At 40.0% G+C, this 144,179-nt stretch overlaps 2 protein-coding genes across 5 annotated transcripts; both read left to right on the top strand.

The window, feature by feature from the left end:
- The first annotated feature begins 87,913 nt into the window (after positions 1-87,913).
- On the top strand, positions 87,914-110,736 carry OBI1 (ORC ubiquitin ligase 1). Of its 3 annotated transcripts, XM_056498495.1 has the most exons (6): positions 87,914-88,065; positions 92,548-92,683; positions 93,678-93,769; positions 95,429-95,677; positions 98,812-98,900; positions 108,405-110,736. In XM_056498495.1, exons 1-6 carry the CDS (start codon positions 87,994-87,996, stop codon positions 109,897-109,899), a joined length of 2,133 nt encoding a protein of 710 aa, XP_056354470.1. In that variant the 5' UTR covers positions 87,914-87,993; the 3' UTR covers positions 109,900-110,736. The 3 variants fall into 3 exon arrangements, with proteins under 3 accessions (XP_056354470.1, XP_056354481.1, XP_056354489.1); XM_056498506.1 differs by lacking the exon at positions 93,678-93,769 and having other exon boundaries at positions 87,993-88,065; positions 92,606-92,683; XM_056498514.1 differs by lacking the exons at positions 87,914-88,065; positions 93,678-93,769 and having other exon boundaries at positions 92,596-92,683.
- An 8,327-nt stretch (positions 110,737-119,063) lies between these two features.
- Positions 119,064-121,068, top strand: POU4F1 (POU class 4 homeobox 1). Of its 2 annotated transcripts, XM_056495773.1 has the most exons (3): positions 119,064-119,186; positions 120,019-120,280; positions 120,374-121,068. In XM_056495773.1, exons 1-3 carry the CDS (start codon positions 119,064-119,066, stop codon positions 121,066-121,068), a joined length of 1,080 nt encoding a protein of 359 aa, XP_056351748.1. The 2 variants fall into 2 exon arrangements, with proteins under 2 accessions (XP_056351748.1, XP_056351740.1); XM_056495765.1 differs by having other exon boundaries at positions 120,019-121,068.
- Positions 121,069-144,179: the final 23,111 nt, after the last annotated feature.

Genomic DNA, 144,179 nt, shown 5'->3' with positions numbered 1-144,179 from the left:
TAAAATGCCTTTTTTCCAGCACTATGCTGCCTGAAATGCTAGAAGGTCTTTGTGATACTAGCTGGAACTGCTGTGAGGTAATTATATGTAGTTACATAAAGCAGCCTAATGCTAGGCCAGCAAATTGTCTAAAAGAAGGGAGTGTATTCCTTGCTAAATGTTTTGTCATGATGACCATGCCCTTTATTTATCTCTAACACAACATGCTTATTCTGCCCCATCCACTGTTTTCACCCTGCAAATTTATGAGGCTCTATTAATCTTCTGCCCTGCTGACTCTCTCTGTTGCAAAGTGTCAGCAGACTTTTGTACCTTGCTAATGTACAAAGTGCTTCTTATGAGTAATATCAGCATTTTGCCTTTTAATTGCACATATAATTTTTAGGTCTTACAGCTAATAAGGGAATTGAGACCACGGTTCATCATTGTCTCGAATGGTACTCCAGGGGTGTAGGGACTGTGGAAGCTCAGAGAAGAATATACTTGTCCTCGTTCCAAGCAATAGCTTCTCTCATTACAGCAGCTCCATTCACACCAGTACAGTTACAGGTTTGCCAGCACTTCCATTACAAGCCCAGCTTTTTGGGGTTTCCAAATTGTTGTAAAAATTTATAAAACATAAAATGCATTCTGTCATCTTAGCTTTTTTTTATTATGATGTTTTATTTTTTTCAATTTATCATTATTGCTGCTGTTATTGTTATTATTTTCTTGTTATTGTTGTTATTGGTTGTATCATTACTATTACTACTATTATTATTATTATTATTATTACTATAAATTTCTATAGAAGTTGATTTTAGTGTTTTAAATACCTCATTATTTGTGGAGGACAAAATGTTGTTTTGCAACAACATTTGAGCATTTTGCATTTGCAACACCATTTGTTTTACAAGAACAATTTAGTGTTTTAGGAGAAAATGTTGTTTTGCAGTCCTGCTGAAAACTAGCATTCCCCATATTTGAATTACCGTAAGTTTGTTCATAGTTGGTTCCATCTTTTCTGTCCAAAACCAAATTAGACAAATGATTATGTGGAAGTAATTTGGAACAATGAAGAGTAATTTTATATTAACAACCTTTAACAAGGAGTTTTCCCCTCATCTTGAAATTCACATTACTGAGGCATGTTCCTATTGTTCAGACAGCTGGGGAGGCAAACACAAGTTTGTCTTCCTTTTCTCATGGAAGTCAAATACAGGCAAGAGCTCATGGATCATATACTCAAGGGTTTGAAGAATATGTGCCAAATTATGCAATTAAATGTTCTCTCATAAGTATGCAAAGCAATAAAAAGTAAACAGACTGACTATTGGAATATCATGTCATGGGAGCTGCCTGTTAGCAAATTACAGTCTGTCCTTAACTACTGGGCATTCCTTTTTTTGTAGAAAAGTCCACATAAGATTGAGAGGTCTGATATATTTTTCAGATCCTGCTAGGAATGGTGCAAATAGATGTATTCCACTGTCAGTAAACAGTGTTGGGAAATGGTGACAGCAGACGAGGAGAACGCTCAGGTACTCATCAGAAATTTTGCCCCAGTCTTCAATGGCAACTTCTTTTGCCATCTCCTGAGTAGATGAACAGCAGGATGGGGAGGGGGGAGCAAAGTCTCTCACACTGTCCATAAAGGTCAGGTTCATGACCACCTGAATGTACCTCACTCTACAGAATCCAATGAGATGCATCCCAGAGTCCTGAGGAAATTGAGCCATGCAGTTGCCAAGACCATCTCCATGATGCCTGAAAAGTCATGGCAGTCAGGTGAAACCCGTGGTAGTCAGGTGAAGTTCCTGATGACTGGAAAAGGGGGAAACACTTCACCCATCTTTAAAAAAAAGGTGAAAAAGAGGAGTCTGGGAACCACTGACTTGTAAGCCTCATCTCTGTGCCTGGGAAGACCATGAAACAGTTCCTCCTAAAGTCCTGCTAGGGAGAACAGGAAGGGGATCTGAGACAACCAGCAAGGCTGCACCACAGGCAGGTCCCAGCTGACCAACTTACTGGCCTTCTGTGATGGAATGCCTCCATCAGTGGACAAGAGAAGGACCACAGATGCCAACCACCTGGACTTCTCAAATGTCTTTCACACAGGCCCTCACAACACCCATCTCTTCAATTTGGAGACGTGTTCAAGGGGGGGCTGTTAAGTGGATAAGGAAATTGTTGGATAGTCAGATCCTGGGGGTGGTAGTCAATGGATCAGAGCCCCAGTGGGCATCAGTGATAAGTGGTGTCCCTCAAGGTTCCATGCTGGGATCAGTGCTATTTAATATCTTCATTAATTACATAGATGAAGGGATGGAGTGCACTCTCAGCAAATTTGCAAATGACACCAAGCTGGGTGGAGTGGTTGACACACCTAAAACATGGGATGGCACCCAGAGTGACAACTGGATGAATTCAAGAAGTGGGCCCATGAAAATCTCATGTGGTTTAACAAGGCCAAGTGCAAGATGCTGCACTCAGGTCAGGGCAATCCCCAGTACCAACACAGGCTGGGATAGACAGATGGAGAGCATCCCTGGGTTGAGAGCAGCCCTGCCCAGAAGGGTTTGGGGGTGCTGTGGGTGAGAGGCTGGACATGACCCAGCCATGGGCACTCCCAGCCCAGAAACCAAACGTGTCCTGGGCTGCATCCAGAGCAGCGTGGGCAGCAGGGGAGGGAGGGGATTCTGCCCCTCTGCTCTGCTCTGTGAGACCCACCTGCAGTGCTGCACCCAGCCCTGGGGTCCAGCACAGGAAGGACATGGAGCTGTTGGAGATGACCTTTTCTGTCCCTTCCCAGACAGGCCCTTCCATGATTCTATGCTTCTATTCAAATTAAGAACCACGTTGGGTTCTGGGTCATAATGCAGGGAGTGTGGGGAGGAAAATGGAACTGTCACTATGTGACCTCCAGGGATACTCTTCTATCAGAAGCTGATGGGCTTCTTCAGGATCTCAGAAGGTTCACACCATGCAGATCAGGTTTGTGTTTCTCCATCCTCCTTGCTGCACACCCATAATATCTGAGTGATAACTATTCAGAATATCTCATGTCTTCCCTCTGGTTTCCTCGTTCTTGCCCCACAGTTTACCAACATTTGCATCATGTTGGCTATCCATCTGCAAGTTTTTAACATTTGGTTGTTCTGTCATCTCCAGTTCCAGTACTGTTGTTATAAAGTGATGTATTATTCATGCAATTCAGAGCTCAATTTTCAAACTTGTAGACTTCATACTATATTACCATCATAAATATTGATTTCAAGGCACCCACAAGCATTTTTAGTCCTTCACTGAAAACACAAAAAAGGGCATCTGTGCTCTGTGGAGCATAAAATCAAAAGCTGTGTATACATGACACAATGGGATGCCAAAATACAGACCCTGGATAGGTGTCCAGGCACACAGTGGGCACTTGCAGATATGTACCAGGGCCTGCAAGTTCTGTAGCCACATTTCCACACATTTGGGAGCTTAGATTAATGAGTGTGACCTCTTAATGAGTTTGGACCCTGCACTGCATTGATGCATCTGCAGTCTTTCCTCTTCTGGGGTCAGTTCACTGAATGGTGGTGGCATGTTGACACATGGCTTTAATTGACAGGGTAGATTGTAATAACACCAAAAAAGGACAGGAACAAAGGCCATAGTTTACATAATCCTGGCATTAATTTTGAGCATTCAAGTGGTTTTGTTCTCTTATGAAAGCTTTTTGTCCATTTGTGGGAAAAATATTATGAGATGAGCAATAAAACCTGCATTACTGAATGCAAAGTGAGAAAGGTAAGGAGGTTTCAGGCAGGCTCTGTGTGAATGTCCACAACTTCCTCATTAACTGTATCCTCACTCTGGCTTCCTGGATCCTTGTTTATTTTGGTGGAAAAGATTACCCCAGTTTCAATTGAGCAGAGCCTTCTTGTTAACACTGTTACCATAGTTGTAAGGAAAAGATCCCAATTATACTCCTCCCAGCCAAGTTTCTCAGCTGAGTTATGATCTTGCCACTGCATACTCCATGACACTTGTAGGATCTGCAAATCAACTGCAAAACAGTCTTAAGAGAAGTATTTGTGTGTGTATATGTACAAAAATACATGGTTTATTAAAAGGATGAAGAATAAATACTTTTTAAAAGATCCATATATTAAAGAGAAGCAAGGCTCACTATACAGCCTTTCAGTTCATCTCAGCATTACAGTAAATCCACAATCCTTTCTCTAATACTCACAACATCTCCAGAACTGCATGACAGAATTACAAGCCTTACACTTCCATCATCCTCTGTGCTGCTGAATTTAAACAGCATTGTAACAATTCCTACTAACATAGCTACTACTGATAACAGGAATAAACATACACATTTTCATTTGGTAGACTTTGATGAAAATTAGATGCCAGAGGTGCTTCTAAAAATATTTTTAGGAAAAAAAAATCTGTCATAATGGTATAACTAATTGTTCATAGCATAAAATGCTAAAGAAATATAGACATTCTCATTAGTGTTTCTGAAAAGGTTACTTAAATGTTACTTAAATTACTTACAAACTTACTTAAGTTACAAATGTAACTTAAAATTGCTTAATTTTCTGACATTTAAATTACCTTTATCATTTTCCTCTTTCATTATTTTTTGGTTAAACAGTTTGAAATAATTTTTGTCTTACCTATCACAAAAATGCCTTTCCTTCTGTTTTTCTTCTGTGTCTCCCCTCAAAGAAGAGTGATACTCCACAGAAAAGTCTCAACTTACTTTTCTGGTTAGAATTAAAATTGCTTCTAAACTTCTGAGGCTTATGTTACTTCTGTTCTTCAAATGTTTATGAAAAAAACCTGACTGTATGAACTTGACTTCTTAATTTCTTTTTTTGGCTCCTTTTTTTAAACTAGCAGAAAGTACTGCACATAGCAGACTATCAAATGCTCTTAAAACAAAGCTAGATTACATTAATTAATGTTGTATGTGCACTTGAAGTGGGTAATATAGTTCATCCTCTGGCACTCAGCTCATTAATTTCAAAATGTATGTTACTAAACCTCTTATCTTGGTTTTATCTAATTAAATTATTAAGATGAAACTTAATAAAATCAGAGGTTTTAAGTGTCATTCAAGGCACAGCTACAATTAAGAGATCAAATATTCATAGTTTTAGAAGACTCAACCCAGCAAGATCACTTTTGTGTATGATCAATTTTGTACTAACTTTTTCCAAGCTGAACTGTCTTTATTTCAATAATATTATGATTTGCAAAGATAGACAGGAAATTAGTACACACCACTCTGAACAGATAGGTTAATTGAGGTTCAGTCTGGTATTGATATGTACATATTATAAATCATATGGAACCACAGAGTAACCTGGAATTACTACGGTGCAGTCAGCCAAAATACCAAGCACCAGGCACAGAATCACAGGCACATTCATACTGGAAGAGACCTCAGGGGCTTTTTTTTTTTCCAAACTCCTGCTCAAAGCAGGAACAACTCCAAGGTCACGCCAGGTTGCTCAGGGCTATGTCCAGTCAGGTCTTGAGAACCTCCAAGGACAGAGACATCATAATCTCTCTGGGAGATCTGCTCCACTGCCCCACTCTCCCCACGGGACACAAGAACTTCCTGATATGAAGCCTGAGCAGCTCTTTTTCTTCAGCTTGTTTTGTCCTTTCAGCAACACCATGAAGAGCTTTGCTCTGTCTTCTTCATGGCATCCATGTAAGTTTTGGAAGTCAGCACACAACACTTAGTTGCTGTATCTGCCAGAGCTCCCTTCCCTGACTCACCTGGAACTGGAAAGGTTTTACAGGATTCAATCAGGGCTACAGCCTGTGTTTCTGACTGAACACAGAAGAGCTATGAAGCTTCAAAAGGTTACTGCCATGGACATGCAGTAGAAAATGGTTTGGTGTATGACCTAAGGTGCAATGGTGGAAAGATGATGAAAGATGAGTTCTGGGCCCATATTGTCATTATTCTGGCACATATCAAGTCAGAAATTATGGTTACTCCAAACATGACATAGCCTAACATAGCTGGTTATGCATATCTGGACTGAAGAAACCTCCCCAGAGACAGCCACAGCTCATATCACCTATGTAGTGATTATTATTCATAGACAATATTAATAACTACACTTGGCTTGATCTTATTCTCTGACTGACACCTGAAACTGGGACATAACAGAGAGTTAGGTGGCCTCATGACTTCAGATCAAATAGCCTCCTTTACAGAGACTATTTAGAAATAACTGAAAGTCATGTTACGTGGGTGTATCCCACATGTTTGTTAGCACAATTTTAGAGAAAAAGCTCTCTACAAAAAATAGCTTGAGGCCACTGTACAAGAGAAGTAGCACCAAGGAGCACATGCATATCACAAGAGAGGGGATTTAGCTTCACTCACATTTTAGCAAGGTAAGTCAGACTGTTCATGACACTGGAGGGGGCATTGCCTCTGCTGAGCTACACAGGATTGGACACACCTGTTGGTTCAGAATTGGAACAAAGTATTAATTTAGGTGAACTGAAGGTATCTTGTCTATCTGCCAGATCTATGCATGCACATCTAGATAGAAATATGGTACTCTCACAGGAATGACAGTTTTCATTTAGCAACAAGAATATTAAAATTTATTCTCAGAATTAAAAAAAAAAATTCTTTGAGGCAGCTAAGATGTCTGTCTGGCTTTTTCTACTTTTTCTACATCTTCTGGGGATGCTTAGGTAAACACCCACAATCTTCATAAGGACAGACCAGCTCAGTGAGTAAGGTTTGTATGCTATGAAAGACTTCTTGTCTATATTCATTTTAGATTGCACCTACAGAGGATTTATAGAAACAATACATAGGTGGCACTGAGGAAGCTATCAGTGCTATTTACAGACAATTTAAAGGAATAAACCTGCAGTTACGCCTGTGTTTGCTTTCCCTTGTGGTCTCCCTGCAACGCTTTCTAATCCTATTGTGACTTGATTGTTTCACAGCAAAGTGCTCCACAGAGGCCAGTAATTGGCACACAGGTTCAAATTAGATTGCTGTGTGTTTAGGAAAGCAGGGGTCATTTCCCATCAGCACCACTCATTAAGAAGCAGAGTACTAAGTTTTCTATTACAAAAAATTCTCAAATCTGTGTGCGTGTTTGGGAGGGAGGTTTTATGCATAACCTAGAGCACAATCAGTCTGTGATCAACAATATGCAAAACAACTTTGGTAAAGGAATATATTAACTACAAGCTCAGCAACAATTTTCTTAATGCTGCGTCTGTCTGCCTGTTGTACACAAATTCCTTTTCACCCTGTAAATATGAAGTTAAAGTGGGTTCAGAATTCAGAAGCAGGCTTGGAGGCAGCTGGAAAGTTGGCCTTTAATGCCCCTGGCTCTTGTGAATTTTAATCAGGTTCCCAGCATTAATTGCACATCAGCCGAGTTTCAGTTGTGGCATACTCGAGGCCTCAGCCAGCTCCTGCACTTGCTGTGGGGAGGAAAGAGAAGCTGGGGTTCAAAAATGAGTCCATTGGGCCCCAAATTAACTGAGAGAAGAGAGATAACATTAGCGTGCACCAGAAAGGAGGATAAAAGGCAGGCTAAATTAAGAAAAAAAGAAATAATTAGAAAATACTTCATAATGAGCAAACACTCCATGCAACAAGCTTAATTGATCGTGGCAACAAACAACTAATCATTTGATAATGTTTAAACAGGGGAGAGGCATTTGTGTAATTCCTGCCTCACCTGGGGCACCTGAGGTTTTTTTAAATGGTGAATAGAGTCCTCTCCTTTAGGATGACTAAGGGAGGTGTCTGTCTATGACCTACCTGTGGCTCCTTCAGTACCAGTGTAGGCACTGATGCACTCATATCTATGGGGAAATCTCACTTGCTAGGCTTGCATCAACCATTGTGATATAGCACCTGTTCTGCATGACAGCCTGCTGGTTAGAGGTCTCCTGCCAGAAAGATACACCCAGGGTACAGCCTCAGGTGGCTGCAATCCTGTACTGCCCTGCTGCAGAGGAATCCTGTGGGAAGAGAGTGCCTGCCTATTTCTAGGGAGCATATTTTCTGCTCCTCAATGAACAGGGCAGGGGAAAGGGAAGGTCACTGCATGGAAATGGCAAGAAGGTGGAAGGAAAACAAGCAGATGAATATGTGGGGCTCAGTGGCAGCATATCCACCTGTGATTAAGCAGATACAAAATATTGGTTATGTCCTGAGGAATGTGAAGTTCTTCACATGATGCCTTGCCATTAACCCCTGGAGAATTCCCCATCCTGCCTGGTCACTTAATTTCATGTACCTGTCTCAGGATTCAAATCCCAGTTTCACAGAAGTGTGATGCAGGAGAAAAATGGTGTCTGGCACCTGTGCCTTATACTATTGCCTGCTCCATCTCTAGTGGACCTTAAGCTAATGGATCCACATCAGCATCTTCCTGAACATTTCCACTGGGTTCAGAGCTGATATGCTGAAGTCAGCCTTGTAAATTCTGCTCCTAGGGCACCATTCAGCAGGTGACCCTGTGCTTAAACTGCTTTGTTCTTCCCCTCAGTAATCTATTATGAGAAAGGTTTCTTGAACCCTTCCACAAGTCCTAATGTCACCCTGGTGGAGAGGGAATCCCATGAGAAAGTCCCAGATGGACCAACTCAGGACCTGTATCCTGTAGCTGATGGACAGCACATTTTTGGACTCCGCTACTGTCCAAAAATGGATGCCTAAGAAAGACTTTAAAGACAAAGTGTAAGAATACATAGGGTCCTTTCCCTAGTCCCCTCCTAATCTCCAGCTGTTTCCAGCTATGGGCCTTCCTGAAATAGCCTGGGATTTTATGTCTCTAGCAAGCATCAGTTTATTACTTCTTCAAAGTATTTGTCCAATTGAACTCTGCAAACTCTTTTCTTTCCAGGTAAACTCTTATTCTGCTGAAAGCAAAATACATTGAGATTGTTAAGTAAATTAACTAATATTTCCTTTCCCTCTCCTCTCAGCAGAAAGATGCACCTTTCACACATCAGAATGGAAAAAAATCTGCTGTGTATGTGAACACAGCTAGCACTCTTCTCTTTCACTGTTCCTTCTGATGTTAGCCTTAGAGGGACACTATAATGATGCAACCTGTCACACAGAGCAATATCAAATCTAGGATGATGATACAAAACTAGCAAAAATTATACCTGTCTGTGGAGTTTTCCTGTGTAAATGAAGTGAAATTTCAGTCAGTTCTAGCATTTCTCTTTTCCCCTCCCTAGTCACCATCAACCCATGTTGTGCATTATGATTCTTTGTAGGCATTATCTTTTATATCCAGCATGGTAAGTCACTGCTTTGCAGAGACCCCTTATCTGTGTACTGGGGACTGCATTCCTCTGTCTTCTCATCATATGCCCAATGAAATGTGAAATCCACAGTTATCTCTGGATTGAAAATGCACTAGCATGTAAAGTATTAAACAGGAATACAGTTTTTTACTTCAGTTCTGCTGAGATTTGTCTCCCTAGGATTTTACTATATATTCACTAGCATGCTGAGAATACATCTTTTTTTCTTGGTATGGCAACAGAAACACTGCTGCTCTCTGAAATCTCATTCATTGTCATTGGACTTTCACACCTATAAACATGTGCAAAAATAAACCTGTTTGTCTGCTTTTTTCCTAGAGAAGACAAACTGTGAAAAACCAGCATGAGATATTCATAAATATACACTTGCATATGGTGTCACATCAGAATGAAAGGCACTGGTACCTTTAAAGAAACAAGGGGGAGGTGGGGAAAGACAGAAGGAAGTGAACACAATGGAAATTTGAAAATTTATAGAAATAAATGGCTTTGTATTGTTTCCTTTTATTATTCAAATCATCGTAAGAACAGGAGAATTGCAGTGTCTGCTGGATCAAAATCCCACTTAGCCCAGTATCTCCTTTCCCAAGATGGCCAGTAATGGTGATCCAAGAAGTGTATGACCATGCTATAACAGTATCAACAGCTGATAGAACTTCTCCAGAAGAGTCTCTCAGTCACCATTGAATTTCTTAATGGAAGTCTTTCTGATGGCCCACGATAAATATTTTTTCCATTCTTCCATGCATTTTTTAAACAAATGAAATTTATGCAACATCCACTAAGTAGTTCCACAGCTAATAAGCACTTATTTTCTCTCTTTTAAACCTACCCTTTGTTAGTGAGCAAATAGAAATTCATATTGTTGTATCCAGCAAACAGAAACCTTCTGCTTCACTTATGTGCCATGTCATGAACCTGAAGGACTGACTTCTAACTGAGAATTTAAATCTTCCCAGATACAGCAAAATTAACAACCACGTCCATATTGCAAAGCCCTTTTAGAAAAAAAAATGTGCTTTCATTGACTTAATAGTACCACAAGGTAGAATAAAACAACTTGGTATATATGAACATCCAAACCTATCCACCTATTCCCTTTCACACAGTTCAGGGCAATCAGGTTTATTGAGACCATCACAACCAGTAAAACAGCCACTAGCTCCACAGGTCAGAGAATCTGGCCTTAAGCACAAAGCCCTTCTAAGGTCATTGCATTTCCTCATATGCTTACACACATGGAGTATGCTCAGAGTGAGAGGGAGACTATGATAGATAAACTCCTGTGATGTGTATTGCTCAAGATTAACACAATTTTTCAATGATTCAAGATATGGTCTAAACTCTGTTGGTCACCCCTATTACTTGTCAAGACTTTTTTTTCATGTGTACTATTTCTAATTCCTCTCCTTTCAATTTATTCTAGAGATATCACGAAATCAAAATAATTCAAAAATCCACTAAAACATTTTAAATCTAATAATTTCACCAATAGAAAGGTATGCAACTATCAGAACGGTCTAACTTATGTCAAATGTAAGGTTCAGGTCAAAGAAAGTTCATTCCTAACAATGCAAATACAATTCAGTGTCTCAGGAACAGCATGTATGGAACAATGTCTAGAACATCAATAACAGTTTTTTCCCCTTATAATTATTATTAGCTTGGCAATAGTCGTTAGTGACCTATCTCCTTCTGCTGATTTAGTAAAGTGCACCTAATAACAAGCAGGGGTCAAATGTACAAACCAAATGACACTGTGTTCCCTAGGTACACAGTGCAGTGTCTAATGATGTCATAAATGCCTTGCAGTGTTTATGTCTCGTGCACCAAAATTAAGCCTATTAGAGTAAAATGTGCCAACAGAAAACATTACAAATCTTGCCTGGAATATCAAACAAATCTTCATAAACGGTTCTAAAATGACAAAATACCTCTTGTGTTAGAAAAGCTGAATCTCTAAAAGAGCTTTTATTTCAGCTCAAAAATCCAGGTTTCAGAAATGTTGCATATTTCATATTAATAAATGTTTGCATATGTTATATTAATAGCAAGAAAGAGAGGAAGCATCATCACATTATGACCTCTTTTTTTGCAAGAGGAATTAATTTTTTTTTGTGAGGAATTAACTGTGACTTCAACAAAAATATCTTTTTTTGAGAATCCATCCTTTTCACAAGAAGGAGAAAGTATTGTCCTATAATTTTAGATTTTATATTAATATTTTTGCAGAGAACAGGTGACCTTCCCTTAGACAAAGAGAGTTGGTTCACAGTTCAGGGAAAACAAAATAATAATGCTTATCTCCATCTCTTTATTGAGGAAATCCATAAAATCATCTAGTCCTTCATTTAACTGTGCTGGAAACCACTCAAGCCATTGAGTTTAAAACTGTGGTATTATTATTCTTTGATGTCTATAGCTTAGCAGCACAAAGCTGGTCTCCAAGCACTTACTCTCTATAAAGAAGCACAAATGTTTGGCCTTTGGGCTGTAAATATTGTGTCACCATTGATTTTTAACATATAAAGTATATTTTGCTGAATGTCAAGTATTCTCGAAGTGCAGGGACTCCCGTGAGCACAAAGTGTCAGGAATTAAAGACAGTTTAAAAGCAGGAGCTACAAGCAAAGAAAGAAGAAAATAATAGGAAGAAATGAAAGAAAGAAGAAATGCAAGCATAACTAATATGAACTTGCCAAGTATTATAATTCGTCTCCCAGATGAAAATGTTGCTTGGTGAACATGTCCATGATGCCCTCAACAAACCTTTTTTACTACATAAGATATTTTTCTGTAGGGGCTTGTGTATCCCATGCACTTGAGATTTTTTTTCCCAGCTAAATGATAGGGTTGATTTGGGGATCAGATATGCAAACAGTGACAGTGTCAGTACTGGAATGGAAATGTGACTCTGGAAATTCTAGCATTTCAATGTTTGCTGTTCCATGTTCTATCAGTTTTGATGGTACTTTGCCAAAGTGCTTTCCTTGAGAAGGTATTTCAGAGCAGGATCCTCACTTAGCTGGGGAGGATAGACTAGAATCAAGTCACCCCATTCTCCTGGGACAGACACAAGTTCTGTGTCTTTATTTTTTATGATTATTCAGAGCAGATGCATCTCCACACCTTATTCTATAGCCAGTACAGACAAGGCTCCTGATAAGGCAATGCAGAGTAGCTTGGGGCAGGTTACTCCTTTGCCTCTTCACCTCTACCACAAACTTTTGGGAATACTTCCCAAGCCAGACCTTTGAATAGCAAATTCAGCCCAGACTGGAGGAGAGATTATTGTCTGTCTTCTCCCAAAAATATCTTCAAGTGGCTGTACTCTAAAAGTTGCGGTGGCTAAAATCCTGCTTGCTTTTATCTTTCTCTATCTGAAATGCCACAATCTATTGTTCTTTGAAGGATATTGCACACCAGATTCAGAGATTTCTTTGAAGTATTTTATCATTTATTGTGATGATAGATGTTTACATCTATGTAAAATATAGATGTTTCTTCTGGAACTTCAAAAATAGTCTGTCATCCATCTCAATTTTACCTGCCTAAGAACAGTCAAGTTCTTGTCAGATATTGTCTCAGACATTTACATAAATATTGACTATTTAATGCAAAGCATTCTTTAAATATCCAGGCACATATGTCAGCTCCTCTTAAGAAGGTTAATGACCTCTGAGATGTGAAACATTTAAGAACCATTAAAGGAATCTTTTTGATAAAGGCTACCTCTTGAGACATGGCAAGGATTCCCAACTCCCAATGTTGAAGCACTCATCCTGGCTCAGCAGCTGACACCCAGGGCCTGGAAAACCTGCCCTAGAGACCAAAGATAATCCTTTCATTTAGCATATCAAGGTGAAGCTTAAGAAGCTATTTGACAAGAATAAAAGTGCAAGCACAGGGGAAAGACTTGTGATAGCAGGTTCTTTACATGCAAACAAAAGTGTACCTGTTTCTCAGAGCTAGAGGTAAAAGCAGGACCTGGTCTATTCAGCTAACTAATGCTCAGGAATTACATGTATAGTATTCCAGTTATCGGATTTGGGATATCTGGCAAACTGATACTCCTAATGGAAACTTATCTTACCTGTTTAAAAAAAAATAAATCTTATCCAAGTGAGATATCAAACTGAGGTGTTTTCAAATCTAAACAAAATAATTACATTTTAGAAATCATTGGAAAGTCCTTCAAATATTCTGAGAAACATCTGTTTGCTTTACGGTTGGTTTTTTTCAGTATTTATGTAAGAAAACGTTATTAAGTCTGCTTTATTAAACACTAAAAATTTAAGGAAAAATTAGGTAGACAATCTCTCCCCCAAAATCTTGATTGTTTTTGGTTTGATTACCTCTTGGATAACAACTACAGTTAACAGTTTCATCAGACATTGAAAGAGAGAACTTCTATGTCTGGAAGTGCTTCTAAGAGGCATAACTTCAGCTGTAGTGATGTGATGGAAAGATCCCAGAGTGAAATTCCCTGTCTGGTGGTGATTAGGAGATAACACAAGATGTACCTTTGGCTGGATGTAAAACATTTACAAAGGAGAGCAAAGGAAGTGGTGATCTACCTACTAAGATGAGCAACTTGTCAAATCACATAATATCAGTTCTTAGGTGCCGTCAATAGATTTGAAAGTACAATTTTAAGGTATATTTGAAGCACTCAATTGGACTCATTTGCTTCTGAGATCCTCTTTCTATGTGTCTGACTCTGAAATGGAAATTAAATCCTCTCTGTTTTCCAAACTACCTGTAGTTACCATGATCTGCAAATAGAACCAAAGTCTCCTCACGATCAGAGCTCCTGAAGTTGTGGGTGGAGACCTTTCCTCTGGATTTTGCATGAAGGATGGCTGCTGTCTAAATGCTCATATGTATTTGTGTTTTATAACTTCTGATATGTACAGATGGTTTTAAAATAGGTGTTGTGGATTAAACTGAGAGAAAATAAAGCCTATCAGTTTGGCAAAAGCAGTTATTGTGGCTTTGAGTTGTCCTCCCACCACAAGGGAGAATTGTATTTTTTAATAAACAAAAACATTATGAACAACACACACACACACAAAGAGAAAAAAAAAAAAAAAAAGAAAGAAAGAAAAAAAGCCAGGGATCCAGTAAACATTTCAAATGTTGTTACAAGTACTCCTACACAATTTCAGAAAATTGTTTAACTTTATACCTTAGCAGTAAATTTGCCTTCCTCTCTCTGTCTCTTTCCTACCCACTTTGAAAGATGATACCAAAAATTTCACGTACCCTGGGAAATATGACAATGGTTTGTGTTGTGCAGGAATAGTTTTGAAAATCTAAAATACAGCTATTGATTGTCTCAAACTATTTAATCTTCAATTAGACATTGAACTTTAGAATTGGCAGAATATACCAGATTTTTCTATCCTTGAATAGCAGTTCATCTTTATCTATGAATAATACATCTTGCTACAATAGTGCAGTCAGATACTGGTATAATTAGATACATTTCTGAGGTCTGCCTATGGTTCATGCATCAAACGCTGATCCTTCAGGCTGCCTTGTACAGGTCTATAGGCTTGGGACACTAAAGAAATGAACACAGTCATGCTAACAGTGCCCTCACTCCAGTTACAGATGTAAGATGACAGCCACTGCTCCAAGGCATACTAATTACAAAGTATTTAGCAGTCAGGCTCTAGCACACACCTGCCAGAAGCAGAGAGGGGAAATGTGATATCCTTGTTTCTTATGTTACACAGATCCCAGCTGGAAGGTAAGTCCTTAAGAGGCCAGTGGCTGTACAAACCATATGCTATCACAGTTCAATCACGCCCATAGCTTCCCCATTTTAATGTATATTTGGCATTGCTAGCCTGTGTTTCTGCATAATGGCTCCAGCTCCTAAACTGTTCTAACTATAAAATTTGCCAGGACTCAGCCCATTTAATCTAGACACAGATTTTGTTATTTCAAATTATGCCTACTGTGGATCTTAATATTTCGAATCCAAATAACTCCTAGGAAAAAGGAAAACAGTTCTCTCTGCTTAAAAATTTTGCTATGTACATCTACTTTTACTTGAAAGAAATAATACTTAAATCAGTTAGAAACATCCTAAAAATATATATAAATTTGATACATCCTATTTTTGCTGTTTTTAATAACTAAAACCAGACTATTATCACCTATAAATCATACTTGTTCTAAAGTCTTATAAAGAAAGTGGAAAAAAGGATCAGAAGGGAAAAAAGAAGAGCAAACCCATTTAGTGATGTTCTGTTATATAAAAAAGGAAAAGGGGAAATAAAATAAAGAATGATTTAGCAGCGCTACTTTTCAAAAAATTTCAAATGTGTGTTTATCAAATTCTCTGTTTACAAGTGGTTTCAAGAAAGCCAGGCACTCTCAAACTAGGGAAAATTGAATTTTCTGTTTTCCTGACACAGGTGAAGGAGAGATCACATTTATCAGAATCAGGGAATTGCTTTGCTTTCACATCATAATACACATTTACGACTGCTGAACCCAGTGTTTTCTACAATGGTATTTTCACCTGATTGCTTAGACCCCTGGCCACTGGGCTAACAGAGTTGCCCAGCAAAACTGCACGGCACAGTCAGGCTTTGGACCCACACAAGTTTAGTCCTCTGATTTACAGCAGCTGCATTAATACAACTCCATTTTATGATAAGAAACCCTTAGAAGCTGCCTGGTATCTGAAGAGAGAGATTCAGAACCAGTGTAGCAGCCAGCCACATCAATGTGCTTTTGTGGGCTCAGAAAACCCTATTTCATAGACACTGGATCTACCATCAGCACACAGGGGCACAGGGTACTCAGCAAAAGAAAAAAGGTTCCCTAGTCCTTTGACTACACATTTTCCATTTCAGTCTTAAGATTTCTGGGACGAGATTCCATCTTGTGCCATGCAAAATTTTCAGCTAGTAAATAAAAGATGCAATCAAATTGCACTCAGCCAAAAATTTTTGAAAATATTTTTGATGAACAAACTAACTGTAAAAGATTTTTTGCTGTTTTGTTTTCATTCTCTCCTCATCCCTGAAATCTCATCACTCTTGCTTTTGATTTTGTCAAAGAGGGAGAAAGAGAAAATTATGTAGAAGTACATATATATTTTATTACCAATCACCTGAAGGTCTTATATATAACTTTCATTTAACAAAAATCCATATGTTAATCTTTTGTTTTAACTAGAGAAATAGAAATAATTTCAAACATCATCCGTTTGTGAAAAACAGCTATTTGCATTGCCATGAAAGAAATTTGGAGCTCTCTTGGTTCAGCTCCAAAGCAAGTCTTCAGTTTATTTGTCAGCTTTAACTGATTAAAGAGGAATGAGAAAAGTGACCTAGCTTTTCTCTTCCCCCTTGTCTTGCTCAAACAAAACAACCTTGATCACCAAACATAAGTCTTACCTCAGTGAAATCTCTTGATGACTTGCATACTGGCTGTTTTTGAGAAAGGACTGAATAAAGGTTTTGGGATTTCATCTGTTGTGTGACTTTGTGTTCTTGGCTAAAGTGTATTTTTCAATAATTTAGATTTATGTATGCTTCTGTGTAGGTGGAGAACTCAGGCTCTAACAAAGTGGCTCCCACCCTTCTGTCCTTAAGGTGCAGATAACTATGGCTAAAGAAGGGCCAGACCAGACAAGTGGAAAACAGAAAAGGCAAGAAAAGAACAGTGACATATCAGAAAGTTACTGTGTTTTCCAAGGAAGAATTCACCTAAACCCCCATGTCCAGAAATTGTTGTGCTACCACAAAACCTGTGTGCACATCCAAATCCCATCATTTGGACTCATATTTCCCTTCTCAGACCTCAGCTGTAGATGTCAGCAAATGTGTTTATTCACATTAACAAGAACCATGTCCTTAACCCTTTCCTCACCACAATACTGCTTGCTGTGTTTTCAGACAAGACAAATACTGATCCAGTAAGGTTATGGTGCACAGATGCTCTCCTGGTCCTCTTCCATGATCCCATGGGCTTTACTCACTAGTGAAGGAAGTGCAGTTCTTCAGCCATTATTCCTGCATGATTGACACTTTGCATTTCACTGTGTCTGCCTAGGAACTCACTAAGCCAAGGAATAGAGTATCAGAGGGTAACCCCAGAGTATGACAGTTGGCAGAACAGCACTTTTCCCTAAAAGCAGGACTTGAACTGCCTAGGGAACCAAGCAATTTCTCTTCGAAATGGCCTACTAAAGATCTGGACTTCTTAAATTACTTTCTCCTTTTCCAAGTGGTGCCCTTGCTTCCAAACTGCTTTATAAATGGAGCAATAAGAGCTACAAGAAGTTGTATTAGATTACCACCAGATAGTCTCTCTTCTCGTAAGGATTTAAGTCTGTTATTCTCAGTGTATTTAATTTAGGCCAAATTCTAATTAAATACTTGATTGCCTACTGCATTTCACTGCTTTGCATGAAGAATCTCATCTGCTTGCACACTGTGTGGAATGGATGCACAAATGTGCAATTACTCACTAATAATATTTTATATAAATCCACACAGTTATAATTGAAAAAGAATTCTAGTGAGGTTTCGTGACTGTGCTATGCACAAAACGCAGCAGACCATACCAATGTAAGCAATGACAATGGCATCTCCTGCTTAAGGACAGGTAATATAGGAGAGGTGTACATTACAAGTATATTAATTACCTGCCTGTGTAGCCATCTGAGTCACTGCCCACGAGGAGCCAGGGTTTCTGCATCCAGCTCTTCCGTGGCATCACAAGGAGGAGGCACCCAAATGGCCCGAGGCACCTGAGCCACTCAGATCTGTTCCATCACCTTTCTCCTTAGGTACTTTCCTGAATGCCTTCAGTCATGACAGCCAGTTATCCACATCCTATTGATCATCTTAGTAAATAGTAAAGCATACACTGAATTCTGTGGAATTGCTAGATTTTAAGCTAAGAATGCCCAGAAGAGGAACCATGGATCAAAAGTGGTTAGATTTTTTTTTTTTTTTGCAGTTCCTAAAGCAGAACACTCCTTTAATACTTTAAACAATATTACAGCTTTATTTTTACCTAAAACTGACATTTATTATGAATGTTTCTTGAGTATACAGTCTTGTGTTTTATCTTTATAAAATAAAATATCAAGCTTTGCTTCACATTTATTATTAATGCAAGATACACCAATCTCTCTTAAAACTGTTGTATCAGGTGATATTTGCAGGTGCAATTGTTTTGTTTAGCACATGTTATTTCAAGAAAGGGACACAGATAATGTTTCCCTCACAGTCCACAGGTTGGTATCTCAACAATGGACACATACCTTTATTTCATAATACGTGCTCATCTATAGACTGTTCCACAGCACCCTGCCTCCAGTGTCACAAAAGTACATTCACTAACATGTTCCTAATTCCAGCTTCACACATTTCAATATGCAAACAGCACATCATATACATCCCCATTACTGAAAAGTCTGAAGAGAATAATCTTTACTTGCAATCAGAGGTCAGTAAAGACACTGGAGAGTGCTTTTGAAGACTGGTTATGTGCACTGTTGGTGCTGGTAATGCATGTCTGGAAAGAAAGGGAGCCTGATGGAGCTGGGATGCTGTTCTGCCTATAGAATAGTGAAGTCCTGACCCTGTTAGGAAATCTGTCTAGAGAAATGTAAAGTCCTAAAACAGGAGAAAACCTCCACTGAAAAAAAAATACCCTTAAAGTGATTCATACTTATGAAACATGATCCCAGCTATAGTGACATAAGGAAAACGAGGACAGTGAATTGAAATGACTGCTATCTTGTTGGATGTGTTATAGAATCGTTTTGGACACCTTTCATGTTCTTTTCTTCATTAACTGCATTTGGTTTGAGAATATTATTTCTTCTTATGAGGATACTGCCCTAGTTGCACTTGGCACAGGAATTTGGGCCGGGACCTCTATGACTAAAGCAGTGGTGGGCTTGCTGGGAAGATCAGCTGAAAGGCACAGAAACATCACCTTTACATCAGTATCTAGGAGTACATAGTCCCATGGATTAATGGACAAAAATAGTCACTTCCAAAAGATCATTCACCTCTTAAGCTAGATATCTGTCTGCACTCACCATACATTACTTCTCACTCAGGTGGTTTATTGAAAAACTCACCAGTAGCTGGATGGAAACTAAACCAAAAAACAGCTCTGTTGCTGTTCAGATGATATACTAGAAGAGCTGAGTATGAAAGAGAACATCTGAAGAAATTAATAGTTACTGGGTGAAAACAGAAGATATTTGTTTTCTTTTAATTGCTTTGTTGTTTCATAGGAGTTATAGCTGTATGTTGTTCTTTAAAGATTTTTGTTTTTAATTATGAGTATATGTTTGTATGTTTTGGCAGATCTAAAAGACAAATACTTTCAAGTCCAATAAGAGCCAAGTTTTTATGCTTGTTTTGATTATTGTTGTCTTAACATCTATTGGCACCATTAGATTTTTTCTGTATATCAAAATACTAACGCTGGAAACTAATATTTAACCCCTGAATTAGAAAAGCTAAAAAAAGTTGTATGCTAAGAATTGTTGCTTATCTCTATTCAAGTGATCATCCAACATAAAGCCAAACAAACCAAAAATGCCCAAGCTGGCATTACATGTTTAGTGGGTGTAGAGACTGATGTGAAAGCTGTTGTAAATACCCATTCATGAAATCCTCCACTATGATCAGAGGTAATGCAGTCTGTCCTGTCAAAGAGTAGATGAGTATAATTTCTGATTTTATGGATATTGAAATGATGACAGGGACCATAACAGGACATAAAACTTATTTTCATTTGTGGGTACTTTGCCTGTATCTGACCAGCAGAACAGAGAGAGAAGGAAAAAAGTGTGTAATAAGAGAGAATTATTTAAGGAAAGTCAATGTTAGAAAATGCCAACCCTCTGCTATTAGCTGCTAATTTTAAAAGGGACTTTTAAACTGAAGTATCTCTGTGTGGAAGAGTTTTCTGAAAGCCGTGTTCAAACTGCAGTGGGGAGGCAGCTAATTTTCCATGTAATATTATCTGAGGTGTGGAGGATCCTGAGATGACACAGCAACACAAAAGAGAGCATGTGACCACAGTATTAGTTTCAGTGAGTTCAGTAGAACCATCCACAGACAGCACATTAAGTAATGAGTTCTAGCAGTCCAGTCAAGCTGCTTGTGCCATTTCCCTACCTAAATATTTTATACATAAAAGTATCACTGGGACAACACCAGTGAAATTATAACAAGAAAGCATGCACCTCTTTTTAGTGCCTAATATCCTTCATTTGCTGGATCTTGCAGCAGAGGAAGAAAGAAGACTAAGCTGAGTTAGTTGTAAAATATATTCATATGATATACCTTTACAAGGTGCTTACAAACAATAACAGTCATCTGAAAGGACTGGCCCCTATCATCAGGAGACTGGAAGTACTAAGGAAAGGAATGAGAATAGAGAAAACTAATTCTGAAATTGACAAATTATGTTAATCTAATGATAGAAGTTTCAAAAAAAAGAAGATGGAATAAAGAGGATGAAGACTTTTGCATGTCCTCAAAATTTGTCTTCAATATTAGAGAATATATGGAGCACACTGCACAACCCTGTAGGCAACTGCATTGCATGCTACTGATCTCTAGCAGATACAAGAGAAAATAATAGACTTAAAACAGAATACCACAAAGAGCACAACAATATTTACCTTTGATTTTCCTTTTTCAAAACATCTTAAAGATTGCTAGGGAATCAATCTAGCTGTTTAAGTCAGTTTGAGAAAAAAAACATTTAAGGCTTCCAAAAATGTTAATAAAAGTGCTAAAATTTATTTCATTAATTGCTGGAATAATCAATAACTAATTTTCATTCTAAACTAGGTCCTTCATGTGTCTTAAATAACCCAATGGAAGATCATTTACATCTCAATAACAACCCTTAACAATGTCATGTCATCAAAATCCAAACTAAATCTCAATAATGTAGGTTAGTGACCAGTAAAGGACTTATTACCTGGGTCAAGTCCTTGGAGGCTATGATGGGCCAATTGGTGAATGCCTTTCTTATGTGTGGCTTTTGCTTCAAAACATGAGCATGTCATCCCATAGGAATGATCCCATTATTTGGTGCTATGTCATTTTCTAAATGGTTATAAGTTACACATATTTCAGGAGCCTGCAGCAGATTCGTAATATGAAGGTCAACCAAGCATAACAAAACAAAACAATAACCAAAAAAGGAAGCCAAAGCAGACATCAAAGTAATATGCAGTAGAGTGCTTTAAAATAAACAAATAAATAAAGCCTTGAAAGCTTATTTGGATCTTTACCTTGCTTTCATTAAAATGTTTCTGTGTAAGATGGCAATTAGCAGAAATGGGAAGTTAATGTATATTAGTCTTATGTACAAGCTAGGAAGAGAGAAAGGCATAACTATTTTAAGATGCATTTTTAACAATGCTTTTGTGATACCAACACTCTTGCTGATGACATTGAAATTTTTATGTTAATTAAACAACCCCTAACCACTCAGTACATTTCAGATATATACACTTTGTAATTACCTCCATTATTGAAATAGCTAGTTTGATTTATCCTTGCCACAGTAACATTCTAGCTTCTGTTATTTTTGTCTTTAGAAAAACATAGGTCCCAGTGAGGGAATATAAAACTATTACTGTAAATTAAATATTAAAGCTAACTTATTTTTGCATAAGAACACTGTCAAATAATGGTGATAACTATTCCTAAGAAATGAACTTTTCTTTTTTTATTATTTTTGGAACACAAATTAAAATCTAATTTTCAGTTCTTTTGCAAATTCTTATAGTTAGCAGGTTTAGTTTTACTGATGGCAGTAGCTTAACAGGGAGCTATTATAGTCTTAGCTTAGTGATTAAGAAATACAACATTTGTTGAAGAGCTAGGCCTTTTAGTCTAGAATGGATTATCACTTGATCCTTCCTTAAGCATTTTTATACAGGAGTGCATTATCCTTGGAGCCACCCTGGGCTCCATGCCTCATTAACCTGGGTGTTAGATAAATCAAAGGCAGCCTCAGAGACAAAGATAAGCAAACTGCAGGCCAGCAAGACGATGATGTATGGATCCAGGAGGCTAATAGGAAAGTATTGACAGGAAAATGGTGTGCTTATCCTGCAATCACTGCATATTGCAATGAGAGCTCCCAAAAGCAGATGGGATACACTTCAGGGAATGCAGGAGTAGGAGATTGTTAGGCAGAAATGGATCTTCACATCTTAAATCCTAACAAGAACTTTCTTTGGGGCTGCACTTCAAGCACAGCAGAGAGGTTAGTACCCAGGCAATTGCAAACTCTAAAAAGTGAATTCATGGTAGGGGTAAACATTATTATTATTTTAAGATTGTAATACAACCACTGAGGCTGAATTTCGCATATGTCAAACATTAAAGCAAACACACTTTCAAGAGACAATAGACAGAACAAAATTCCATATGCTGAGAAAAACAATTTCTGCAGCCTTCTGCAGAAAACAGCATTTCATCTCTTTATACCTTTCCAGTGAGGAAAGTGGTATGATTGGGAAAAATTCTTGCAAAACAGGGTTCATTCTGTATTTTCCCCTTGTGCATGTTTTCCCTTCAGTTTGAAAGGTAAGATATTCTAAAGAATCTAAGCCTTAGCCACAAATCAACTCTTAGTTTCAGTAAGTGGTCAGCATCCACTATTTGGAAAAGATGGAAAGTGCTCCAAGTTTTTTGAGGCCTGCTGCTGGTTTTCTGGGGTTTCTTTTCCAAGACTCAGTTCACTGGATTAATTTTAGACGGAATTGTTTGGGAGGGGTCGTTTTTTGGTTTTGTTTTTGTTTTGTTTTGTTTTTTTTTGTTGTTGTGGTTTTTTTTTTGTTTAAAACACAGATTTAAAAATAGCTGCATTAAGGGAAAACCCTCAAAAAGTTTTGGATCAATCTCAGTACATACAGGTCCTAGAAAATAAAGCTGAATATGACATGATTCATTCTTCCTTTATTTATTTCCCTTAACCATGGTCTATTGTAATATCTTTTGTCTTAAATGCGCTTAAATACTCTTTAAAAATAGTAGGTGATCCCCAACATCATTTACCATGCTGTCTTTTTCCTTCTGTACTTTAACCATCAGCCTAGTAATTTTAAAATAATATTCTTCTGGAACCTGCTGGGAGCAGGAGCAAGGCCAAGCATATATAATTTAAAGGGTTGATCTTATTTTCCCCAGTGTTGTGACTTACTGGGGACAAGGGCCAGGATGAAGAACAGCCAGCAGCATCCTGAAAAGAGTAAACAGCTGAAAATTTGAGTTAAGCTAAATTTGACACACAAAATTTGAGGCTATTTTACCAAGCCTGGACCAGCCAGACTTTTCAAATCCATACCTGCTGTCACCATAGTGTATGGATTAAGGTTTGCACTTGACACTCCTAGGGGGAAACTCAAGGTAATGGGAGTTTATATACTTGGCCTTTGGCATGTTAGTTTCCCTTTCTGTGTATTCATCCCATGTTTTTCTGCCTTCCTACAGCCTATATCCAGCCTCTTTTCTAAAATTCCACCTGCTCTATGGACTACTACTTCCTCCTCACTCACGTTCCTAGATAAACAACTTTTTCTTTTCATGCAATCTTGGCATCACTAAGGGAAAGGATGAAAACAAATGTGAGCAAGCTTCTCTGTGGTTTCTTGGCTGATAAAATGGAAAAGTTTTGTAACAGGCACAGAGAGTGCTGCGGGGTAAAGCCTGTCTCTATGCCTGCTACAGGTAGCAGTGAGAAGGAGGAGGAGGATCTAGACCCCTTGGTGCTGATTTCCAACATCATTCCCCTTTCCCAGCAGTTCTGTGAGACCCAACTGGTCTCTACCAAGCAAGCAAAAAGAAAACAAGCCATGGATTTATAATTTGGCTGAGATTGGGGAGGTTTCAATAGGGATGGTGAAAAAGTATTATCAGTAGTTTCAGCAGCATCTCTCTTTTCAGAGATGCTTGGCCTTTTAAATAAAAGGTTGAAAAAATATTTTTTCTAGCAAAATACTATTTTTTTATCATCAAACCTAGTCCCAAAAATGCTGAACAATCTTTGCCAATTATTTTTTTCTAAACCAATTTTGTTTCAGGCAAAAATATGGCACAGAAAACATAGCCCAAATAGTCAAAGAGCAACTGAATTAAAACCAACTGAACAAAGATTTCATAAGGGAAAATAGAAAAGAATTTGATGTATATGTTCATGAGAGCTCCACCCTGAATTACTCTGCTTTGAAAGAGCTATAGAGCTTTGAAAATTACTTTTTGTTTCATTTAGCTATTCTGAAATAATGCTTCAAGGAAATATCTAAGTGCAGAATTGCTCTGAGCCACCACAGAAAGAAAAACGACTAATAAACTATTTTTTAATTCTGAAATTTCTAGTAGCAATATTTTTTTATTGTGGAATTTTATAATTGCTGGTTGTTGTTCTGCCTTCTCTCTCACTACCCGTTCTCCCTCACAGAATATATAACTGCTAAATGTCTGATATATACAGCCCTGAAAAGTTTCTTCCTTGTATTCCAAAAATCCTTCTGCTATTTTCATCCAGACGAATACCAGACGTGTTTTCTGTGGTATAATGTATCTGTTTTCTTGTATGACAAAGTGTTGTATAAGGCTTTCTATTAAATTTGGGCATTGCCAAATGGGATGAATCAAATCCTACAGAAATACAGAACTGCAAATATAGTTACACCTATAGTGACAGGAATAGTTATGACTAGATATTGAAGGAGCTCAGTACATCACAGGTCCTATTGCTTATCTTTGTGACACTGGCTTCCAACCAGTTTTGGAAACTGTACCAACATCTACTGACTTGGTTAATCAGAAGTTACATACTTCAGAAAATCTGTCCTCAGTGTAGATTCTAATTATACACTTTTGAAAGGATATTTCCTGAGCTTTTCATTACAAATTATTACTATTCCAAAAAAATAACATGATAAGAAAATGGAATTTCCTGAACTACAGATAATGTTACTATTATGCTAGCAGGGTAATACTACAAATATCCTCCTCTGGAGGGACATGTGTATCATTTGTATAAGTTGGATGCATTTGGAAACTGAGCTGACCTTCAAATTTACCTGATATGTTAAACAAAAACCCTCTTTATCATGTGTGCTCTGGGAAACCTCCAATCAAGCCTTTATACAAGCAATAGTAATTCAAATCACACCACTTTCAAAGCAACATGCTTAATAAATTAAAACGCAAGCCTTATTTACCTACTTACTCACTTCTCAGTCAGCATGAGTCGATTCCCTGACAGGTTTACTAAAATACCACTTACTTGTTTTGCTATCATCACTGGCAGGAAAAAAAAAAAAGACAAGTGCATTTTGCAGCTCAGCAGGTAGCTAGAAAATTTTGCAAGGCTTAATTATATACATATATATATATGTGTGTGTGTGTGTGTGTGTGTCTGTGTGTGTGTATAGATACACATAGATACATACTAATTGAACATATATATATTTATATGTTATGTATATTATGTTTTCATTTAATAATAACAATACACAATGAGAAATATAATACTACAATACATGATAAGTATAAGCTATATTTTAGTGTGTATATTTGTATATGTACATATACATGTATGTATATACATTTCTGACAGTAACTCCCAGCGTGAACAAGGCATCCTGAACATTCTCCCCCACTGAATAATAGACCAGAATTAACTAAGTGTGGCCTGGATGCTGTGCATTTTCCAGCCATTCCCTGCTCTTGATTTGTTTATCAGGTGCCCTGCAGGGTCCCGGGGACAGGGTGATGGATGCCCGGCGGAGCAGGGAAGGGGCGCTGGCAGGCGGGTGGGTACCAAGCAGGGCAGGGGCTGGGCTGTGTGCCGGTGCTGGCCGTGCCTTCAGCATCCCCCCGGGCTCTGCTGTTATCTGCACTTTATCAGGTACCCTACAGGGTCCCGGGGACAGGGTGATGGATGCCCGGCGGAGCAGGCGGGTGGGTACCAGAGCCGGTCAGGGTCTGGGCCGTGTGCCAGCATCCCCCTTCAGCATCCCCCCGGGCTCTGCTGTTATCTGCCGGCCCCCACGGCAGCAGCTGCGCTTCCCCACGGCCTGATGGACTGGCTCGTGTGGCTGGGGACGCAGCGGGGCGCATCATTACTCATTTGTGACAATAACCAATCGAGGAAGATGTAGAACTCAATTCCAGCAGAAAGACCTATAATGTGGGAGTCAGGAGGTTATCGCTGAGGGACCTGCACCTTGCTCCTCTCCCCCTTATCGAGAGCTTTACGGCCCCTGCTGGAGAAGCATCGTGTACAGCTGAGGGCTGCAGATCTCCAGCCCAGATTAGCATGCATCTTCCTAAATACTACAGCATTTAATTAAAAAGTAGGTGTTAGTCAAATTGTTACTGGCTGAGAAGATGCTTTTGGTAAACGGGAGGCAAAAGCTAAAGTGTTTTACCACAGAAGGAGCTGTGAAACAATTTCCTTAAATCATATCTTTGTAGAAAATGACATGTTTCTCACTATTCTCATTTCACAGTGAAACTTTATAGAAGAGACCAGCACAATCCCAAATGCCATGATGTCTGTTAATCCAGGTGAGGACCTGTGACTAAGGACTGCCTAAAAAACCATAGCACTTGAAAAATTACAAAGAACATCGCTTTTGATAAAGTACAGATGTTGTTTGATGGCTCCTTATTCATACGGAAATTTCTGAGAAAGATCCTTTTTAGAGAGGAATTAGGAAAAAAAAACCTCGGGGAAGGTCATTAAGATATGTGCAACAATAGGAGGAAATTAAAAACTCACTTGGGGATTTAGAGACTTTTCTCTAAATATCTTGATCCCAGGAGGATCCAGGTGGACTTTTTAGGCACCTTAGTTGTTTAAAACAACTTAAACTTCTGAAAGAGCAGAGAGAAACAGTACTCATTTATCATTAATGCCTTAAATTATATTTAGGAAGCTCATTTAATCAGTCACACAGATCACAGATTCTGGCAGTACCTTAGCAAACTGTGCCTGAACTGGAAATGGAAAGAAATAGTTTGAAAAATGGTTCTATCAAGGATAGACAGCCCTGGGTTAACAGTGTAAAACTCTTAATTACCAAATTAGTGGTAGATGATATCACCATCTGCTTCAACAGAATACAGAGTAAGAATTTAATTTTATTCCTACATAAGACTATAATCCTATTCACTTAGCTATAAATCAGTAGATGCAATAAAAACAGCATTCAGAAATAATCTGTAATCTTTTTACACCTTCTAAGAAAACTTATAACATATTTTTAAACTGAAATGAATGAGAGGTTCAACCACAGAATATTTAGGCATAAAACTGACAGTCAGTTTTATGTATCTATCTCCATTTATATCTACTTTCTTTAGGAGAGTACTTCATGATATATGAATGGCATTTTAGCATAGCTCATTTTAGTATGCTTTCCTCTGTACTTTTCCCAGGTTTATTAACATATTTTAACCTTTTTTCAGCATTACCAATGTGGACTTTAGCAAATATTAATTATTCAACAGCATCAAAAGCCCTGTAAAGGTAGGATGAGAATAGAGACAGCAGTAAAGAACCTTCTACTTTGCAACCCTGGAATAAAATTAGCAGAATTAAAAATTACTCTGCATCAGAATAAAATCAGGAGAAGTAAGACTTAGAGAAATATTTAGGGCAGGGGGAATAAGAGAATCCTTAAGATGGTGAGAGACAAAAAGAAGGAGAGAAATAAATTTGAAACTGGAAATAAGCAGAGTTAAACAAGAGCTCTGGATATTGAAAATTAGTATTTGTATAAGCAGAGAGGAGCTTGCAAAAAAAAGATGGGAGAGGGAGGTGATCACACAGCTGCTGATTGAATACATCTACAGCTGGGCTACTTTGCAGAGGCTTGAAGAGCCAAAGCACCATGATACTAAAAGAGAAGAGCAGCAAGAGCAGCAAGGTGACCACTGACCAGAGTGTCCCCTTCTCTGACAGGAGCAGAGCAGCCACTCTCAAATACTGATGGTTTGAAAAACCAGGGGAGAGTTTCAGCAGTTTATACTTTGAGGAGTGCAATCAATTATTCCTGTTCTCCACTGAGAAATCAAACCCCATTAGAGAATCAGGAATGAGCATAGCTAAAATAGCCAAGGCTTGGGTGAGGATCTGGGGATTTAACAGCTCTTTTATCTGCAGCTGGAGAATACAAAAGAAGTGTCTAACCTCAGCCTTGTGAAAGAAATTAAGGACATTTCTGCCTAAATCTATCTTGTGAGATGTTTAGACCCCCAAATTTCAGGAAATTCCAAGCTACTGGAAAATGAGCAGAGCCTACATACAATAGGGCCTTTCTGGAAAACACCACAGCCTATATACCATAAAATTGTATTTGGATTGTTGGTTCAAGCACTGGTACTGTACAAATGTTGCTGTGCCTCCTGGTATGGCTAATGCCCGGCCTGCCAGTGCAGTGCCTGAACACAATTCAGGAGCAGCTCCAGCCCAAGACTGCTCTCTCCCTGTTGTGAGGGGAGCTAGCTGTGCTCTGCCACTTGTTCAGGGCATTGGAGAAGAGCCCCATACCCACTAAGCTTACTAGTACAGACTTTGGGTTCCTTGTTCCTAAAGTTGATGTAGTCTAAAGGACAGCATGTACAGAAACTACAGGGGCAGAAATTATAAAATTCATAGAATCCTTTATGCTGGAAAAGACATGAAGAATAGTCCAGTTCAACCACAAACCTAACACTGTCAATTCCACCACTACTAACCCATGTCCCTAAAGGCCACGTCTACACATCTTTTAATCTTTTAAACATGTCCAGGGATGGTGACTTAACCACTTCCCTAGGCAGTGAAAAGGAAAACGCTTGTGCTGAAACTGATTAGTTTTGGTTCTAACATTGAGCTTGTGCCTTTTTTCATCAACAATAAATTAATTCATGATCAGACATGTGCTTTGTGTCTCTAGAATGGCTCACTAGTCATAACTAATAAAAGATGAACTTTCTAAAGTAGATCTGGATAGTCCCTTGCATGTACATTTTAACTGGACTGCTTTGAAATAATGTGTCTATAACAGGAGCCTAGTTAACTGCATACCAATGAAAACATGTTTAACTACACCAGCTGTAGTGATACCTGAGCTTCCTGTAATGCTCCAGTGTGAGGATTTACCCTTTCTTTCTTTTTTTTTTCATACTATCCTCTTCATTTGAAAGATCAGGAAAATTTAACTGCACCATACCTGAATAAAATTTTCAAAACTTTAAGTGAAATAAACAGGAATGCCCTTTAATCTTGGAAAAAACTTACTAAGAACAGACAGGAAGCCTAGCATTTGATGACACTGTGTTTTTGGTAACACTGTATTCCCAGCAAAGAGCTGTTACCTGTTCATCACACTGGACATGCATGTTGGAAAGGTGCTTGGTGGAGGAACAGCCTGAAGGTCCTCATAGACACCTGGCTGAACATGAACCAGCAATGTGCACCTGATGTAAAAAAGGCAAATGGTGTCTTTCATTGCATTAGAAAAAGTGTTACCAGCAGGTCCTTCCCCTTTATTCAGCACTGATGGGACCATATCTCAGTGCTGTGTTCAGTTCTGGGCTCTTTAGAAGAGGAGAGACATGGACACAGTGGAGAAGGTTCACTGGGGAGTCACAAAGATTATGAATAGACTGGAGCATCTCTCATATAAGGCCTGGCTGAAAGAGCCAGAACTGTCCAGAGTGAAGAAGAAAAAGCTCAGGAGATTCTTATTAATGTGTATAAATACTTGAAGGGAGGTTGTAAAGATGGAGCCAGACTCTTCTCAGTGACACCCAGTGACAGGACCAGAGGCAATGGGCACAAACTGAAACACAGGAGGTTCCCTCTGAACATGAGGAAACCCTTTTTTACCATAAGGGTCACTGAGCACTGACAAAGGTTCTGAGGTTCTCCATCCTTGAAGACACTCAAGGTTTGTCTGGACATGGCTCTGGACACCAGGATGGAGCAGGAGGCTTGAACCACATAACCTCCAGAGGTCTGTTTCAACCTCAGCCATTATTTGATTCTGTAATTCTGTGATTTTTTTACTGAAAAGAATTATCATACTTCTGTGTACACTTAACATTAATTTCTCCCAGAGTTACTCACACAATGCATATTACACAGCTTGTAACACAGTAGTAGTTTCCATGGCAGCAGGAAACACTTGAACTAAGACTGCAGACAGCCTTTGACCACGTTCCATTGTCTTACACAAAAGTGGAGCTTGACAAAGTCTAGGTAGGTTTGGAACACCTCATGTTAAAATTTTAAGTTTAAAAAAGTCAGGTATATACTAAAGAAGTTAGCATATGAGTTCCATTAAACAATCATTTAGCTACATCTCTATCCTGTCTGGATGCAAACCTCTGTCTTTCTACTTAATTCAGTAGAAACTGGTAAAACATAAAATTTCAGATCTGAACTTAATTCAGTAGAAACTGGTAAAACATAGAAAAAATTTCAGCTCTCCATCACTTTTAAATGGAGTTACATAGAAAAAATATTCAGTAGCAAAGAAAATTTAAAAATCACCTCAGATCAAAGGGTTCTGCTTAAAATCAGGAAATCATAGCTTGGATGGATAATGAAAGTTTGCTTGGAGTTTGACTTTGTTACCACCAAAAGAAAAGTTAAGGCAAAGTCATAAAAATATCCAATAAGAAGAGCTATTTCTTAAGTCTTAGACTTAATAAAGCTGAGGAAATGCTCAGAAGTCCTAGTGCTTTTCCTGTCTCTCTCCTCTTCCATGATGGATTACGCTGTCTAGGTGGATTGACATTATATCCCACATACATGATTGAATCTCTCAATTTTAAACTTAAAAGTTTAAACTTACCTTAAATTAAGCTAAACTAAACTAAACTAAACTAAAAATTAGCAGCTTAAAAAGAAAGTTTCAATGCTTTGATTTTCCCAGGAATTTCCACAGTGAGAGATAGGAAATTGTGCAAGTTTTGACAGCTTATGTTTAGAAAAGCATGATTTTATCTAGTTTATATTATTTAAGGGTAATTGGAATAGCAAAATAAAATATATAAACTTCACATAATACAACACAATAAAAATTAATGACAAAATATAAAATGCAACACCTTTGAAACAAAGTGCAGAAATAAACAAAAAATTGACTACATTTCACCTAAAACAAAAATAGGCTTTGATGATTTTTTAAAATTAAATCATTCCTACTGCTTTTCAAAGCAAGATATCACCGGAACCGATACACTTGCTTGATGAATTCAAACTTTTTTCAGCAAGATTATTCTCTCCTATAGAGTTTTTCATGGCAATCTTACTGTTGATATTTTGTCATCAGGATAATTTATAAGGTGTTGATTGAGTTTTAGTAAGACAAAGTGCAAGATTTTCTCAGTCTTAATTCCCAATCAAGCTAGCAGGAGCTCTGTTCAAATTGAGATGAGAAGCCTGATCCAACATAATGAAGTTTTAATGATTCAATGGAATTTGCAACAGGGTCCTAATAAAAATTAACAACAACAAAAAAATTTTTAGGTGGTTTATTGCTGTTAAATGTCACTGTAATACTTAAGAGGTGGAAAAGATGCTCACTTTAAAATGAAGCACCTTTAAAAAAGAATAACAATGAGGGAACTTAGCCAAATGCCACCAAGGTGAATGACCACTCACTCTATTTGTAAAATATATCTGTCCCCTGCAAATCTCCAACCTTCCCTTCGTAGATCAGTATACAGCCCACACTTTAATTGCATTTATGTCTGCTCATGCGGAAGTTAAGAGACCTGCCCCAGCAAAATGTGATTCTGTATGGAGAAATAATTATCTAATTAAATGTGATTTTCCTGTATTTTCTTCTCAATGTGTTTGTCTGCCAATGTTTTCCTCTCCCTTTCCTTCCATTATATGCCTTGTAACGGAGGTGAAGCAGTCTTGGTTTCCAGTGAGATGGGAAGATAGCAGCAGGTCCACAGGAAGAATTCAAGATGCTTGCCATAACCCATCTACCACATACAGCAAACCAGGATTTTTTCCAGCATATTCAGAGCCAATGCAAGCCTGCAACAGACAGTGAAACGTTTGTCTTGAACACCCTATGGTGATTTTAATGGAGGAACAGTTGTTCACAAGTATGTGAAACTCCCCTCTTTTTTTTTTCTCCCAATTTTTTCTTTTTTCGTTCTTTTTTTTTTTCTTTTTTTTCTTTAAATATTTTCCTTAGTCTTGTTACAAAATCTTAACTTTTAAAAACTTTCTAGGTTATCCACATTAAAAGCACCTTAATCACTGACAAGTACAGAATGCTTTATGAAAACTTTAAACAAGATTTAAACCTACAATATGATTCTATTGAAATCACAATGTATGTCTTGTATGACTTCAGTTTCAAAAGCATAGCTTCAAGACTCACAAAAGGTTTGTCCAAAGTTTCAGAAACACCAGTGAGCTGCAAACATATTCTCACTGGTTTGGTTTGTGGATTTGAGATCTCACATGTTTTACATTTTATAAAAATACTTTTTAATTGTTAAATACCAAAACAGTGAGAAACAATAACACTAAACATAATTTAATTTTAACAAAACATAAGTTAGCATTAAAATATAAAATATATAGCTTCAAAACAAAACTTACATTTGTACAAGAAAATCTCTGGACTCTTGAAGATTAAATACTTGTCTCTGATAGTTTCGATACTACTTGGGCAAAAGCAGAAAATGTGGATAATAATGCTCTGAAGTTTGTCTCACATGACTGTAAAATCCAATGTACATAAGCTAAATATTTATCTGAAGAAAAGCCTGTAGAGTAGAGACTTGGTCATTCCTTCTGTAACAGTCCCAGAATATCATAAATCACTGTAAATTATTGAAGTAATCCTTTCAAATACAATCACACACAAAACAAATTTTTGTCGTTGAAAAGCAAAACATTTGATTTATATGACATTGTTTTACTGGCTGACCATTTAACAGATATACTCTTTAATTTTACACAAACTTATGCATATGTTAACACTGAAGCAGAGAAATACATTCCTTGAGATCAAAGGTACAACACAGGCTGGAACTCCTGGTACTTTGAAGAGTAATAAAACCTCTGGGTCTGGGTTGTTTTTTTTTTAATTTCCAAATGTGAAATACCTTGTTTTTTTGCATGTGCTTGTATCTGCAGAGAATCTCAGATAATACCATGAAGCAGAGTGCTGCCAGCTGTTTAGATGGACTACCCAATGGAACACCTCTGTGGACCCATGAATGACCCTTTTCTCTCCCTCACTCAACATTCTGGGTAACAAGATACAAGAAGGGGCTGAAGGAGGAAAAAACCTCAGTGCTTATCCACAACTTTACTTATCTGCTACAAAATATGCAATTGGCTTTCTGGATGTTCTTGTACTACACTTTTTTCTTCTTGACATGTGCAGAATGGAGCCCCAAGCGATTTCAGAGCAGTGATCCTGAAGCCAGGACTGAAACCTGACACCACACTGTACCTAGAGCCTCAGATTTTCTTCCACTGAGTTCCACTGCCAACATACACAATTGCAGTTAAACAATTGTTCACACAGATACACAAAAGGGGTTTTAGGCAGAAAAGAGAAATATAGACATGCACCATGTGCCAGCGACCTCTGCAGAGGCTTACCGTGGTGAAGGTTTTAAAATTCTCTGCATACAAACAGTTAATCACCACAACCATTTAAAATGTCAGTGGAAAAAGAAATGGTTTCCAAGAGCATATAACTGCCCAGATAACTTTCATCAGCCCAGCCACATGAAAGACCCAGAGGCAACTGCAAAGCCACCATCAATACCAATGCCTGTGGAGTCCTCTCTGGTGCCAGATCCTGCTGCTTTGGCTGTAAACAATATCTCCTGTAGTGCTGCATCTAGGATCTCTGGCTGCCAATCAAGCAGGAAGAGATGGAGAAGGAGGAACTGTCTAATGCACTTGAGCAAATGCACTATTGCCATTAAGTGCTATATTTTATACCTTTGTGGAGCATGTGGTTTTGCAAAAGAGCAAACCTCCAAAATGTTAGAAACTCGTTGCAGAGAAAATGTAGTGGCAGCTTTGAGGCTTAATTTCTATGAATATGAACATTTTTATAGACTTCAGTCTCCCCACAAAACATTAGGCTAATGGACACTGGGCAATTCTTCTTAAGTAACTTTATGGTCAGTCATTCTTGCATGTTTGGGTCAGTCTGGGTGATACTCATAGTGAGCAAGAAACAGCAGACGGTATTTGCAACGTGCGTTCCTCTTCCTCATTGGTCCTGACACAGGTGCTCCCACTGAGAGCAGGGTTCATTTACTGAAAGCAGACAGGGAACTCGTGGTTTTAGGCTGAACACACAGCACACACTGAAGCACTTGCCCTTAGCAGTGCCATAATTTTGCACCTGTGTCTGAAGCAGTTCATTTTGTTACACTGTGAACAAGGCTAAACATGATGCCCAAACTGGGAATATCTGATTTTGGTGCCCTTTTTTGGCTGGTGTCTGGTCAGACTCTTGGATTAGTCTCATGTAATGGCTCAGATTATCATGAGACTCAACCCAGTCATTGTATTTGTGTTCATTGTCAACTCAGGACACAACCAATTGCAAAAGAGCAGACTAGGCTCCAGCCTGCAAACACAAACTGTCTAGTTTTTATAAGGGTTCACATTCACCACAGCGGCAGTGATGCCACTTCCACAAACCCATCTGAATAAGATAGGAGTGACAGACTGCAATCCTAGATATCTAGTCTATAATTACTCTGTATTTATTTAGATATGTTAGCAATAGCATCTGCATCAGGGGCTAATTGCCCCTTCAATTTTATGCTAGTAATTGACTGCAAGCCCAGAAGTGCAGGCAGAAGGAAAAAAAAATAGAAACAGTGAGGGGAAAAAAAAGTCTACTGAAAGCTAAATATAAAACATATCTCTGAAAGCTCTGGTATTACTTAGATAAAAATGAAGCTATGAATAATTATTGCCATCAAATTTCTACTAATGAAAATAATGCCCACTACAAATGTATTCAACAATTGCAGACTGTGGCTGAAGTCATGGGGTAACTATGCTTTCCTCTCTCAGCTGTAAGCTTTTCTTCCAAATTGAAGTAACTCCTCATTTATAGTTAACTGATAATATTTTAGGCAAACAACTGAACTCAAATGGCAGTGCTGAATTTATTACACATTATACAAAAGCTCAGAACCTCCTGGCAGTACATAACTAAACAGTACGTTGACTTCCTTCTTTCCTTCCTTCCTTCCTTCCTTCCTTCCTTCCTTCCTTCCTTCCGTCCTTCCTCACTTTAAGCGACTGGCTAATCAGAACAATTAGAACTTTTCTAGAAATTCTTCAGTACATCAACAGAATGCAGAAATTAATGCCTCAGTAAGGGTATTTCAGATTTTTTTAGAAAATCCTCTTAAAATTATAAATATTTATTTCTAATGTACAGGTAAATTATTAGCAAGGAGTTGATCAATGATCCATTAGTTCTTTACTGAGGTAACATTACTGAAGGACAGAAATTTACTTCTGAGTTACAAGTAAGATGAAATTCAGATTCAGTGTGTTCCATGCTATTTCTGTATCAAATAGATATTGCACAGCTCAAAATCAAGTATAATGTAATACTAAAATAGCATAGGTGATTAATATTGGAGACTGGTTAAAAAAAAAAAAAAAAAAAGTTAGCTCTGCCTAAAGTGGATTATACTGTGAGACATTTGTTTTATTTTTATCAATTAGCTTAATCTTTGATTTGAATTCTACACCCTCTGGCATCAAGAAGATGCTTGTTTCTTTTTTTTTTTTTTTTTTCTTTAAACAAAGGATTATTCTTTCTCAAAAGGGGCTTGTCAAGTTCTTTTATTGTTTTATGTCACACAGGGGAAAAATGCTTTTGAGGCATTACCTCTGAATTTAGCAGGGACGAGAGTTTACTGCTATATAATCATTAGTCAATGCAGTAGCTGAAACCTTAAACAAAAGAAAACAAACTACAAACAGGCAAGCATCCCCTAAAGGCACATCAGAACACCAGAGAGAGGAAGCATGGATTTCAAACACGGCTGCCCAAGCATGTGCTAAATATTGCCACTCCTGACTTTAAACAGTACACTAAGGAATACAGCATCACCTTCCAGTCTTTGAAACAATACTAAGAAGCAAGAGAAAAAGAATTTAAAGGGTTTAGAAAATGTAGTTTACTTCTACTCTTTCCTTTATTTTGAGGCTTCATGAAAATTATATCTCCAAGCCAGTAAAATCTTTCAGTATAAGGAAACCCCACCATAAAGCTATTAGAAAGATGGGACTAGACCTCAAATGCTTTTTTTCATGATATGTGTTTCACCAAAACAAGCAAATTGCCTGATACTTGTGAATTGACTCCCACAATTACTGTTCACACTGTGGCTATGAGCCACAACAAAGCTTTAGGAATATTTTTACCATGGCTGTACAACTGCTGTACAAACAATTGCCAGGGCCACATTTGCTTTCATGGATGATCACCAGCCTGGGGTAACTGTAAGTACTTGGAAGGAGCTAATTAGAGAACAGTATTTCATCCTGATATATGGCCAAATACTATACAAATAATACATACAGTGAGAAGCATCTAATTTATGCTACTTGTGAAAAAGGAGGGCGATGCCTCTAACACAAATGAGAAACATTAAATACATTCTATTTTCTTCATTTTTTTCTACTGGCATATTAACCATGAATTCAGAATATATTGTTGGTGTTATTCAAGAGAGTGATTGCTTCATTAATTTAAGTATTTGTCAACTCAGAATAAATTGTAGGTCACTGATTTGAATACAATCTACATCTGAAATGAACAGAGACTGTATCCAGCCCCCTCTGCAGAATCATGTTGACAATTTAAGGTTTCAAGCAGAGTCCAAATTACACCATCTGATGATTGTTCAATGATCTCTGCATCCTGAGCTCCTCTATAAAGATGGGTGTCCAGCATGCATAAGCCTTAAATCTGTAAGTAATTGACTGGAAAAAAAATGGCTCTGTCACAGTCCATCTCCCCAAGAGAGCTGCCCGTCCATTGAAGGATGGTGGTTAGGGAGGGGCTCTCTGATATTGGCACTTTATATGCTTTTTGGAACCCAAGATCCCAAAACTGCTACTTCAGTTTGCAAGATTGAACCTCACCATTTGATTGCCTGTAATGGCAAGACGATTTGCAGGAGTCGCTGGAAAACAGAAAAGGCAGAAGGGAGTTCATGGGAATCAGATGCAGGGCAAGAAACTGATTCCAGGAAAATTATGAATTTAACGTGTCAAGAAAGGAAAAATTCCAGGTAAGAATGACAGTTTCAAAAAGAGTAGGTATCAGTCAGGTCTTTAGAAAGAGTTTCCCTGTGTTTGGTTTTCAGCTGTTTTTATGAAAATGTGGAAAGGCAAATAGGATCTGGATGACATTTTTTCAGGGACAGTTCCATGCAAAAAATGAAAAATTTTGCCATATTTTATTCCTCAGATTGATTCTTTCTGACAAGAGATGACCTCATGGAATGATCTCTAGACTCTCTTTCAAACATTATGACCACATAAAATCAACAGAAAGCAGAGAAAACTTCCCTCAGAGAGAGGTATTTTTCCCAGTGTCACAGCACTGTGACTGTATGGGAGCTGCCATGCTAGGTCCTCTTTTCCATCACTGATGCTGGAGCTTCTCTTCAAGCCAAATCTGTCCTCTACTTGCAACAGCTTCAAAGCTTCTGCAACAGGACATAGTCTCAGCAGGACAGCAGAGCAAAAGGCAAAGAGCATCTCTTTTCTCATGTAAAAGACGTGGGACTGATAGAAACCTCTCCATTAGATAATAAAAGAAAGGCTCCACCTAACTTGGTGGTTGACACTGCTCTCAGTACTAATAAAGAACAAATGCTTCCTTATATGTTTTATGTCAGATTTTAATATAAGGCTTTGGCCCAGCCTAGCTGTTGTTAAAAACACAATCCTTGAAAAATGTGCTTTTTAAAGGTATTTTGGAAGTCTCATTTGCTGGAAATGCACTAAAGATTATACAAACCAAATGCTATACTAAAGCCTTGGAAAACAGACCTTTTCATTGGATAATGATGTGGGACGAAAGATATTTCATCTTTCATACATTTATTTGACAATGACGAATTTAATTCATTCTATCACATCGAATGATACATTTATATTCAGTATGTAGTTTAAAATTTCATAAATGATTAAAGTCTTTGCCGTTTTAATTATAATATGAAGAGAGCAGCTAGAACTTATTTGCAGAGAATAATGTTCAAGTCAATAAATTTGGTAAGTTCTCCTGACAACATATAAATGATGACTTTAGTTGCCTGACTACCTGTGGAAGACAGCCCGATAACGAGAGTCCTTGTGTTGCTTTTCCAGCAGAGTGAAGCCAGAGTCTGATCACTTCCTAACTTCAACAACCTCCTTTCAGCAACTGGTAGCAAACAATTCATGGAGCTTTAAAAGTTGTTCTATACTCCTGGATCAATGAAAAAGGTCACCAGCTAAGCAGAGGACTGCAGACAGCTATCATCTACCAAGCCACAAGCTATAATTTACCTTACCAGTGTAAAGAAGAAGATTCTTCACCCTGGGAGAATAAAAGAGGGCTCTGAATACACAAGGCAAGTAGCTTTGGACCAAGCTTTGCACTATGCAGGCAATAGTTTGGCTTTCTTCATGCTCACTCCTCATTTGTTTGAATCACAGAGACCATGCCTAGTTAATCTCTTGCACTAAATGCCAAACCAAAAGCCTAATGAAAGACTTCACTGACATTTTTTGGCATCAGATGAGACCCACATGTATCAGCCACTGCAAGAGGACTATCCAAGATCCAGTGGTGACATTTGTACCTGTCCACAAGGAACTGAACCAGCACAGATAGCACACAAGTCAGACATAAATCTGACTTGTTAGATTTTACAGTCTGTTACTCTCTTCATGCACTTTGGCTCAGGAATTGCAAAAGTATTGGAAGGAACTTTGTGTGACTTCAGCCAACCAAACATATTCTCCTCTGGTCCACATAAAATGACTGAAGAGAAAAACAGTTGCTGAGTTGACCTTCATGCAATTTTCTTCCTTACAATTTGGAGTACAGTAGAACCTAATTTATTTTATTTATGGTCTTTTTTAGCCTAAGAAACTTGCACAAAATCATGACAGAGTGCTTATTTTAAAAAGAGAAATATTCATAATGTTCTCAAGTTTGAAACAGTATAAAAACTAAAAAAAGTATTGTTTTTTCCTCTTATCTTAATTAAAAACAAAACTAACCAACCAAAGAGCCAGCAAAATGACCCTACAAATTAAGGCAAACTTGATAAATTTGTTTGAAAAAGAAAAATGCCTTTAGGCTGAGGAGTCATATGCCAAAGTATAGCCCAAAGTGGGTTAAACCAAAGGAATGAGAAAGTCTTCTGGAAAAGGAGAGCATATAATGGGAATGACAACAGACCTTTAACTGTAGCAGTGCTGCTGGGTGCCACTATAATGAACTGAAACCTACAATCTCCTAGGGTTAATAAGACACCTGTCTTGAAACTAGCAGTCATATTGGTTTTCCAAGCCTGCCACAATACTTAAAGTCTTGATGAAGTTCTTACTGTGCCAGAGGAACTTACTAACAAAGCCACTGAGTCAATTTAACCTAGTGAAACTGGACCCTGTAGACTGGGCTATCAGAGTTTTGTGTTGAGATAATTACAGCACTAAAGAGAGCATATGGGCTGTCAAGGCTGGCACATGGCCTGCGCCAGCTGTTACCTGGGTGCTTTGGAAAACCTACTGAACAGCATTTTGGACACAGAACAGCTATATGTAAGTTTTCCAAGATATCTAGTGGGAAATCCTCATAATAAATTTATTTTTTATATGGGGAAGGATTACACCCAATAACATGACTGCAAGAAGTACAACCTTAAACTTCAAAAGGAAACTACCAGAGGAAAACAATTTTACATGGTAGTGAAGTGTACCAATAGCAAGCTTCACATTGCTATAGAAAGCAAACTATTTGAGAAATTAGCTTTTGTATAGCCCAGCTGAAAACAATACTGAAATACTCTTACTTAGAAGCTTTTCTAGAAACATACCTCTGAGTCAATGGGATTTATCCTATTATTCCTGGTATTACCACTCCATGAAAAATGTCTTCCAAATGCAATGTCATAGCTAATCAATTACTAACAACAGTTATTATTGATTAGTTGCGATGCTCTTACAGGGCTTGCCTTTATGAGGGGATATCAACCAAGGAAAAGTTTCAGATAGGATGCATCCAATGAATCAGATTAAAGAGAAATCAAACAAAAAACATGCCCAGGCAGAATACAGCAAATGCAAGAACACATACCAAACTTTCATAACATGTGAGGACTGGAAATTATGATTATTGGATCCAAGAGGATTATAGTAAATTATATTAATTATTTAAGTAAGTAGACTTAATTACCCAAACAGAACTTCCTAAAATGCAAGATTATTCTAACTTTGCCTGCAGTACTTGCAATACCAATGATCTGAGAGAATGACATGCCTGGGAGACATAGAGACTGACAAGTCATGGGGGAGCCAATGCTTAATTTCCAAAAAAACTCACCAGATGCATCAGCGTTTTGTGAGCAAAATCTGTTTGCCATTACTACAGCTGGGATTAGTGGCACTGCACAGCTCTGAAAAACCCCTGCAAAATCCCAAATCTTAGTTTCTCAAACCAAATTAAACTTAGAAAGTTGAGGAAATGCAGCTCCAGCTTCAGTTTCAAGTCACCTTAACGAGCAAAAACACAGATTCATTCATCTGACATCAATTCCTTCATGGACCTAATGCAAATATATCACTATTTGTTTCACATAATTCAATTTCATGTCTTCATGAATCTCTCGAGAAATTAATGGATGGAAAATTTAAGATTTACTATCTCTTTGAACATGTCATTTCATTAGGAACCTAGCTAACCCTTATTTCCTCCTTTTCTGACTCAATAATACAACTTCATTGTTTGTGAAGAAGGGATTGTAATAAGCTAGCTCAATTCATAATTTTCTGCATGCTGAAATTCTTAACTTTGTTGATCTGCATCAGCATTAGTAATGCATAGAAAAGCTGAAGTGCTAACAATATTGGTACCATATTTTTTTCAAAGCAAAATCTGCCTCTTTTAGCTCTCAAACCCCTATTTGACTGAAAAGGAATGTACTTTCGAGTTGAAAAATTCAGTTATTAAATTTAAATTTTTTAACTCTGTCCTAAAATCATTAGGAAATCCAGTTGTATCACCTCAAATTAAGAGCATTACTGCACTATATTTTGCAAGTTTAGCAAACAACAAAAAAAATCCCCCAGAAGAATCTTAATTCTTATCTATGGAAAACATTAAACTGCTAAGTGCTAACAACTGGAATTAGTCCTTAAATCTCTAATGAGAATAATAAAACATGAGTGCAGTTTGTGCTGTAACTTGATAAGGTCTGAATTTACTTGCTGCTAGTAAAAGTTCCTGATCCAGCAGTATGGCGTTTTACTCCCTGAGGTACAGGAAACAATATCTGTCCTTTAGGAGCATCCTCTGTGGTAAGCACTTCTTATCAGGGCTATCAAAGGACTAAGATAGCAGTGTAATATCTAGTAACAGCAGCTTTATGAGCAGATCCATTACTGATTTAAATCAATCTAAAGCAGGTAGTTCTGATTAACCCTTTCAGAACAAAACTGACCTCCTTGCAAGATTATTTCTTCTGAAAGTAATGCAAACTGTTTCTGTGTACCAGATGTGACATGCATTGAATCTAAGAAGCAGCAGCAGCAGAAGTGTGGACCAAACACCACAATGTTGTAAACCACTTTTTTTAAAAAATCTTTCATTAAAACCTTGTCATTCTGCAAAGATATAACACTTTGCAGTAGTAAAATTTAATATTCTTGAAAATTCTGATTTTAACTAAACTAGATTACTGTATGCAGAAGGAATTAATTTAACTTAGCCTGTCTAAAATCATCTTGCTGTCAATTTGTCTGAAAAGCTATTTTTTTATAAAAGGAAACCTTTAAACATTGTTCACTACAGTTTTGTGGCAAAACACTTATTGGAAGGCAGATTCTATTTGCCTGTAAAAACATTTTTATTCTTGAATTTCCAAAAGTGAAATGAAAATATTGCTATCAGTCAGCAGTTTAGCAAGTCACAGCTATTTTAATTTCTAGTGTTTTCACCTAATGTCAATGGAGATTCCCTCCCAAGTTTTAATTAAAAATCCTTTCAAGCATTGTTCATATTTTTCCATATGTCTTAAGAAGGGGGTTAAACACAGTTTTTACGCATTCCAAACGCAATTCAATGATGATTAGCTAATTTGGCCGGTAATGAGATAACAGAGGTCTCTGTGCATTACTTTTTGATTGGTGTTTAGCAAGACGAAAAGCCCAGCTCGCTCAGTCGGACACAGCTGGGAAATGCCAAGGCGCTCCCGGCCGGGAGAGGCCACCAGGAGAACAGGGCGCTCCCGGAGATTACCGGAGCACTGCAGAGCACACACCGTGTTCTGTGCCCTTGGTAACTTCTGCTCCAGCAGCTGGGCACACCAAATGGTCACCTTCACCAATACCCCGGGCCTGATCCTGCTCTTTCCAAAGTCGGGCTGAGCTAAATTATTGATTGCAGCAGTCAGTCCCTCGTGTCTTAGGAGTTAATGGGATCGAAGTGACATATAATCAGCATGCGTAATTTGAGGAGCTCGAACTTCTTGGATTCCCTCGTGACTTATTTTGGAGGCATTGCCTTTATTTCTGAACTATCCCTCTGAATTATAATATGAAAGAAATAGAAATTTGGATTCTAGCAAACAAGCCGCTTCTTTCCCATCCCAATTTTCTTGGAGCTTGTTTAGAGCCTGACCTTGTAATCCTCCCATAACCCTTCCCCAGTGAGTGACATACTTTCCTAGCCTTAGTCTAAACCCACTCCCTACCAGAAATTAAAAAAAAAAAAAAAAAAAAATACAGGACAGGGTAAACACACACAAAAAGTCAGTATTTCTTTTCCTGTCTGTATTACAAAGGTTCACAGACCAAATGAAAACCCTTACACATATGAACTATTTTAATTAGGGTAATTTGGTATTCTCCACAAATGCAAAAGGTTACACTCTTACTGATTCTTTGATTTAAACAATTCCTATTAAACTGTGTAATTTTAGTTCAGTATGTGCTTTTGCAGTACTTTATGCAAACGTGAACTCTTTGAGATAACAAAATCAGCATGAATTTTGTATTAGAAATATATTGCAACATTAATAAAACAAAACAGTGTATTTTCTTATGATAATATAGTTTAAAGAAATAGGTTTTTTTCAAGATTCATACCATACAGGTGACAAACTATTTATTTACTCCAGCTTTTACTGGTAGCTGTATATTTCTTATTAGATAATAAATTTGGTCTTCCAAACTATTTTGCTTGAGCATCAGAAAATATCCAAGTGCTAAAGGGAGAGATGGCACCTAAAATATGCTGCTGAAGTTCTCTCTCTTGATAACACTGGAAGCTGTTCAGTAACTTGATCAATTTCTTGCATCTACAGAATATTGCTTTTTAAGGCTGGTATGGGAGAGAAATATCAAAACAGGCTAAGATATTTTCAGTTTTCCAGAAACTGATGAAATTAAAAAGCTCTACCTTCAGTACCTTACCCAAAAAAAAATCTTAAAAAGGAGGAAAATCCTTTTTTCTTCTGTCTGATTCAGGAATAAAATTTATGCTCTTTATATCTTTATATTGCTTTAACATTTTCAAAATGAAGGTTAAAACCAGGCCCAGAGCAATAGAATATAGTTTTAAGAGTGTCAAATTATCTTCAATAGCCATTTTTTAAATAAAATATAAAATATTGAAGCAGACAGCAAAGAATTGTATTGGGACAAAATCTTTAACTTAGACATAAATTTAAAGAAACCACATCCGTGAATCTTAAAAAAACACAGGAATATTGTTTTCTAATTGCCATGGAATGCATATGTCAGTAGTATGAATGACATTCAGGTGTCAATTTCAGCTAAAGTTCCTCTATATTTATTTCTTTAAAGACACTGCCATTTGGTAGGTCTGCAGACCTACAGGAACAGTAGTATTTGTACAGGCTTTTTGTTCCAGGCTGTGAATGTAATCCTGCATTTCAAGGTTACCAAGAGGGAGGGAAGGCATTATCATTGTTTTTTCAGTCTGGCTGTCCCATTTAGGTGATGTACATACTCTGAGCAAATTAATTGCTTTGAATTTTACTTATATTTATTAACTGAGATTAGGAAAGGCAGTAAAACACTATATCAAAGCATTATGGAGAAAACAACCAGAATCAATCTTTTTCGTTTGTCACAGGCACCACTTATTTAAATCTAAAATATGTTCTTTGCTGTCCTTGGTCTATTCTGGTAAATAATAGCTTGTGCCAAATATAGAGCTACAGAATCCTCTCCTTTTTGAACATAAAAAACCAGAAACAATAACAATAATAAAAAAGACATATCAAACTTCTAATAATAGAGCAGCAACAACAAAAAGCCCCACCAAAACCCTGTAGTCTGTTACATCTCTGCTTCTTAGCTAGCAGATTTTATTTCCATTTTCAAAAATCCTAAGTGCATTATTTTTGCAGAGCTACTTTCAGAATTTAATCACTATACCCCATCATTCCAACATTTATTTGTGGGCAATAACAAGAAATTCAGAAGGGCCTTGTAAAGAGAAAAAGGCAAAATTGCTAAGAATTGCAGTGCATTGTAACTCCCTAAATAAGGCAGCTGCACATCACATTTCTCATCAGAAAATTGTGCAAGAAAAGCATTACCTGATTGCAATCATTTAGACTCAGAAATTAATTTAAAATAGACATGCTTGCATGTATCCAACACTGATTCAGTCTCCCCAGTTTTTGAAAGTTAGGTATCTGAAACACTGCGACATCAGTGCCTGCTCATTATTATTTTTTTAAACAAAGTAATACTGATTCTCCCACATAGGAAGGAAGATAAGTAACAATATAGTGCAGGCTCCAAGTTAAATCTGGTTCAGACAGCGTAATAATGATGTCATTAAGGCTCCGAGCTGAATGGGAATCAGACAGTACCATAGTACAGCTGCAGACATAAATCTGAAAGAACTTTTTTGGCTACATTCTCAGACTTACCTTGAAAGATATTTAGGAGCTCCAGCAATATGAGTTGAAAGAAATGTTCTCAAAGGGAGGTTTGCAGACTGAAGAACCTGTGTAGGCCTTATAGGCACTTTCTTCTGTGGCACAGGAAGGAACATTTTGTTAAATGAATAAACTAAGAGAAATAATTTCTGAAGAAGTGCAAACCAGAAAACAAATAAACCTTAATACTACCACAAATAAATGAGACTAAGGCAATTGTGGGACTGCTCAAAGCCTTTTTGCCTTGCTGAATGAAAGCAATCCCTAAGACTGAATGGGTAATGAGATCCTGGCTCCTGAGATTTTAGCTTTCTTAATCATGTTCATAATTAATTCAAGAACATTGATAATTTCATTACATTCTTTTTGTCTTATCAATAAATGATGTGCCTGCACTTTTGGTCCTGTGTACAGGGAGAAAGGAGATGCTTTGGGTAATATTGCACCAGGAATTGTATATGTATGTATGTATATATGTATATATACATGCATATATATATAATCCATATGACCCAAAATAGGGATGTGGTAGTTAATATCCATAACCAGGCCTCTATTATCAGAGTATGATGGCAAGCAGTTACAAATAATTAATAAGCTTTTTATGCAGAAATGAAAAACCCTTTAAAGAAAAATATGCTGCAAATAGAATTCCTGTCTGAAAGATGCGTACCTAGAAAAAAAGACATTTTCAGGAATACTTAGGAATGGATTTCACATAAACCCAAACTATAAATATATATTTTTAAGCATCTCTAAATATCTTGTTTTTTAAAAAATATCTTTTGAAGAAAAACCTAACTTCAGCTCCTTTTCCTATTTGGAGAGATGTGCCCTTCTGTTTGCCCTTCCAAACCCATTTCCAGTATATCAGCTTACATCTGACACCAAGCTATACTCACCCTCTCAGTTGAAACTGTCTGGGGCTTTTTATATGGTGGCTTTTCTGGTGGTGGGGCGGTGTGGGTTTTTTTAATTTTTGTTTTTTTAATGAAGACTGAAAGCTTTCTCTTTTTCTAACAGTCAGTCAAATGGGAAGCATCCCTTTAGGATTTACTACTTTCTCTTTGTAATCTTCAACAAAGAAATTAATCAGTTTTGCTCCCTTTTTTGTTGTTGTTGATTTAGAGGTATCATCAATTTTAGACAGCAGAGTATGTAGAAGTCAAAGTTTCTGACTGGGAACAAATACTGCTATGTTATTTGCTCTCACTTGCACCTTATTTCATTCTGACATCAGTGAAATCATCCATGGAGAACATGTCCCTGCCCAAGAGAAAGCACCATAAATGAGTCACAAAGAGTTTAATAAGTGACTTCAAAATGCAAGCTACACTCAAAAATGGTCTACCACCCTGGAGGAATCTCTGCGTTTCAGCTCATTATCCTTTAAAAACAATAAAATCAAGCATTGCCTTCTTAAAAGCAGGTTAAATGACAACTTAAGGACAAATATGTTCCCCACCAAAGGTTCTCATTTTCCACTCTGTTGCCACCAGCTTCATGGGGATGTTTCTCCAGTGAAGGTCTGGGTGGCTCTGAGCCAGCGCAGCATGTGACAGTCACCTGGGTGCTACGTGCTGCCCCATAAAGAAAGAACATTGATGCATGTACAAATAAAGGGTTTCCCTTCTGAGGATATTTATCAGGGCTGGGGAAGGAAGAAAGCCTGAATTTCATGTAAGTGTAATGTTTTAGGGTCATAACACACATATCACTGCTACTGTTAAAAAAAGAGACCAAGGAGCAATTCCTGGTTCAAGGTCAAATGACACCAACAGACTGCAGCCCATACTGCTCACAGATAGCACCTTGGGATAAAGGTGGGAGACCTCACCCAGGGAGCCCAAAATACAGCTGAAGAACACACCAGCAATTCAGCAGGGTGGACAAGGGGGGCACCACACTCAGCCTAGTCTCTCAGCCTTCATTTATCTTTAATGACTCTGATATCCAAAGAAGTGCCAAAACGTCTGGCATTAAACACCTAGAGCAGCCCTAAAACTTAAGCAGCTCAGGAGAACTGTCAAGCAGTTTTGGTTCTTTAAAGGGTTCCTCAAGGGATGGGGAAGGCAGCAAAAAGGATCTACTACAGTGTAAAAGTAAAACTTTCCTTCTTCAATTTTCAAGCAATGATATACGAGGATGACAAGAGGTAAAATCAGGTAAACACATTATTTAGGATGTTTGATATCTTTACCTGAAAAGACAGGTCCTGAACCATCCTTTGCAGTGTCACTCCCAGATTACCAGCACTGTTCCTTGGGGCTGTAAAAACAAACCCAAATTGATCCAGGTACATCCTAGGCAATCCAGGTACCCTTATTCCCAGTGAAGACAAGAGTGTGCAAGTCTTGAAGAGGAGTTTACCCCAATGCTCCTGAGCCTTTATGGCCATAACCATACACCGGAATATCTGAATTGCTCCCTGGCGGGGGCTCATCTTCCCATTCAGTGCAAAAAGCCTCTGACTACACTCTCAGTTGAGGCATTTTAAGGGAATACTTGGAGTTGGATGGTATACCATTCCTGGATGCAATGAATTAAGAATGCTGAATGCATTTAATTAAGTAGAAAACACTCCCCCTTCATCCTTGTTGTTTTCAAAGGGCAGAATTCAAGATAAGTAGGTTCAGATCCTGGATTTTGATTAGATTGTTCTTGCTGTAGGTCAGTATAATGCCTTCAGGTGCTATGAATCCAAGCTTTATTGCTGAGATCAGCAATTGTAATCACTTTCAAATTTAGGGCAACATTTCTTTGAAGCAGGTCTGAACTATAAATAACGTGGAAATCTCTCTGAACTTGATTATAACTTTTATTGCAAGAGTTATTGACAAGATGCTAAGCATCTTTGGCTAGTCCATGGAGTTTTTCAAGAGTAGTCTCAAAACAGAAGCTGTTAATGCATTTGAAATACCTGACCCTTTTTTAATCTGTAATTTATATATAGTCTTAGGTCATCCATGCTTTATTCTGAATCTTTGAAATGTAAGAATTATTCCTTGAATCTGAAACTGTCTCATCAGAGCAGAAACCTTAAAATGTTCTAAGGGATTTGGAGAACTATCCTGAAATTCATGAGAAGAATCCATGGCACAGTTACTGGTAGTTATCAATATTTTTTCCACAGACAAGCCATCTATAAATTCACAACAACTATTATAGTCAATTTTATAGAATTGCACTTTAAAACTAAATCCACTCACATAAGCATGAGCAAGATTATGTGGAGTTTGCAGAATGACCTGGTTACATGAGAAAGAAGTGCAAAAAGAGCAACACGGAATCACTTAGCAAGGCAAGCTGTTGCCTGTGACAGTGATGTATGAGACATAGGTGATATATGTACTGGGTGGCTTTATCAGTAAATCATTGAGTTATTTACTTCCCTGAGGAACTGGGCCTGTCCCTGGAAGAGACTGCACTGTGAGATGCACCAGTGGGGGATTAATATTGGCAAAACAGTCAATTTTGATTTGTTGACACAAAAGAATCATAAAATATAATTTAATAAATAATACACCACACATGTACTGTCTCTTCTAAGTACTTGTACTTTAAAAATGGCAGAATCTGGATTGGGAGATTCAGATCCTGTTTCCCTCATTAACGTGAAAGGAAAAATCTCTACAAAGTTGGTTTTAAAAAAAGCATTTATCCAACACATCCCTGGCAGTGTATAAACTGTTGCCCATTGAAAAATAAGAAAAACACAGAGTATGGAGTTCAGAAACTGAAAATATATAATACCACTTTCTTTTCTAAACACTGCATACTAAAGGTAGATGACAACCACTCCCATCTGCAATGAACAACTGTGAGGCCACTGCAATTCGAGCTGCTCCTATGGACCTTTGCTCTAGGGCCATCCACAGGGACTCTCAAGCACAGCAATGGCCTGAGTGCTTCCCAGAGCACCTCAGCTGGCAGAGCAGATATAAACCAGCCACTGGTGCCTTGCCCCTCCCAAGCTGCTGTGCTTGCACAGGGAGGAGCACCGCCTGTGCTTTGCACCTGGGCTTTGGCACCTTGCCCTCAGATTCACTGCATGAATGGGTGTGCTGGGTTGACGTGGCCAGAAATGTGTATTCTATCACCATCTGTTAAAACTGGGTGGGGCAGTGATTCCTTATCTCTGTGGCATATATTGTCTGCTAATGGGCCATTTTTAAGACAAGATGGGGCAATCACCTTTATCCTCTCCACAACCCATCCTCCCTTCAGGAAGATATCATCTGCTGCTGGGCCATTGAATCCCACTGTATGACTGATAAAATTACATCATCCCTTTGGGAGATGTTCCAGCCAGGGGGAGGAGCCAAGCCTTTCCTACCTAGATAAAAACTGAGATTTTGGACAGCAAGATACCTTCTTTCCACTGGATTCCAGAGGAAAACCGGACCTTTCCACATCATCCCTGGACTTCTGGAGGAAGGCTGCACCCTTCTACAGAAGCACTGCTTCAGCTGAACCACATCTGCCACTGCAGGAGGACTGTACCCACCATCTAATGGGACTGCTACCAACACCCTGACTGACAGGGTGTCAGATTGTATTCTGATTCTGTCAGTGCTTTTGGGATTGTTCTTTGTAATACTGTATTTCTATTTTAATTTTCCTAGTAAAGAACTGTTATTCCTAATTGCCATATTTTTACCTGAGAGCCCCTTAGCTTCAAAATTATAATAATTTGGAGGAAGGGGGTTTACATTCTCCATTTCAAAGAGAAGCTTCTGCCTTTATTGGCAGACACCTGTCCTTCAAACCAGGACAATGTGCTGCACACATGGCTTGAGAGAGAGCTCTAAAGTTTATTCTGGTGCTCAGCCTGGCACTGGTGTATAAGCACCTTTGTTCCTTGTCTTGTAGCATTTTTTTGTGTGTCTGGTTTTAACAAATCTGAGTTAAAACCATGTAAACTGAAACACTGCAGAATATGTACATGGTCAAAACTGCAAAATAAAAACAATCTATAGTTGACACAAACACTACTAATATGGCTACTTATTACATCAAAAATAAGAAAAAAAGCTTAAATGCTCTAAACAGTTGCTGTGCAGAAAACAGCTCAACATTACAGAGTGCTTCTACCATTAACACCATTTTCAGAAAAGCTTTACACAAATAAAGAAAAATCAGACACTAATTTTCACAGCAATAAAAGCAGTGACAACTTTATCACTGCTAATGTGCAGAAAATTATTGTTTTGATGCATAGCATATTATGGCATAAGTGCAAACAAAATACTTATTCCTCTTTAATTCCCCCACAGCATGGTCATTTGTTGGAATTATATCACATTTCCAGCACCATAGAATGAATTTGTCTTATTTTGATTTGGGGCTGCTAATCATATATAGTTTGGTTGGTTGGTTGTTTGGTTGGCTGGCTGTTTTTCCCTTTTGGTTATTATGCGAGAACTTCAAAGAGTCTCAGCATAAAACCTACACATTAATAATGCTATATGCCAATATTTTCAAACCAGTAGTGTGAAGTACTGTGGATATGGTACCCACCTTGGTCATGAAAATATGACTGGACATTAATGCATGGCCCAACTCAAAGAGGAGTGACCAGAATTGCAATAGCCAAGGAGTATCCAGGTACTTGTAGCATTCCTTAAATCTTCATGCTTGGACCAGTAACATCTTGATTGTCATCCCAGATAATGAGGTGGAAAACGTCTTCAGCAAGTTCATGAATGACCTCAAAACTGGAAGCACAGTCTTCATGCTGGAGGGCAGCCTTTCAGAGGGATCTCAACAGGCTAGAGAGAGGAACTTAAGGAAATATCACAAAATTCAGTAAAGAAAATTGCTAAGTCCCATTCCTGTGTCAGAATAACTCCGTGGATCTGTATAGAGTGCTAGCAAGGACTGCTAGAAAGCAACTTTGCCAAAGATAACCCAGATTCTGGAAGAAAATACATTGAGCATTTGTCAAGCACCATGCTCTTGCAGAGATATGGACCAAATGCATACTGAGCTGTATTCACAAAATTATAACCAGCAAGCCAAAAGACATGATTATTCCTCACATTAGACGCCTCACTGCCTGCACCTGGAATAAACTTCAGCTTTGGACTTCCCAGTAAAAGAAAGATATCAACATGTGGGACCAAGTCCAGTGAGGGGCCAGCAAGACGAGCTGAAGGCTTGGAGATGACAATACAAAGAGGCTGAGAGTTCACTCTGAGTGAACACAGCCCCAGGCAGCCTGATGTAGCTAAACTGTGTTGAGTGGGGACCAGAGCACCCTCTCCAACTTGGGTTACTATTCTGTGAACAGAAAGGAGTTGAAGAATGACATATTCCTGACATAAAACCATAGTGCATTCAGAAAATGCTCAAACCATGACCTGTACAGTCCATGGTTCCCCATATTTTAACCTTGAGAGGTAGTGGGTGAATTGGTGTCATCAGCTCCTTACAGTACTTCTGTCCATGTAACTCCTACCTCTGCCATTTTTTCATTAATCACTTTAAACTTCATTTAGAGAACAATGTTAATTGCATCAAAGCTTCAAAACAACTATATAACTTCTCTCTTTAAACTGAGACCTTAATGAACACCAAAACAACCATTACAAACTAAGATATTAAACTGCTACATACAGTAGTTCTCTTCTACTTGCTCTGACCTACTCAAATTTTATTTGCTTAAAGTATTTTTAATACCAAAAATTATCAGCTGTTATTCCAAGTCACAACAGCCATAGTCACCAAAGGCCCCTAGAAATGAAAATATTTTGAAGGAGATCCTCTTTATAAAACAATTATTTTATAAAGGGTTAAATATCATAAAAGTGTTACCTAATCCCAAACATCTGCATTCTAACTGCCATTACTTGCTTCTTCTCCAAGCTTCAACTCTTTTTAGAGATCAGAGCTACCTCTGCTTCTAGTAACAGCAGGAACATCATGCACTTTGCTTCTTCATGTTATAGACAGAGGAAATCCACTCATACTCAGCATATATAGATGTGAAATAATGTAAAAAATGTAAGTCACACATACCTGAGCCAGCAGAACAAACAGATAAGAAAATTTAAAAATGCTTTTTATGTACAGGCAATATTTGAGCAGGGGAAAATGTATGTCAATGCAGCTGTTTCAAAGAGCAGATGGGTAGGTACCTGCATTGATAGTGGCACAAAAGGTGGAAGGTAAGATTGGTCAATGGCACGTAAGGGCTGAAAATGATAAAAATAGAAGAAAGGCATGGAGATTACCAGAAGAGTAATTAGAAACACCAGGGAGAGAAAAATATAGTTGTTGTGAAAATAACAAAAATCAGAACAGGAAAGATCTGCAATAGATGGAACTTGCTCTAAAAGCCATAATCATGGAAGATATTAAGCATTTGCATTAAAAAAAAAATCCTCTGATGTAGCTAGAATAGTAGTATTCAGTTAAATACTCCTCAAACTGGAAGCTGCATTTACACTAATTTACATTTTAAAAGAAAAAAATAACACAAAAGGTCATAGGAAAGAGAATAAATTCCAAATGCTGTTTCACAACTTTGTACAAAATAATAAAGTGAGCTGCTTTTGATTGAATTTGAATTGACAGCAAAAAAATTCTCATTTACCGTTATTTGATGCTTCATTGAGTGACTTGTGGTTCGTTACCAGCTTTCTCAATTGATACATCTCTTTGCAGCCAGATAATGGATAAGTGACACATGCCATGAAATATGCATTTCACTAAGAAACTGCTTTCCACATCTTGAGAACCCTGGCTAGTATTTATGCTCGAAATTAAACCAAACACTAAGCATTGATTTTAATATGTTTAGATGAAATCAAATTGCCCTAACTGTGTTAACACTGTGGAACACACAGTAATCCATGTATTTTATAGGCTGATAAATCTGAAACTACAGTAAATGCATAATTATGCCATCAGTGATATCTGTTTCTGGTGCCTATTACTCAGATAATGTGCTATCTACAGCATTATGTATGAAAGTAACACTGAAGAAGCAATTCATTTTTTTCACAAGTTACTGAATCAGTTTCAATCAAAAATCTATGGCATTAATCAACTACATTTGTAATTTCAAGGAACAGGTTTTTTCTTCCTTGCCTATGGAGTGCCAATTGATTTTGAGGAAGCTTCCTGCATTAAGTATTTGGAGAACCACGAGTTTGTTGAACCCCTGCTCATTTCAGTTCCTGATGCTGTTTTCCTCATGCATATTAGCATGATTGTCTCTTCCCATACTAGCCAGAGAAGCATTATGATAATTTCCAGTCCAGGACAAACATCTAAAAAAATCAAAACCTCAGACTGCATATTACTCAGATAAATATTGTTTCTAATACTCACAGAAAAAGTTCAGATATTTTAAAAGAAGAAGATAAAAAAAGGCAAGGCACAAACTGGGAGGAAAGAAAGGCAACAGTGAGGAAAGGGAAACAGAAGAAAGGGAGTCACCAAACCATAATTTCCAGAAAATGCCATATAGGCAACTGCAGGGTTTGTATTTTACATTTTTCTTCTGATGCTGTTAGAATTATTTTTTGATTCAATGACAAATGAGGAGAAAATATGAAATTATTTGGACAAATAGAAAAAAAATTAGTATTTCACAATCAAGTGAGGGGGATGGCAAGCAAAGGATGAGCAGAAGAAACATTAGTCATCAAAAACAGGGACTTAGGGTGACCATCTCAACCACATACACATAAATGAGTAACTTCAGGACAGCATCATGAGAGAAGTTCTCATGCCTTTTCTGGGAAATCAGTATAACTGTGTGTTCCTGCAGTATGTGCACACACTGTGCATAGCACGGGGAGAAAAACAGAGAAAGAGCTGTGTGCAGTTGTAGAGTAACAATCTTACTGAAATACAGATATGATTGCATAGCACACACAGCTGCAGTACAGGAATGGATGAATAAAAGCTCTTTAGGTATGGCAGGCTAGGGTGGCAAGGGTGAATGGAACAAGGAAAGCAAAAGCCTAGCTGGAATTGAATCTGGCAGTGATATGAAAGGCAGCCAGTAGGGATTCTTCTGGTACATTAGTTACAAAAGTGAGACCAGGAAAAATGAGGGCCCACTGTTGACTGGGGCAGAAGATGTGGAAAAGGGTGAGATACACAATACCTTTTTTTCTTTACTCTGTACTTACCTTTAGCAACCACAGGGCCAGTGGGAAAATATGGAGTAAGAAAGACTTACCATTGCTGCAGGAGGATCAGATTAGAGAACATTTAAACAGGCTGGACCCTCAACTCCATCAGATTCCTTGGATACACCCATTATTGCTGAAGTAGCTGATCAACCTCTTTGAAAGGTCATGGAAGTCACAGGAGATTCTTGACAATTAGAAGAAGGAAAAGGATCTAGGGAACAGCTGACTGATAAAACAAATCCTTCCTGTTAAAAATACTGGAATGGATATATCTGGAAACTACTTCCAAAAACATAAAGGATGATTTGGATTAATTAGGATAGATGTATTCAAAAGGAATCATGATTGATCAAATTCATAGCTAGCCTTCCTTCCTTCCTTCCTTCCTTCCTTCCTTCCTTCCTTCCTTCCTTCCTTCCTTCCTTCCTTCCTTCCTTCCTTCCTTCCTTCCTTCCTTCCTTCCTTCCTTCCTTCCTTCCTTCCTTCCTTCCTTCCTTCCTTCCTTCCCTTTTTCTTTATTCTCTCTGCTTTTCTTCGACATGAGGAAGATGAGCACCACATTTGGAGGTGACAGTCTCTCCTCACTATGGAGAGCCTAGATGACAATAGTTTATCTAATTTTTACATAACTAACTTGGTACTCCTCGAGTACAATACAAGAATCTGACAGCAAATGCACTTGCAGAAGTGCTTGTTCAACAAAGAGAAATAATTCTGTGTTCATCTTATCCTGAAACGTATACATACATTTGGTTAATCAAACTGCTCCATGGAAGAACTTTTCTTCTCATAGTGATTGCTCTGATACAGAGGTGTAAAATGTAAGTTTACACGTTTTTATATTTTTTTTTAATGTATAAAACAATATTTTTAAAAGTTTGGTTTCTTTTCTTTCACTAAGATGGTGAAAGAGAAGTGTAGCTGAATTACACCTATTTATTAGACCCTTTTTAGTACAGGGCATTGGGGTTTTTTACTGTAGCATAAGCTGTACTGTCATAAAAACTGCTATATAACTGTAGCTGCTTGAAGAGGATTGACACCACTCACTACCTCACCATAATTCAAGCAACAAAACTTGAATACTGACAATGTTCAAATACACCAATACATATGACATTTAGTGCCAGGTTTGGTGATGAGATAAAAATCCCCAAGTTCACTGATTTATAAAATGATTTGATGTGTGCTTTCTGTAGAAGAAAAGTCATCAGGTGACAGATGCTTTTGGTTAGCACATTTCAGTTTTGTATCAGATACAGGAAGAACATATTAATATTTACCTACAAATAATAATGTACACTCTTTGTTATCTAGAAGCCTGGCTGCTGTTGGTTCCTACTGTTTCCTACTGTCTGCAGAGGGAACAAAGAATGATGATTCTACCGAGTCCAGCAAGGCTCCTGAAGGAAAGCAGCTGTCAGGCCAGAACAATCCACTTCAGGCACCATGAAACACCTAACCAGGTAGGATTCTGAACACCCAGAATTAACAGGCTGTGATCATTTTTCACACACTGAGTGTGTGGTGGTTCAGAGAACACAAGTTACAGAATTAATGTTTTACTGTCCAACTACTACAGTAATTTTTTCAAACTGGGACTAAGGTGGCTAATTATTTTTGAAAGTTAATAATAAGATGTTTCATGCTTAATTGCATTGTGACTGTGCCTACAAGAGCCAGCTATTAATCAAGCTGTTATTATGTTCAATGCAGTAGAAAGATAACATAATAAGATAGCCCTGGTTCTCTTTTTGCAAATGCCAGCAAATGGTATGACTTTTACCATTACTTCTAGAAATTTATGACTGGATCAAATTAAATAGTTCTTCCCTCTCTTTTGCTGTTTATGGTCCTTGCTGCATAATTTCATGCTGTGTTGTTCTTGATTCTGAAACAAAAACAAATATGAAGAACAGTTCCACGAGGAATGCTACTGTAATTCTTTACTCCTATGTTGGAATTGACGCGATTTTTTTAAGGGACAAACTTCTTTTTGTAAAACTGCTACTAAAATAAAAATATAAACAATTATTGAAAATATATAGTCACCAAAACCTCATTAAATTTATCTTTTAAACAGGTTTATTATTTCACTACATATTTGAATAAAGATTTGTCTTCTGTAGCTTTGGCACAAGAACAGATTTATTTAGTTTATAGAAACAATTATTTTTTCTCCATCATCTACCCAGAATAGAATTTTTTAGGAGGTATGTGTGCTTTGTCAAATCTTATTCTGGCAAAAAAAAAAATCTGTTCAAATATATTTAGATATTTTAATAAATATATAAGCATCAGTATTTTTTATGATTTGTTCACAAAAGCTTCCAAATTTTCAAGCTTTTTTATTGTGCATCACTGGAAACGTGCAGGAGAGATGCCTCACCTACACTAACATAGCTGCTCTCTTGTGTTATTTAGGGAAGATTCAGCAATCTTAGGACTGACACAGCTAATACTGTGAAATTTATGCAAAGATTGCCTCAAATTTAAGAGATGCCATCACCCTGAGCTTTTGGAAGCTCAGGAACACAAGACACTGCTCAAAGCTGGACACCTTACACTGGAAGAAGAGCAGTTACCAGCTCTGGGTATATTTCACACTCCTGTGCAAAGCTATACCAGCACTGTTTTTTTATCAGGTATTACTCTGTCAGTGTCACCCAGAAAAGTTCAGCACCGTTGGAACAAATGAATTTCACAAATGTGTGGACATCCTTCCCACTATTTTCATTTTTGGCATCACAAACCAAGTCACCCACGGACTACTAGAGCATGGGAATGAAAAGTGAAACACATCTCTCTGTTACACAGAATGTATGGGATGCAGTAGGTATTTACAAGGATTATTCTGCTTTGCCCACCTATTTCTGTAGGATTTCCTGAGCAGAAGGCAGGCTATGTAATGCACAAAGCACACCAGGTAAGTCAATGGGCCTTGGCCAAGCTGTCCTGGGAGCAAAGGGAATCTTGCCATTGACTTTGGTAGGTTGCAGGTGAGAACAGCCTATATTTGCATTCTTGCACACCTGATGGCAGTAAAAACAAGCTCTTTTTTATGCCTCCCTCTAAAAATGTTTAAAAACCAGCTGAGGAAATGGCTCTTAACACAACTGCCAGCATATTTAACAACCTCAGCTTCTAATTCCTAGCTCTCAATTTGTTTTACCCAAAGTTTAGCAGAACTGAGAGTGCTTGGGTTAAATAGCTCCTGCACTGGAGAAACTCCCCTCTCTACCATTGCTCAGGAAGCACAGGGAATGCAAAGATGTCTCTCTGGCAGCTGGTTCATTCAGTCTGCCAACCAAGCATGGAATGATTAGCAGTGCACTGCAGAGTAGAAGCTGGTAACTGTACCACTGGTGCAGCAGCTACATCATCCACAATCACTGAAGAAAACACCCTAGGTTTAGAATTCTTAGCCAACTTAACACTTCATACACAGATTGCAGTTACAATGTATAGAGAATTACACTTCCTAGCATAATTTCTGACTTAAGGATCTTGACTCTTTCACATGTTCAGCAGGGCTGTGTCAATTAAATTACATCTCCTTAATGTATCTCTCTTTTTTCTTCTTGAGGACTATCCCTCTAAATTCTCTTACCTCACATTCCTAACTCAAAGAACTTTTCTCCTTTTTTATCTCCTCTTCAATCTAAAGCCATTCTGTCACTTGTCCAGCGGAAAGTGTCCCTGTCTATATCAAGGGTTTAGAATTAGATTATTTTTAAGGTCCCTCCCCTTCAACCCACACCATTCTATGATTCCATGACTTTAGTCATCTCCTAAATCAATTAACATAATTATTTATTGATTTGGTTATTATCATTAAGTAAATTGCTATTGTCTATTATCTTGCTTGTACTCTACTTACCTTGTGATTATTTTTCTTCCTCTTCCTCTCTTGTTTCAACATATCTGTTAAAAATTTTAAGCTCTTTAATTTCTCCTACTCTAATTCCAGTTCTTCTGCCACACTTCAACACTCATTTCTTTTTATTTCTCGTCATGATTTCTGAAGTACAGTTATTCTGCCTGATTCTGTCTTGTTATTTAGACAGGCATCTGACACACAAAATACAAAATTGTTTAGCAGTTTGATCTTCCACACTTCCTTTCTAATGAAAATTGACATAGTTAAGGGATTTAAATGAATTAATTTTCCATACCTCATGGACCTAGTCACATGTTTTTTGCGGATGTGACTTTGTTATTCCAGGTAATAAATTGTCCTGTGGCTAATATGAATGACAGGTCTACAAAATATTGCAATGTGAGTCTGTTAACATTCCATGACATATAGTCATATAGGGACAGGAGGCAAAATAAAAGGTCTCACCTATTATTGGCATCTCCTTAAAGAAGAAAAAATTGATTTGTGATAGAAAACTCTAAAATATGCAGATTGTGCACAGAAGGCAGAAGAGATGTACCTTTGTTTGAAGATACAATCCTGCTCTTTAAATGTATCTAACATTTTCATAAGGCTTGGGCTGATTCCTTGCATGTGATTCAATCAGGGGTAGATATATAGTTTCCAAATGTTGCAAAAAATCTCCTAAAATATGTAATTCAATCCTCTTTGTACAAAATAGCAAACATATCAAATACCTGTTGAATGATGAATTTCCTTTGCACCCTGACTTGGATGGTAAGGCAACTCAGGCTTGTAAAATTATTGAATTTACTGACCACTATGTGTTTTGGAGTCTCTTCTGTTTCCTTGGTTTTATGCTACAGTCCCTTTCTTTGACAAAATTTTCATTTTGACAAAATGAAGCACCCTTCAATCAAAATATTTTGGATGGACAGTCAATCCCTTGCTATAATTGGATTACATCATTTCCAAGAAGAAGACTGATACAATGTTTTCCACTGTCCCTTTTCGAGGCAGGTATCAGAAGTGTTGTAATAGATCTCTGAAAACCTCAGTCTAGCACTGGAGAGCAGAATTGGATAAGGTTATACTTACACTAGAAAATCAAGGCCATGATTGAAATAGTAGAGAACAGTGGGTACCTGTATTCCAAAACTCACCTTTTTCTTCCTTCCAAAACACCTACTGGTAACCATTCCTAAGTCTGTCTCCTGAACAACACTCAGTCCTCATCTGGCAGAGGGCTAGTTTGTAGAGAGCTAGCTTGCACAGCCTCAAAATGACATGTATCAATCACTGACTAATTGCAGGGCTCAGGAAATTTGGCCCTGTCCAGTTTACTCATGAAGATGTTTTTGAGTGGATGAAGCTAAAAGTGAAAAACACCTCAATCTGCACAACATCACTGGAATGGAAGGGAAGCACAGCTGGAACTATTGGAGCATTCCCTGCCACAGAAAGGGAAAAAGTGGCCTTCCAGCTCCCAGGGGAGTGAATGAGACATAAAACTTTTCTCCTTAGAGTTCATTCATCTCTAAAGATAGACAGTGAGCAACTGTAAGACTGACTGTGAGTAATGGGCCATTAATTTTCATTTGCAAAATGAGACAATATGATACCATTTTTTACCAGGATGATAAAATGGAAAAGTTATTTATTACTTTTCCAGTAAGAAACTGGCTTATGCTATGGACAAATTATTTTGAAATGTCCTTCTATATAGGCAATTGAGCACAAACAGTCCAACTGGAAAAATAATAGAAATTAATTACAGCTATTTCTTAGAAAACACAGCATTTATAGGTTGCTACAGAATCTGTAAGCTGTACAGTTTGATGGTACCAGCAGTAGTTTCTATGGAATGGAAGCCTATTTAAATGGTCAATATGACTTAAGCCTGAGTAAAAAATGTCCAGAATTCTCATGAGCTGAGTTTTCTTTAAATGAGTTAACCCTGCACGATTGCTAACTTGTCTGTGAAAGCAGAAGACTTCTTTATAGGCATGTCTGCAGATGAGGATGCACATTCATAGTTGACATTGATAAGGACATACAAAGCAGAGGCTCTCTTCCAAACAAAGAAAAAAAAGTTGTAATAACAGGTGGAGTGTATTATCTGCATGTATTTTAACCACTATTTCATAGGACAGAAGAACCCATCTTCATGGCATTATTCCATCTTGCTTGAAAGATTTTGGCAGTCAGTGTTCAAAGAACAAATGAAATCCGTGGAAGTCCAGCCACCTCCAGTGATGTCCTGTGTTTTATATCTATTAAACACCAAGCTGCTCCCTGGAGATCCTTATTAGGCCTTTTTATTTTTTTATTTTGTGTTAAATTTGTCCTCAAACACAGCCATTTTAGATTTAGGATCACAGTATTTTCTTATGCATGGGACAAACAAACTGCAGTAACCAATTTGCAGCTCCCTTCCTTGATTTCAAATACATGCAATGGCTAACTGCTTACTTCTTATTTCTTCTGCTTTTTCACCATAAGAATATAAGGAGATGTGATTTTTGACCTCTCCCCTTTCCTCACACCACCACCTGCCAATGAAGATGTTTTACACCATAAATTATTAATGCTGTCATCTTAATTCCTAGGCTGCTACAAAGAAGCCTGGCCTCTTCACAGTTTCCTTTCTGTTTCCTCAGTCATTGCTGCAACCATAATGAAATGCAATGTGAATGTAACATTAAAGCTGCAAATTTAAACATAAATTTAAATACACCCTCACACTAATGATAGGTGAGCAAAGTTGAACATGTCCACTATTTCTTACCAAACAGAAGTCTTACCAAGAAGACACCAAACAGAAAGTCTTGCTAAACAATCTGCTAGTTAGCAGTGGAAAGAACTTGACTCCATACACCATGAAGATTCCCTCATTATTCATAATTAAGATCTTATGTCTCTGTGATTTCTGGAATATTGCTGGCAGATGCACTGTAAAAGTTGCTTTCCAGCTTGCCTCCAAGACCACCAAGCCTCAGAAGCAGAAAACAAGAATTCCCTTTCTTCTGCAACTACAAGATAGATTGATATGAAGCAGTTTCAGATTGCTCCAGAACAAGTTAATGGTCAGCACTTCTTTATGAAGCATCATTAAGTCAGATCCAGCATCAGTAAAATTATGTAAAAGACCATGAAAGAACCTTTAACAAGATCTCCTCTCAGATAGATTTGGGTTCTAAACAACTGCTTACCCAAACACGCTTCATAGCCTTACAGAGGTGTTGTAGAGTTTTTATACCATACTGTTGCCAATTGCCAGGTAAGAGACAGTGCCATAAGATTGCATGCAGACCTTGCAGTCATTGCTACTGGCACAGGCTTGGGAAGATAGGGAATTTGGAGTGGCACTTAAACATTTAGAATTATTTATAGGGACCCTAAATATATAATCTGGTTTATTGCATGCCAGGAAAGAGTAACTTGAAGAACCAGTGAGCAACAGTACTTGTGCTCCCAGAACTTCAGAAAGTACCTCTGTTTGTTCAGGATTTCAGTGACTGGCTGGTCATCAGTTTACATCATCAAAATTGAGATGATCCCTTTAGTTTGATTCAGTTACCCTCCACAGGCACCTGAAGACATTTGAGATGCTCCAGGGCACTCTACCTGCACTTCTGCTACTACTACAGAAGGTCACCAGTGTCCCATAACTCATGTGTCCTATCTGCCAGCCCCATGTACATGTCTGAGATACTTTGGGGCACTTGAATGGCTGAAGGCACCTATATATGGATGACCAACTTGAGCCCACAGCAACAGACTAGAATCTCACCTAAAACATCATTTAGTCTAAGATGCTATTCCAGCCTCTGGTCTATTATCAGGAGAAATAGAAGCACCTTCAGAGGATATTCACTCTTTACTAAAGTACATGTCAAAGGTGACTGAGATGAACAGTCCTTGGAAAACTGGATTTTCTTTGTCCAGGAATGTAAGATTTTTAATAAGTGACTATTCACTTACTATAAATCAAATGCCTCACTATAGTAAGTTATTTAGCTACAAAAGTAATTGTAAGTATTTTCAAACAGACAAATGTACTAGAATTATAATGTATTTAATCCTAAACATTATTTAAAATATTACACATGGAATGTCAAAGTTATTAAGCTCTTCAAACTCAGTATTTTGACTTCCATTTTATTTAATGCCTGTGAAGTTTTGGACTTTCAATGGAACAAAGCACTTTTTTCCTTTAATCTTCATAATGTTGTTTTCACAATGTGGAAACAAGTGAAATTTACACTTTGGAGGAGTATCATGAGGCCTACCCCTGAGTTATATCTCCCAATTCCAATTTAGTGGTGAACACAGATGGCCCTGTCTTTAGTTTAAAGATTAATTTCTAGAGAATGTGGTTTTCTACAGCAGCAGATTCCAGACTTTTTACTATACTGAAAAATCCCTCATATATATTCCAGTGGAGGCTCCAATCTTCTCACAAAAAAAAAAAAAAAAATTAAGCAAATTACCTACAGTAGCATTTTCATGTTTAATTTAGTATGTCTTCATATTTGTTGATGAAATTCTTAATACAGACTATTGGTTGAAAAAAATAGGCTACTAGTACCCACTTTCAAAACATAAAACAGTGACAACAGCTTTCAGATCTACATTTTAAATATAATTAATGAAGCAACCAGTGCAAAGAAACACAAATATGATCGACCCTTTTACTGGGAACTAAAAGTCAATAAAACCGAAGCCACATTCTATCAGAAGTAACACCCATTAAAAGGGTTCAATTTGCTTTTAGGTCTTCTCTTTTTCTAAGTTAAGATTTCTTAAAAGTCTGAATAAGTTTTTTACGTTGGTTTTTTCCCTCCTTAAATCAGACGAGATGAACCCTACCCACCTTTCTATCTGAAAAAATGCAAAAATATAAAATAGCTGGAAAGTTCATCACAAAATCCCTGAACATGTAAGAAATTTTGCTAATAAATTTAACCACATAACACTCTTTGGATTATGCCAATAACTTGCCTTCAAATACAGGAAAGAGCAACTCCAAACAAGTATCATTATTCTAAATTTGTAAGGCTGTGAATCTTATCAAACAAAAGTGACAGAAGTTTTAGTAGAATGACCTTCACAAAGGTTGAGGACTAAAGAAGCAGATTTCAGAGGAAAAGTGCACGAGACAATGGAGGGAGCACCTCACTGTAAAAGCTTACTAACTCCTTAGTAAAAACTGTCTGTGGGAGAGAAGCTTTCAAGTACTCCATTGTCTTTGCTAGAGTGGAACGGAATTTGGAAATAAAAAATAAATTTATTACAAAGCTGATGTGGACTGGGTCCTCTGTCCTGCAAAGCAACATCCTTTACCCTTAGAATTTTATTTTTCACTTCATCCTGCACACAACCTTCACCAAATGTTGTGAAGTACAAGTCTCTGTATAAGCTCAGGAGTAGCAAGTGCCTGGTTCCCACAGACACACAGAACCAACTCACTGTTTTTTGGAGGCTCTTCCCTTTTCGAAAAGGGTTCCTTTGTTAATGCTGGTTTAGACTGCAGAGCAGAGAAAGAGAAATGCTGCCATGGTATCATCAGGGGCTTTTTAAGACTCTACAAAGCAAGCAACCAATACAGTGCAACACAGTCCTTGTGCTGCTTTCTTTAGCAACCTCTCTTATTATAATAATTGAAAATTATAATTAAAAATCCACCACTGGTATAGATTAATCCGATTTTAATTTACAACTACCATCAGATTGCAAACTGTTTCCACGTACAAAGTGTTAAATATAAAATCACTATCTAAGAAAAGAATTGTACAATGTTTAAGAAAAAATGCAAGAACAGATCATGATCCTTGTACACATTAGCAAAGTCTAAGGTAAATTAGAGAGCTGATAAATATATTATCACCAACAGTGCATAATGAAATATTTTAAGTAACATAAGGAAAAGGAATAAAATTATTAAAATATAAATGGGTTTTTCTACAATGGTATATGCAAGGGTACTCTACTGTATTAAAGCATATAAAAATAATGCAGAAGAAAATTGAGCTGTGAGTACTGAGGTTTTCTACATTTGATTATTTTTAATGTAGAATTCAGGCAGATACATAAGGCAATTTACTACAGCTTCATGTATAAACGAAGCAGTAAGTTTCAGTAACTTGAAAATAATTTAGATTAAAATTGAAGTTAGCTCCAAATGGAATTGAGGTGTGAAATCGTCCTGCCAAAAACAGAGATGTAAATTTAAAGTTACTATTGGTTAACAGAAAAGTGGAATATTGTTAAAGACTGTGATTTGAAGCCCATACTTACTTTAAAAAGAGACAAAACCAAGTCCTTTCTTTAAGGAAAAGCATGTAAAAAAAAAAAAAAAAAGCAGTCCATGTAAGGCATAATTTCAACTTGTTACCAACTTAGCAATATTTACTTTTCTTATTAGTTTTATAAATACAAAATCATGTTTAAAATGCAACCATAAAAACTTTAATCTGATTTTATAATAATGTTTCTAAAAAAGATTAAAAAATGAAATATTTATCTATCAGTAATGTTTTAAACTGCTTTTTATTTAAAAATAAGCAAGTCAAGAACCCCTCAGTTGCCTTATGACAGCAGTCACCAAATTATTTGACTATTTTATTAAAATATACATCAATAAGAAATGCTAAAAATCAAAAGTGACATTATTTTGGAGGGTGAATTGCTAATAAAGCAACACAGATTTCATCCTGTGTGAAACAGCTGGACCATGACGAGATCACATTAGCACTAATTAAAATGATATTTTTTTGTGCAGTTTTTGTTAATCCAGCTTCATTGGACTCAAAAGGATTTCTGAAATCTGTAATAAAAGCTATTATGTAATCTTACTCCAGTTCTCTTGCATCAGGTTATTGTGTGAAATTTCCCTATAATAAACAATAGTTTCTTAAAACTCTCACTCAATAAAATCAATATTAAGTTTTTACTATTATAGCTGGTTTTCCCCAATATATGATCCTCATTTAATTAAAAAAAATTAAAGCTCTAATTTATTTTTGCTTGATGAACAAGAAAAATATCATATTAAAAGCAACATTTTGCCACGTTTCTCTTTCTCCCTCACTTTCCCAGGTCCCTGTTGTTCCCAATGTATAATTTGCAAAACATATTGCTTCAATACTTACAATGAGAGAGGCGGCCCAGCTGTGGGAGGGAAAGGACAGCAGTCTCCAATATTACCATAATAATCTGCCTAAGGTCCCATGAGCCCTCTGGAGTATACAATTCTCTATACTGCAGGCCCCAGCTGGAGAATGTTCTCTTGACATGTATGCCAACCTTTGCCTGCAGGCAAAATAAAAAAAAAAGGCAGAGAAGTAATCATGAAAATAAAAAATCTTGTCAACTGTGGTAGGAGGCAGTTTCCATGTTTTTTTGCTCACGTAGGCAGTCGTGCTAACAAAATGTTAGGAGACTTTAAAAGACTGCAGCTGGTATGTGTTTTGCTGGAGAGGGGAGAACATCATATGCCACACTAATTCTGCAATTTTAACTTTGGGGGAAAAAAAGAGCAGTGATATTGTATTACTGTCAATATGCATGACAGCTTTATTTACCTCCTCTTCTGATGGCTGCTCATTATGGGATTTAAGCAGGAAAGTGAAACCCTGACAGTGTTGAGCTAATTGCAAAGGGCCAGATTGTGATCTCATTGTTTTGTGTTGGGTGGTTGGGGTTTTTTCATGGTGATGAGGGCTCTCAGGCAAATAGTCCTGCTGGCTCAGTGGAACTAATTGGGAAGTAAATACCCATCCCTGTGAAAGGCATGCAATTGGCTCAGCAAACTTTACAAGAAAATAAAAGCATGACTTTAAAACAAATAAAGGGAAAAGGTGTTTGGAAGACACATGTAAAAGATCACAGACCTAATATATGCTTTTGCCCTTATTTGTACCCCAGAATGCAAGGCCTTTCTCCTGATTTCATTCAAACAGAAGTAAGAGGAAAACCAGCACCACAGAGCTCAAAACAAGTCCTGTATTTTGGTAGATTTCTAAAACATTAAAAATAGCCTTCTCTAAAGAAAGTAAAAATATGACAACTCTTTTTTGAAATTGCAACCTCTCAAACTTGACTGGTGCACAAAGTAGGACAAAAAGCTATTTACCATTTTAATTCTAAATTAGCAACAAAACAAGACTTCCTTTTACTTTCTTTTCCTAGCAGAGGACATATTCCCACTCAAATGCATAGTATTTAATCTCACAATAAAATAATTAATTTTAAAGGTTGTGTTCAAGATGGAAGATCTTTGGTATTAAACCGGTATTCAAACTGAAAATGTCATCCCTCCCACCTGAACAAGCTCAGAATATACCATCCACCAAAGAGAGATGGTGTATTTCTTAATCTAACATATTTTGGACAGAGCAGATTTGTGTAACCACAAACCATTATGTAAGCAGAGTGAAAATTATTGTGGCAGGTTAACAGAAGAGAGATGCCCCAGGCTCAGAGGACACATGCGTGGGAGACACCCAGAGACAGGAGCTGCTCCAAGCAGGAGAATTTTTAATGCACTCACCATCCAGCTCCTTCCTTCCTGCTCCCCACAAACCCACACAGTTTTTGTTTATGCAATGAACAATAACAAGCCTCTTAATTTAAAAGTACTTTTCACTTACCTACCTATATGCAAATATGGGGAAGGTTATTTAATTCTACAAAATCTGTTTTAATCTCCTTTGCCTCCTATCTTAAAGCCATTTAGAAGTAACAAGAACATGTTTAGCTCAATAACTGTTCTTGAAGGGTATGTACAGTAGCCAGTTAAAGAGTTCAATTTGCTGTCTGAAAGTGGAAATCATTACTTAGACTGGGTGGGCTTGTGAGAGACCCTGTCTGTCTGGCACATGAATGAGATCATTCATTAAGTCTGCCAGTCATGTGGAGCTTAACTGAAAAAGCTGGAAAATTTCAAATGAGGAGAAAATTAAAACAAAATCAAATCTATATTGAAGCTACTGGGCCCAGATTAAACAATGTAGAGAATATTCCACATAAATGCAAGAGAAAGAAGGAATCACAGCCAAAGTGCATTTAGACAGGCTTGAACAATGTCCCCTCACAAAACCACTGAAACTGAAGAACATGAAACTCCAGAAAGAAGTGGCTTTTGGAGTCCAAGGCACTCACCACTAGGAGAAGTTTTCATGTTGTGCAGCTTGGGACCCAGGTTTCTAAAATGTCTCATTCCATTTTGTCATGTATAATAGGACACGTCAGTAGAAATGAATAAATAAACCCCACTTACCATAGAACGAGGTGGAAGCCTGGTTACAATCACTGTGGCTAAGTATATAACCTTGCCACCAGATTAATCTGTGTTCTTACAAGAAGGAATATCATTTTAGGGAGGTTTTCCCTCTGTGTTTTCTGGCTTGTGCTAACTGCTTACTGCAGTAAAGCCACAGGTGCATCAGTAAACCAGATACTCCCCAGTGCAGTCACTTGCACCGCGGCCAAGCTGCATCACACAGCCAAGGTGACCATGCTTAAACCCAAACCCTGCTATTCACTGCAACAAGGTGGCCTTCTTATCCAAGCTGCCTGCTGGGAATCAAAGATGCTCTTCATAAACTCCCATGTCATCCCCAGGAGCAGTTTGAGAAAGCATAACTCACCATGGGCCAGAACCATGGGCAGAAAGATTTCCAATGACATTTACCAGTACCACATGTAGTACTAACACAACTTGCTCATATTTGAAATAAATGTAATGGATTTTTCAGGTTAGTGAGACCTCCATAACGACATTATAAACAGTTACTATCCTGAAAAGCTACTGTAAGTAGTTAAAAAAAGTAATCTATAATTGGGTTACAGATCTCTGCAAAGCATTCATGCTTTATTTGCTGGTTCAATCACCTCAAAATACATAAAGTTTGATATGATATGTCATTGTGAAATAAAAGAAAAAAAAATAGTTTTCACAAAATATAACTTGAATATATGCTAGCTTTAAAAAAATGTGTTTGGTTTACGTCTGATACAGTTTCATGAACCCAACCCAAAAAAACCATAACATTTGGACTTACATGTGTTTGCATTTTCCTTTAACTAGAAGTACTCATTGTACTTCTGTACATGGCAGTAACTATTTTGGTTGAGAAGCAGGACGAGTAGGACAGGAGGCCAGAGTCAATAACCACAAAAAAATACTATCTGGCAGAAAATGTATTTCAACAAGTTTAGCCATCCCATAATTTCCAAATGGCACAATTCCATAATTTCATTGTTTTGTCTAGATAGTAGTAATACAAGTCAGGTTTTTGCAAATTAACTTCCTCTTATTTTCATCACCTAGTGGGATATGAGAGACTGGTCAAATCAATTTATCTTAGGCTGCTATTCTTGCTTGGGATGAAATCTGGATGTTCTCGTCTCTTGTTAAGAGATGATTACTGAGAGATGCCTCTGCCTGAATTAAGCTACAAACAAGACCATAGGCCAAAGTCCATAGTGCAGCTTTAATTTAATCATGAATGGGAGGTCAAAAGAAATAGAAGAGAGGAGATAGAGAAGGAGAGCAAGACAGATTAAGCAGAAGATAGTCACCACACATGGATCCAAAAATATTCCATGGGCTACTTCATTCTGGGCTTCTTAGTGGTAGGGGGTCCCAAGATTGTTCAAAACTTTTCACTATTTATACATTTTAGCTACGAAATTAATGCTCATTGCCTACAGTTCTCTCATGCTATTGGTTAAATTATTTCCTTGATTCTAATGCTAAACAGTTTGCATGTACAGTCTTCCTCTTCTTTTGAATTGGTGGGTTTCTTGGGTAGATGGATTGAGAGTGGGTAATCATGGTTTTCCCATGCAGGAACTGCCTTTTACCCATTCTGGTCTGATTTCAGCACAGTTGCTGAATTGACTTTCCCTGTGGCCCATAAATTCTGCATTCTTTGTGTCCATTATCAGTCAAGCATTCTTCTCCCTCAGTTTTGTTATCCTCCCCCTAGGTCTGAGATAACACACAGACAATTATATCACCTTTATGTTATCTGTGGTATCTTATCTTACAATCGAAGTTCCAGGTATCCACAGAGGTATATTTGAAGGGGTGAGGAGATAGGGGCACAGTTCAATGGTTGGTGGAGGTCACAAATGCCATCTGTCCCATAACTTGGGGTGATCTTTGTTTGACCAGTGATGTGCATGCAAGCAGTTGCTCCTTTACAAATTTTGCCATGGTGGGAATGTTTGTCTGGCTGCAGTACCCGGGTTACACTAACCAGATCTCACCTCTGCCACGCCTGGAATCAGCACCATCCCATCACTCCCTTCTGTACTTATCTCATAGCAAAATCCTTCTGAGGCCTTAACAGTGTTTGAGACAAGCAATCCTTTTTAAGCCCTTTTTAAGTCCTCTGTAGAGAAAGTCTAGTCAGCCAGCTGATTAGACAGCCAAAGCTAGGTAAACAAATGGCCTGTTTCTGTTACTTCAAGTTGATTTGGAAAATCTCTCTAGGCATGAGGTGTGCCAAGTGCCTTTAAAAATTCAGCTCCAAATCTCTGCAAAATCCCAACCACCTGTGTGTGTTATGAGCTCAGTCTGCAAGTACTTTTTTGCAAGTACTTTTCCACGCTTAACAAAGTCCCTTGGCTCATGTTAGCAAGAAATATTTGCCACCAACCCAAAAGGTCCAAAACTGCAGATGCTGCTGAGCAGCTGGCTCACCCCTGCAGGAGGAGGTCAGATGGCACAGTAAGGCAGGACACTGACAAAAAACAAAGCAAAGAAAAAACATGTACATACACAGCCAAGAGTTACCCAACAGCCGTGAGATGAAGGGAACATACCTCTCAAGCCTATCCAGCACATTTTGGGTTTGGGTACTCCACAGTGGCTACAGACCTGATGCTGAAAAACTTTCTGTTGAGTGCCATAGAATCATAGAATGTTCTAAGTTGGAAGAGACTTCAAATACCATCTAGTCCCTGGGCTAGGGCAGGGACACCTTTCATTAAACGAGGTTGCTCAGAGGTTTATCCAGCCTGCCCTCAAAAACCTCAAAGGATAGGGCATCCACAACTTATTTAGAAAACCTGTACCACTGTCTTATCACCTCACAGTAAAAAACTTTTCTAATATCTTATTTAAACCTACTCTCTTCCAGTTTGAATCCATTCCACCTTGTCCTGTCTCTGCAAGCCCTTGTAAGTTGTCCCTCCCCATCTTTCTTATAGGCTCCCTTCAGGTACCAAAAGGCTTCAATTAAGTCCCCACAAAGTCTTTCCTTTTCCAGGCTGAAAAATCCCAGTTCTCTCAGCCTTTCCTCACAGGAGAGGTGCTCCATCCCTCTCATCAAGCTGGTGTCACTCTCTCCAGCAGGTCCATGTCCCTCCTGTGCTGGACACCAGGGCTGGGTGCAGCACTGCAGGTGGGTCTCACAGAGCAGAGCAGAGGGGCAGAATCCCCTCTCTGCCCTGCTGCCCACGCTGCTCTGGATGCAGCCCAGGACACCTTTGGTTTCTGGGCTGGGAGTGCCCATGGCTGGGTCATGTCCATCCACCAGCACCCCCAAACCCTTCTGGGGTTTGCTCTCCATCTGTTCATTCTCCAGCCTGTGTTGATACCAGGGATTGCCCCAGAGCCAGACACAGCACCCTGCACTTGAACCTCACGAGATTTTCATAGGCTCACTTTTACAGCTTTCCCGGGTGTCTGCCTAAGGAAAGGAGACCTGAATATCCACACAAACAGAAAGACAAAAAACCCAAGGCATTTCTGAAAGTGGGAATAAATATTTCTACCCTGCATCGAGAAAGAATCTGGGATTTGTTACTTTTCCCAATGGGCCCTTAGAACCTAAGCTCAGCCATGCAACATAGCTGTCCAACAAATCCAGTTGCTACTTTAGGGATAGCCAGCTTACCCCTTTTGTTCAGAAAGAAAGTAGTAGGCAACTACATATTCACCCTGGAAAAATAAAATCCCTATGTTATTTTGGATATAGGTCAGGACCAATCACTGAGTCTAAGCAGGTTAGAAAGAAAAAAAAAAAAAAACCAAAACCACACATGACTAGGAAGATAGGATTTGAGAGTTGCTACTCACAAGTAAGAAAGTTAGTGATAGGATTTTAAAACAACACTCCAAAGATACAGAGATTTTTGTTTGGAAAAATGAGAACTTGGACAATTGAAGAAAGCAGGATTAGGGTGTTAACACATCAATGAAGAGAAAGCTGTGTCAGGTCTCACCATCTTTTCTGTTTCTGAATTGTCTAGTATCAGTAAATTTTATTCTCTCCTCCAGGTTTTCTAATGTTGTCAGCATGCTGTGCTCAGTTCACCTCCAGTTCAAGAATGAGATTGTGATGCTGTGATTGAGCTGGTTACAAAAGGAAAACTGACTGTGATAATTCAGATTAATGTACAGGCATTGCTTTCCTTGGCAAGCTGTTAACACAGATGCAGGTCTTTAGAGATTCTCAGCTCTCTTTTTTGCTTCCACAGTTTTCCCTTCTCTGATTCCCTGTCTCCCAGTGAAAATGAAAGGGACAATGCCATCGCAGGTGATTTTGCTTCTTAGTTATTTTACTTGACATCCACTTACAAGCCTAAAAGCATATTTATTCACTATTTGTTTTGCTGTCACAACTAAAGCCTTCCATCAGATACAAGAACCTCACTTTGAAATATACCAGAAGATTACCTCTGTCTCAGAAAGCTCTAGGGGGCAAGTCTAATTTACTTCTGTAGACTCAAAGGCAGGGGAGAAGCTAGTGATGGAAATGTCATTCACTGGAGGGCCAAAACTAATAACATTCCACAGGAATGGAAATATAATTCTTTCCAAACAGGAAACACAAGAATGCAACTCCTACAACCATAACTCAAAAATAAAAAATGTCAGATTTGGGAATGGAACAATGTGAAGCCAATTTACTACTTTATCTGAGAAATACAACAAAAACAGTGGTAGGTTCTAGGTAAGTTATTAATAAAATAATTTATAGTTGCACAGAAGGCTGATCCAAACAGCTGAATTTACACCATACCAAATACAAGTTTACAGAAGCCAGGAATTCAAATCAGGGCTGTTCTTTTGGTCTATGGAACAGTGCTCCTACGGTGGAACAAAGGTTAGGAAACTGTGGTTACAGAGTTACACCCAGAAAGAGACTTGAGGAACCCTGTGACAACCAATACTGAATTAAAATCCTTCATACGAAGATCATTAATCCTGAAATTCAAATTCAAAGGCTGAAGCATCAAGTTCAAAAAATGTGTGAAGTTTTGCTATGGTGAAAATGCCAGATCTGAGAGTCACTGGGATTCATGTTGTACACAAGAAAGTGTAAGGGTTTTCAATTTCAATTTCCATGCTTTAGAATCCCTTACAAAGCAGTGTGCAAAGACAGCAAGTAGCATAAGGGAGTTGCAGCCACAGGAAAAAGCATGCTCAGGTTGTTTGCCCTTACACTGCTTAAGCCAGAACTTACAGCAAGAAATCACTAACTATAATAGCATTGTCCATTATTAAAGTCCAGGGACATGTTCTGGCTGTCTCAACTACACACTGGGAGCACTAGGCCACTGCATGCAGCAGTCTCACACATCTTTATGCTGCTATTATTACTTTCAGTTCAATATGAGGAATCCCAGACTGCTGCCCAGGCAGGATGTAGTTGGATCCAAACTATAATCATAAAATCATTGAATCATTTAGGTTCACAAAGACCATTAAGATCTTCAAGTCCAACCGTTAACCCAGCACTGCTGAGAGCACCACTAAACCATGTCCCTAAGTTCCACATCTACACATTTTTTAAATATCCTCACATGACTCAATCACTTCCCTGGGCAGCCTGTTTCAATCCTTGACAACCCTTTCATTGAAGAAATATCCTGTCTAAGACAAAACTTGAGGCTGTTTCCCGTTGAGCTGTCCTCTTGTCAGCTTGGAGAGGAGACAATCCCCCACCTCACTGCAACCTCCTTTCAGGAGTTGGAGAGAGTGGTGTCACCCCTGAACTTCCTTTTCCTCCAGGCTGAACAACTCCAGCTCCCTCAGCTGCTTCTCAACAGACTTGTGCTCCAGACCCTTTACCAGCTTCACTGCCCTTCTCTGGACACTCTCAATATCTTATTTGCAATGAGGGACCCAAAACTGGACACAGGACTTGAGGTGTGGCCTCACCAGTGCCAAATACAGGGGACAATCGCTGCCTGGCCCTGCTGGCCACACTGCTGCTGATACAGGCCGGGATGCCACCTGAGCACACTGATGGGTCATGTTCAGACAGCTGTCAGTCAGGGCCCCCAGGTATTTTTCTGTCAGAGAAATGTCCAGTCACTTTTCCCTAAGCCTGTAGTGCTGCATGGGATTGTTGTGACCTAAGTGTAGGATCCTGAAACGAAGTAGTCAGACTTCTTTCTGGAACTCTTCCACAGTCCAAAAGGTCTCACAGTCAGTGTTACCTAATATTGGATCTCAACTGTTTTTCTGTCTCCACTGTACCAAATCACCTACAATTCCATTTTTTCTGAAAACCTTGAACAAGAGTACCCTTGGGATCCCTTGAAGTTGGGATCCAGAAAGAAATCAGCTTGATTACTCTTCACATTTCATTTAGTCTTCATGAACAAAAAGTTTTTGTATCCCCTATGTTACATACATGGCAGTATTAACTTGCACAACCTGTGATAGGCAATAATCAATTGTCATATTTGCCTTTAAAAGAATTTTCACCAAAAGTGGACTTGTAGCACAACTGCAAATGTCCATGAGTCAAATGCAAAAAATTCATCTTAAAGTGACATTTTTTTGTGCATAAAAATGTTAGGGTTTTAAACACCTTTCCCCAGCCTGCTCATGCTAGAAATGGGAGTTTTAAGAAAAGGAGAACCTTGAACTTTTCAAGGGAACATTTCACACATATTTTACCCTGCAGTGTGATGAGGTGACATAGTCCAATATCATGCAATCATACACACTCAGAAGAGCTACTGAAGGTGACCTCCTACAAAGAGAAGATTTGCAAGCATACTATAAATAATGTCACTTAAAACACTATAAAATAGTGAATTCCCTTAAAATAACTTGACTTAAACTCTTTCCCAATGTGTGCCTGCTTGGCATGGTCCAAACCTTTCACTGTTAATCATCTGGAGATGATCTGCACAGCTTATGGTGAGGTTTTGTTACCAGCTGACTCTGCACCTGCACTAAATACAGGTTGATAAAATTCCCCTCTAGACCCTCCTGCAGTTTGTACATATAAAGGCTGACACAACTTCCTTCAGGACAGATGTAGATTTTGGTTTCCTCACCTGGGGCACATTTGCTCACAGTCAACAGCCTTTTACTCTCACCTCAGTCAAGGAAATTGGGACATCAGCAATGCAGGGGTGCTTTAATCCTTGAGCACTGATCTCTAAAGTAGACACACTGAGGCATAAAGGTGTTCCAAACATGATAGCTGGCATCAGTTCCTACTTATATGCTGACTGGACTACGTTTCCAGAGAAGGTTATTGGTTTTCTTTTCAATGAACAGCTGAATGCATCATGCTACTGCCCCTAAGAAAGAAAACCTAGTCTCAGTGCTCTTCCATGGATGCCAGGGTTTTGTCCACAACTTCTAAAGTCTCAACAGAAACATTCAAATAATATACAAAACAGACACCTGTACCCTAACTGAGCAAAACACTAATTTTTCTTGCTTAAGGTCACCCTAAAAACAAATTAATAAAAATAGGTCTTTCTTGACTGAAGTGCTACAGAAATAGTATAACCACTTCTTTATTCTTCAGACTAGGTTCTCTATTACCCATTAAACTTAACCTATTCTTCTAAGGGAAAATTTTGGCATTTGATTATTTTGCTAATTATTTCCCTATTAAAATTATAATGAAAAATATCCTCTTATTAAAAAGGTAGGTCCATATGTTGGAAAAAATGACTATGTAACATATGAGCAGTAACAAACTTGAAAAGTGGTCTCACAACGTGGCTATTAACATATGGTACCCTTGGCAGCATTAAGTGGCCATCTAATAAAGCCCATTGTAGGCTGTGTGTGTAACTTATGCTTTGACTTTTGTAAACAGCACCTAGTTGCTATGGCTGGAGGCTCTATATAAATCATTAAACAAATATATTCAACAATCAAGAAGGAGGCTATCTCCATTTTCATATTTAAAATTGCCTGTATGTACATCATTATTTTATTAACTTCCCAATAGATGCTCTCCATCGGCATACTGTATTGATAACAGTTGGCTTTTATTTTTAACTTACACTTACAGAATTTTGTATGGAAGTGTGGAAGCATAAGTTATACTGGGGTTTATAACCTCTCTTTTAAGTAATCGAGTTGAGAGGGGTCCATGATCAGATTAATAAAATGGCACCTTGGAAATGAGCTATGGCTGCAAGTCATCATCAAATAAACAATTACAGAGCAAGCATATACAATCATTTCCAAGCTCACATCAGGCCTCATCCAGAAATCGAACAAGACAGACCTACAAAGGCTCGAGCACAGTCTTTAAACTTAATGTGAGTAATCACATTAGCATCAGTTGAACTTCTCTAGTGCTTAAACATGTGTAAGTCTTCATAGTATTGGTATCTAAATTCATATGGTTAGGCTTTTATGGAATACAGAAACTGCCAAGTGCACAAGTCTAAAAAAAATGTACTTCTATCATTGATTTTACACCCAAACAGTTCAGAGTTCTAATAAAAGGCACACAGAATAATGGTATAAAATTATTCTTATCCCTTATTCTCAGAAGCATCAGTCAATGAGAAGAAAAGACTATATCCTATCCATATTTAATTATAAAGAAGGTTTCTCTCTGATTAATTGAATCATTAAACATGCACAGATACATTTCATGGTATTAAATATTAGTTACCTTCCAGTATATTAAGAAGTAAAAATCAGAGTGGATTAAATGGGAAGAATTATTCTTAGAGTACATCTTGCGGTGAATACCACCCCTCACTTGTTTCCCAGGAAACCAAAGGAAGCATAGACATTTCACAGAGAACAAGAAAATGCACATAGGCTGCAGAACAACTGGCAAAAAATCTTGACTTCTTTTTAATTTATTTATGGTTTTAGCAAGTGTACTGTTTATTCCAGCCTTTACAAAAGAACAATTTCAGCACTACTCATAATCTGGGTGTGGCAGTTGGTGTCTCCATTAAAAATACAATAAAAAGACTACTTTAGGCATTAGGAGATATGGAAAAACATACAGAACTGAAATATTTGCAGCATATGTTCATAATAACAGAGGATTTATCAAAACATTTTAATCTGAGAACTCATGTTTTAAGTGGCAAGTAACTGTGTTAGCAAATGTTATGCCTCAGTTCACAGGTTTGTTTATATATACATATATATGTGTACACAATTTACACCCAGAGAATTTATTTCTGACCTATAATTTCATTAAAAGAAAGTATAAAAAGGAAGATTAAAAAAAAAAAAAAGGAAATTAGGTGTCACTCAAAGAAATGACAAGGCTAGAGAATAGTTTGGAGCAGAGGCTTTAAGCTGCCATGCTGTGCCTTTCACAGCTGCCTACACTTCATGTCATTAATAACCAGTAAATAAGATCTGCAGGTGGGCATATAGGGCACCCTGAGCCAAGAAGCTGTAGCTAGGGCTTCTGTCTCTAAGATGGGTGGCCGGGCTCATTTGCACAAGGCTGCTTATGTTTCCATACAGAAGTGTAACCCTACTTAGCATAGCTTCAGGGAAGCTGCTACAATAGAGAGAATGCTAATTACTGTAACCAACTGGCAATGATGCATCCAAAATTAAATGGCCTGTGACTGAGCAGATGAACAATTTTTATAGCCCTAAGTTCAGGGAACATGGATATTCTGTCAAATTAACAGACAGTCTATTTGGTCTTAATAGGTAAATTGAAGTCTTTTAAAACACATTTAGATGTGCTATTAAGTTATCAGTTATTAAGTGCAGCTCTCCTTTCAGCTTAAAGGTGTACAATTTTGTAGTCTATTACGTTAAAAAAAATGAAAACACAACCAACCAAATAAAAATAAACCTACAACATTTTATAGCCCCTATAAGCCTAATTTTCAGGTGAAACAGCAACATTGCCTTTGATTCTCATAGTTCTTGTTCATCTCTTTGTACTCTGGCAAAATTCCCACAGAAGTCAGTAGCAGCTCTGAGCACAGAGGTCTTCAGGTACAGACACTGAAGGCTGCCTCCTCAGTTTTCAATTCCAGTGAAAGCTGAGATTTTTTATTTTCAGGAGAACACTATAAAATCAAAGTTCTTACTTGACTTTCTACAATGAACATTTACAAGTAAATTTACAAAGCCAGGTATAAATAGTCCTTGATTTTTCCTCATTGCACTTAGCAAATTAATTACCCATATATTTCAGCACAGATACAGCAGTCCAGTGCTCCTACAAGCACTTTAAACAAATTCATGTACTCCTCAACAAACTTTATTATACTCTTTAAAGTTACCAAAGATCTTTCTCTGAATACTAGAAAATACTTGATAAAATTAAAAAAAAAAAAAAAAAAGGTGAATAAACCATGTACGAATGAGTTCCAAAAGACAGATTTTATTGCCAGAGTACAATCCTTTTCAAAGGATGCTTTGTAGCAAGTAAGACTCACAAGAAAACTATTAGTGCAGTATATCTGGCAAAATGGTTCATTTATAGATTGGTCAGTAAGCAAGACTCTGGTTCATTTCAGGAAAACAGAATTGTAAGCAAGTCTGCCTTAGTGTCCCTCCGGAAAATAAACAGCTGGATCTAAAACCTACTGCACATAGGATATGATTACAAATATGAATCAAGAAAATCAAGATCTGTAGTTACTGGTCAGACTTTGCTTTTTTTGTCAATCAAATTGAAACAGATGTTTCTACATCCAGCTTTCTAATACCAAAGTGTGGTATTCACCTCGTCAGCCCTAAGAGAAATCTATTACGTCTGGCCAACTCACTCTAGCAACCCTTTATAGGCCCTGGATTAAAGCTAGACACTTCTAGAACACAATTAATCTAATTTATTTAGGATGTTTATCTGAAGATGTGATGTCTCATATCCTAGAAAAGCTCTCTTTCTTGGCAGTGACTCCCAGATGTGGTTGGTGAGATCTTCTCATCTGTAGATACCTACATCCTTTTGCTGGATTCTAAAAAATTTCTTACTCATTTTTCAGACAGCCAAGACAGAAGTTGTGCACCTTGAACACCCTTCAAAGGGCTCTTTATGAGTTCCTTGAAGAGAGCACACACACCAAGGGAGCCCTCTCTCAAAGCTACTGGGACACCACCTCCTCCATGAGCACGGAGGGAGCTGCAGGGGTGAGCTGTAAGGAGCAAAGCTGGCAAGAACTGCTGCAGCCATTGCTCAAGCCAGAACTGATGGATATTGATAACATCATCACAGTATCTCTGCAGTCTTCTCATTGGCCCCTCACTCTGCTTATTCATTGTTCATTCCAATTACTTCTCTTTTCAGTCTTCTGTTTCTCCATTCCCTTCCTAATATAACCACCACACCCCCACCCCTACACCCCGCCACTCAGACAGATTTTAAAAACAGTATCACAAAGCTTATAAAACTGCAGCAGTTCCTGGATATATGTTACATCCTTCCCTCCCTTCTTCTGTCAGTTTAAGAACTGTACAACAGCCTATATCTTGACCATGCTTTTCCTGAAACTTGCCTCAAAGGCTAAGTCTACATTTACCTGAACTGTGGTGTCCCAGGAGAACTCTGAAGCCACTGAAGTCACATCTGAAAAGGTATTATAAAATAAAATACAGGGTGGGAGATTTCTGTTTTAATCTGGTGACATTACAATGACAGACAAGATTATTTGAATATTTAACATCTTTACTAAATATTCTTGCAACAAAGAGATGGAGAAACTGGGATTACAGATTTCAGAGGTAAGTCAAGAAGGAAAGATTGGGACTGATTTGGATCTATAGCATCTTCTATATATTTCTGGCAAATGCCTGGTCCTGCAAGGAGCCATGTACAATGCCCTGGTTGCCACTTCACTCCAGAAGTCTCTGATTTTGAGTCAAGGATAACTATATATATATTAACAAAATGCAGAATTACGCTTTTTTTTACATTTTTAACAAGAAAGGTTTTCAAATATCAGCTGAATTTAATCAATTCAAACCAATTAAAGCAAAATTATGTATCTACTAAATATACTCACAGGAAATGCATTGTTTTTCTCTTACATTATTCTGAAGTTCAAAGAATTTCATTAAAATACACAGCTTTGCACATTCTGCACTAAAAGAACTCTGCATGCTTAGAGAAAGATTTAATTTTTTTAAAAAAGCATTTTCATAAGCTAGTACCTTATATTCCATTACCATATTCATTCTCAGAAGTGCTGAAGTTGTTGAGCGCTGAGTTAGTGACACAATACTTCAGTGGGAAAACACCAATTGGGCCATTTTGCAGGTGTCTGCAGCAAAAAGCCAGGAAGAGTTGGGGCACTGTTACAATAATCTCTCTCTATTGCTTTGCAGCTTTTATTTTTCTTCTTTTCTGCCAGGAAAGATTGTCTGAGAGTACCAAACTTGGTACAATATAAAACACTGCTCAAATTCACAGTAGCATCTGTCAAACAACTGGATAAACTGGATAACCTGGGTAACCCAGTTCCAGTCATCACTCTATTGCAAAGAACTGCTCAGAGGGTGATATATTTACTGGATCTCCTTGGCATCCCTCCTGTTTGAAGATGTTAGCTGCAACTCAGAATCCACTTCTCATCACACAATACAGCAAACAGACAAGCATTCTTTTAAGGTTACAGCTGGAGCAATTTAAAATGTCCTCAACTGCATACCCTTGCTAGCATTTCTCTGCTGGAAATGACTGTGCCATAGCAGACAATGCCCTTCTATATTTGCCATAATGCAAAACAAACAAATTATGTCAGCATGTTCATAGACCATGGATAATGAAAGCAAAAAACAAGTCTGACTTTGCAGCAAACAGATAAGAACAGAAGTAGCTAACAGCTCATATGTGAAAATATCTTAAATCATCACCGTTATTCATAAAACAAATGGGTTATCTGAATGCCCTCTGCCCATGTTTCTAACATGATCCATACAGGCTGACTTTTCTGAAAGTGCAGAAAAGCACTATGTGTGACAGATTTAAAGGAAGGGGTCTGATAACTTGCTGCAGTGATTTAATTTTTTATGGTAAATGAGTGGTAAATTTGATTGGGGAATAGGACTCTGGAAATTACATCAGCTTTCTGCAACTTTAGATAAATGGATAGTCACAAAAATGATCCAATCTCCATCAGCAAAAATAAGGAATGCTAACAGGGGTCCACATGACTCCATACTGGTGCTGAAGAGCACACCAGGACACTCTGCTGCTCATGATTTGAAGCTGTATTTCAGAGCCTCTCAGAAGAGCTGTGCCAGAATAAATAAGAGTTTTGGAGTGACAACAATGGGCAACCAGTTTTGATGCCAGACATTAAAGATGAATCATAGGATTTTTCAGAGCTGTAAAAGATAATAGTTGCTACATGATCCCATTACTCCAAAGTCCTCAGTCAAGTGAGATTTTAGGGAACGTTGATTTTGACATGCTTTTTCTACCAGAGCATAGGACAAAGAACCAAATGTACTGCAGAAGCCAACCAAGAAATGTATCATTCTCAGTGTGAAGTACAGCATTCAAAGTAAAATACAAAGTATGGGGTAGAAAAGGATGTACCTTTCGTGGGGAATGCTTCAGGTCACTCTTCAGATGTGTGCTCTTGCCTCTGATATCTCCGTATATGTTTCTTAAACTACAAGATAAAGTATTACCACAAACACATACAAAAAAAAAAAGATAATTAATTGTCAAGATGGAGATTATTAGGTGCAACTGGACCAGAAATGTTAATAAAGATTGTTTGCTTTGCTTCAGTACTGCTTCAAGTGTGATGAACATGCCATGAGAAGGACTGTGTTCCTTCCAAATGCTCAGGATCAGAGCCCTTCCTCTTCCTTGCAGCATCTGACTTCAAAAATTCCTAGATTCCTGTTTACAGATGCAACCTCTGCAAAAGTACTGGATTTTTTTCCTAGGCAGAAGAGAGGCAGTAGCAGGCCCTGCAAGAGCACTCCCAGGTACTGAGTCACAAAGTCATGCATGGCCTCCATGACAGGGACTGCAGCAGGGCTGGGGACATTCAACCCACGTACCCTCAAACACACCCTCACATGGCTTGTGGGATGTCTAGCAGAGGCCAAGGGACAGCCAAGTGCTGTATGAGAATCAGGAAGGCACCACCATCTGTAATGAACTACCAGGAATCAGGATATGGCCACTGAGAGTGGGAAGAGAAACATCAGAGTCCTCTTTGTTCCTCTCAGAAAAATCCACACTTAGTCACAAATTACTCCTACCTGGGATGAGTGGTGTGTATCTTCCACATGAAGAGGTTTATAGGTGACAGATGCCAGTCAGCAAGCCTTACAGGATGACCCATGGGCACTCAGGACCTTTCAGGAGGAGGTGACAAACCTGCCGAAAGGTGGCATAATGTGCAGTGGCTGCACCGTTGGCTGGCTGCTCAAATTAAATTTTAATAGAACTCTTAAAAATAATTTCAGTGTAAACCACAATGTATGTGAGCGAGCCTAAATTAATAAAAAACTATCTTTCAAGAATGAAGAATAAATGTAATCTGAGATCAATATTTATGAAGCTGTGATTAATTGACTGATGACCAAATGATTACAAACTTCTGTCTGAGGCAGCTACTCAAATGTATTAGCTTTGACAAAAAAAAAAAAATTAAAAAAAATACAAACTGGGTCAATGAAAAAATGCATTCCTAATCAATTTTTAATAGCACTTAAGATTTTATGATTTTTTAAACTTTCCTTTTAATAATTAATCAGAAAAATGAATCTAATTTAAACAAGGTGGTGTAAGGTGTTCTGTATCTGTTTGATGGTGTTCTTAATGAAGAAATTCAATTAGGGCTGACTTTTCACTATAAATCTCTGGTTTTAAGGAATGCTCTGATTGGCTGGCAAACATTTGAGACTGGGAGAATAACGGAGGTGAACCACACTGCTCAGCACAATCTACTCATTAAGATTTTACACTGTTAATTCCAGCCTCCCCTTGCTTAACAGAAAAAGGGAAGGGAAGGGAAGGGAAGGGAAGGGAAGGGAAGGGAAGGGAAGGGAAGGGAAGGGAAGGGAAGGGAAGGGAAGGGAAGGGAAGGGAAGGGAAGGGAAGGGAAGGGAAGGGAAGGGAAGGGAAGGGAAGGGAAGGGAAGGGAAGGGAAGGGAAGGGAAGGGAAGGGAAGGGAAGGGAAGGGAAGGGAAGGGAAGGGAAGGGAAGGGAAGGGAAGGGAAGGGAAGGGAAGGGAAGGGAAGGGAAGGGAAGGGAAGGGAAGGGAAGGGAAGGGAAGGGAAGGGAAGGGAAGGGAAGGGAAGGGAAGGGAAGGGAAGGGAAGGGAAGGGAAACCATTATTTCTGTAATCTCTGTAACTCTCAAACTTTTCTGATGTTTTGCAGTGTTTTGTCTCATTCTTCACTACATCCTGGGGGACAGATCCTCTGCTGGCAGCAAGCACAACAAGGTATTCTGTAAGGCTTTCATAATTACCATTTAAAATAAGGCCTGTTGCATCAAACCATCAAAAACTTGGAGCAATGCCAGAGATAAGGTAGCAACCAAAACTTGCAGAACAATGGCCCAAACACGAAGAAGTCTGTTTATCCCTACCTCATCAGCATCTCACCTGGTACATCTGTGGCTCATTGCAACCAGCCTTCATCCAGACAGCCTCCTGTCTGGTGAAAAGTCCATGTAGACATCCTTAGGCTGAGACATACAAGCAGGGTAGAGAATACCTGCCCGGCACACTTGTGGAGCTTCTCCCTGTCCTCACGTCATTCTAGTACAATACAGTTTGTTTAGATAAAATATCTGAACAAGGGTCTAAAGGGAAATCAGCCTCTTGTATGATCCTCAAAAAGAAACAAGGGCATAGCTTAGTGTCCAAAGCATGAAAGCTGCACCGACTTTGGGTGTAACCCAGCATTATCTATTTACTTGTTTGGCTCCTACCGACATCAAGAAAAATGGAAAACATCACCAGTGCAAGATCAAAAAAATCTAAAAGAGATGAAGAATGGGGTTTTTCTAACTGAACTTTGGATGCCTAGGAAGAAGATGTATACATCTGAGCTAATCACTTTGAATTCCTTTGTGGGTCATGGAACCCAAGAGCAGGAATATTCTTCTTTAAGAAGAATACAGTGGTTAAACTCAAAATGAAAACTTTAAAAGTGATTTGTCATATTTTACTATTTCTTGTGAAGAAGACTGACTGCACCAAGCTTCCACAAGACTGTCAATGTCAAATATCATTAAATCAACAAAGTTATTCTCTTTCTTTGTCCCAGTTCTCTTACCCAATGGCCAGAGATTAATCTTCTGGCATCTAGCATTCATTTTATTTCCTTTCTGGAAATACCAATTTTTTTTACAGCCAAAGCCACATGGCAACTCCCAAAAAACAGGTGGCAAGAGCAGCCTACAGTCCTCAGGCAGCATAGAGAGAGGTATCTGAGAGCTACATATTTCCACTGAATGGCCTCTGAATGGCAGCCAGTGAATCCCTGAGATGGTGTCTCACAACAGGAGCCAGTGAGGCCACCACTCTGCAGGGCTCCTCAACTGTAAAATCCTGAGCAGGAGGAACCTGGTTTTTTACCCTTTAATGACCACAGGTCTGAATTAGGCACCTAGAACCCAATCTTCACTTAGTTTTAGGCAAATTTCACTCTATATTCCCCTAAATCATGCAAAACCACCTGGGAAACCCTTTTATAAAGGCTGAAGATACATCCAGTCTTGTTCCCAAAGAGGGAACTCTTCAAAGCCAACTTGAACAGACCTCACTGTTGTAGAAGTCGCCACTGAGGGTAGACAGTTTGGCTGTCAGTGGTTTATATCTACTTGTGTTGGTAAAAAAAATTACCTTTAGGTTAGGTTTCCAAGGCATAAAGCCCCATATCCAAATATATATATATATTTATATTCAAATTGTTGGAAGCAATGCAACTGCATTATTTACGGGCTAATCAGCCAAGAAGACAGACATTTCACACCTTCATCTGCTTCTTCCTCTTTCTGCACCTGATGGGAAACATGCACAGATCCAAAATACAGGAATTTATGTACTTTAAGCCAAAAATATGGTAACTTTATTAATCTTTATGAATCAAACAATATATGTCTCAAGCAGAAAAGACTTAGTTATCTCAGTTTAGTACTCTGACCAGTTTGTCTTGTCCTATATTGGTTCTTTTCAAGCTCTCATCAAAGAACTTTTCACATTTTGTGACAGATGCTATTTTCACATTTCCACTACTAATCCTCTCAGGTTTCTGAGATTTCAGGAGCAAGTAGTGAAGTTGCTGAAGCATTTCACAAATGAAGCCCTAATCCTAGGAGATCATTCATGGTTAGAGTCTTGGCTTTTAACCCATCCTTTCTCTATAGATTTACCAGCAGTGGCCAGATTGTTGGAAAATTGCCTGACTGTCTGATCCTTATGCTCCAGCGCCTCAGTAGAGGCATGCCAGGCATTCCAGGAATTTTTTTATCTGTTTCATCCTGGCCCCAGCCCTCTTGCAAAAGTATCCTTCATGCCATGGGGACTATGGTGTTTGATGGCCTGGACCTGTTAAACATTTGTTACCTCCCGCATTTACATGGTACTTCTCAGCTCCCCTCATCTGCAGCAGATTGTTACCCCTCCAGCTCCTTTCTCCTTGCTCTCTGAGGTCTCTCTTTCTGTACTACAGAATTAAGTATTTTCCATACCCCTGAAGAGTTGGTAACATCAACCCATAAATTTCAATAAAACCTGAGGCACTACTAGATCACAAATAATTTTTTAAGTATTCCTTCACGGACTAGGCATACAACTTCAGCAGAAATCCACTAAACAAATATATTTAACCTCCTTAAGAGAAAACATGTTCCTTTTAACAGCTTATTCAGAAAAATAAACTCCTTTACAAGTTATTTTTGTTGAGAGAAAATATATTCATCCCAACAGAGCTTGTTCTCTAACAGGTCACTTTCCAGTTACATACACTTTTTGAAGCAGTGGAAGTCATGTCTTTGAAAGGGTTCCTGCTTTATCCCAGATTCATTTAAAGGAGTTTCACATGTCAAATGTAAGATGCACTTCCTTGCTTTTGATTTCTCTTTCATGCATTTACACTTTCTACTCTCTATATTGTCTATTCACATTTTTTCAATAGAAGACAATATAAAAATAAAGCTAAGAAAGATAAATAAGAGGGATTCATTGCATTCCTGTGTAGTTTGCTGGCTGCACAATAAACTCACTCAAGGAATTTCAGGCTCCACTGCCTCTCTTTCAAACTCAAAAATCTCCAAAATTTTACATTTCTCTTGAAAACATTTCTCTGAGCACCATTCTACCTAAGCAGCATATCAGTGGTGCCACAACTAAAAGAATTTCCTTGAAGCGGATCTGCATTGACTCCAGCCTATATTAATTAATGGCATGTACATTCTGTTGGTAAATGGTTCTTTTAATATTTGACAATAAGTAATTTTCCCGAAGTTCACTAAAATGTGTTGTAACAGGTAAGCACTCAATTTTTATCAAGCACACCTTATTCAAACCTGTCCTCTCCTACCCAGGCATTGCTCTACCACCAAATCTGCGAGGTCTGTTCTATGCTGGAATGTCACCATGGATTAGTTTCCTTGGTTTATTTGCAGTGACTTACCTATATCAAATTGAAATGCATCCATGCAACTCTGCTATGTCAGTCTAAGATACTTTCCTTGTTAATCATTGCATCCACAACTTTATGCTTGTTTGAATTAACTGCTCAGCATTATAAGCATTTATCTTGTGGTGCAATGTTAAATCACTCAGCTCTATAATTTTCAGCCTGCTGTGGCACATTTACAAGAAACTACAGGAATCCTGGGACTGAGGTCAAGTGAGCAGACTCCTAGGAGCCTCATATCCCCCCAGCACTGCTTCCCAGCTGCTCTCCAGCAGCCCAGAAAGTGCAACACAAAAGCTCCATGATTTGGAGAGTCGTTGGCACGAGCTGGGCAGCAGAGGCAAAAATTTCATCCTTGAATTTGGCCCCTTGGTTTTCATGGATCAGAATCTTCCACGTGGCATCATCACACACAGCACCTTGCAGGGTGTGAGGGTTTATCACAGTCCTCATTTCCTTGCTGCCCCCAAAGCTGCACGGGCTGTGCAAATCCTGGTAATGTGGTGGCCCGAGAAGCCCAAAGGCTGGCCCGAGCTCCTGAGCAGTGGGAGCCCAGCAGCGATGCCAGGAGTGAGACTGCGGCCGGGCACGGGCTCCTGCAGGCGGACTGAAGGTACGGGGAAGGGGGGCCCGTGCCCTGGGAGCTTCCCCTAGAACAAGGGCCATGAAAACGTTCCCATATCCCAGGAAGGACAATGACTTGTGGGAGTGAGACCAGAAGAGGCCACCGAGTCGGTCAGAGGGATAGAGTACCTTTTATAAGGCTAACTGGGATTGTTCATGATAGAAGACTTCGGTGTGACTAATTGTGGCCTTCCAGTACCTGAAGAGAGCTTAAGGGAAGATGGGGCAAGGCTACTTACAAGGGATATAGGGACAGGAAAAGGAGGAACAGATTCAAATCAGAGAGTGGGTTTGGATCAGATCCCGAGTGGTGAGGCACTGGAACAGGTTGCTCAGAGCTGTGGATGCCTCATCCCGGGGGGCCGGGCTGGACGGGGCTCCGAGCAGCCTGCTCCAGTGAAAGGTGTCCCTGCCATGGCTCGGCGGCTGGGCCAAGATGATCCCTCAGGTCCCTTCTATCCAGAGACATTCGATGCTCCTGTAATTCTGTAACTCTATAATTCTGTGATTCAGGGCAGTTAACAGAATTAAAACAGCATGTATTTAATTCAGCATGATGAAACCTGAGCACAGTATAGGTTTATCGGGGAAAGGACATCACCCTCACTACCGCGTCGGCCTCTCTCTGCACAGGCACTGTGCCTGCGCTCCCCACGGCGCTGTGTCCCCCGCCAGGAGCGCCGTGCGTGGGCTGAGACCCGCACGGACCCGCGGGCCGCCTCCTCGGGCAGCGGCACGGAGCGGAGCCGCGCGGGGCCGGGGCTGCCGCCCGCCCTCCGGGAGCGCCGCCGGAGCGCGCGGCGCCCCTCGCTGGGCCTCGCCGGCCGCCGTAGCGGGGCTGGCGGGGCCGGGGCCGCCCGCCCGCGGGACTTCCGTGCTGCTGGCGCCGGGCCGCGCCGCCCCGGGCCCGCCATGGCGCAGCACGGCCCCAGCGTCACGCTGGCCCTCACGCTGCCCATCACCTGCCACATCTGCCTGGGCAAGGTAACCGCTGCCGCCCCCGCGGGCCGCGGTGGGTGCGGGGAGCAGGGCGGTCCGGCCGCCGGCGGCAGCTGGGGGCCCCGCCGCGGCTCGACGCCGTGACCCTCACCGGGGTTGTGTCTTTTAAGGCTCTGCGGCTCCGTGCGGGGAAGGAAGTTGGGTGTGGGCCGTTCTCGGCAGTGGCCGAGGCTTGCTGGCACCTCGGGGTGGTGGGAGCGTCCCGGAGTGTTGAATGGGCCGGGGCTCGCTGAACGCGGGTATGCAGCTCCCGAGGTGCAGGTGGGTTTCCCCCCGCCTCGAGGGCTTTCTCCGCGTACCAGTCGGGTATTGTGTTGTAAAATGCTCGGGGAGGTTGTGTTTGAGCGTGGTGCTGTGTCGCGAAGGACAAGTGAAACAAAGAGGGGGTGTGTAACCAGTAGATTTTAAAAGTATTGAGCAAAACTGCAGCAGTCTGGAGAGAAAGTTGCCGTTTCCTCTCTCTGACCCTTTCTCAGTTCCTTTCTCTTCTCCCTCGGGAAGCAGAGGGCTCTTGCTAGTCTGTTCTTCTCTAAAAGCCCCAGAGCTAATTTCATGGCTGTCACTAATTGCTTCTCAAATTCTTTGCTTATTCTTTACTACTCTTTTTTTTTTTTTTCCCTCGCTTTCTTTTCTTAAGGCACGACAGTAATTACAAGAGGAGAAGCAGCCTTTTATGTTTGTGCTCTGGCGTTTATTGTCTCGTTTGTTTCTACCTCACCTGGCCTTTACTCCCAGACCTTCTCTGTTGGAGGATAACAAAAGAGCAGGCACATTTGATGTGTGAAGTAGGTGCGTAGCACTAGTAGTGGAAAGTAGTCAGACGTCTGCCTTTTCTCAAGTCACATAATTCTGATTTTCAGCAACGATGTTTACTCACATTTTGGCTTTTTTTGTCGAAGCCAAGCAAGATTTCCTGGCTGTTGTCCTGTTACTTTTATTTTTCTATTTATCTGTGTTATGAAAATGGAGGAGAAACCAAATGTACTCTGTATGTAATGCAGCATGGATACCCTTCACTCTGCAGAAAGTGGAAAGGGTGACAAGAGGAGAGTGAAATCAAACTGACAAAGATATTTGCTATTTGAATCTGTTACTAGTTACTTTCTGATCTAAGCACTTAACAGTTTGATTAGATATTCATTCATATCTTGCTATGAAGCCACTGGATTATTCCAAGCCACTATTTCATACTTTAACTTCCTTTCTAGGTGTTCCTGAATTTATACTGGAAGAGACTTCCACACTCTTTCTTGCTCTCTTGCATTGAAATAATACATTAACATTATAGAAGTGAATCTATTGGTGATAAAGATATTTGAATGCTTTCATTTTTAGAAGTTTAAATTTTGGCAAAGTTGACAGCTCTGACTGCCCTTTCTTTTTAATACACATCTTTGTCTCTAGCTTGGAACTTCATTGAAAAACTTCACCAGAAAAATCCATTTTCTCAGGATTAAGGCTGGAGGAAGGAATTTGTTTAGCCTGAATTAAGGAAAAAATCTTGTCAGTTTTTACTGTCTTTTAGGAGGGGGCAGGGATTATCATGGAGAGTTGACATAATCTGATACTTCTGTGGTTTGTAGCATAGACTTCTAATCAGGTAGAAGGCCCTCCTTAAACTCAGAATGTGCCTCTTGCTATCATTGCAAAATTTGCAAAGGTGTGACAAACCATTGACTGTGCATAATGGTAAGAGGATAGAAAAGGAGATATTGCAGAAAAATTCTTTCAATGAGTTAGCCACTCATTGTTTTCAATGAAGCTGAAATCTTGGGTAGCAAGCACGTGTTAGCCTTTTGTTAATGTGAACAGTGTCAAAAAGTACATTGGCAAGATGTGCAAATAGCCATTTAAAATAAGGGTGAATTGCATCAATTTCATGTTTGTTACCGAAATATTCTTGTGGTACAGTATGGGCTGTCCTCTAACATACCTGTATTTTTTAATTAGATCAGAAGCCATCTGCTTCAGACTGTTTGCTTTACTTGTCCCAGGATGTCTGAAGGTCTGTCTTGTCGGTTTTGGTGTGGAGAGGTTGCTTGGGCTCTAGACACAGTTCTGTGTTGGTTGAAACAGTGCAGGATGTCTGGGGATTCGTTCACTGTCTGGTTTTCCATGTGCTTGCTCCTCCATTAGTGCTGCCTTAAGGCCCAGGAGCACCTTCAATGTGAAGTAGATGTGTACAGGATTGGATTTTGATCTGCATAGGAACGGCATTATGTTGGAGGGGAAAAATTAGGAAATTGCTCAAAATCCCCTGGCTGATGAAGCCTTCTGAAATAAACTGAAGTCTTTCTAGATATTATAGTCAATTAATGAACTGGAACTGTGTTGTAATTCAAGTAAAATGCTTTTATAGTAATAGGTATGTCCTGATTCCCCATGCCCTGGGGCTTGTCACAGTCGGTGGGAAGGGCAGTGGCATCACCAGCCATTGTGTGACATTTCAATAGTGGCTTTTGCTGTTCTGGTACATGTTGCTTTGTGTGGATCCTGAGCTAACTAAAGTAGAAAAGCCCAGCCCTGAAATGAAACTTGTAAAAGTGTGTAAATCAGAAGCACTGTACCCTGGAGAGTAATAAATGTGACTTACTATTTTACTAGAGATATGGAGTAATCACTCATGTGCAAGAAGTGTGCTTCTATGTCAAGTTTGGGGTAACTGAGGGTCTCTTGCTCCCTGGGGACAAAACCTGCACTCATGAAACGTCTTTTCCTGTTTGGATTATTTTATGTTTTTCTGCTCTGTATCTTACGATCACCATCCATGTAACTATTCTCAGGCTGCTTTAGAGTAAGAACAAAGTATGGCTAGAGAAAAAGTTGTTTGGTTTTTTCCCCTGATAGCTGCAGGTGAGAAAACTCTTCTTCTTGTAAAAGAAAGCAATAAGTAACAAGATTTTTTTTTAATTAGAAATAATATAGATGGTAATATTTAAATGTTTCCAAAGCATTAGTATGCTAATACTTGCAATAATCACAAAAAAGTCTCCTTAATTAGAGGTGAAAGTTTACTCTCTCTCTGTTCATACCTTCATTAACTTGAGTTTCTGTTTATGTATAGATAATTCCTTTGATTCCCAGGATTGTCATATTGGAGGTCTTAAAAATATTTTGAATCCTGTAAGATAACAGGGGCATAGAGAGTGAATTGGAGAAGAAAGTGACAGATCTGGGCCTTAATTCATATCCATGAATATTTTAGCGGATAAACACTTGGGTTTATCCCGTGCAATGCTGATCATATGGGTGTGATTGCTACAGGACACATCTGATCTCTTGGCCCAAGTAGCTACTGACTGTTCTTTCCAGGTGCTTGCTTCTCCCTGCCAACATTTCATTTTTCCTGTTTAGTCTGACTACTTTACTAATAGAATGAAAGAGGAATATCTTGGAGATGATGAGGAACTTCATTTAAAGGTGAAGATTCTCTTGAACTTGGTTTTTAATTGCAGTACAGTAGAAGTTAAAGAAATATATATTCTGACACTTCTGTGTCTACAAATACATTTCTTGGGAAAAGAAGTGGAGGAAAAACAAATAATTATTTGAAGACCCCTAACACAAATACTAATGTTAAGAAGTAAGAGATTCAAGAGTGTGTATTACAGTAAGCTGTAGCAAGCTGCAATAAAGCATAAAGTCTTTCTTCTTATTCATCATCTTTGATTCCTCTATGCACATTTACTTCCAAATAGGGTTTATAGTTAAATGACAAGAGAGAATAGTGCATTGTCATTAATATTTTCTAAAAGTTTGTTTACCCTGCCGTTTTGGAAGGGGAGGAAAAGCTTGAAAGAATCTGTGTCTGATTGGAATATTTAATCCTTCAGTTAGCTGCCCCATTCTTGGGTAATGACTTATTTAGTAGCAATGCATATCTAGCAGGAGACTTGAATTAGTGATTGCTGGTTCACATTTCAGCTCTGTGGTTTTGGCCCTGATCCTTTTAAAAGCTGATTTCCATGAAGCTGATTATCACAGGCTAAAGTTAATCTGTAACACTTTCTCTTCCAATGATACCTCTTCCACAGCGAAGTGTTGGATGGTGCCAGTAGAGATCTCTTTGTGCCTCACCTTTGAAAATGCACCTGCTTTCGTTGTGTTCTGCCTTGAGAGGCGAATGCATTTCACTGGAGTGGCTGGCTGTAGTTCTTGGAGGTTGTGGGGTAAAGAGAAGGTGCTGCTGCCACTTTGGTTCTTAATGAGCTTTTGGAAACAAGGGCCTTAGTTCTGCAGAAATTGTTATAGCTTTGGTGCCTTCAATAAGAGGGAGATTTGGTGTTGTGTGTCAGGAGGCTGTTCCTAGCTAGCGCTGTGAAACAGCAGTGTCACTTTCCTGCAAGGCCAGACTTGCACTGAGAGATGGAATTGTATATTTTCGTATTTTGTTACTTGAAGGAGTTTTAAGGTATTCATATAGTCTGTTTGTTTGTTTTTTCTTTTTATTTCCTCTAATGCTAAAAGGTCCGTCACCCAGTTATCTGTGTGAACAACCATGTTTTCTGTTCAATTTGTATTGAAGTGTGGCTGAAGAACAATAATCAGTGCCCAGCTTGCAGGATTCCCATCACACCTGAAAATCCCTGCAAGGAGATTATAGGTAAGGACAAGTTTAGGCTTTGAAATAACTTTCTGGTATTTACTGCTGGAGGAGATTGCTTGGAGTCCCGAGATGTCTGGATACCTTTTCTTCTGCTTTTTTTACCAGCATCTAAGGAAGAATTAACTAAATTTTTAACCTTGTAGCTATTAGGGATGTTACTGGAAAGTTCCAAAGACATTGTGTATATTAATGGCTAGATTATCCAAATACAATCAGTACCCAATGGCTCTAATGATTATTTTTAAATCCCAGTTGGATAGTGCCTTCAACTGGAAAAAACCCATTAAAAATGCATTCTCACCTATGCATTACAACCTGTTCACCTAAGAGAGCAGCATTAGGTGAGCAATAGTTACTTCAATCCAGAATCTTGAATGAGTATGTGGTATTTTTTATTTGTTTATTTGTTTTGTTTTATTCATCACTTCCTCTTTTTTTTTTTTTTTTTTTTTTTTTTTTAAGAAAATTACTCTCAGCACAGCAAGAAATAATACAAAGCTACAGCAACTACATGAGGATCTTAACTTCCCCAGAGCTAGGAAGAACTGCAGTCTCTATTTGACATAAAATATCAGCTCTGCTATTTCATTCTAAGAGAAAAATTTATCTGAATAATCTCACTTTGAAAGCTTACAGTAACTTTTACTAATTAAATGTATGCTTGATACCCTGCCTCTTCCCTTCAGCTCTGTTTTATTAGTATGGTGTTAAATAGCATAGGATTCTGTTAAGGAAAAAAAAAATTGAAAATGTTAATATTTTTTTCTTGCTACGAATCAAGATTTCAACTTCTAAACATCACTAGTAGCTACTCAAGTTGAACCTGTTTTGAAAGTGAAAGGACTTTAAATCTTGCATGGTAGCCAGTTGGTCCAATATTAGCTGCATTTGTAGTTGATAATATGAAAAGTGGTGTAAGGTGGATTACTAATATTGAATTGACTGAAAAGGAAACAATATCAGTGCTTCTTTCATCCTATTGTTGCTTTAGGGGGAACAAGTGAAAGTGATCCTATATTTAGTCCAGCAGTCAGAAAACACCTACGTAAAACAAGGCTTGAATTGCTCCACAAAGAATATGAGGTAAGGACAGGAGGGGTGTTGTGACTTTCCAGATGAATTGCAGCTGTTAAATTACGACATAAAAATGGTTCTTTTGCTTTGAGTCCTGTTATTTTTAATTTGAGTAAAGGTGTATACTGTATCTGCATGAAACTCAATTGCATTAAAATGCCACCTTTGACTAAGATTACAAGAGAGCATTTGCTGGTGCTTGAAGTGGTCCCACTGAAGTCATAGTAATAGTCTTTCTAGACAACAGGTAGCCAAGTACAGGCAATTCTTTAGTTTTGTGGGAATTCCACCCCCAGGTGGTATGGGAGCATTTTCTTTATTCATATTAGGGATAATAGGGAGCTTTTTTTTTTGTGTTCAATACAAACACAAGCATTTCCTGAAATAATTCTCTGTTGCTCAGAGAGACTAAATTCCTTCTTAAAGAATATTGCCCACCATAACCTACTGATGTAGGTTAATTTTTATCTTTTTGTTTTACTGTTTTCTGAAAGTGAATGCTTGAAAGTTGAGCTGAATGCTCCAGTCTTCTGCTGGAAAAATACTCTCTTGGGAATAAGATGAAAAGCTGTTAATAAGGAATGTGCTCAGTTCATTTTCTCAGCTGTTGTTTGCTCAGTAGCAGCAGTGTGGAGACATCACATTTTTGAAGGAAACTTGTCATGGGAAGGAGAATGAGGGAAAGGAAATGGACTCTCTCTATATCCTTAACACTGGGGAAGTAGGAGCTATCTTTTATGACAAGCTTACCCATAGCTTAAGTTCTTTTAGTCTCTCTGAGAGAAGGAGGGAAAAGATGCTTCCTGCCTTTCTGTTGAATCAACTTGAAATTCATATAATTGTTCATAGGTTAGCATAAATTTCTTTTAAAAAACACTTAATTTAAAATGTTTTTTTTTTCCATGCTGGGGGCAGGGGCAAGCATGATTATTTGTGAAAATATGCCTTGGACTTATGTAAATGCTGTATATGGCCTCCTTGAGTAGTGTGACCATGAACAGCTCATATACTTGAATTGATAAACAGTGTAGAAGACATTGAAGTTTTCAGGATAAATTATTTCATTTATCCCTTTAACAACAGGCTTTGGAAGGTTTTTGCTTCCCTGTGACTTCAGACTGATACAGCTAAGAGCTTTGTTCTTTGCATTTTGAGAGTCTTTCCTAAGATATTGCTGTTTTGGTGTGGCTGGAGCAGCCTTTTCCTGGCAGTGTTCTGTCCATTTTCAATTTGGAGACTTTCAGCATCCTAGCATGTGACATTTCAGAAGGATATGAGAGAAACACTCATAAATAACAGCAAATGAGTCAGCAGAGGACAACCTTAAGAACATTCTTGATACAAGAAATCCTCTCACAGAGTGCCATAATAATAGATTCATGTTTCTGAATGCTTTGAAGCTTTTGGTCTGCCTGACAGTTTGCTCAGGGTCCTTTATGTAGTCTAGGGATTCCCTGCACTGAAACCTTCAGTATACTTGAATTTGCAGGTTGATCAAAAATCCTGCCTAAAGCACAGTACATAGTCATACTTAGATATGTGTGTCAGTGAAGGCATGCGTCTGGGCTTGCCAGAATCCGTGTTTCTAAAGTGCTGTGGGAACTTACCAGTATTATTTAATTAATCTCACAAATTATTTTAAATCCTCTGAATTTCTGCCACCTTTAGGATGAAATAGAATTCCTGCAAAAAGAAGTAGAAGATCTGAGAGGCAAAAACCTCAGTTTACAAATGCAGCTGAAATCTCTTCTTGATCCTGTGGCATCAGTTTTGTCTTCCCAAAATGAGGAAACTAGCCAGTCGGCAAGTGAAGCAAGTGCCAGTGGCCCAGAAACCCCAGAGGAATGGAGCAGAAAGCTGAAAACTGCCAATGATATGTGCGAAAAACTGATGGATGATGTGGAAAAGCTAAGGGAGGTAATAAATGTAACAAACACATTTCTTCAGCTATTTTGTGGTGTAACTGTTTTGTGTTAGTTAAATGGGAGTAAGAGCTACCATGACCTTTGGATACTTCATAAATCCAGAAGAAAGATGAAAAAAATTGAATTCCTGTGACTGTTGGTGTATCGTAGTATTTCCATATGGCCCTTGCAAGTGTCAGATGTTATTGCTTGTTCTAGAGGGTCTTGTATGTGACTCTTCTTCAACTCCTCTGTCACTCTGTGATTGGGTAATTGGATTATAGTAGCACTTGTCGACAGTATTGATGACCAGATTTTTCAGGCTTGCAATAATCTATATAATATATCTGTTTTGCAACATTTGGTGGGCAAACACAGTACAGTTGGCTGAGGCAGATTTTGCACTATTGCCCTCCCTGCTAGCCAATATTTTTGGTGCAATTTGCTGAGACAGAGTAACTTGACCCTTTGACTGAAAATAGACAAGCTTCAGCATTTTATGACCAGAATATCCTTTACTGGAAACCTGCAGCCTTTTTATACATCTTGATGTAATGTAGAAGTAAATCTGATACTGCAGAAGCAAGGATGAAGGAGATAGGCATATGAAAATACATCTAAATAAAAGCATCTTGCAAAATATACCTGCAAGCACAAGTAAGATCATCTTAAACATTGAAAGAAGAGTGAAATTTCAGATTAATTTGAAGTCAAGGTGAAAAAATTGGACTTGTGTTAAATCAAAATTCTGCCTTGATTTCTTCTATTAACAATACTGAGTTATTTCCTGCAAAACTTAATGGTGTTGCATTTAGGACTTTTTTTAAAAAAAGTTTTTAGCATTAATAGTGTTCACACTTTTTCTGAGCTGTAGAGTTGGAGGCACACATTGTACTGTTTTGCCATTTTGTTAATGAAACACTTCTAGGATCTCAGGAGCTTCAGATTCACTCAAAGATGGCAAAAGAGGATTCGCAGCAAGTTCTTGTCTGCCTATATTTTTGTTGGGGTTTTTTATGAAGTTAAAGTGTACTGCCTATTTTTCTTTTTTTTTTTTTTGTTTTTTTTGTTTGTTTTTTTTTTGGTTTTTTGTTTTTTTTTTAAGATGACTAAGTTTTTTTAGCTTGTTCCCTCAGAAAGTGGAAAGAGCACTGTAACAGTAACTGAAGAAAGGGTTTGCTTGGGTATTTTTTCAGTATAGCATTAGCCTTAGCAAGAAGAGAGATTTAAGCATATAAAGAAGAGATAGAAAAAAATAGAGGCTTAGATATGTTTTAGGGAAGAATTCTTAAACTATTGTCATAGAATCATTTAGGTTAGAGAAGACCTTGAAGATCATTGAATCCAACACTTTTTTTCAATTCCCTAAGTACCTAAAGTTCAATTGTCTCTAGTTGTATCTTGTCTCACTTGTCAGCATGCACTGCCCATCCCCATTCTGAGCAGCAAAACCTTTTTCCCATGCACACACTGGCTGGAACCAGAAACCTTTTCATCCCTGAAAGTACCTGACCCAGAAGTTTCAACCGGACAGCTCTTCCCAGTTAGACAAGATCCCTCAGTAAATGTGGTTGTCACCGCTTTCTTTTTCAAAATTTGGCTGAATCAGGAAATAGCAACCACCATTAGCATTTAATGTTCTGGACAGACAAATATGGGAATGCCCAATGTAGGCATTATTTTTGAGTGGGTCATAAAGCTATGGGAGAGGTGAACCAAACTCCATAGAAGAAAGCCTGAACTAAGTACACCCTTTAAAAATGCAGTTACATGAACTCATTAATGTAGACATCGTGCTGCGAGTGGGGATCCCTTGCAGATTACTGGCTCAGAGGGTAGAGCACTCTCAGGAAGAAGGACTCTGGAGGGGTTCAGCCCTGCCTTGCCATGTGCCACATGGATGCCTTGCCTATCAGTAATGATTTTTTTTACTTGATTATGTAGCTGGGGGAGCTGTGTTTTTGGAAAGGGAGAAAGGGCTTGGCCATATTGTCAAATGGTTTGGAGCTGAGCACTCCTGAATTCTCATTCATTGCTTTCAGGATAGTTTTTTGTGCTTTTATTTTTTAAATGCCAGGCTCACCCTTCCCTTCTTTGCCACAAGTCTCTTAGTTATTCCTTCTGTCCTTAGGAATATTGTGGTGTTGGAGATGGGAGGGTGTTTGTTTATATTTTTCTGCTCCATTTCTCCACCCCCTCACTGAGAAAGATTGCTAGGGATATTTCTATGAGCATTTAAAGTTCTCTGCCTCTCTTCTTGCACTGTTTGATGCTTCTGAAAAAGTACCTTTCACTCCTGAGCCCAGCTGCATAGCTCTTTCTTCAGATCTAGCTCTAGATCATACTTTTATTATGCAGTGGAAGCATTATCTAATTGAAGCTATGAATTATGAGTCCTGGACTGGTGGTTCTGTTTTTAGCATTGGGAGATTGAGCAGATTATAGGAAGTGCAAAGAACGTATTCTGCTTGTTAGGATAGAGACATTCATTGTTCTGAAACACGGTGGCAGGAAAACTTCTCTTTATATGAAGTGTCTTGTTAACAAGGGTGTCTGCTGAACTGAGAAGAAGGAATTGACCTCAATTCAAGGAGTAAGAAGGATTGTGAATCAGAAATCTTAATCATAATGTCCTGGAAGAAAGTGAAGAAAGACTGCAAATAGCTCGTCATAATGGATTTACATCCACAGGATAACTATGCTTTAAAAACAAGCCAAAAACCCACAAAGTATTCTTGCTCTAATTTGGAATGGGGGAAGCTGTTCAACATTAGTTTTGCTGATACCTGCACATTGTAATGTTAATGTACTTAACGTATTTAGTCATGTGAAAAAAAAAACATGGAATTGCCATTAGTACATTTCCTTAATGACTTTCTGTGCTAACTAACATAGCTGTGTTTATTTCCCTAGATAGGACACTTGCAATGTATTTTGGGAATATAAATAAAAAATGTCTGTTCGCTATTCAGTTTTGCAAACCGTTTCCCATGGTGATTTTTAAGTGGTGTCCCTGTCTGAAGGCTGTTTCCTGCCTGCACATTTCTAGTTCTGTCTCTTTAAAGAGAAGAAACAGCTTGTCCTATAAATATTAGAAGTCATTTCTGTTTCACTGTATACTTATTTTTTTCCTTTTCTTTTCCTTAGGCAAATAAGAAACTGAGCGTGGAAAACAATAGCCTTTTAAGAGAGAATTTGCGACTAAAAGCTGAAGTTGATAGTAGATCACCCCAAAAGTATGTGAATATTTTAAAAGCTATTATCTTTTATTTATAGACTGTTTAACTGTTGTAGTCCTGTTTAACCTAAAACTGTGGTGGTGTACATGGTGTTGCATATGTGTCTCCAGGTAGACTTTGGAATTTTTGTCCTCATGGACTTAGATGTAAAATGAAATTTAAAAATGGCAGCAAGTGGGTGAGAAATGAAACTTAGAGAGTCACAGCAGGAAGGAATATGACTTGACTTCAAGTGCTGTTCTTCTTTTACGTGGCCAGTATTGAAGTACTGGATTCATTGGTTGAATTCTACAATTAAGTTGTTATGGGGAAATTTCTAAATCTGGTATATGGTTGAAGTAGAAAGTCTCTTACTAAGTGCAGATGCTCTGGTTGCTTGTGTTTGCATTTGTTTTGTTCTTTTTGCTGCCTTTGAGGTTTATTTTGTGGGCTGGACTCCTTGTTCAAGGAAGGTTCCTGATAACTTTGTGTCTGGGCAACATATGTAGAATTGAGCTTCTGCAGCATGAGAACATCATTCCCAGTGATATCTGTGTTTAATGCTCTTTTTTAACACCAATGACAATACCCTCAAAAAGCAAAAACCTCACCATGCTCATTAGAACAGTGCTCTAAGGTACCTTTTCTTGGGACTACTTTGTGAAGCAATATATTGATATTTTTAAAGTTCTTTTCCTTTATTTCATTGGTTTTCTAGCTTTCTTCTTTCACGTGTTTAGATATTAAAAGCTAATAGCAATATTGCCAAAGATTTATACGGAGCTTTTGAGGAAGGGGGTTGGCAGGCATCTGTGTAATGTGAGAAAAAAGCTCTCTGGATTTTGTTCTAGTTCTGTCAACACACCTACTGGAAGATAAAATTCATCCTTGTAGAAGAGCTTACTTGCCAGACTGCTTGTCATTAGAGGCAGCAAGAAAGAAGATGCATGATCCTTGTGCTCTGGATACATGAAAGCACATTCTGCCCTAAGGACCCCCAATAAGATAGAGCCCTGTTTAAGGTCTTGGCAATGGCTTTTATGGCATGGAACATCCCTTCCCCTAAGACTCAAGAGTGAGTTTGCAAGGATGGCAAACTTAAAAAGTAAATTGATATAACTAAATAAATCCTAGAAAAGAAGAGCTAGAAGAGACCAGATAATCTAAACTGATTTTTATTTTTCTGATATCAGGTAGACTCCCCAGTGGAAACAATTTCCCTTTCTTCTAGCTTGTGCATGCTTACCATGGTTGCCTAAAACAATAGCCTATCACTTTCTGCTTTAGAAGCCCAGATATAGCCAAATGTTATTACAAATTGGACAGTGTCAGGGTCTGTCTTACAATCCAGATGCCCACTAGATTGGCCTGTCTGTGTCTCTGCTGTTATTTTTTATTGTTATTTTTTTAGTCTCCTGAACAAATATCACATCCTTCCTGCCTATTGGGAATTATCTTTGGCCCGTGCTGGCTCTAGAGCTATGCATGGGATTTAGGACATGAGTTGAATGAGGCTTAAACTGGGCTAGGATCAGTTCAAATACTTCAGGAGTTTGTATTGCTGTACCCTGATTCTGCTATGTTGAGTCTTACCTTTGCTTTGAGCCCAGTGGTGTGCTACAAGAATTTAAGTACATGCAAGGAAAAACTTGTCCTGAAAGAAACCCTTCAGCACATTAAATTTAGCAATTTTGCTCCATCCGGTCTATACCCATTCATTCCTCATCTTAAAGATTGAATTTGTCCACATCTTCTAGATACATATGATTTGAGTGAAAAAGTAAACTTGTGTTTATTTGATTTTGCTCTGCATTCAAGAATCTTCAGAGTCTATGGTTTTCTGAAGTCATAATGTATAGAACTGGTACTAGACTATAAGTGAAGTCTCAGTAGCACTAACTAGAGCAGAAAACCTGTCTTCTGTCTTCTACAGCATCATACATCAATACTTTGCAATACCTTTTTTGTTGTTTCCTTTTACCTGACACTTCTAGCACAATGGCCAGTACCAGTTCTGCTGAATTGCTGTAAAAAGTTACCTTCCTCTACCTCATATTGCATTTGTGCTTTAATATTCCCTTTCAAAGTGTGGGAATTAACCCATTTATTCAGGCTTTCTTTAGATTGATGTTTTGATGCATACCAAACTCCATTCTTTCAAATCCCAAGTGCAGATGGTAAGAAGTTTCTCCTATCTTAATTGTTGTTAGCAGAATTTTTAATTTAACTTTCATTCTTGTGGTCAATATCCAGATCAGACCTAACATCAAGACATTTTTTAAACATTCTTTCAGCTCTGATGGCAAACTTTGATAATATTTAAAGAGTCTTTCAGCCAGGCTTCACACTTTGAAGAGGGTTTGCAATAAATGGGTTTTTAAACTTGCCTATAGAATCAGAATTGAAGGCATAAACGTCAGAGCCCAACAGTGTCACCAGAATTAAGTTTCTGTGCAAGTACATGGATTTGCTAGTATCGATGTTCCTGCGTGCTTTATTCAGATGTTTTCAGAGGGTAATTTTTGGAAAAGCTTCTGAGTAGGTCTCTAATGTAATTTAAGATACCTACTGAATTGGATTTGTGTAATTGTGTCACCACTGTTGTTTCATTTTTCATCTATTCCCTTAGCTTCAGATTCTCAGATATGGGTTCATGCTTAAACAAATAACTAAAGTAACTAAATAAAACTGGTATCAAAGTATTTTGTAAAGGTTTTGTCAGTATTCAATCCCTGTATCCCTAGTGTAGTTCATTTTGTGCATGATGACATTGGAGCTAAATAGCACGAGTTCTTTTAGTGGACTTTGCTTTACAGAAGAGGGAACACTAATGGCAGGTGAATGATCCCTTTGTACCATAGACTCTACCTCTTACATCACAGGGAAAAGTATAATTAGCCTCCTTCAATGGTCAATAAAAAACTTCTCTTTTATCATAGACTTGGATTGTTTTTTCTTCATTCTTATCCATTAGAACCTGCTGAAAAATATCATGTATGTCAATAAAATCGATAGTTCAGCCATGTCAGGAATTTTTATACATTTTTTAAACTGATGATGCTGATTTATTGATTAGCTTTTTATTTTTTTTCAAAACATTAGACCTTCTTTTAGAAAGATTAGACCTTCACCAGAGTACCATACCATCATATAGTTGGGACACAGGTCTGAAAGGCAAATGAGGATAAGTTTCTTGCTCTGATTTCTTACCAAAGACCTGCATTAGTATTCCATTTCTCAGGAAATCAGACTGATTCATGGTTGCTGTTTGTTCTTTCTTTACCTTTACTCCCGATGAATTTTCAGTGACTTTCACTTTCCCGATACAGACCAAAAAACCTTCTAAAACTTACATTTTGCAGAGTAATAAAGCCCTATTACTTCCAGCTCTACTTGAAATAGAAAACTGTTAGGCCTATTGGCAGGGCATAGTGGATCTAAAAGCATTTTTGGCAAAGGGATGTTTGCTTTTTACCTGACGGAAAATAGCTAGCAAGTCCATCTACTCCAGGGTATAGTGTATTTTATGAATGGTTAGATTCAAATTGGTTTGAACCAGACTTCTAGACTTCCTAGGAGTGTTTTCCCTAAATATTTAATTGCTTCTGCCAGTTAAAATCCCAGTCTGAAAAATTATCTGTAGCATGCATAAAATTGTTGCATTATCTCTTTTCTCCGGTTTTGTGAGTTGTTCTATTGTTGCAGTTTAAGGGGGGAGGAGCAGTTCTTCTTCAGTTGTACTGTTTATCTTGTCTAGATTTGTGGCTTCAGGTACACTGTAATATAAACCTGTTGACTTTCTAGGTCATTCAATTTTTACCTAACTCAAATGTTTCTGCATGTACCAGATTATTACATTCAATCTGCATTTCACCAGACCTACAAACAGGCTTCTAAAAACCTGTGTCCAGGATGCAGAGGGTAAGAGCATTTGCTGTCTTCCTTGATAGAGAACTAGGCTATGGTCTCATCGCTCTGCAAGTTTGCTGGTCTAGTGGAGTGACCATTTTCAAAGACTACCTGCAGTGTGACCTTAAAGGTTAAGTAGAGGAAAGTAGGATATAATGGCCTTCAAATGAACTCTGAGCTCTTGAGTCATAGTATTAAATCCTGAGAAAGTGCCTGCTTCAGGCATGAAGATCTAAACCTTAGGCAGATGGGTAAGGACATTCAGATCACAAGATCACACTCTGGTGTTGCAGGTTTTCCAGTAGGGCTTTTTTTTTTTTTTTTTAGTAGTTCTGAAGTAATTCTTTCTAGCTTTTGCTGTTTGCTGACCCTGGTGATAATCTGTCTTTCTTACATGGAAAACCAGTGATGATTCACTGATAGATGTTAAAATGCTCGGAGAGGCTTTGCATATTTTTCTAAATTCAGCCAATTCCCTACATGAAAGTGAAAGCTCACTTCAAAGAATGTACCTGACTTGCTGTTCTCAGTGGATGGTATGCCTTGACTTTTTGCACTTTTTTGGTGATGTTTGATTGCTAGGAATAGGCCCTCATCTGGCAGCAACAGTTTTTTTTAGTTCTGATGCCTATGCAAATACGACACACTTCTAAGACAGTTGTGTAGAACCTGGGATGTTGCCAAGATGTTTCTGCAGATCACCTTTCATAGGTGATACAGAGGGGAATTGCAGAATTGCTACAGCTGACAGATGATACCACCAAAGAACTGTAGAAACTTGTAGGTCTTTCAGCTGGCTTGTTCTTGGATTTCTTGCCTTTCTTCCCTTGGAGAACCCAAGAGAAAACATTTGTCTAAATGATGGGACTGGCTTTGGTTGTGCACTATGGCATTGCCATTACCTCAAACTGTAATAAGCCCTGAGTGCACCTTTCATTGTCCACCTCTCACCCTTTGTTTCCTTTGGAGGATGGATCATGCTCATGCATCCTGAACTGCAGGGTAGTCCTCAGCCTGGGCCATCAGATGATTGGAATTTCCATAGCACCCTTGCAGTCCCAGTCTTTGGGAAGTGGTTATACAAGAAAACTCTTTGTTGCAGCTGCTTGCTATCCAGAAAAAGAAGAGTTTGTATCAGGTTCTGTGGTTTTAAACTGACTCAAGAGCTCAACCAGACAGACGTGCTATAGTTAGTGGTCACTGATGTGTAAAATAAAACTCTATAGCTGAATTTGCAGAACTAATAGGTAAGAAAAGAAAGGAGAAACAACTGAAAAAAATTGTTCTTCAGCTTCTCAAACAGTTTCTAAATGGGCTTCTTCAGAAGCTGTCATGGTTTAACCCTAGGCAGCAACTTAGCCCCACTCAGCCTCTCACTCACTCCCCTCTTGGGGTAGAGAAGTGGAGAAGTAAAAGTGAAAAAACACATGGGTTGAGATAAAGACAGTTAAGTAGGGAAAGAAAAGCTGTGCACAAGCAAAGCAAACCAAGGAATTCATTCACCCCTTCCCACAGACAGATGTTCAGATGTCTCCAGGAAAGCAGGTCTCCATCTGTGTCTAACAGTGACTTCAGGAAACAAACTCAGAATATCCCACCTCTACTTCTTCTTTTCCCAGCTTTTTATTCTGAGCATAATGAGTTAATGGTCTGGAATAACCCTTTGGTGTGTTGGGATCAGCTGCCCTAGCTATGTCCCTCCCCAGCTTCTTGTGCACCCTCAGCCTCCTCACTGGTGGGTTGAGAGGCAGAAGATGCCTTGAGTTGTAAGAACTTCTGTGGAAAGAACTGCACAGGAGCAACTAAAACATCCCTATGTTATCATTATTGTTTCTGTCACATATCCAAAATATAGTTCCATAGTAGCTACTGTGAAGAAAAGTAACTGTATCCCAGATAAAAGTGGGATAGGAGTAACTGAGGGAGCAGTTGTGGAATCATGCAAAGCAGGATGACTCCAGCAATGTTAGTTCTTCTTGCTCACTGTAGGTAAGAGATGACTGCAGCTTTCTGATTGGTCAAGCTAGAATCATACTAGGACAAGAAATGGACTCTGACTGGGGAAAGGTCCTGAAATATGAGCTTGAAATAAATGTTCATCAAGACATCCAGTGTCACTTCAGACACTATAACGTATCCACTACACGTTACTGGGTCTGTAGATTCAACCTTCCAGAGTGATATCTGGAGTCTAGCAGTTATGTAAAAGACTTTGGGTGATGACACAGATATTGTTAGGTATCTGTGTTGAAGGATGTGTTTCTGAAATGTGTTAATGTTCACTTTATCAGTGATGATTTGTTTTTTCTGGGCTTACAGTTTTCTATATGAAGGATGTACTTGAAATGCAGTGAGATCCAAAATTGTAGTTTCAGTTACACAACTAAAGAACAAGAGCCTAACACTCAAAAGCCTGTCCATGTGTAAGGATACGGCTTTCCTTTTGATATATGTGTGCTCTTTACCACATGTATACTAAATACCTTAACTTCTACTGAAGAATTCATCACCTTGTTTCCAAGTGTGAAATAATTCAAATACTTCAGAAAATATAATTTATCTAGATTATCAGATGAAACTTAAATTTATTTTCATGTAACTATATTGCATTATGTTATTATCATAAGACCATATTTTTTGGCTGTAGTAGCACGTCTCACTCTACATCCAAAGGGAAAAAAAGAAAAAATCTCTTATGAGTGGTTTGATTTGGGGAGATGGGAAGGGTTCTGATTCCTTTAACCAAAATATGAATGTTTTCAAATTCTCTTCTGACTTGCTAGATCAATCACTAAAGCACCTATATCTGAAGTAATTGGCTGTCTTAAAAATCTGTGTCCTTGAGAATTTGGTAAATAAATGTACGGAAGTCTTAAAGCAGGAGCAGAAAGCAACTGCTGTTCTAATGCCTAACTGCAGAAGTAACTTTGTAGGCGGCTTGTCATATGCTACATTTCTGAAAAACAAAATTTCCAAGCACATCCCTCTGCAACAATTAACATATTAGTGATGCTATTTGCCTTTTAACAACATACTGTATTTTTTTAACCTGAGGACACTTGTTATAAAAGTTACACTTGAGAATACAGTGCTTCCTCATAAGCAAATCTCAGGCTGTCACTAATGCTATTTGCATTAAATAAACATATTACACCATTCTTCCATTAAAAAGGAATTACCAGGTATGCATATAAATGTAAACATGTTTTAATTTTTATGTCAGCGTGTCTGTTACAGGAGACTCAAAAAAATCTTGCTTGTTTTACAGAAGCATTTTTCCCTTTCTCTCACTTGGCTATTCAACTAAATTTTATTTTTGCATCATCTTCCCGTCTTTTATTAAGGAGCGTAGGGTTTGCTCCTGTAAGACTCTGTGAATAAGTCTGTAAGAGAAAGGCAAAATAAATACTTCTGGATCATCTTAGGAAGTGGGAAAGGTCTTGCTTGAGCCTTGCTGTGCTACTGTGACTCCTTCCGTATCTTAAACCATAATCAGTGTTTCTTTAGCTGAAGAAGGAAATAAGTGTACAAACACAACACAATGTGTTGTACAGAAGGATGTTTATTTCATGTAATGAAATCATTTTTCCCCTGAAAATGTAATGGAAACATTCTTGAGCTATGATTCTGCTTTTACCTAGTTTCATAGGGGAGAGAAATGTCTTCTGTGCCTTTTTTCCTATTTCCCTCTTGTGTGCAGCTAGAAATGGACCAACTGCTATAAGCAGTTGGGAAACTTGTTTTCCAGGGAGTAAATAAATTAAAAATGGTCTGTCTTCTTTTTTTTATGAAGGTGAAGATAATTGGGTAGAGGTACTGTGGAAGTGAAGGGGTCCTTGACTCCATTGAGTTGCAGTCCAGCCAGCTTCTGTTGGGGAAAAAAGAAACCTTACTAAATATAAAACTTCTGCATTGCCATTTCTTGTCTGTAAGGAAGGGAGTGGCATGCACCAAAACTGTGTGAAGCTTAGGCTGATCTGATTTAAAAAGTGGTCTGCTAGCTGTGACAGAAGTGACTTAGACTGTTGTGTCTTATCCATCATTGAACCATCTACACCAAAGTCTTCAGAGTTATTTAAATATGCAGAACCAGTTGAACAGTGAAATACATGAGTAGATCTGGTCGCTCCTGCCCCAATTTTTTGGGGCTTATGATAGCCTATATTGCTTTTCCCAGCTGCCCAGTCAATTGTATTGCAGTTACCAGCATACAGCAGCTTCCTGCTGCTTCTGGCTCACAACTTGAAGAAGCAGAATATGGTTTGATTGTTTGGTGGAAATGCATGCATAGATCCATGGCTGTTTTGCCAGCATGGTGGCAGGCCACAGATACACCATCTTCAGATTTCACTGATCCAAGGGTTGCAGTGGGAGCATTTTGTCAAGAGGTGAGCTGATTGAATGGGGAAAATGGAATGTAAATTCTGTATGTCTCTGAGGGAGGGACAGGCAGACAAACAAAACCAGAAATTTCGGGCAGTGTTTGTGCTGAAAGAGTAGATATAAACCTGTGCTGTAAAATGAAGTTGCAAGGTGAAAAATAGAAATTCAGTGTAAACCCACTAACAGAATTGTCCTTTCTTTGTGATGTAAAACCTTATTTGTCAGAGTTGTGGGGTGGCTGCAGGTCCTTCCCTCCTTTCTAATAATATCAGAACTTTAATTGTTTTTTCTTTCTATAAATTGAAAGCCTTGGATGGAGAAGGGAATTCCCTGGTGCTTACCTGTCAGTGACAGGTTAGAATTAGTCAGGGCATATAGCTGAAACCTTCACCTGCCCTCTGGGGAAGGTCAATCTTGAAAGCTGGTGGAGGATGAGGGGAAGCTGGTGGAGGATGAGGGGAAGGCTCGTGGGGTTTCCAGGATGAGGATGAGCACATTTTCAACTGCTGTGTCTTGGCAGTTGAAAATGTGCTCAAGCTGGAAACCCCACAAGCACACAACTTTCACAAACCACAAGCAGCAGGTTTTTGTATTGGAGTCAAGATAGAAATCAGATTGTTCTGGTCGTAAAGCTCAAAATAACAAGTAACTCAAAGTAAGTGGATATACCATCCACAGGATGGGTGAGGAAAAGCTGTATATCTAACGGAAACATAATTGAAATGGTCTGTGTAAGTATTTAAACCACCTCAAAGGACTAATGCAATTTCAGCATTTCATATCAGCATTTTGTTTTTGACAAGGTGACATTGTGAAAGAAATGTATTGTAAAACACTGCTGTACTGTAGGAAAATGATTGAATGTAAATATTTCAAGATGTGGACCACTGTTCAAATGTTATCATAAATCTTTGCCATTGTTTTAGGGGATAATTCTTCATGCATATTTGAGTTGAATTGATAGAACCAGCCTCTAGAAGGGTAATCTGCTTGTTACTGCCTTGCTACCACTAATACTTTAATTCTGCCTTTTCGTATATCATCTCCACCTATATGTTATTTGTGATGATTTTAGTATTTTTTTCATAACTAGCAGAGAGAAGTTCTGACTTTTGTTTTCAAATTTACAGAGTGTTTAATAGCTTCATTCTGTCTTGAAATGAGCTTGCAAACCTTCACAAGAATGTCTTTTTTCAGCCTAATATTTTCTTTCTTTTTTACTTACTGCAGGTTTGGTAGGTTTACAGTAGCTGCACTTCATTCCAAAGTGGAACAAAGTGAACGTGAAATGAACCGTCTGAAAAAGGCATTGGAAAGGAGTGATAAATACATAGAAGAAATAGAGTGTCAGCTTTTACAGCTGAAAAAGGCAGGCAAAGGAAGCCAGACAGTGAGTGCTGTTAGTGACAGAGTCCTTCCCACAGATGCTGAAGGAGGTGAGAGCAGTGAAGATACAACATGTTTGAAAACCCAAGCTGAGGAGAAGAAGTCTTTAAATACCAGTCAAAGTCCTGACAGTCTTGAGCAGTTGACAAGTGGTGGAACTTGTTTAAGCTCTTCTAGTCAAGATGGCTTGAATGGCTCAAATACCCAGTGTGCCCCAAAGAAAGAGCTGTTTCCAGGATGTCACAGAGTTCTTCTGGATGAAAATAGTACAAGTATGGATGCCTCCTTAGAAGACCAGTGGAATAAAATTGAGGAATGTACCCCATACAAAGATGAAGAACTTTATGATCTTCCACCACCGTGCACTCCTTTTCTGTCTCTCAGTCGCCTTCAATTGAACACTCCTGATGGAAAAGAAAATGCAAGAAAACCATCAACATTCCTGAGAAAACTGAAATTTGAAGAGTTTCATGACACTTCAGATGATTGCAGCAAAGATACTTCCGAGCACAGCTGTACTAACGAAAAAAAGCTAAACTGTTTTACTGCAGGAAAATCAGGGGTTTGGGGCACCTGCCCGACAAATTTTGCTGAGAACTTACATTTTGCTGGATCAGAGCAAAATTCAGTAGCTGGTCAGTCAGATGAGACAACAGCAAAGTCCAGTGATAAAACAAGTTCTTGCTTACCTAAGAGGTTGCATACTCTCTGCTCTTCCGAGATGAACCGCACAAGAACCTCCAGCGAGGCCTCTATGGATGCTGCCTACCTCGATAAAATTTCTGAGTTGGACTCAATGATGTCCGAGTCAGACAACAGCAAGAGTCCGTGCTATAATTTCAAGTCCTCTGATCTTGATGATTCTTCAAAGTCAACAGAGTGCACTAAACTTCTGAATGGAACAGAGAAGAATCTGGAAGAGATGAATGAGGAGCAGAGTATGAAGTGTCCAGAGACAAGCAATCTGGTAGCTGACAGAACTGGCTGGAAACCTGCTATGTTTTCCAATCTCTCCCCATCTGACGTAGATATGAATGACCACTTTCCACTGTTTACAGGCCAAAATGTAGTGGCTAATGATGCCAAACCTCCAAACTCTTTATTTCAAAGGGACTTTTCCCCAAATGTACTGTTCAGTAACTCACAGAAGTTGTTTGAGGAACAGAAGTTTGGTTCGTGTTTTTTAAAGATGTCATCTGATCTGCCGAGTCAGATTAATCCTCCTTGGGTGTCTTCCTTTACAGCTGAAAGGAAAAATAAAAATGTCAGTCAGTCAACCAAGAGGAAAATTCAAAACAGCCTTTCCAGTGCTAGTCCATCAAAAACCACCAAAAACTGATTCTTCATGGAAATCAAACGTGACTCAAAGTTGTAAACCTGCAAATGTTTAATATTTACAGGTGAACTTAATTTTTAATGACTTCCATGCAATATGATCCTGTCGTTTTTCCCTATGTGAAAACCGAACATTTGCCTGCCCATTGCAAGCTCTTTCCCAAGGAAGAAACATTCCAGATTCTTTTCTTTGACTGGGCATTTTATTTACCTGGGGGCTTGGGGTTTTTTGATGCTCTTTAAGTTTTCAGATTACATGCTCTGCCAATTGTGAGTACAGCTAATGGCTCCTTGGCAGTTCAAAGTGGTCCTGTCAAATTAGTCGTTTATGTAAGAATTAGTTTTAAAGGTTACATTTCCCATTCCTAAAGATTACGTTTTGTGCATGTAAGGCAGCTATGGGCCATATATCCTATGGATTCATGAAGTTGCTATCAATTCATGTCAATTTTGCCTTCAAACTTGCCTCCCAGAGGAAATGTTCCTGCTTAGACTGTTTCATAGCACAGTAGTGTACTGAAACTCTTGTTTTTAGTGGGTGAAAGGTAGCATCCCCTTTCTTTTCAGGGTCACAGCACTTCAGTTAGAAAACATCACTTTTAACACTGCAATTATGGCTTGTCTCTTTGAAGTTAAGCACAGTTTTTAATTTAGTTCCCAAAAACCATTGTTATTCTAAATGTGTTTAGTATGCCTGTATAGACCATAAAAATGGGTTTGTATGCTAATGATTTGTTTACCTAATGTGCACTGAACATCTTACATTAATACTGTACCATTTTACATTAATACTGCATGCTTTTCTATGTGAATTGAATAAAACATGTTATAAGCACTGTAATCCTTGATGTTGCCTCAAATATTGAATTAGCAAAAAAAAAAAAAAAAAAAAAAAAAGGGGGGAAACTTTTTTTTTCCTAATTTGGAAATGCATATCTAAATTTTGTAAAGCATAAAGCTGAGCTTATTCATAAAAAAAAGAAGAAAAATCTCCCTTCCTCCTCCTTGTTAGACCTACTACCTTTCCAGTGTCAGCATCGATGCAGTTGATGGAAATGGCTTTCGGCCTCTCTGGAGGTGACTCTTTCATAAAGTATTGCATAGGTCAACATAATGTGATGGCCTGCTACAGGCAGGAGACCTAATTAAGCAGCAGAGCAAAATTGGTTTCTTTGCATTATCGTGTTTTTAAGTTTTTTTAAGGCCATATTTAATTACAAGATGCAGGGTTTTTTTCTTTCTGTATAGGCCTCTGATGGCATTTCTTAGAAATAGACTCCTCACTTCATCAATACCTGTGATATGAAAAATCCATATGCTGCCTTTTGTCCCTTTGAAAAGAGTGATAGCCTCTTGAAAAATTTCAATGGACTGGCTCATCTTATATAGTTAAGTTCTGTAAGCTGTTTGAACAAGAACTATGCTTCCTGTTGTAATGTGAGCATGCATTTGTGGAATTGATGTGTTCATTCTGAACTGAAACTTTTCTTTTGAAAAAGAAAAGTTTTATACCAGAAAATCATCTTTCAAGCCATGCATGCAAGGACTGTTTTGTGGTGACAGGCAGGATGGCATTGTGCTTGCATATACTGCTTTCAGTATACCACCTGAGTTTTTAATCTTCACAGAAAAATCTAGTTGTTCAGTTTTAATATATTTTTCAGAAATTAGGGATCTCTGAAAATTATCTGTTACTTGATTTGATGAGTTTTACTAAATGTCAAAAAATGCTGCCTTGCTTCAACTCTTTGGAAAAAGAGACAAACACTATTAAAACATCCTTGTGTTGCAGAGCAATCACAAACACACAGTAAGTGCCCTGTGTTGTGGGTTTGTTTTGTTGTGGCGTGGCGGGGAGTGAATTTATTTGCTTCATAAATGTTTTGACCATAAGTGTCTTGCAGCTTGGATGGACAGAAGAGGCAAGCTAAGGTTAAAAAGGTTGCATTCCTATTGGCTTAAAATTTGGTAGTGTGATCAGTGCAATATCAATTTGAAAATTTCAACTATTTGTAATGACTGGGGTTTCATCAGGTATAAATTTCTCAGCTGTACATGGAGTTTCAGTGCTCCAGGCTGTGTTCTGTCAATGCCTTGCTTGCCTATCTCCTTCTGCACTTGATAAAATGACCTAAACTACTTGCTGTAAATTACTAGCTTGCTGTTAATTTTTATGGTAGTTGCCTACTTATGTAGTTATGTAGAACTGGAATACACAAGATCTACAACTTTACTATTAGAATTTTTATTAGGATAGTAGACAAGTGATGTACAGATGAGATCTATGATGTCTAATTATATTTAATAGCTCATAAAATTTTTACTCCATCTAGTAATACCTACTGTACTAAATACAAGGCAATTTGCAGGTTTTAACACATGAGAATGCTCTCCAGGACTGTAAGTAGCTCAAGAAGGTGAGTCTGCTACCAGCCTAAGTTTGTTAGTGAAATCTTTTGGGTTATTTGTAAGAGCACGAATCCCAAGATCAAGTTTTTACTTAGTTATCCTGAGTTTTACTTCTACAAAGTATGGCAAGTGACCTGCTTATCCACTGTTCCCTAGAGGCCTTATGAGAGTCTGTTTCTGTTTGTGTTGCTTCCTCGAGTGAGGGGCTACCAGAAGAGCTCTGCCTACGGGTACCAGATACTGACTTGGGCTGTGTTTGGTTTTAAATGTGCTCTGTTGTCTCTCCATGAAGAACCTTTAAAAAGGGGGCGAGGGGGACAATGCACAGTTTCCATACGCAGTTAAGGTGTGCTGACTTGGTCTCTCATCCTTCAACCTTCTTCATTTCTCACCTGTTTCCCTCACCCAATAATGCTCTTTCAAGACAGTTTAAGCTGACTAAGTCTGATCCTAATTCTTGCACAGCATCTAAATCATGCCTCTGACTCACAGTAACTGTAGGCTTGGAATATAGTCCTTACACAACTCTTGTGTGTGGTTATGGTTAAAGTTTTGTAAACTGTGAACATTCCTTCCTTGCTACTTTTTTGGCATAAGAGCATCCCCATGTAAATTGACTAAGGCCTCTATGCTTCTTCCTTCCCAGGTTTGGTCCAGGGAAAAGCAGCTCTGAGGTAACTCAATATGGGGATTTGTGGTTATTCCAAGGCTTGCCCCTTTGGCTACTAATCCAGGTCCAGCCCTTGATCCCTTGCAGCAGTCCTCTGCTGCTGTGACAAGCTGCCTGCTTGTCAGGCCTGGCCTAAAGAGGTGGCCTGGCTATCCTGCCTTTGTGGCCCAGCGTTGTTACTGCCTCAGTGTCCCTCAGCCCTAGCAGGAAAAGCCATCTTCATTAGCTGAAGGGTGGAGGGAAAAGCACAGCTGGCATTGGGGAAAGCTTGTGTGTACTTTGACAGCTGTGAGTGTGGTGAGAGAGAACAGGAGAGTGAAACTGGGATGTGGAACAAATGAAGATGAGTATTTCTGGTTTTTTCAGCTTTTCTCAGTAGAAAACATTATCTCCTCCCTAAAGCTCTTACAGGTCGTGTGCGTGCTGGTTTTCAGGGAAGCTAGGAAGACAAGTAGCCAAGCTACTGCTGCATAATGCTCCTGGGGCCGTCTGGTGCCGGTTGAAAGCCAGCAGAAAGTGCTGGGGGAACCCAGGGCCGGGATGAGGAGAGTCCCTGTCCCTTTCCCGAGTCACTGTCCCCTTGGTAGAATGCCTGGGAAAGCAGTACGGACCAGCCACAGGGTTGGGCGGCTCTGCGGCCACCCGGATGTCACAGAACACGATGTCGGGGCTGCTTTTTATCCTGGCCACCTTAGAGCTGTGTCCAGATTTTGGGGAGAGAAGTGTTGGCGCTGGCTGCCAGCCAGGAAAGCGGCACGGAGCCCGTATGCCCTGCCCAGAGAGTGTAGTGGGGATGCGCCTTCCCCATCCCTTCCCACCCGGGGCTCGACCTCCGCCTGCTCATCCCGGATTACGGTTCCCAGCTCGGAAAAAAGGCCGGGGGAGGCCGAGCTGTCCCCTGTCCGGGCCCGCGGGCTCGCCCCTCCCCCGGTGCTGCCATCCCCCGCCCCACACAAACCTTCATTGCGGCTTTTTCCCCCACCTTCACTGTTAACAGAACGCAGTGATTAAGACTCGAAACTAACAAAGAGTTTTTCTTCCACCTTAACCTTGCACACAATCCTTTAACAAATTAATTAATCCTAATGAATTAACACTTCATTTATTTAAACGCGCTACAGTTCATGAATTAAATTTTCATGCAGTGATTAAAGGCTGTTAAAATATGCATGATTTCGTTAAAATTTTATAATAAATCAGGGCAATGTGTTACATGACAAGGCAACTACTTCCCAGCCCCTCGGAAGGTGCTTTGATTGGCGCGGGGGGGCGGGGGGAGCCGAGCGCTGCGCTCCCCGTTCGGGCAGCATGCGGGGCCCGAGCGCGGTGGGACGCGGCTGGAGACCGACCCCTGCCCGCTCGGAGCGCTCCTCCTGCCTCCCTCGGGGGCGGAAAGCCGCGTGTTCGGCTACCCCATCGAAACGCGGCGTCCGCGCAGCCGGCGTGGCCGTGGACGCGGCTGGCGACAGCCGGGAGCCGGCTTGCTCGCCCACGGAGCGGGGCTGCCGGGGAGCGGGCTCTGGGATGCTCTGCTGGAGGGGCTTCTCGGCGCGCTTTTGAATTCCTCCGCATCACTGCAAAGAAAGAGAGAGGAACTTTACTACCAGCAAGACCTGTAGTGCTTTCCACCGGACCTCAGCTTAGCTGCTCCGGTCTCCTTCCTTTCCCGAAAGGGGACGTTGTGAACTGCCTTGGGACTTAAATCACCATCAAGCGTTTCAATTTTTAATATGACAACATTCTACACTTTGGCTGCAAAAGCAATTATTGCGGCTTGTACATCAGTAATTAGCAGGTCTTTGCTGATGTAAGGAAAGTCCTCATTAGGACAAGGAAATACTTTTTGTGCATTCACCCAAAGGGTTGGTTGTGTTTTGTTGTGGGCTTTGTTTGTTTGTTTTTTTTATTCCGAAGGTTAATTTTGATCATTTAAAGGGAAAATAGCTTTTACTTTAAATGGGTTATTGACTTTCTGTGAACTTCACCAAATAACACATGTACTGTAGGTTTTGTCTCAGTGCTCCCAGTGACACTCAGGGTAGGACTAATACTGCGACTCCAAAATGTAAAGCTAACATTTGCTGAAATGAAAATATCCAGAGGGTTTAGAGTAAGAGGTGAGATCCACATTAGCTATTTTTTTTTTAAGTCGGGATATATAGCAAACGATGATCAGACGTTAATGGTTAATATCATAAGCTTTAGTATATTCATCTTTTGGGAATCTTAAAAAGAGATATCAAATACAATGGGTTACAGTAATTAATTTATAAATCGTTTCACTGTGGGAATAAGGGGTTACTTTATTGCTTTCTCGAGATAGGCAGTTCAGTCAATTAAGGAATTCTGCTTATTTCTTGCATTTGAAGCCGGAGAAAACTACGGGAGACAAGTAAATGTATATATATATATATATGTGCCTCTCTTGCTTTATTGAGCATTTCGGGCCATAAACGTGGGACTACAGAATGGTCGAGTCGCCAATGGCCTCGCTCCTCACAGCCTGCGAGTTTATTGCCATCAGTATTCATGAGGCTGGACGTACCCACGAGGAATAGAAATAACAGCGAACATTAAAATAAAATCTATTATCAGGTCCGCGCGTCGGCCCGGGTAGCTGGCAGTGTGTGGCGGGGAGAGGGGGCCACCGGGGGCTGGTGACAAGGGGTGCTGGTTCCCCGCGGCTCCCGGGGACGCCCGGCGGGCAGCAGCCCCCGCACTCGGTGCGGCCAAAAAGTAGCAGGACAGCGACGGCGCCGGGACCGGCTGCAGCACCTTGGCAGCGGGAGAGTTACGGTCAGGCTGCAATTTTTAGAGGTGCTTTAGAAGTTATCCTGAAGTTAGCGCTTTAGCTAAAAAAAAAAAAAAAAAAAAAAAAAGTCCCAAGGACTGAGAAGAAAAGTTTTTCCTCCGGGACTCGGTAAGTGACAGACCAAACGATGCTCCACAAGAACTTCTCTTGTTCTGCTCCTCCCCTCTCCTGAAAGATCAGACAGAGGGAAGGCTTGGCTCCCTGAGGGGGCCTCTGCCTCCGGGGAAGAGGGGGAGCGGGCAGGGGCCGGCAGCAGCTCGCCTCCTCTCCGGGGTCGGGAGGCTTTCCTTTCCCCGCAAGCCGTCATCCCCGTCCCTCGGCGGCCGCCACCCGGGCGGTTCCAGTGATGGAGCGAGGAGCCCCTGGCAGGGTGTGTGTCTCCCACTGGGTGGGACTGCTTTCCTCCCGAGGAGAATCCAGTAGGATGCACACCGCAAGCTGCAGAGACAGCGTGCCCACTCCCACCCCAGGGCCCAGAAGACACCTTGGAGGTGGGACCCTTAGAACTCTTAAAGGTCCTCACCTCCTCAGCCTCCGGCTAAGCGCTGGAGGCGGAGGTGGGAGAAGGACTGAATTCTCTGCCTTCCTGGCCTGAAAAATAAGTCAGGGAACTGAAGGGGTCGTTTTAAAAGTACTATTGGGGGTTGATGTTCCTCCAGCCAAGGAGAAGGTGACGCCCTGCAGCACCTGCCATAGCCATGTGCTCCCGTTCCTCTGGTGGCTGCCTGTCCTGGCTGGCTGCACTCCCTGCAGCCCTCGCTGCTCCCACCCAGCCCCTATCAGCCCAGAGGTTAAAGACCCCGCCGCAGAGGCAAAGCAAGTGCCCCGTGGTGTGTGGGCAGGAAGGCAGGTCACAACGTAGCCTACAAACCCTCCACTCGGCTGCCTTTGCCACCGCTTTCACAATTTTCCCTTATCTCAGTGTTTTCCTTTGGGAAACCAGATGAACTTGCCCTGACAGCATCCTGGAGAGTGGGGTTCACGCAGAGGTGCACTGACAAGCACCCATGCATCCCAAACGGAACAGCATCCCATGCCTTCCTCCACGGGACGTGATCCCGGTAATCCACCTCTGCCCCACCGGGCTCAGCCCAGGAGCTCCGCGGCTCTGGGCTGGATCTCGCCATGGTCGGGTCCGGCAGCCTGCTCGTCCCGGGCCTTGCTCCTGCAGCTGGGCGCTTTTCAGCAACTTTGGCCAAAAACCGTGATGTCTCCCACTTCCTTACTCCTCTCCATTTCTTTCCTAAGAGGTTTTCCTTTACAATGTATGATAGCTGAGAAGTAGCTAGAATAACTCATGGCTTAAAAAAATAAATAAATAAATAAATAAATAAGTCAGTAAATACACATAAAGTATTATTAGTGGATTCTGATACAATGATTTCGACAAATAAGGAGAGCCCAACCCCAGTTTCAAGTTCACCCCGTTCAGAGATGAAGTTGCATTTCGCCACCCCAGGGAACACGGTAATGGATGGAGACCTGGCTCCCTCCGGCACAAGTAATTGGCAGACGTTCTCTCCTTCCTCCTGAACTAGCTAGGGAGCTTGGGGAAGGCTTATGAAGACAAATGTGGCTTCACTTGGGGTTGTGGTGTGCGCTGTTGTGTGCGCGTGTGTGTTTTCCTGCGTGACCTTTCGGCTGTGTTTATGCGCATAAATAAGAGGCGCTCAGGAGAAACAGAACAATTCCGATGCACTCCCAGGCTGTCACATCCCTGATCCAACACCCCGCTGCCTGCTTGCCTGCAGCCCTGCTGAAACAAACAAGGCAGCATCTGATCGGTCACCGAGGGATGGCTCCAGCGTGCCCCAAGGGACAGGTTTCACCTTGAGCCGTTCTCTAAGGATTCGTACTAATCTCACAGGCACAGTAGCAGTTTCACTTCTTCCATAGTTTTGCTTCCGATTTCATAAGCAGCTACAAGAAAAAAATAGAATCTACTCTAAAATGGGTCAGAAATCACGAATCACTCATAACACCAACCGTGTCGCTGCTTAACTGTTTGATTCAAAGGCAAAAGTATTCTAAGTATAAATCACGGGAGAGGGAGGGAAAGAAAATAAGAAATAAAGAAGGGAGAGAGAGAAAGAGAGAGAAAGAGAGAGAAAGAGAGAGAAAAAGAGAGAAAGAGAGAAAGAGAGAAAGAGAGAAAGAGAGAAAGAGAGAAAGAGAGAAAGAGAGAAAGAAAGAAAGAAAGAAAGAAGACTGTTTGTAGACGTTTTCTGCTTCAGGCCACGCCAGTGCAACTTGGGTTTTCCAGGGAGCAGGAGTTGGGGCTGGGCAGCAGGAGGAGATGCAGAGTCTCACCTCGGCGGCGCTGCCCGCGCAGAGCGCACACGCACACACGCGCCCCGCGTGGGCGCAGGGCTGTCACCCGCGGCGCCTGGCACAGCAACCCGCGCAATAAAACTACACGGGGTGGGGGGAAATTAAATTACAGGGAAAACAATAGCCTCTGAGTGGTCCAAACAATTGTCTGTCGCCGCCGGTCTTCTCCAGGAGCCCGCGTACAATTCGCGGCAGGAGCGGGGAGCGGCCGGACGACGCCCCTTTCTTTGGCAGCGCATCTTTGTGCTCCAGCGCCGAGGGCCGGGCCGGCTCCCCGCGCCGCTCCGAGGGCAGGGAAGGGGCGCCCAGCCCCGCCCCATCGGGGCGCCCCGGGCCGCGCTGGCGGCCGCGCAGCGCGCACGTGTGGCAGCCACAGGTGCCGCAGCCGCCCGGTGCCCGGTGCCGCTCGCTATAAGAGCGGCCCCGCCGCCGCCGCCCCGGCGAGACGGGCGAGGGCTGCGGGAGATGCAACAAGGCGCGGGGAGGCAAAGCTCGGGGGCGGCGGGAGGAAAAGGAGGAGGAGGAGGAGGAGGAGGAGGGAAAGGAGGAGGAGGAGGAGGAAGGGGGGGAGACAGCTGATGTCTGTCAAAGCCGGAGCCGCCGCGCTCTCGCGAGAGCCCGCCCGGCGGTAGCCACGGGATGCGGGGCTCAGGTGCGGGCAGAGCGCAGCGCAGCGCGCCCGGCGCCGGGCAGCGGCAGGCAGAGAACTGAGCGAGGGAGGGAGCGAGGGACACGGCGGGGGCCGGCGGGAGCCTTGCCGCCCGCTCGCCCACCCAGCCCAGCCTCGGCCACCGCGGCAGCGGCGGCGGCGGGGGCAGGGTCCGCTGCGGCACCGCCGCCACCACCGGCTCCGCCACCGGCTTCCCCCGGCGGGAGGAGAGAGCCCGGAGAGCACTTTTCCCCCGACTTTAGGAGTGTTTGTGGATTTACATGCCAAGCCTTCAAGATGATGTCCATGAACAGCAAACAGCCTCATTTTGCCATGCATCCCACCCTACCTGAGCACAAATACCCCTCTCTACACTCCAGCTCGGAAGCAATAAGAAGAGCGTGTCTACCAACTCCACCGGTAAGGGACAGACAGCTGCAGCTCTCTTCTTTCTTTCTCTCCCTTACACGCACACACTTTTCTTTCTTTCTCTCTCTCTCTCTCTTTTCTGTATACTGCATGTATGTGTATGTGCATTAATAAAAAAACCGCTGCAAGGCACATTTTGACAAGCGGCGCTTAATGTTTTTTTCATGTCTTCCTCTGCAATCATCTGAGCGCCTGTGATCTTTTTTGAAAGCGGTGTTCACACGAGTCTCCGACTTCATCCACTTTCTGTATTAATTTTTATGACTCGGCCTCTGAAAAGGAATGCGTTTTATGTGCTCTTGTGTTTGACACAATTCCCCAGCTGAGAGTTACAGATCCATTTCTTCTCCTCCTTTCTCTTCTCCTTTCGTTCCATTTCCCCCGCTTTTAATTTATTCATTTATTTGTTCCCTTCATTCCTTCCTTCTCTCCTCTTCCGATTCCTCCTTGCTTCTCTTTGCTTCTTTTCCTGTTTTGCTCCCTCTTCTCGCTTCTTGCCCCTCCCATCCCCCCATTATTCTACCCCATCCCCCTGTTTCCCCTCACTTCCGCGGGCTGTCGCCTGCTATACCACGCTTCCCCCAATCTCCTTGCTCTTCCCCCCGATCCCATATTCACGCTGATCCTACTGCCGGCTCCCCGGCCGTCACCCCAACTTTACCCACCTCTCTCTCCCCTCCCTCGCCTTTCCCCCTCCTTTTCCACGGCGCTCCCGCAACCCCACGCTGTCCCCCGCCCGTCCCCTTCCCCCTCCGCACTTCGCCCCCTCTCTGCCCCCTTGACTCCTCTCCCCGCACCCCGCTCTGTTTTGTGTCTCCCGCAGCTGCAGAGCAATATCTTCGCCAGCCTCGATGAGACCCTGCTGGCGCGGGCCGAGGCTCTGGCCGCGGTCGACATCGCCGTCTCGCAGGGCAAGAGCCACCCGTTCAAGCCCGACGCCACGTACCACACCATGAACAGCGTGCCCTGCACCTCCACCTCCACCGTGCCCCTGGCGCACCACCACCACCACCACCACCACCATCACCAGGCGCTGGAGCCCGGCGACCTCCTGGACCACATCACCTCGCCCTCCCTCGCGCTCATGCCCGGCGGAGGCGGCGGCGGAGGCGGCGGCGGCGGCGGCCACGACGGGGCGGGCGGCGGCGGCGGCGGGGCCGGCGGCGGCGGGGGCGGCGGCGGCAGCGGCGGGGCCGGCGGCGGCCTCATCTCCACCTCGGCCCACCCGCACTCGCACATGCACGGCCTGGGCCACCTCTCGCACCCGGCCGCCATGAACATGCCGTCGGGGCTGCCGCACCCGGGGCTGGTGGCCGCGCACCACGGCGCCGCGGGGCAGGTGGCCTCGGCGGCGGCCGTGGTGGGGGCGGCCGGGCTGGCCTCCATCTGCGACTCGGACACGGACCCGCGGGAGCTGGAGGCCTTCGCCGAGCGCTTCAAGCAGCGCCGCATCAAGCTGGGGGTGACCCAGGCCGACGTGGGCTCGGCGCTGGCCAACCTGAAGATCCCGGGCGTGGGCTCCCTCAGCCAGAGCACCATCTGCCGCTTCGAGTCCCTCACCCTCTCCCACAACAACATGATCGCCCTCAAGCCCATCCTGCAGGCCTGGCTGGAGGAGGCCGAGGGCGCCCAGCGGGAAAAAATGAACAAGCCCGAGCTCTTCAATGGGGGCGAGAAGAAGCGCAAGCGGACTTCCATCGCCGCCCCGGAGAAGCGCTCGCTGGAGGCGTACTTCGCCGTCCAGCCCCGGCCCTCCTCCGAGAAGATCGCCGCCATCGCCGAGAAATTGGACCTCAAAAAGAACGTGGTGCGGGTTTGGTTTTGCAACCAGAGACAGAAGCAGAAACGGATGAAATTTTCCGCCACCTACTAGGGGCGGGCGGGAGGGGCGGCCCGGCACCGGGGGCACCGGGGGGGCCGGGCCGGGGCCGCGGGGGACGCCCACGCACCGCCACCGTCGCCTGAGACGCCGCGGGAGGCTCCTGGGGACCAAGGGACGATGTAGAAATTAAACGCGAACTACTCGGGAAGAGGGGGGGCGTGCGTGTGGGGGGTGCGCTATCAATTATTAAAACAAAAAAGACACCGGGACACCAACGAGAAGAAGGAGGAGAGAGGAGGTAAAAACGCTCTAGAAGCCCAGGGGGGGGTCACTTCTGCGGCCCTCTCCCCTCTCTGCCCCCCTACCCCCCGACAGAAAGCGGGAGAAAGAGCAACTTAAAGCGTAAACACACACAGACACACACCAATAAATACCGTGACAGCAGCAGCCACAAACCGAGAAACCTAAGTCAAAACTTTCCGAAGGAAAACAAAACCGACCAACAAACCCGGAAGGCGAAACTGTCGGTGATGATGATGCTACGTTTGGTTTGGGTCTCTTTTCATTACTTTCTGCTTTTCTTTCTTTTCCCTGGCTTAGTAATGAATGAGGACAACGGTGGTTTGGTGACGGGGAACTTTTTCTTTGGTTGGCTTGGGTTTGGGTTTTTTGTTTGTTTGTTTTGATGTTTATTTTTCTTTGGGTTTTGGTTTTTTTTATTTGTTTCGTTTTCTTTTTTTTTTTTCTTTTTTTTTTTTTTTTTATGTTCTTGTCCATGGAACGCGGTTTTGCGTGAGGCTTTGGCGATGGGTCTTGTCTGTGTCTTCTTGGGGAGCGGTGAGAGCGGGACAAGGGCCGGGAGCGGGGCGGCCTCCCGGGGCTAGGGACCAGTCCCTTTCCTCTCCGTTGTTGCCTCAATAATCCTAGCTAGCTCAAGGAAAATAAGGGGAAGAAAAAGTTACTTCAGAACCCCTTTGTCTCTCCTCCCTCGCCTGCGTGGTTTGCGTTTCCAGCTGTGTCCAAAGACAGGTTCCTCTCTCTGCAGAAATGCTTCTGGAGGCAGGTGCCAAACCTGCCAGAGCGGGGATGCTCTCCAAAAGATTATGTTCAGACTCATTAAGGCTCGTGGTTAACTATGTCCTGTATCCTCCCTCCCTCCCTCCCCGCTGCTCCCAACAGTATGCCCCCCGGCATCCCCACCAAATCTGCTGGATTTAGGTTAAGGTCCTCCCTTGGTTTCCTCCAAGGGCTGGAGGTTATTGCACCCGGTAGGCAGAAGAAATCACCGGTGATGGGTTTGAAATGACATTTGTTTCTTGGGGGTGTGCATGTTGGGAACAAACACACGACAAAAAACCACTTGGGCTTAAAAGTCGTTTATTGTAAATCATAAGCGTTATGTGGAGGAAGGCTTTTGGGAGGGATGTGTGGGGTTCAATTTGCACTATCACAGTCTCCTGGATTGGAAGCGATGATGTTATTCTGTAATAACAATGCTGGTATTGCTAATAATTGTCAAGGTGCGTTACACGTCTCGCGGGTTGAAAACAAACAAAATTATCAGGGTTTGTTAGGTAAAAAGGGGAGCGACGTGCAGAAGCCATCTCTACTCTGTCTCTTGCCGAGACTCTGCTGAGGCTTTCGAATAAAACAGAATTTCTGAAAAGAAAATACCATTCCGTTTAAATGAAAACAATCAATAGACTGAAATTATGCATGACATGACCTGAAAAAAGAAAAAAAAAAAAAAAAGACAAAAAGAAAAAAAAGAAAATTAAAGGAAAAGATAAGAGGGGGAAAAAAGGCATAGAAAGATCCGTGATAAAGTCTCGATATTATCTATTTATTTATCTATTTATTTATTTATTTATCTATTTATTTATCTATTTATTTTATTATTAATATTATTATTGTTATTTTGTGTATCATTGTTTGCAGCGCAAACATTCTATGCATTTTGAAACTGAGCACTAAATAGACTAGCTTCTGGTAGAATCTTTTGTGGATGGTGTAATTTCACAGTTTAACTGCCTGTTTTCACCTAAAACACAAACGTTCTTGTCACGTTCTTGTATTTAGATTTAAAAGAGGAAAAAAAAAAAGAAAAAAAAAAAAGAGGGGGAACAAAGATAAGAAAGACGATTGTAAATATTTTCTTTAATGCACAAAACAACAACAACAACAACAAAAAGGTTACAAACTGCAACCACATGTGGATCCTGAAATGTCTCACTGAATAATCTACCTGTCCATGTATGTTTGCTGAGCTTTCTCCTTGGTTGTGTCTTTATTCTATTACTTTAATTTCTATCAGAAATATTTCTGTATGCCAAAATACAACAGGGAGATGTGTCCCAGCATACTTACAAATAAAACAAACGTAAAAACAAAATAGTTATTATTATCATTATTGGGTGCATTTAAAAAAAATAAAAATATTTCCACGGCTGGTAAATTCAAGGTATGGCCGTTAGACGATAAGACTAATTCTACCAAAAAGAAAATAGTGAGAGATGTATTTTTCTGCTAAATCCAGAAATCATTACTTTGAGATAGCTCTTATGTGAAAATCGGTGCTCTGAATAAAATTAACTATATATTAGCTGCGTGTGTTTCTTGAAGTTTATTCTATAACTGCAGAATATAAATCAAAGTAAAATTTTAAGAAGGACTTCTGAAGTATTTCTTTTCAGTGTGCTGGAAAGGATTATGCACCTACAAAATATGTATAAAGAAGAAAAGCTTGGGTGGTTTCAGGTTTATATGTTGTTTTGACTGGCCTAATTGCACTTAATTATGTAACAAGATACTTTATTTTTATTTTGGGTTAATAAATATGAAAATCCTAAACTGATCTCTCCTTATGTTGTGAATGCAATTGTTCATTAGGAACGTATAGGATGCCACCTACTGCTTCAAGTGATCAAAGAACCTCTTTCTATTTTCTGATGACCTGTGACTAGATCAGATGCCAAATGTAAAAAGTTACTTAATAGCTGGGATTATTTCTTCTGTAGACATATTTTAGCCAAATCTTTTTAATTTTGCCGGTAAATCTGTGAAGCAAGACACGTGATGTTCAGAAAAGAATAATACGTTTAAAAAGCTGTGATTTTAAACAACTGTTGATGTTAAAAAAATAAGCACTAAAGGTATTTTTTAAAAAAACCCATAGATCTCGTCCACCGGAAATTTACTTGTTTCTGTTGTTATTAACTTGAAATGTCATCAGAATTTTTAATAAATGCATTTGTAAAAATATTATTTTATAGAAAAGTATTACCGGATATCATTTTTTGGAGAGTCAGGAATGAACAAATAAAAATAATTACAAATGTTGGGTTTTCTTTTTCATCTGCCCAAACAATTGAAATGTTGAAAGCGATACCACATTTGTATCATCCAGTAATGACCCGTGTATGTATTGAAAAGCTGAGGAGTTTGTTTTGTAATAAGTACAATCCTTATCGAGTACAAAGAAAAAAAAAAATGTTAATAAAACAGATGGTGAAAATAAAAGCTTTGCAGAGTTTCCTATTTTTCATGGTAGGAAACTGTGCAAAACCAAAACGTCCTTCTTTCTGTCAGATGAATCTGAATAGTTCATAAAACCACAAGATTCTCGTAAGGCTTTTTTAATAAATGCCGCATTAAAAATAAGAAAAGAAAAGAAAAAGTCTAAAAGGTTTAAATTAAGGACTGTTAAAACTTTTGCATTCGAGAAAAAAAGTAAGGTAAAAGAGGCAGAACATGTGTTCGCATTTATTCCCCAGCAGTACGCAGATTCTCGAATAGAAAAGAGCCATTTGTGACCAAAAAGATGCAGATATTCCCCCCACTCCCTAATGTGCCAGGGGCTCTGACTCCTCCTGCGCTCCAGCCTGCGCCCTTGCCGATGAGCGTTTCGGCGCTGCCACCCCTTGAATGGCCTTTTTCTCCACCACAGAGATGCCTCGCCGCTTTCCTGGTGTGATTTTCCAGTCCTAAGTTCGCTAGACGCTATCTAGCTGCCGGAATTTCTGCGTAACACTTGCTCTCCGCTTGCTTTCAACTTAGATTAGGCCATCATAAGTGAGTAACAGACACCCACTGCCACGGTCGTATTGATTTTTACTCTCCTGTGATATTAAGACTAATTCGGTCCTGGTTCAACAAGTAAAAAGACTCCCCAGAAGGAGAATGAAGTGTCCTACAGCACTGACTTTATGGTTTATGTGCCTCCCTCCCCTCCTCCCTGTGTTCCCCCTTTCCTCCGAAGAGAAATAGATTTGTCGAAAGATAATTATTTTAACTCTGACGGACTCGAGCGCATAAAGCTTGATAGCGCCGGTGGTGCCCTGTGTTATTCCGGCATTTCCCAAACGATTTTAAATCCCTCCAGTTATTTATATCTCGCTTTTCAGCCGGCGCTTTTTTTTTTTTTTTTTTTTTTTTTTAAAAAGCTTTATTATATTTACCTGCTGATTCCAAAGCGGAGGCAAGCCTAATTGATTTTTAAAAGATCGGCAGCAGAATTCGAATCCGCTTGGGAACCTGTTTCCACCTGCCAGACGAGGGTGTGATTACGGGTAATTATGTTATTTAAGAGCTGATGGAAGAGCGGGGCCCGGCGTGCGCGGCCCCGTCCCCAGCCGGGCGGGGAGGGGACCCGCGCCGGGAGAGGCGAGCGCGGCGGGGCCGCCGCCGTCACGTGCGCCGCTGCAAACACAATTACGGGGCCGCCGTTAATAATTCATGGCCTGAGATTTGGAAAATTAATAAAATGAATTATAACAAGAGGCTAATTAAAAACTTTAGTAATTGTTGTCAAGACAGCTTGATGGGAGGCGTGCTGCACGAGGCTTCCCCCCTCCCCCCCCCTTCCCTTCCGTCCCCTTCCGCTTTTGGAAAGCTTTTTCTTTTTTCCTCCTTTGCAACCCCTTCGCACCTGAAGGAGGCTCGGTTTGAGAGAAAAGCGGTGGATGAATATATAGGTCAGCTGATTATATAGGTCCCAGAGACGAGACCGAGGCGGTAAAACTGCAAGCAAGTCTCTTGGCATTGAAGCAAGATAGATAGGCAGGCGGCGGGTGGGTGGGTGCGTGGATGGATGGATGAAACCCAGGGCTCAAAAGTTAATTTGAAATAAGATGTCACATATAAATCTTTGAAGAAGCAGCCGTAGAGGAAGAGCGCCTGTAGCGGAGGGCCCCAGCCCGCCGGCGGGCAGGGCAGGCAGGCAGGGCGGGCATTGCCCGCGGCCACAGGCGCGCACTTTCCGCCTTCTCTCCGCAGTACCCACGCAGCTGCAGGCGGTGCGGGGCCCCCGCCGAGCCCCTTTCCGCTGCTGGTTTCAGATGCAACTTCCAGGCGGAATGAGCGCGGTGTTCCCGCGGGCAGAGGGGGCCAGGGAGCCCTCTGTGTGCACGGTTCCGGATTTACGGCCGTGTCGCCAGCCAAGCCCTGCTCGGGAGCTCGCCGCGGCTGGTCGTCCAGGGACAGCTGCACATGCAAAATCTGCTTCCCAAATTGGAGTCACGGCCCCTCTGGGAGTGCAGGCGTCCTCCTTTGAACTGCTTTTTAACTCCTTCAGCCTGCTTACCTAAGTGTACCTAAGCATCTCTAACTCTGGGGGAAAAGTGGTTAAACACTTTTTGTTAAATTAAAATTTATCAGGCAGTCAGGGAATAGGAGAAATTACTCTAAAAAAATGATGTCTTAAGATGTTAATCACTCTAAACGCTGTACTTAAAGTATTTTAAAGGCTCTATATAAAAATTAATATTTTTTTTAAAAGACACTCGGCCCTGGTATATGGAAGATAAATTGTAACTTCCCTCTGATTTCCACATGGAGCCATAAAAGACTCCGAAGTGCCTCCTTGGGTGAGAACGCCGACCGACCCTGCTGCTCGCACGGGCTGTAGCGCGGGGCGAGTCCCGGGGTGGGCACAAACCGCCCCGAGCCCGGGTCCAGCTCCGGGGCGGACAGACGGCTCGTACTGGAAACACCGGCGGGCGGAGAGGGTTTTCCATCCCTTGCCCGGGTGAAAGAAATAAATTCAAAATTGTGAGGCAGAGCTAAAAGATGTAAGATCTGTGTGCGTGCTTTTGGTTTGATTTTTTTGTTGTTGTTGTTGCTTTTTTACTTCATTTTTAAAAGGGTATTCCTTGACAAGAAGATAGCATGTCAACACGAACACATCTTTTTACGGGTTGTGCAGAAAGGAGACGAGGCGCCGATATACATATCTCACACCTTGATTGTGGTCATTATATAAACCGAATTACTAACAAAAGTTTGCTTGGTAACTAATTATAGCTCACTAAATCTCTGCCTCCCTTCACTTCAGCATAATGTATACAAACTTTTGTACACGCGGATCAGAATAAAACAAAGTGTTGACAGCATCCAGCAGTGGAAATTCACTTACACAAGACTTTTTTTTCACTGAAGTGTTGACAATAAACATTTAATGAAGGCAGAGACTTGGATGTCTCCAGACAGTGTCAGAATACTTTAAACAGACCATTAGCATGGCTTCTTCTACTTCAAACAGAGCACACTATACCATAACATTATAAAAATACAAAGTATGAAACAAATAATCTGTTTATACAGATATTTTAAGCTGTTTTCACCAGCTCTGACATCCCCTGTATTTAGTAACAGAAACTTACTCATTTCAGATTACTCGCGCTTAAAAAATGTTAAATACAGTTAATGCAATATTAATCGCCCTTTGGTGATATAAAATGCAATATTTTCAGGCAGCTATTGAGCTTTTCTAGAGGAAGAGCTGATGAAAACAGTCACAGCTGAATAGTGGAGAGAAAAAAGCTCTGTATTTATTGCTTTTGTTTGGCTTTTGGCTACAGAGACAGGAACATTCTAATGGGGTAAGGACATTTATTTTATCTGCAATCTATTGCTGCTAGAGCAGGAGTGGCAGATGGGGTTTGGTGTTATATTCACAGAGTAATTTAGAGCAAATCCTAATAACTAATAATGATTTATGTTAATTTCAATCACTTATGTGACTTTATTAAAGCACTGCTGTAAGAGGAATAGGAGGGGAGGGGGGAGAGGAGAGACTGGAGAGAGACAAGCTGTGTCTGTCTGAAACCAAACCGCATGCTTGAAAGGTTGCTGTGGTGGGCTCCAGCGAAATTTCTGACGCGAGCAAGCAGGCTTTGCTTTTGAGACTCTCTATCGTCGGCGCTAATTTCTTAAAAGAAAAACCCCGTGTAGAAACCCCAGCCACTGGCGAGAGGCAAAGCAGAATAGAGAGGGAGCAAGAGAAGAGAGCGTGAGAGGGAGACTCGTGTTATGCAAAATGTATTGATTGTGTGTGAGGAATCTGCGATGCTGGTGTGCCTGGCTCCCGAAAGAATAGAGGAGGCTACTGGCAAAATAGCTATGAAAGCCCCACATGTACATACAGGATACTAAACTTTTGTTCCGGGCTGCTTCAAGCGTGATGGAGATCTACAGTTCTCTACTCACGTTGCACCGGCTTTACTCCTCACAGAAAATCTCTAGGAGGCTTTACCCCACGGGATTTTGTACTCTTATTAGGGGAAAAAAAAAAAAAATTGTGATAAAAAAGCAGCTATGGCAATGAACCTTTAGTATTTTCCCCAGAACCTTCAGTTTCATTAGCAACTGCTAATACTGAAATGTGCAGGCACATAAACACAGGGGCACACGTCGCCGTGTGTGCATTGAAAAAAGAGATATTTGTGAAAGCCAGAAAATCTCAAAACAGCCAGCGCTGCTCTGCAGAGGGTCGGTTTGATGTAAGAGAGAGGAGTACTTACAGGATTTTGAAAGGGGAGGGGGTGCTCTTCGCTTCTGGTAATTTACTTTCCCAGGTACCTTTATGCGCTTTTCTGCCTTAAGGCATACAGTCTGGAAGTAAAACAACATCAAAGCGCCTTATTAACACTATTTTACTGAAATCAAAAGATAAAGCTACCTGAAACTTTTAATCTGGTATTAGCATTTATTTCCCAACAAAACAGCCAGAACAAAGTTGAAAAGATAGGGGCAGCTATCTACAGGGGAATACAAGGCAAAGTGCGGGGGGTGACTTATGTTTCGGTCAGAACTCTTGAAATGTATTTTAAAAACCTCTTTTTTTTTTTTGTTTGCTACATTCTAAGCCACTATTTTATTTAACATCATTCCTCCTTCCAAACACCACAGCTGGGAATAACCTCTCTCCCACACCACCAGGTGCATTAGGTGCGAGTTCCCTAACTTTTGGATCATGGGCATATTCTGCTCTGCGAGTTGGCACTACATTGTATATGCGACTGAATTCCACAGAAGGCAATTTTTGTGTGGTAAAGGAGTTATATACACAGCAACATCTTTTTTTGTTGTTTTTTTTTAAATTTATCTAGAATAGTAAAAAAAAAAAAAAAAAAAAAAAAAAATTTGGGAGAGGAAGAGACATCCCTAGATTATGTACAAGGAGTAATGCCGATGTTGCTTTCCTCCTCTTCGATTGAAAGCGGCGCAGGAGTTTCAAATCCGCCTGGGCGTGCACGCCTGCTGTTTGAACTCCTGCACGGCGGAGGCGCCGCGGGCGGGACTGCGCACAGGCGGAGAGGAGAGGAGAGGAGAGGAGAGGAGAGGAGAGGAGAGGAGAGGAGAGGAGAGGAGAGGAGAGGAGAGGAGAGGAGAGGAGAGGAGAGGAGAGGAGAGGAGAGGAGAGGAGAGGAGAGGAGAGGAGAGGAGAGGAGAGGAGAGGAGAGGAGAGGAGAGGAGAGGAGAGGAGAGGAGAGGAGAGGAGAGGAGAGGAGAGGAGAGGAGAGGAGAGGAGAGGAGAGGAGAGGAGAGGAGAGGAGAGGAGAGGAGAGGAGAGGAGAGGAGAGGAGAGGGGCTCTCAGCACCACGGAGAGCTCCGCCGGCAGCGGCGGGCGGCGCCGGGCGAGGGCAGGCTGTCTGTCTGTCTGCTCGCCTCGCCCTCTGTCCGTCTGCGGCTGCACAGAAGCCTGTAATATGTTAATAGCCGTAGGGTATGCCCGAGGTACCATCTCAAGCTGCTTCGCACACCATATGTCAGGCCGTTAGCCACATGGATCTATTAATCAAAGGGGGAGAGAGAAGAGGGGAGAGGCGGGGAGGGGGGAAGGGAGCTTTTCATACCCCACCCTGTGTTGCTGTACACTTTCTCCTTTCATTTCTCTCAGATATAAAGACTCGGAGTACCTCGAATAGGCAGCTGTAATTCTCTTTTGATCTGCTCTTTTATAGCCTCGGTGTAACCAGCTCGGGTTAGTGGATGGCGATATTTGAGGCAGGAAGGGGGAATGCGTCCGGTTCTCCCCGGCAAAAGATTTGGTTTTAAAGTGCTGCTCAACTTCTGTGACAAAGGGGGTCTCTGTCCGCCCCTTCAGCCATCTCCTTGGGAGGGTGTGTCTGAGGAGAAGGCTTTTTCTAGCGAATCAAGCATCGTCTCCCCCGCAGGCAGCCAGAGCTCTGGCCATCCTCACCACTTTTATATCTGCCCTATTGCTTACTGCCTCACATCGTTTCTTCAATGAAGATTTGTCCCACGTGAGATCCACAAAAGGATTGGATCCACAAAATTACCGAGAGAAGGAGAAGCAGTCTGTGTAGGAGAGTGCTGTAAAACTCTTGTGTACGTGAATTTTTCATGCAGCCCTCAAAGAGTGCCCACATAAAATTGTGCCTTTCAGGCTCAGCGCCCGAGAAGATGCACGGGCTCTCAGGTCTGGTTTCTACTCTTTGTTTGGACGACAGGGTTTTGGGGGGGACTTTGTCTTCAGGGTTAGAATGAACATGCTCGCACAGGCTCCTCCTGGACCTCGTTTGCCAGTCCGTAGGTGACGCGTTGGGGCACAGCCCCGGCAATTGACACTCCCGACCTAATTCCGAGGCCATTGGATTATTTGATTTTTTATTTTTTTTTAAATTTCCTTTCACGATGACCTAGAGGGAACATTAAAGAAACTGACTTTTTGTTCAGGTACCTGCTGCATAAAGTTTTGAATCTCTAGATTATTATAAAAGCGGCAGCTCAGGCAAAAGACTCAGGAAAGTTACTGAGTGGTGGAGGAGGGGAGGGCAGGATCATGTTGGTGTGCCGGGATCCTGCAGCAGGGACCGTGCGGATGGATTGGGCAGGTTCTCTACCCCTCATCTCCAGGTCAAGTGACATGCATGTGTGTGATGCAAATGATGGAAAAACACTGCAAGAAGAGGAAGGATGCAGACTACAGCTAACACAAGGATAAGCTCTGATGCTTTGCAGATTTATATAAAAAGCACAAGATCCCCTAGCTGGTTAAAATTCCCTCTGTTGTTACAGAGCATCACAGAGAGGCAAGTTAGAGGGAAGAGGCGCTTGAGACTATTTCTGCAGTAACAGACATAGCATAATAACCCTATTGATACGTAGTATATGGTACAGTGCATAGGTTTTGTCGAGGTCAGTCCTTAAGACTTATTTTCGACTTATTTTCTAACATTTTTCCTCTTTCTGTGGCTGGAAAAATAATGAGTGCATCTGTGCTTAGATCTAAAACTGGCACCCATCTTGCAGAACCTTTGCTTTAATACAGATTGCATTAAACCTGCAAAAATATGAGTGTCTTTCAAAGCAATACTTTACATAAAGACAGAGGTAAATGTATGGGCTGAGTGTCAGTTGATTCTGCATTTTCACCTAGCACAGAGTCTCTTATTACCTTTAAATTTTGGTGCACACACCACATCATTTTTTTCCTCTATTTAAAAGGTAACCCATATATCTGTCGTTTTAGGTTTCCAAAGACTCGTAACTTAATTCCTTCAGGCTATTCATCAGCACAGTAATTAAACTAGCAAATGGATGTAAATAAAGTGAAATTGGTTTCATGACAGATGAGCCAAAGAGGCCTCTGACATGAAACAAGCCAGGACAATAATTATTTCTGCACCGGGCTATATGAGGAACTCCATCTGGATTTATTAGGTGCTGCAAGTTATTTGCTGGGAGAAGGCAAGACAGGAGGACTCACTTTAATTTGACAGGATTTTTTCCCCCCTTTTTGCATCCTAAGTAGGTTAGAGATACAAAAATCTGGAATTAACTTTGGCAATACTGTGAGTTGCCTCCATCCAATGCAAATACACGGCAGGAAAAATAAGTAATACAGGAAAGGCTTATTAAACAATTTCTTCCCAAATGCTTAGGAGGAGAAAATCTACTTTAAAACACTCCTCTCTAGCCATCCCTTGGTAAAAACAATCCAGACCACCGTGACAGCCAGTGTGTGCTATTCTTTTCTACAAATATGCATACGAAACAGTAGAGGCAATAGAAAGAAGGCAAATTTGGAGAGCTTGGGAATTCTGAAGAGCTCCTTTTAAAAAATAAATAAATTATAATCTCGGCTAAATGGTGTCTGTTAAGATCACCCCGCTCCCTCTTCTGTGCCAAGGAAAAGTTTATTGCTGCGGAGGAGAGAAGAGAAAAGGGCTGTGAAAGGGAGAGTATGGATTCTGCAAGGCTCAACTGTAATTGGAGCCATCAGGTCCAGCTTGGAGTGGAAGTAATATACAGAATAAATAAAAAAAGGGCTCTCACAGCAGGTGCAGATTAGTCCCTTTTCCCCTGAAAAGATTAGAAACTGACTGCTTTATGCTTAAACGTACTCTCAATTATTTAAGCGCCCCTTCGTGATTAGCAAGTAAAAGTAACGCTCCAAAGGGCTGGAGAAATGAAGCAAGAATAACAGCGCTTTCGCCCGGCTCACGCAGGCTTTCCAGCGCACGGCTCGCTCCCTGCCGGCTGGCAGCGCTCAGACCGGGGAACTCTCTCCAGATGCGCACACCTGTAGGGTGGGTGCGGCAGCGGGGGAAGGAGAGAGGGAGGGGAAAAGGAGGGAGAGGGCAGGTTCAGCGTGGTAAAAATCCCGCCATAGAGGCAGTGCAGGCTACAGCCCAAATGGTTTCAGAGGCGATTGGGATCCGTGGACAGATTTTTACAGGAATGCTGAACCCTCAACATCTTTTCCACTGGGAAGCGGGGAAAAAAAGAACCCAAATCTCACACCAAAATCCCAAACACAACCCTTGCCCCCCCACCCCCTCCCCAGGCATTCTCTTTGAATGGGCTGGAAATGAACCGCGGACGGCTGTGTTTGCATACTGCAGTTTGATCAGGGTTCACATCTTTCTGCAATCAAATCAGAGGCGTTTTCCTCCCTTCCTCATGGAGGGGACTATGATAACTGCAAAGCCGAGGAGAGATCCTAAAGGGACTGAAATCCCCTTATGTCTGAAGCTGTCCCTTTTAACACACACCAGACTAATTATTTTAAAGTTCTTGTAAAATTAGAAGACATAGCCCGGTCCTTTAATTAGAATACACTGTGAATAGGGATAGCATATGGAGGAGAATGTCAAGAAGAGGGTGCCAGGGGCAGATCCTAGGAAATCTGTATTCATTTCTGCCTCCTATTTGTTCAGTAATCTCTACCATCATAACTAAATCTTGGAGCACTGATGTAGTTCGAGTTGTTGTTGACTCAACGTCAAAATTCAATCACTGGGGGTTTTGCATCAGCCGGGCCACTTATTTGTCTAATAAATCCGTCATTTTGTAAGAAAAATATTTGAGCAGCCGTACTTGACCTCTTGGTATCCACAAGCCACATTTATTTCTACCAGTTTACAAATGCAAAATGGAGATGATCATCTTAATGCCTCGAGGTACTGTGTTGATTTCTGATTGGATTTTAGATGGAAATGTCTATTTTAAATACCCCGTGATTAAATTGTACATATAATAGAATTCATACCACTTCAAACCAAATCGTGATTTGTGAACCCTGAATTTATTTTAAAGGAAATATTATTTAAGCAAAGATGGTTTCCTAAATGATTTGTGACACCCCCGGCGGTAAGATTTTATTGTAGCTGGGCATCTTTCTCACTGGAAAACTTTTTTTGACTCTGGAGCGTTCGTATGTGATGGAAGGGTCTCAGACGGGGTGGGATGTGAGTACTCCAGTTTGAGAGTCCTGCCTGGCCCCTGCCGTCCCGCGCTGGATGATTTCCTGCCTGTTTATATCCATATTTCTTCCGGAAAGGGGGCCGCGCTGCACAAGTTTAACTGAAACGGGGGGGAAAATAACTTTCTCGAGAGCTTTTGTGTTGGGGTTTAGGGAGATGGAGGCGGAAGGATGGGGCGGTAGGAGACCAGTGTCCGGAGAGGGGAGGTTTGGAGCAGCTCCAGACGGCCCAGGAGCCCCGGGAGCTGCCGGCACTCCCAGCCCGGGCTGTCCCGCTCCCTCCCGTGCTCGGGCTGTCCCACTGTCCCACTGTCCCGCTGTCCCGCTGTCCCGCTGTCCCGCTCCCTCCCGTGCCGGGGCTGTCCCGCTGTCCCGCTGTCCCGCTGTCACGCTCCCTCCCGTGCCAGGGCTGTCCCGCTGTCCCCGGGACTTTTCCCCCCGGCCAGCGGGGAGCTCCGTGGGGCTCCGGGAGGGGTGCGGGAGGTTTGTCTCCTTCAGTAAACACCCTCCACCAGCTCGCTTTTCTGGCTCCCACCCCTCGAGCTTTCCCCTTGGGCGGCTGCCGGGGGTCTTTCCGTCTCCATGGAAATGGAAGGGGCGGCTGCCAGCCCGGGCAGCGGTCATTATTCCCGCACTAAAGCCAGAGAGCTATTCCTTCCACGGGCCAGGCTCGGGGGCACCTTCCCGGGAGCATCCCCGACAGCCACCCCCTGCGAGCTCCTGCAGGAGTGCCCGGCCCAAGGAAGAGGGGAAAAGCGAAATATTCCAGCATATTGGAAATATTAATGTTGGCTTGTAGGAATTAATGTAATGGGTCATGGTTATTAACAACTTACAAAGGCTTAAATCAATATAAATTAATTTAATTATGATTTCTAATTGCATTATGCATGATCAATTTGAAACACTACATTAAAGATAATTAGAGCAGGGTGCTAGTCACTAATCACTTCCCTAACAGCTTAATGAAAAGGAATGCCATGTATTACCTGTGGGGTGGACCCATGAAATAATATAAATGCTTGTTTTCCAATGGAAAATAATTGTACCTTTTAATAGACGTTTTAATCACTTTATTGTAAGCACAGAATGGGTTTGGACGTTTCACATGGCCTAGGTTAAATTTTACTGGTGTTGATTGAAGTGCTGATGTATTACGAGTCCACCTATTGACGACCCAAAGGAAGACTAACTTTTATGTAAAAGTGTCATGCTGCCCTCAGAAGTTAGTGCCAAGAGGTCACAGTAGATGGAGGTCCTAGCTTAGCATAATGGGTTTAACATTTCCATGACATCATCAGGGAATCTGAAAAGGAGTCTAAGGATAATCAGAGTGGTCATTCAGAAGCAGAGTAAATATTTTATGAGGATATATAGAAGACAGGAAAGAAGGTTGTCAGAAAGGTGAAGCTCTACTTCTTCATGCTCTATGAGGAAGGTTTTTCACTTGGTACCAATTTTGATTGAAAACTTGTGTATTGTTAATATTAAAAAAAAGGCAGATCATAACTGTTGGAGAGGTGAATTCTCTTTTAGTGGATGATCTAAATAAATTTGTATTCATGGTTGTCTTGAGGGGTTGCAGGTTATTTCTCTCTTACTTTTTAAATAAATACATCCTTAATTGAATATTTGCCCTGCATATTGGCACTTACTCAGGGATCTGTTCCTACATTAACAATAAAAGTTCATTTATTGCTAAAATTAAAAGCAACCAACATAAATTAATGCCTTGTACGTGGACACAGGGAGGCAGATTAATTGAAAATGCTTTCTTTGTGATTAGCTTTATTTTCTTATCTTTGCTTGATAACTGAAGCAGTACATGCAGCATATGTCTTGGTTAGACTCATTATATAACTCATAGTTTTCAGAGAAGTAATGTGTAATTAGGGACACTGAGATTTGAGGAGAACAGTAAAGAACAGTAGCATATAATACTCACATATTTCACAGCAAGACCTGTTTGAAGAATTTTCCTTCTTTTAAGGCCTGATTGAGACCCAGAAGCTTTGGGACTCGTGAGGATAACACTATATGAATAAAAAGAAGTGAAAAAGAGAGCTTACATGTCACCCAAGGAGTGTAGCCCTTTAAGGATAAGTTATTAGGAACATACTGATTTTAGTACTGAACTATGACTGCAGACAACTGTGGGGATGGAAGGATTCCAGGGATATAGCACTGTTCTTTTTCAAAAAGATTCCAGTCTAAAAGTGCATAGGAGAATAGCTGTCCCCCCACTCCACCATGTCCTGCAGAGGGAAGGTAGAGGAAGAAACTAGCTTACTTTGCATAAGAATTTCTAAGTATTTCAGTGAAATGGGACAAACTGCAGGATGAATCTGGTCATTCCCTCTGTTATTCACAGTTTGAAATGATGTGGCCTCATACTGCCAAGATCCAGGGGCGAGATCTGAGAGCAGCTTATGGAAAGGTTTTAAAAAGCACTGGTCTCCAATCTCAAACTTGCTGCTTTTCTTAACAACAGCAACAGCAACAGCAACAGCAACAGCAACAACAACAACAACAACAACAGCAACAACAGCAACAAATCCTTTGCAGAGACCCTTGGCTCTTGAAAGGAAAGTTCTTACATATGGAAGTAGAAATAAATATGCATAGAATCTAATACCATAAACTAAGGATGGGATATCAACATGGTTTAAAATATCCAGATGAAAAAACCTGATAAATACCAGTGGAGACACACTCTTGTGGCTTTTGTATCCCTTCAGCTACAGTAGCTATTCCAGCTGTTGTGGCTTTCTTGCATCCTGACCCCTGCTCTAAATAAAATGATTTCCATTACTTAATCTTGTGTCACAAGTGAGAGGTCCCCAAGCATGAGTCTTCAGTAGCCAAAGAGCTGACAAGACGAAAAATAGTCCCCTGGATTTCATAAATAGCCCAAGGACTAAAGCTTGTATGTGAACTCTTGTTGAGATATGCCTTAATCTTCTCTGCCTTGAATTAATATTGCACCAGTCTATGTTTTTCCTTTCTGCACCAAACCTGGGAAAGTCTTATCTAGCAAAAGGTGCAAGTGAGATATCAGCTTATACATCTGCTTCTGAGAATACTGATTTTCCTTTTTTTAAAATTTATTTTTTTAAATTTATTTTTTTTTAAGGTACGAGCGTAAAGAAAATCTTTGCTTTTGCAGGGAATCCTTGGTTAGAAAAGCCTCAGCTCTAGGTTGTTGAGTGGCTAGGTTGAGAACTACATGAAGTCTGTGTTTTATGCTGTTTTTTTTGTATAGCAATTGATTTTGAATAGCAAACCAAGGAGAGGGCACGAGTGCTGTTTGTATGCCAGGGAAAGGAATGAAAATAACTCTGTGAAATATAATGACAACTGAAACAAATAAAATGTTTTGTAGCTACAGAACTATCCTGTGCTCCTCTGTCGAAATAAATCCAATTGTTAATAAGACAAACACCTTAGTGGTTCAAACACATCTTTGCATGGTTTTGGAGACCTTCTGGATGATTCACATATTTGCAACAGTGGCAATTCACCAGAGCCTTATGATTAATTTTTGTAAATTTTTGCTCAAGTTTTTTTGTTGCATGCAGAATTGATTTTTTACTCACCTGAAATTAAATAAAAGGACAATTTTAATTAATTTTAATAGCTATTTTTATAGTTTTTTGAATAGTCTATAGTTTTAAAAAAAATACATTTGCTGCCTGGCGTTTCAAGACTTCCCCTTTTCTGATTGATCGATTTTTTTGCAAAATTCACCAACAGTTGCTGGCAAATATGTTAGCAGGAACTTTAAAAAAGTCTTTGCTTTTTAAAGCTTCAAAACAAAACCTGGAGACTTTAGTTTGCAATAATAGAAATAAGTACATTTTGATCAGTGGCTGTTTTAGTGCAATGCAGTAAGATAATTGTGTCTGACCAGGTTGTCACTGTGATCTTGATAATGATCTGTCACACTTAGTGTTAATATGTTGGGTTGCAATGCTATATTAAAAAAAAAAACAACAAACAAAACAGTTCAAAGACTGTATCACAGTATCAGCTAATCGGACACTGGGTAACATGATTTTTTGAAAATACCCAGGATCGTGCTAGAGAAGTTTCTAAGCAATATGAAATAAGGGAAGGTCTTTTCAGCATCCATGGGAGACTAAAGAGGATGATGCTCTTAGCATGTAATTAAATATTAATAATAGGGAGAGGTTGTACTTATTTTTATTCTCTAAAACATTGTTAATTAGTCAGTCTGGCATTGAAAACATTAGGCACATTACTGTGTGTCTCACCTTTTTAACCTTGTTTGCATGTTTAAGTAAACATATTTAAGGTTTTCTTGTGATTAGTGGCAAAAACAATATGTATGTTAAATCAGTGCTGGCTTGGGAGAGGAGCACATTCTGGCTCAAATTCATCTGTCACAAACTGAGTAAATCACAATAGCCACCAGCAATTTTATCTGTATTTGAACTGCACATGGTCTGGTTGTCCATAATAAAGGACAAGAAAGTGGAGCTTAAAGTTATCCACAAAAAAAAAAAAAAAAAGAAAAAAAAAAAAAAAAAAAAGAAAAAAAAAGTAGAAACATTAAAAAAATAAACTGGATTAGGAAACAGATGAATATAATGACCTTCCTTACTCTCAATCATATGCTGCCAGATAAGTGTTTGAGTCTGAAAAATTGCACTAATGAAGCTATTTGAAGGCTTTTGTGGACAACTGCTTACTCTTTGAAGATTAAATGAATGATGTTGATGTGATTAATCTTAGTACAGGGAGTGATGCAGCAGCCAGAAAATACCTTGGTGATTTTCATAATTAAACTGAATCAACATTTCAAAGAAATGCCAGTGTTATCACTTGTATATTAGAATTACATTCATTAGACAGAAGAAACAAATAATTTGAGCAAACAAGATTTTCCTTTTGGTGTACTGAGACTTCTGTCATGTCTCAGAGTATCTTACTATAAATCATCATTACTGCTTAATTTTATCCTTGCTTTTTCAGTTACTTTTTTCTGTTTATTTTTTCTTAACCATCTTAATGATTCACTGTTGCTTGCTTCCTAATTACTTATTTTACTATCAAATAGCCTTTCCTGATTTTCCAGTTTCCTGTACACTGTAGGGTTTCAAATCATTGTCACTGGAAAATAATGTGAGTAGTTGCTGGTTTATGCGGATAAGGGACTCAGGCATCCCAATGATCTCTAGCTTTACAAGGGCTCATCTATAAAGGGTAGGACAAACCATAGTATACAGCAGTGACAATAAACTGCATAAGACTAAGAACAAAAAAGGTTGTTTACAGTGATCTGTGGAAATAACAGTTTGGGTCAGATTCTGCATGACTAACTCATTTCCTAAGAATCTTACATATTTCAGTAGGACTGCCCAAAGTAATATTCCTTAACAGCTGCTAAATTGGCAGAATCTGGATTCACATAATTGAGTCACCTTAAGTGGTCTTTAAGAGTGCGTGTTTAAAATATTGAATAATATATGCACCCTATTTTGTAACATAAGGAGCTCAGGGTATTTTGTATCTCCCAACAAACATTCACAGACACATAGGTGGACACACATATGCACATATATTCTCAAAGACAGCAAGCTTGCCGACCTGCTAAACTGTTTTGGTAGAAACAAAGAGCATAAAAATACCGTCAGCTGCTTCTTTAATGCAAATCCAAGTGAAGGTGTAGGGTTAATGATTTCTGCATCAATACAAATTCACAGTGTTACTCTTCCTATCACCACTTCAGATTATTGGAAAGGTTGCTCTGTGACTTTTGGTAACCTTGATATTTACAGTGTACTTCCAATTGTTGCAGAATCTTTCATAGTTGCTTAATACATATTAAAAAAACCAAACTTCTTTAGTATAGCTAATAAAAACCTAGCTTTTCACCTTGAGGATGTCAATTTTAGCTCATTCCATAATCTGAAGCAGAAGGAGTTTGATGGTTTCCACACAATCTTTAATGGGAAATTATCATCACAACCACCAAGCAATAGTTTTCTTCCATATTCATTTTCAAAGCTGAACATGGACATGGAATGCCCACTGATCCCAAGGAAAAGGTTCCTGTGTTACTGTTGAGATATGATATAAAGAAAATGCTCCCTCTCCCCATCTGACCTTCAGTTCCTTCACCCAGCCCTGTCTTCCTCCATGGCATACTCCATTTACCTGAACTCATTTTTCCCACCCTACCTCTCACTTCATACAAGAAACATTGTATTTTCTGTTTTCTATACATCACTTTGTCTGTATCTTTTCCCATTCATCTTTATTCTGTGGTGTGCTCATTAGGTTTGGCACTCCCCGGCACTGTGCTTTGGGTGTGGCTTAGTAGGTGTTCCTTACTCTCAAATAAATATGATTACCACCAGTACCAAGGCACCTGCAGGAGGCAGGTCCCAAGGTACCTGCTGTAATTAATGGTCTGAAAATGAATCTGATGAAATTCATGTGTTGGCTGACTTCATATGCACATCTGTCATGCTGGGTGGCATCTCTGTATTTATCAGTCATCAGAGTGAACCTTGTGACCAAAGAAAATGGTCAATGGACTGTAGGTTCATCTCACCTACTTTTAACCATAAAAGAGACAAATTGCCTAGTCTAAGCTAACAGCTAGGCTTCTGCTATTGTTCAGGAATAGAGAGGTAGGCATTTCTGGATGGAGATTTATTTCACCTGAGGACAACTGACTGTGACAGCTGAGCTGAATTGTTCTCTGGAGGTGCCTATCGGTCACCTCAGTCTTTGTGGCCCATCTCTGCATGAATTTCAGGTGGGTCTGGAAAACAGATATGGGAAAATAGGGAGTCTGTTCATTCAGGAATTTGTTGTGGCTGCAGATGTGTGAGCATAAGGATGATTCCCTAGTCATTCATGTGGAAGGAGAAACAGAAGGTTGATTGGTTGGGCTAGAAACTCCCCTTGCCTGCTCAGAGACCCAACTTGGTTTCTTTGCCTTAAGTGGGATAGAGAAGAGGACAGGAGGATAAAAAGAGGAAGTGTTCTCTACTCCCAGGGTCAATAGCAAAATGTATTTAGTATGACTGTATATTTAGCTGTTTTTAAATTTCTGTTACTTGCTTCTACTCTTAAAAATTAATGCAGTGGGCATCCCTCATGGTATCTCAGATATTTTAAATACAGTCTGCCTTTCTTTCCTCTCCCCCTTCTCATCCCTGAACATTCCCAGCAGAAATCCCAGGTAAGATCAGTGGCTGAGCTCAATGCAGTGCATGTGCTGCCAACATGAGGCATGCCAACATGTGAGGGCACTGGTCCTGCCCAGGATGATGCTGCATCATTGGGCCTGAGAGCTTGGGGTGATTATCTGGCACAGGTACAGTCAGGAAAGGAAAAGTAGCTGAGATAGTGTGATAAGCAGCTCCCACAAAGAGATGGCAAGGAAGCAACAACAGAAGGTGGATGCAAGAGCAGTATTAATCTTCTCTTATACTGTACTAGCTACATGGATATCATCAATTCCTTTTGCATAGATACAGCAACACTGATTTCTTCCTTTGGGACAGAACAATTAATTAGGATGAGATTCCCTTCAGCTGGCTTTAGACATTCAAAAAATAGGCATTGAACCTGAACTGTTTGTTCAAGGTCTCTTTGGAGTCAATGTAAAGATACAACACCTCATGGGAATTCAATCCACCTCTGAACAAGTATCTCATGCAGGATAGATGAATCACTCCTTGGAGGTACCTATTTCTATTAGTTTTTAAAGGGTTACAGCTAGGGAGAATCAATCCTTTTCCTCCTGTAAAATATTTATGTGATTTCAATAGTCATCTGACCATAAAAAAGGCAGGCAGGAGCACATTGTGCAGCACAGATGGTGTTGTATGCATACACCAATATACATACATGTGCATTCATGGAGCCACAAGTAGTACAGGGTCTTAATTCATTTAGGGAAGCAACACTATGGAACAGTTCCAGTGGAGAAAATTTAAAGGCAAAACCTGCTTATTCTGTTGGAGATTTCCAGTTTATTAACCCTGTTGGACACTGGGAAGACTACTTCCTCAGACTTTTGAGAAACAGGCAGATTGGAGAGGGTGGTAGTTATAGGTGAGCCTTTATTAACCCCTGACAGCCCGCTGTGCAAACAGGGGTAATAATGACTACTGGTTGAACCATACCATATTTTTTGTAGAAAAATATTTAATGAGTATGGATAGAAGGAGTTTAAACTCTGAAAGCAATGAAAATATCTTCAGAAACAAACACTTTAAAAGGGACTTAAAGTTTAAAAATATGTTCATACCCATCATACATAAAAACAAGGAAAAGGGCAACAAGGAGTACCTTTTATTTTGCTTTCCCTGTATAATGAACATTCATATTAATCAAGAAAGATACAGCTTACAAACCTTAATTTTGAGCTAGTTATTCCTGAGGTTCCTTTATATATCACTTTAATATATAATATACATTTTTACTTCCACCTATTTTTAAAGGTATGAACAAATAATGTACCCAAACAAATATTGTTTTATAATTGGTTAGGGATAGAATATTTATAGTAGTTGTTTATCCATAATAATGTTGTATATTTAATACAAAGATGGAAAAAGTACTACATTGTTGGCTTAAGACAAAACTATGTGTTTCTGTGGTTTACATTTCAGTATTAATAATTAATGAGTATACAGATGATTTTGTTTCCCCTTTAAAGGAGCATTCTAGGATGGTTACATTTCAAAATTACGAGTTTTTAGTAATTTAGTTTTTAGGTGTTTAACTGAATAGTGGTTTGTGACGAAATACAGATTGCTTCATTTTTCATAAGAATGATCCTTAGTCATATTAAGTGGTACTACTAAAATTTATTCTATTTCAGATCTTCAAATGCCTTTCACAGGTGATGATGTGGAGAGACTAGTGAGGTGTGATTCTGTTAATTGCATCAGGAGACTCAAAGATCTTGGTTATGTTTCTTGCTGAGGTGCCAAGTGCCACTGGAGAGGTAATAGGGTAATCAATATATCTATATTGTGTTTTGGACTGACAAACCAGAACTGACAAACCTTCATACAAACCAGGACCTATATAATTGACTTATCTGGAAAGGCACTAGATGCTATATTCAGGAAAAAAGAGTCCCTCACTGACCTAAGGAGACACTGATTTTATGGAGACATGACTGGTTTTGTAGATGATAAAGGGAATCTAGAGTGACTTGTCCAGCCATGGGCATTTAAGGTGTAAAAGTAAAGTTAGGTGAGCTGAATTTTAGTTTTGAGATCCAAGTCCAAAGCCTACTGCTCTAATCTTCTGTTCAGCTGCCAGCTCATCCTGAGAGGCCCATAAGATATTTAAGTTTCTAATTTATATTCTTCCCCTGAATTTCATAGAAAAGCTGGGTAACAAAGTTAGCATTTAGGACCATAAATTGTTAGATCTCTAGCTCCAAAGTGTATTGGTGTCATACCATGGAAATAAGAAGCCTTAATGCCTTGCAGCTGTTAAGTATACCTGTTAAAATACAACTGGAATTGATCCTGTTGTTTTCTCTAAGTATTATAAATAGGATACTTGTTTGAGAATTTGGTTCAGGACTTGTTTCAGCTTGAAATGACACGAGGTTTAATTCAGTTGTCCATGAATAAGCCCCTAGTGCTATTTCAAACATCTCAGGTTTATCTGTCTGCAGAGCTGGTGGAATAACACAGGAACTAAGTAGACCTGGGGTGTCAGCTAAAGGGCAGCTGGAGGTCTGCCCTGCATATATTTACAACTCCAGATGCCTATATATAGGCAACTGGATGAATCTCTGAACATCAATGCATAAGCTTCAGAGGGAGTCAATGGTATAGCTAAATCCTGTGGCTGATCTTTACATGAGTCTGCTCCTGTAGGAACTCTCTGGGCTGCTCTTTGGTGCAGTGCACTCCCCTAATCAATTAGAAGGCCTAAGCACCCAATTTAGGCAGTCTGTGACTGCCTAATTAATGTCCTTAATTTTCCTAACTCCTAAAAGGGAATTGGTAGATGATATAACTCTTTGAGACTGTGCCCGTGCAGCGAACACTTCATTATTGAAATTATCCAAGAGTCAAAAACTTGCTTCTGGACAATCTGCTAACTACCTAAATCCTGATCCTCCAGATATGTAACACACAGCTA

The sequence above is a fragment of the Oenanthe melanoleuca genome, chromosome 1 (assembly GCF_029582105.1).
Source record: "Oenanthe melanoleuca isolate GR-GAL-2019-014 chromosome 1, OMel1.0, whole genome shotgun sequence".
NCBI classification, from domain to species: domain Eukaryota; kingdom Metazoa; phylum Chordata; class Aves; order Passeriformes; family Muscicapidae; genus Oenanthe; species Oenanthe melanoleuca.
This window is presented reverse-complemented; position numbering and strand designations above follow the sequence as displayed.

What these genes read in the sequence shown, in the direction of transcription:
- OBI1 (XM_056498495.1), top strand. Translation starts at nt 87,994, where the DNA reads ATGGCGCAGCACGGCCCCAGCGTCACGCTGGCCCTCACGCTGCCCATC. An exon ending in ATGTGGAAAAGCTAAGGGAG is followed by an intron (nt 95,678 to 98,811) that starts GTAATAAATGTA and finishes TCTTTTCCTTAG; the next exon opens with GCAAATAAGAAACTGAGCGT. An exon ending in GATAGTAGATCACCCCAAAA is followed by an intron (nt 98,901 to 108,404) that starts GTATGTGAATAT and finishes TACTTACTGCAG; the next exon opens with GTTTGGTAGGTTTACAGTAG.
- POU4F1 (XM_056495765.1), top strand. Translation starts at nt 119,064, where the DNA reads ATGATGTCCATGAACAGCAAACAGCCTCATTTTGCCATGCATCCCACC. An exon ending in CGTGTCTACCAACTCCACCG is followed by an intron (nt 119,187 to 120,018) that starts GTAAGGGACAGA and finishes TGTCTCCCGCAG; the next exon opens with CTGCAGAGCAATATCTTCGC.